This window comes from Rana temporaria, chromosome 2 (assembly GCF_905171775.1).
Source record: "Rana temporaria chromosome 2, aRanTem1.1, whole genome shotgun sequence".
NCBI lineage: Eukaryota > Metazoa > Chordata > Amphibia > Anura > Ranidae > Rana > Rana temporaria.
Genome location: NC_053490.1, coordinates 377,012,496 through 377,156,674, shown reverse-complemented (window position 1 = coordinate 377,156,674; position 144,179 = coordinate 377,012,496). Strand labels below are relative to the sequence as shown.

At 41.1% G+C, this 144,179-nt stretch overlaps 1 pseudogene; it reads right to left on the bottom strand.

Annotated features, from left to right (window-relative positions):
* Positions 1-125,283: 125,283 nt before the first annotated feature.
* LOC120929835 lies at positions 125,284-125,433 on the bottom strand (annotated as a pseudogene).
* Between the last annotated feature and the right edge of the window lie 18,746 nt (positions 125,434-144,179).

The following is a 144,179-nucleotide window of genomic DNA, read 5'->3' as shown; positions in this document are numbered from 1 at the left end:
TCCTTCAGGGATTGTGGCAGTAGATTCTACATTTTTTTATATTATATTGGGGTGGAGTAAAATGTCCCCCTTGAAGCCAACCCTAATATCCTCTTCCACATCACTGCCAGAACCCCTACATTCCTCCTCAATGCTAGCTCCCCAACCCTCCTCCTCATACTCCTCTGCCTATTGCTGTCATATGCCATTCCAAATTCTGGTGGAGACATTTTTTCTTCTATTAACCCCCCTGGCGGTATTCCCGAGTCTGACTCGGGGTGGAATTTTTATACCAAAAGCGGTATCCCCGAGTCAGACTCGGGCTCGCCTCGCTGCAGCCAGAAACAACGTTACTTACCTTGTCCCTGGATCCAGCGATGCCACCGCGCTGTGTGAGCGAGCGGGACCTCGCTCGATTCACACAGTGTCCTCCTGTGCCGCGGATCTCCATTCCCTCCGTTCCCTGCGACGTTACGACACACAGGAGCGGAGAACAGCGCCAATAAAAAGCAAAATAAATTATAATCACTTGCAGAATTGTGCGATAGCTATTTGTGGGGAAATTCGTCATAAAAAAATAAAAGTAATGACAGCGACAATTCTGCAACTGAGCAAATTTCAGTGATTTTGAGTTGATTATATTATTAAATAATTTTTATTATAATTATATTATTACTTGTTATAAGTATTTATAATTAATTATATTATAATTTATCATTTTGTTTTTTTAAAAAATTCATACCCGGGATGCCTACTAGACTCTTGTTTGGTCAGATTTAAGTGAGTTATTCCTAAGAATTACAGGCCTACAGTATAAAACCCCAAATTTCCTTGCAAATAATGGTACCGCTTTCAGCACCTTTTTTCTGAAATAATCATACCGCCAGGGAGGTTAAAGGAACAGATATGCTAAAAAAAATAAAAGAAAACAATAATCTAGAGTTCTGTGGATCAACTCTGGGTATTGAATTTTTTTTCCCGCTCCTCATAGCTAGTTGTGATGATAGAATTAACTGAAAAGGAGGAGAAACGAAAGGGCAAATGTGCAGAACTATTAAGGATTGTGGCTGTTATGTGCTCTTGAGGAGGAGCAAATAGCCTTCAGCCCTGTTTAGTAAAAGTCATTACTGAACCCCTGCACTGAAGATTGCAGGCTTTCATTAGGGGCCAGTCACACTACATGACTACATTTCGTGGCTAAGCACATTACATGCTTTGGTGCCATTGATTAAGAATGGCACCTGACACACCTTACTGATGGACATCTGTACACTGCCACAAATACCAATGAAAAATTTTACCTTTTTTGGTGTATTCTGGTTCATTAAAGGATAAGTTCACCTTTTGGAACATGTTACACATGTATCGGGCCCCACACCCCCAATTCCCCATTGTCGTGTCACCCATTCACAGAGTTTTGGGAATAGGGAAAATGTCAACAACCTTTGAGCCTGTTGGCTTGCAGTTCTCAATGAACTACCAGGGTGCTGTTGAGCGGATGAGGGTCCAAAAATAAATAATAAATGCATATTTTTTTACCTGCAAAAAAAATGTGCATTTATTATTTTTTCATAAAAAGTAAATGTATCCTTTAACCCCTTGATGACCACCCTATAGCAGTTTTCCTGCTAAAGGGGGGCAACTGTGCACCAGATGACACACATATATATATATATATTTATATATAATATATATATATATATATATATATATATATATAATATATATATATATATATATATATATATATATATATATATTCAAAGCAGAAGCCGGGTACTCAGTGTCCTCAGGCACCCCCCCCCCCCCCGATCTTCTGTAAACAATACAGCACTGGGATCTACCTGTGTAAACAAGGCGAATCGTCATTCTGACAGGGAGGGAGGGATGGATTCTGTGTTCTGCAGGGACTAGAATCCATGTCTTCCCATAGTAAAAGCAGCACACATAGTAAACACAAACACTGGCTAAGCACACATTTAACCCATTGATCGCCCTAGATGTTTAACCCCTTCCCAGCCAGTGTCATTAGTACAGTGAGAGTGCATATTTTATCACTGATTAGTGTCATTGGTTACCGCAAAGCGTCAAAAGCGTTGGTTAGTGTCTAATTGTCCACTGCAATATAGCGGTCCTGCTATAAGTCGCTGATCGCCACCAATACTAGTATTAAAAAATGAATAAATAAAAATTCCATAAATATATTCCATAGTTTGTAGATGCCATAACGTTTGTGTAAACCAATCAATATACGCTTATTGGGATTTTTTACTAAAAACTTGTAGCAGAATACATATTGGTCTAGGAAATATGATCCGCACTCCGGTTGTTGCTCTTAAAAAATCTTTATTTTATTGAAAATCCATTGTGCACAAACACATGAAAACAGTTAAAGCGGAGGTTCACCCTAATTTCCAACATTACTATATCCACATCCTTGAAACATTTACAGACACATATGCCTAACCTTTTTTTTTTCTGCGGCCCTAATTACCTTGTCTCAGCGATCTGAATTAGGACTTGCGGGTTTTCCTCCCGCGGGAGTAGGCGTGTACTTTGCTTTCCCTGGCGGCGCTATGTATGCTGGGAGGTCTCCGCAAGTGTCACACTTCCTAGGAGACAAATCGCAGCGCCGTCCAGCGAAATGTCTTGTGACACCGCTACCTGGAAGTCCGTGCTTCAGTATGCCCACAAGCAAAATGGCAAATCCCAGGATCAGTAATATAAGTTTTTCTTTAAAACGAAAACGGACAGGGGATGATTGTAATCACTGGACGAGTGAGTACTAATTTGTTATATGAAACCACATTGAATGAACTTAAAAAAAAAAAAAATGATGAACCGTGGAACCCCCGCTTTAACATACATATTGTTCTACATTTATGAAGAAATTATTTATTTATTTTTTTATTGGATATGTTATTTGGATATTGGATATTTTGAATTTTTTATTGGATATCTTTTATAGCAGACAGTAAAAAATATAGTTTTGTTTTCAAAGTTGCCTACCTTGATTATAGCACAAACAATAAAACTGCAGTGGTGATCAAATACCACCAAAAGAAAGCTCTATTTGTGGGGAAAAAAAGAAAACATAAATTTTATTTGGGTACAGCGTCGCACGAGCATGCTCGTGCGACGCTGTACCCAAATAAAGCGACGTAGTGCCGTATTGCAAAAAATGACCTGGTCAGGAAGTGGGTAAACACTTCTGGGGCTGAAGTAGCTAAAGTAATACAGTGCCGTATCGCAAAAAGTGGCCTGGTCTAGAAGGGGATTAAATATTCTGGAGGTCGTGTTTAACCACTTAAGGACCGCCGCACGACTATATACGTCAGCAGAATGGCACAGCTGGGCACATGGACGTGTATATATACGTCCCCTTTAAGAGCCCAGCCGTGGGTCGCGAGCACACCGCCGGCGGCGTGCTCGCGACTCGGTCCGAAGCTCCATGACCACGCCCACAGGACCCGTGGACCCAATTGCCGCGGGTGTCCCGTGATCGGGTCACATGAGCTGAAGAACGGGGAGAGGTGAGTGTAAACACACCTTCCCCTTTCTTCTCTGTGGCAGTGTCAGTGATCGTCTGTTCCCTGATATAGGGAAGGGCGATCACTGACGTCACACATCCAGCCCTGCCCCCCTACAGTAAGAAACACACATGAGGTCACACTTAACCCCTACAGCGCCCCCTAGTGGTTAACCCCTTCACTGTCATTGTCATTTTCACAGTAATCAGTACATTTTTATAGCACTTTTCTCTGTGAAAATGACAATGGTCCTAAAAATGTGTCAAAAGTGTCCGATGTGTCCGCTAATAATGTCGCAGTCACTAAACAAATCGCTGATCGTCACCAGTAGTAGTAAAAAAAATTATTAATAAAAATGCCATAAAACTATCCCCTATTTTGTAAACGCTATAAATTTTGCGCAAACCAATCGATAAACACTTATTGAGATTTTTTTTACCAAAAATAGGTAGAAGAATATGTATCGGCCTAAACTGAGGGGAAAAAAAATGTATATCTTTTTTGGGGATATTTACTATAGCAAAAAGTAAAAAATATAGAATTTTTTTCAAAATTGACGCTATATTTTTGTTTATAGCGCAAAAAATAAAAACTGCAGAGGTGATCAAATACCACCAAAAGAAAGCTCTATTTGTGGGGAAAAAAGGACGCCAATTTTGTTTGGGAGCCACGTCGCACGACCTCGCAAAAAGGGGCAAGGTCCTTAACCTGCATAATGGTCCGGGTCTTAAGTGGTTAAGGACCCTGTTCAAATGAATGGGCTGACTTAAAGGGTCACTAAAAGGAAAAAAATGACTGTTTACAGGGTATAGAGACATAATAGTTAACTGATTCCTTTTAAAAATGATTAAAACTCAATCATATAATGTGCCTGCAGTTTAGTTTCGTTTTTACTGTTGTTTCCTGGTTCTCTGATGTACAGAGAGCCAATAGAGGGCAGTCAGCCAATAGAGAGCAGTGATACTTTGTCTAAAACTCCTCAGCACCAATCCAATTTCGTTTTACACACAGTAATCACACCTCCTTGATTAGTCACCACAGTGAGAAATCTCCCAGTACTGTGGTGATCAGGAAACAGACAACCAGGAAGTGTCCAGAACAGAGAGGATTTACAGCAACATCAAAGCAAAAACGAACATTGAGGACATGAAACCAGGACTGCAGTAAGGTAAAGGAAGCTATTTAGCTAAAAAAAAATAATTCCTTTAGTGACCCTTTAACAGAAGACATATTAATGTGCAGCATAACGTGCATCAACATGCATGCGTTCGTGCACCACAACAGAGTGAATGGGTCCTGAATCACAGTGCTTCCATTACACACAGCAGGTAAGCTTTGTGAGTGTGTTTAAGTGCAACATGTATATCCATGACCTTTAATTAACTATTTTAATCGCTGATTTCTGTTAAAAGGCTAAACTAAACAATTTTTTTTTTTACATTATTTGAAATAAGATTATAAAAGCATAGGCATTCGCACTGTGTTTTCTCCTTTTAAATATTGAAGTATGTAATTCATTCTTTAACATATTATGTGACTATGATGTTTTATATTCATTTTTAGCTACTGTTTGATATAATTGCAATTCCTTTTTTATTATTATTAACAGAACTATTTTTCAAATAACCACAACTGCACTGTACTCAGCAGGCAGCAAAATTACACAAGAACTGGGCACACCTGCTGAGAATTAAACATTTTTCCCTGTTTGACCATAGAAGCAATTTCAGATCACCTTAAATTGCCTTTCCCATTATTTAATATGTTGGACTTTGCAGGGATATTGGCATGCTTTATTAAGCTTTTAAACAGCTCTATTAATGCACATCCAGAATGCGACTTATTTAATGAGGGTTAAAAAGACTGCTGCGGCATTTGTTGTCACTGTGAAAACACACACACACAAAGCTGTTGTAATCAAGGGAAAGTCTTGACGACAGGATGCATCTTCCCTGTATGTATGTGGCTGGTTACATTTGTCAGAGGCAAAGCTTGGCTGCTAGTCTTTACAGCTACACCAGTACTTGCTTATCAGGAAAAGCTGTGGACAGATACATGGCATCTGTTAACAGACTGCAAGCTGTTATATGGGCATCTGTCCTCAAAACCAAACACAAAACAGATGTTAGCTTAATGCAAAATAAAGGAACAATTACACATAGCTTTTATATCAATGTTGTCATGAATTCCCTTAAGAAAGTTAAAGTGCTTAGGAAAAACAAATTGACTACAAACTATAACACATCAATCTATCATAACGGATCTATAATGAACAGCCATTCATGATATTTATTTGTCTACTACAATTGAAAGAATGAAAAAAAAATTTTTAAGGTAGCACCACTGCAATTTATTGAAATGATGTTATGATCATGTTTACAAAAATGAGAAACATGTCTTTGAGCTATTGTTAATGTTGTCTTATTACACTTGTTTTAAAATATAGAGATAAAATTGCAATATTTCAAATGTATTCCTTATTCATTCATTCAGTATTCATATTTTATTTGGCATGTTTTTCAGCAAATACATTTACACAAATGATTGAAATCATGCACATTGCTTATTGGAGTTTAAAGACCTTTCTACTACATAGTCTCAAGGAGTAAAACAATCATTACAATGCACAAGCTGACAATAATAAAATCAGCTGATGGCTAACGTGAAGACATCAGTGTGATGTGTCGGTAACATACCAAATAGGTTTTTAATTTTCTGGAGAGGTTGGGGGCGTCTCTGCAATGCCTACATCAATCATCATCATGAGAGCTTCAGGTCCCGATTCCCCAGGGGCCTTTTTTTCTAAAGGACTCCCTTTTATTTTTCTGACTGGGGGCTGTTTTACCTCTCCACGTGTCATGCAGACTAATTGCTGACTTGTTCCCCTTATGATGATAAACCACATGTCATTTCAGCATAGAACATTAAGATGGTGCATTTAAATAAGAATTACGGCCAAATGACTTATTTCTTTATTTTTACTTACATAAAAATAACCCTTTTTTTTTTTGCATATTACTACATTTTCCTTCAATATAGAATGATTTATACTTTTTTGTTTTCCTATTATTATTGCTGTGAAAATGTACTTAACGAAGCATACAACCTTTAGGTTTAGTATTTTGTGTGTTGCATTGCAACTTGACTACCACAAGGCAAATATATATTTTTTTTATGACTTGAATGGTGGGATGCAAATATAAAAAGGTTTTGAAAAGCATGACTTTTTTAAGAGCATATTTGATTGTATATTTCATGGTACGATATTGTTCATTGTGTGCTCATAAAGAAATTGTACCTAATAATTGGCAATCTGAAGCAATTTGCTACACCCCATGTTATATAGTTCACTGTGTCTTGAAAATTTTCTTCTAGAAGAATCAGTTGTCAATGTGTTTTAGAGATGGTCTCTTTTCATTGACAGAGCCATGGAAATGTCTTTCTTAAGATATGTATTAGTTATGTCTATATAGATGGAAATGTACAAAATGCATGAACCATGGAATTCCCTTTGAAACTACTAACACTATTTCATTAGCATGATAGAGCATCTAAAGGTATATCGAACAGTAGATGTCAATTTTCTGTAATTTTCAGACTGGAAAAAAAAAATTGCCAATCTACAGGGCTCACCAGACTATGGCAGTCAACTGGACCACCATTGGGGACATTGCGTTTATCTGAGGCCTCGTACACACGACCGAACATGGTGGTGTGTAGGGCCGACCGGACAATTTTCCGGCCTAGCGGACAGGTTTCCAGCGGACAAAAGTTTCTTAGCATGCTAAGAAACTTGTCCGCTGGAAGCCTGTCCGTCGGACATGTCCGATGGTCAGTACGACTCATCGGACATGTCCGCTGGCTCGAGAAACCGCGCATGGCGTCGAAGTGATTCGACGCATGCGTGGAATCATTAAACTTCCGGGTTTGCAGACATGGCGGCGTCAACATCACCGCCACGTCACCGCGCTGTCTGTCCACGGGGATTTTGGTTTGATGGTGTGTACAACCATCAGACCAAAATCTCCGAGCGGACATGTCCGATGAAAACGGTCCGCGGACCATTTTCATCGGACATGTTCGCTCGTCTGTACAAGGCCTCATAGTTTATTATTTCTGTCAGTAGCATCTGAAGAGCCTTTCTGTGACATACACCTAAACATGATATAAAAAAGTGCATGTGATATTATGAAACCGGGTTCATGGCACTTTCCATTGGATTATGATACAGAGATCTTCATAACTGTGACCACACTGGTTAATAGTGCAAAGTCAAAGGAGTAGACCTTATCATAGAGCATACAGGAGTTGTGTGTGTATTTGTACAGTATACAGTATATATATATATATATATATATATATATATATATATATATATATATATATATATACATTTATATACACACACACACATACACAGTTCACCCAACACTGATATTTTGGTGATAAGTGAAGCCTTGATTGCTGAGTCAGAACCCAGCTTCTTATACATTTTGAATATCTTTCTGCTAAAATGCCCCCACTTTTGCATCCATCTGGGTGTTTGTTTTCACCCTTGCATGTTCCAGCACCTCCTGCTGCATTGTCAATAATATAAAGGAAGAAATAAAACAATGGGGAAATTGTAAACCCTGCATAATGACCATAACAAGGTATGAAAAGTAGCAATATTCCCAGGGTCACTAGCCTGTTTAATGATAATGAGATAAGTATCTTCTGTCACAATGGAGTTTATTTACTAAAATAACCAATAAGCTTCCAGGTTGTATTGCCAAAGCTTAATTGAAGATGCTAAAATTACAAGCTGATTGGCTACCATGCACATGTGCAAAAGTTTTAGTAAATCTACCCCAATGTGTATATGGAAACATGGGGACCTTTAAATGGATCTGACATAGTAAACAGGAGTTAAGTTGGGACCTTGTGAGATATAGGGGGGCATGGATGTAATTATGTACAATGTGCTACTGAGGGAACAAGCCTGGGACAGAAAAAGCATATAGTCAGCAACACAAGCTCTTCCTGACAGGAGGAGTTTGTGTTGCTGACAGTATGCTTTTTCCACTTGGGACCTTACTTGGATATTCGAGATGGGAACATAAAAGGTGTATCCTGTGGTTGTATAGGATAAGCTGTATTATATGCTAATGTCTATTGGCTATTTATATTCATCTAATGTTCCAGCAATATCCATACTTAAGTTTGATTTACTTTTGGACACTATAGTACCTGGTTATAAGTTCAGTTTAACCTGAAATGCAGAGTCTTTGGAGTTCTTGGAAATAAAAATGATACAAAAGTTAATTTTTTTTTTGCCCTGTAGTAAATTTAATCTATACAGAGGCAGCGCCTGTTAAATTACAGATACATAAAATAAAATTGCTGTATGATAAAGGTTGATCCCAATGCAGTTGTGCGCCAATCCAGACATGGAGTAAAAGCAATACTATCCAATTCCCGCTGAAACTGTTCTGTAATCCACTGAAGTAAACTCATCAGGGCTGAGAACACTGTTTAGGTTTTCAGTGGAGTAGAGGCAGAGTGTACAGAAAAATGGCAGCTCACAAGATTTCTGTCAGGATCACTTGGTATATTTGTGCACTTATTGAACAGATACAGACACAGCAAAATGTTCACATACCTGGATAGAAAACTAAGTGAAATGCAACAATGTGCATCTCTAGTCCAAACACTGAAATAGTGAATTAGCATTTGAGGGTGCAGAGTGGCAGAGGAACACTGCACTAGAAAACAATTGGGAAGGAAGCCTTGCTTGTGTACTGCTCCCAAGGAACAGCAAACATCCCACGGCAGTATCCTGACAAAAATGATTTTATTGGTATGTTAACCACTTCCAGTCCAGGTTGTGTTTGTGTGCAGTCCAGTAAAAACAAACACAATATAATACCAAATTGTTGGTAAAATATTAAAGATATTGTTACACCGAGTAAATAAATACCTAACATGTCACACTTTAAAATACGGTATGCCTGTGGAATGGTGGCACATTACAACTGAGATCAGTTGGATCAGATGCTTTACAAGCTAGTAACAGCTTGTAAACAAACAAACTGAAACAGGAAGTGACAACATCCTCGTCACTTTCGTTTTCTGACATCATAGAGGGGAAGGAAAGAAGAAATGGAAGTACCTTTCACTCTGTGTACAGCATTGGATGCAGCTGCTGGCATCAGAACAGGGCTCCCCAGTGGGACAGCATAGCTTGGTAAAAGTGGTGGGTAAAAGGTAAAAGGACGGGGCCCCATTCCACCACATGTAAAAGTAACGGAGCTGCTCTGGTCACTATTACTTTGTAGGAAATCGCTGGCTGTAAAAAATAATATCTTAATCCATGTTGCAGGGATGTATATATATATAGGTACGGTGGGTAGAAAGTGTTTAAACAGATGAAAAGTGAGCAAATTAGTTCATTGCTTGCTTGGTTTACAAAAATTGTATTCACTTGATAGCATGTAACTTGTTAAAAAGCCTTATTTGCAATATATTAAATAAAATGTGTATCTTTAATTTTCAAGCAAAGAAGATTCAACAATAGAGAGGCGAATATCTGCCTGAATTCACACATGATTTGGAGCCAAAGACACACAGGACCCTTTCCAAATACGAACCACGGTCGCCATGGAGGCATGTGAACCGGCTTCATTGAGAGCCAGTCACACTCTCCTGTCATGTGAATTGAATGCGGAAAAATCCACATCCAATTTGCATAAGTGTGAATCCAGCCTGAAGCTCTGTACACACAGCCCAGAATCATGTCAGGAAAAAAACGTAATTTTACCTGACGAGACTCTTGGCAAGATTGTCTTGCCGGCCGAGTGTGCACACGGGCTGTTCAAAATAACCACTGTTCTTTTAAATGGCACAAACGCGGTGACGTCATCGACCACGATGAGCATGCGTTCGTCACATTCGATGCTGTCCCCGCCAACTTGCTTCACCCTACCTATTCCTTGGAAGCTGCCGCGCATGCGTCAAAGTCATTTCAAGCATGTGCGGGTTTCCATGGAGAGGTAAGTATACACACACTCAGGTTTCTCAGCAGGAAAACATTGCCGAGAATCTCACAACCAGAAAATATTGAGCAGGTTCTCTATTTTTCTCGTCTAGATTCTGGGCAGTTTTCTTGACGAGAAACCTCAAAGCCTCATACACAGGTACGGTTTACGTGGCAAGAAAGCTCTGCCAGCAGATTTCTTGCTGGTTCTTGCAGAGAAAACCATGCGTGTGTACGAGGCTTAAGTGCTATATAATGTATGCTCTATCTTTTCCATTCCATTTTTTATACTGATTCACTAAAATAGTTGAGAATGTTCGCACAATAAATTGTATGGGGATTCACTTCAGTTATCCAGTCATGTGCAGAAAAATAAGTAAATAGGGATTTTTTTTATCATAATTGCGTAATTGAAGTGCACTTACACCCATATTATCGTGTGAACACTTTCCTTGTCAAAAGATTTTATTAAGTTCATAATAATAAATTTAACATACATTTTGATGAATACATGTTGAGATAAGGAATGCAACTCAAGAGTGAATAAGTAGGAATTTAAAGCATATAATAATTTATGATAGATAGCAGGAATATTAATACAGTAGAAGAGATTTTAGAACTGATACAATCTGTCAGTAAAGTTCCAAGTATTCCTACCATAATAATTACGGAACATTGAGCTTCAAGAATCGTGTGAACATTTTCAAATCCTTTGGAATCTTCCACATCTTCAATCGAAGACTTTTTAGTATTGTTTTGAGTGTAGGAAATTATTAATATCCCTGTAAGTTTTAGGGTTTCTTCAGTTTACTTCTTTTCCCACAGGCAAAATAGGAAGTGAGAGGATATATTTCCAAAGTGAAATGTTCTCCTAGACCAGTGATGGCGAACCTTGGCACCCCAGATGTTTTGGAACTACATTTCCCATGATGCTCAGCTACTCTGAAGAGTGCATGAGCATCATGGGAAATGTAGTTCCAAAACATCTGGGGTGCCAAGGTTCGCCATCACTGTCCTAGACAGTTGTCATCAGAGAAGGTGCCCCTCATCTTCTGTTCTTTTAGCAGCCAAATATATATATTTTTTTATTGTTTTTCAGAGGGATAAATACAACTATAAAAAAATTCTAACCCTTTCCCACTTCAGGGTTATTGGGGGTTATTTAAGAAAGGAAAATTCATTTTACACTACAAGTGCACTTGGAAGTGCAGTTGCTGTAGATCTGAGGGGGACATGCAAGGAAAATAAAAAAACAGCATTTTTGCTTGCACATGATTGGATGATAAAATCGGCAGAGCTTCCCCACAGATATACAGCGAATGCACTTTCAAGTGCACCTGTAGTACAGAGTGGATTTCCCTTTAGTATAGCAAACCCATTGTGTCACTACTTTAAAACCAATGGCATGCCTGGAAGCCTAAACGGGTAATACTTGACCCTCCCACCTGCCGCTTTCAGGAATGTCCCCCAATATGTCCCGTCTTCTGGCCCCTGCATCACTACAGATCACATGTTGGGATTTTTTTGACAATATTGACAACATTTTATGTTCATTGACAACACCAACTCTGCACTGTGCTTGGGGGATATACACATGTTTCTTACTTGGACCAGTTAGTGCACAAACTTTTAAAAGGGAAACTGTGCAGGGCTGGAAAAAATTTCAGTAGACTCTGCATACATGATATTCAAGGTTTCAATTAAACATCCAATCTCTCATAAACATTGTTAAGTAAATAATTCTATTAACACATGCTATTCATTATTCTAGTTTTTGTGACAAACACCAACAATGTTTTACAGTATTATAACACTAAAATAGTGTCTTATTTTTCCATTTATGTCTTGTGCGTCATTAATCACATTGGAAAACTATTGTTTTCTAGTAGTCTCAGCGTTTCATTTATTCATTCACCCAAAAGTACATTTTCAAAATGATTTAGTAATTTATATAAAGTATAAATTAGCAACCTGGTATTTTTGTTTTTATTTTAACTGCTTTTGAGTGAAATACTGAAGCATATGTCATTATTGTCACCTTTAATTTAAATTTTAAAAAATGCAAAAAAATATTTAAAAGATTAGCTGTCAGTCCAGTCTGAACCATGGTAAAGCCTGAATTTTGGCTGTACTGAAGATAGGCAAAAGACCAAACTAAATGGTTGTTTGGCCAAGAAAACCCTGGCTTCTGTGGAAAGTGAAATATTTAGCAGAAGTATTACTACAGCTGCTAAATAGGACAGCTTCCTACTCAAGGCTCCTGGCTGTTAGGATCTGGTGGTAGCTGTCATTTTAACAACCAGTGATGTGTCCCTGCCTGGCCCCTTTCTGGCTTACTCAGCTATGAGCCGTCATGTAAACAAAGGCACAGGGTTAGTGTAAAAAAAAAAAAACAATGGCATAGGCCCCCCTCCCAGAATCTATACCAGTCTCTTCCTTCAGGTCTGATGTGGATTTTAGGCGGGACCTCACAAAACAGAAATTAAGTGAATACCCCAAATACCAGATCAGATCCTCAGCACTGGGTACTAGAAACATATTTTTACAATTAAATTATTGACCCAAAAGACATAGGAAGGATATTATAGCACTTTATTTTAGTGTTAAAATCTAGTAATAAAATTGTTAGTATTTCTCAGTCAGAATCTGGTATTGATTTTAAGTGGTTACCTCATGTAAAAAACAAGAATAGAAAGCACAGGGCCCATTCTAAAATCCATACCAGACCCTATTTAAGCATTCTGATTGGCCAGTAAGGGAGGGGAGCTGAACTTGTAGCACCCCTCTCCTAAACCATACCAGGCCCAAAACATGGGGGTGTGCCTTATCAAGGAGGAACTACCTGATAAACACATTCTCTCCATGTTGATGAGGACAAAAGCCTTCACTCCGCAACCCTGGCCCCTTGGTGGTTTAGAGCTTATAAGAATCTAGAAGCCCCCTTAACCCCACCCCAACCCTCATGTAAATGACTAGGGAGTACTTAATAACCCTACTTATTCATAAAAAGACAAAAAAATAATGTCCCGCAATGTAAATCCATTATCAATCACATTGTTCAGTAGTGCAGATCCATATCAGTCTTGGTAAATAAAGCCCAAACTGTTAAATTTACTAACTAACGCTGAATCCAAAGCCCAGGCATTTGGCTCATTATTAGTGATGAACGTATCTGTCTGTGTACAACTTGTAGAGAACTAGACGATTCATATTATAAAATTCCAAACTTGAACTTTGCTGTCAATTGCATTGAAGTCTATGAGAGATGAATCTTGTTAGTCAATTCTCACAATTTTAGAACTAATAAGCAAACTATTGTAAAACAAAAATGATGGGAAGCTGTCATGGGGGACATAAACCAATGCATATTGTTTAATACCGTCTAGCAGGGAAAGGGCTCTATTCATGCAGCGTCAAGGGTGACATTTAAAATATACAAATCATGTAGCCACTTCAGCTATATACATAGCTGAAGCGAGCCCTTGCCGCGCCGCCGCTTCCTATAAATGCTGCAGCCTGTAGCGTGGCCGAGCTCCTTTCCTAATTCCTCCTGCAGTCCGGCCGGGTACCGTAACAGCGTGGTACATGAGATTCAGTTTTCTGTTCCCAGCCGGATGGAGAGGAAGTGAACATACTTTCAGTCCGGACAGGAACCGCAAACTGAATCTTCTGCCGTGCGGTATGCCTTAAGGGGGGTAAAAAGAACATGGGGGAAGTCAGGGAGGCAGTCAGAAGAAGTACTAGCCAACGTTCGGCAGCAGCAGCTGTATGCGGGAGGGGGGGTAAAAAGAACATGGGGGGGGGAGGCAGTCAGAAGATGTACTAGCCAAAGTTCAGCAGCAGCAGCGCCCCCCCCCCCCCGCTTATCCGGTTTATAGCAGAATCAATGGGCTTTTTTTACACTTATCAAATGGATAAAACAAAATGCTTCCACAGCTTGCACAGCGTTAGAACCCCCCCCCCCCCGCGCGCGCGCTTAAGAACTTGCAATGACAGAAGTACTTCTCGGTGTTCAGTGGCAGCTGCATCTGTCCCCCCCCCCCCCCGATTCTCAACTTGAAACTCAGCAACACCCCCTCCCCCGCTTCTTGCTTGGGGCCCCCAAATTCCTTCAAATGGCCCTGGGTTGGATAGACTAACTTTGCCCCTGTCCTTCTGACAGTGTCAAAATCAATCATCTAATTTCTGGTGAATTCACATTAGGCAATGGAATGAGGCAGGGGTGCCCTCTTTTCTGTGTCACATCAGGGCAAACCCAAATATCTCAGTCCTACTCACGCCCAGGAGAGCTCATAAAGTTGCAGGGTGGGCAGAAGACCTGCTGTTTTTCATCACTAGGCCTCTATCGTCTTTTCCAAACCTCCTTTAAGAATTCTGCCGATATGGCACACTATCTAACTTCAAGATAAAGATAAATAAAGACAGAAGCCTTAAATAACAATGTCCCACTAGCCACTTATGACACCCTGTTGCCTCATTTTGCATTTAAATGCACCCGTCAACATATCCAATATCTAGGGATCTACCTAATTGCCTTACTAGCTGCGATTATTTTGACCAACTTTCCACTGCTTTTGACTACTTTAAGTGGAGACCTCAGGAAGTGGTCCACCAAATACTTTTCGTGGTTCGGGAAAAACAATGTTTCTAAAGATGAATATTCTCCTGAAGCTGCTATACCTGTTGCAGACCCTCCCAATTAACATCCCTAAGCTGTTTCTCAAATGTACAAGTGTGGTCTTCTTCTCTTTTCGATGGATTTTAAAATTTCATAGATTTTCTCACACGTTATTGTCCTACCCCAAAAACAGAAGACATACATGATGCGCTTTGCGCTTTGCTCATACCACATCTTATTCCAGCTCTGTCCAAGAAACAGGCTTCCAAACACGCTGGTACAGGGTCCCTTGGATTCTACATAAAATGTTTCCAAGCACACCCTCCCTGTGCTTACACTTTTCCCAGCATGAGGGCACATACCTCCATATGTTCTGGAGTTGTCTGGTTCTGAAGTCCTTCTGGGGAAAGGTTTTTGACCTCATATTCAAACTCACTGATGTTCAATTGTAAGATGATTACTATCTGCCTCACTTAACTCATCCAAACGTTAAAAAAGGTCACTTATGATTCAGTTACTTAGCGCTGCCAAGACCTGTATCCTGTAAAGTGTCATATTGTGATTTATTTGACTTTTAAGGTTTGGAATCCCAGAAAGCAGTCTGCATTTAGTATTGAGCTGTATTGCTCTTAATCTCAGTTATTGCTCTCCAGTTGATTACTTGAATATATACTGTTACTGTTTGTTACTCTTTTCCACAGAAATATTGCAATAAAGACAATTTCTGTGTTTTATCATATTGTGTGTGTTTCTCATTGATTATTGCACTTACACTATTGCCAGGTGTGCCAGAAGGGGCAGAGATTGTTATTGGGGTTGAGAGGCAGAGTACACAACAAATATACTCAAACGGCTCCTGCGGGGGTAGCGCTAGATGTATAAAACACAAGTTTTGCCGCTTTTTTGCATTAGCCTTTTTTTTTGCATTTAGCAAAACTATACTCCCACAAAAGCTTATGTCTCAAAAATGCTCATAAATTTCAAAAAGAGTTAGATCATTTTTACAGCTGAAAAATGATTAAAACCCACTAGTTCTGGTAGTTTTTTCCAGACAGAAAATGCCCCTGCCAAAGAACGCTGATAAAAGTGTGCATGGATACATAGGATAACATGCTGGGGAGTTTACTGGATGCAGAAAAAAATGCCTGACGCCAGCAGCGGCACAGCAGCTGTAAAAAGTCTAGTGTGCATTAGGCCCAAATGTGCAGAAAAAGATAAATACAGGAATTTGAACTAATAAAGGAATCAACATTTAAAGGGGTTGTAAAGCTTCATGTTTTTCACATTAATGCATCCTATGCCTTGCTGTCACAGGCCCCCCAGCCCCCGTTTTAATTTCCTGAGCCCATTCACCTGCTGTGCATGTCCCCCGGCATCCTCTTCTCCACAGAGTCTGGCGGTTGATTGGATACATTGATAGAAGCGCAGCCATTGGCTCGCACTGCTGTCAATCACATCCAATGACACGGCCGCCAGGGGGCGGGACGGAGTCATACACTCTGGGCCAAATCCACAAAAGGGATACGACGGCGTAACTGCTGTTACGCCGTCGTATCCCTGTTCCTAACTATGGAACTGATCCACAGAATCAGTTTTCCATAGTTAGGCAGAAGATCCGGCATGTGTAAGGGACTTACACTGCCGGATCTTAGGATGCAGTACCGCATCCGCCGCTGGGGGCATTTCGTGTCGAAATGCCGCCTCGGGTATGCAAATTAGCACTTACGGAGATCCACGAAGCTTTTCAGCCTAGTTTTTTCTCCGTAAGTTTTAGTTTGCATACGCAAAATTCGGGCTGCTTTTACAAGGTGTAAAGTTAGTACACCATGTAAAAGCAGACCTTTCTGTCCAGCGACGCGATTTTTTTTTAAATTTGAATTTTTTTTTTCCCGCCGTATCTTTTTTTTTCCCCGACGCAACTTTATTGACCCGTCGCAATCCACAAAGCTCGGCGTAACGAAATTTTGCGCTATGCACGTCGGGAAAATGATGTCACGAGCATGCGCAGCACGGCCGGCGCGGGAGCGTGCCTAATTTAAATGGGAATCGCCCCCATGAAAATAGGAACGCCTTGCGCCGGCGGAATTTAAGTTACACAGCCCAAAATTTCTAGGTAAGTGCTTTGCGGATCGGGCACTTAGGTAGATATTTTAAGGCAGTGTAACTTAAATGGAAAAATTTACGTTACGCACGATCTTTGTGGATTTGGCCCTCTGTGTCTAAGGACACAGTGGGCTGGATTCAGATACATTGGCGTATCTGTCCGCCCGGCATAACGTATCTGAAATACGTTACGCCGCTCTAACTTTGGGCGCAAGTTCTTTATTCAGAAAGAACTTGCGCCCTTAGTTAGAGCGGCATAGTGTATGCGTTGTGGCGTAAGGGCGCGTAATTCAAATGGGGATGTAGGGGGCGTGTTTTATTCCAATTTTTGTTGACCCCGCGTTTTTTAACTACTTCCCGACCCGCGTATTGTAAATGTACGTCCTCTTTTTAAACATGGATATCTCAGTAACGGCAGCAGCTGCTGCCACAACTGAGATATCCATGTTTTCAGCGGGCGGCCGTGTAAACGATAACGGCGGGCCCCGAGCCCCCCCCCCCCCCCCTCCCGCCGCTTTTCCGCGCCCTCCGCCGCTTACCGGAGCCGTCGGTAGCGGCGGAGGAGATCCGATGCTGCCGCCTGGAGAGTGAGGACTTGAGTGAGGGCCAGATGGCCCCCACCCGTCCTCATAGCTCTGCTGAGCGGAAGTGACGTCAAAACGTCAGTCCCACCCAGCCTCTTAAAGAGACAATTTTTTTTTTTTAAATGACAAATTTTCCTTTTTTTTTTTTTTTTTTTTTGCATTTAAGCCTAAATATGAGATCTGAGGTCTTTTTGACCCCAGATCTCATATTTAGGAGGACCTGTCATGCTTTTTTCTATTACAAGGGATGTTTACATTCCTTGTAATAGGAATAAAAGTGATCATTTTTTTTTTTTTTATATTTTAGTGTAAAAAATAAGAAAACAAAAAAAAAATGTTTTTAAAGCGCCCCGTCCTGACGAGCTCGCGCGCAGAAGCGAAAGCAATCCGTGAGTAGCGCCCGCATATGAAAACGGTGTTCAAATCACACAAGTGAGGTATCGCCGCGATCGTTAGAGCGAGAGCAATAATTATAGCCCTAGAGCTACTCTGTAGCTCAAAAAATGCAACTTATAGAATTTTTTAAACGTCGCCTATCTAGATTTTTAAGGGTAAAAGTTTGACGCCATGCCACGAGCGGGCGCAATTTTAAAGCGTGACATGTTGGGTATCATTTTACTCGGCGTAACATTATCTTTCACAATATATAAAAAAATTGGGCCAAATTTATTGTCTTATTTTTTAATTAAAAAAAGTGAATTTTTTCCAAAAAAAGTGCGCTTGTAAGACTGCTGCGCAAATACGGTGTGACAAAAAGTATTGCGATGACCGCCATTTTATTCTCTAGGGTGTTAGAAAAAAAATATATATAATGTTTGGGGGTTTTAAGTAATTTTCTATCAGAAAAAACTGTTTTAGTCTTGCAAACACCAAATCTGAAAAACACCTAAGGTCTTTAAGTGGTTAAGTTTTGTTTGAACGGTGCATGTGCCGTCCGTAAAATATCCCAGTGGGCATTGCTCTAAATGACGTCGCAAGGACGTCATTGGTTTCGACGTGAACGTAAATTACGTCCAGCCCTATTCGCTAATGAATTACGCAAACTACGTAAAATTTCAAAACTCGGCGCGGGAACGACGGCCATACTTAACATTAGCTACCCCTCATATGGCAGGGGTAACTATACGCCGGAAAAAGCCGAACGCAAACGACGTAAAAAAAAAACGCCGGGGAGTCGTTCGTTTCTGAATTGGCGTAACTCCTAATTTGCATATTCCTCGCGGAAAAATACAGAAGCGCCACCTAGTGGCCAGCCTGGAATTGCAGCCTAAGATCCGACGGTGTAAAACACTTACACCTGGCGGATCTTAGGGATATCTATGCGTAACTGATTCTCTGAATCAGTCGCATAGATATGACCGTCGGAACTCAGAGATACGACGTCGGAACTCAGAGATACGACGTCGTAACAGGAGATACGCTGTCGTATCTCTTTCTGAATCCGGCCCCTTGTGTCTGACAGGGAGCGTGCCCACAAGCTAACCCCCTCGGGATAGAGCTTCCCAGAGAGGGTTAGCAATTGTGGGGAGGAGCCGAGACAGCCACCGAGGGCCCCCAGAAGGATCGTGGCCACTCTGTGCAAAACGAACTGCACAGTGGAGGTAAGTATGACATGTTTGTTATCTTAAAAAAAAAAATTTAACCTGTAAAATAATAATTACATATATGGGCCACACACAGTTATCAGAATGCAATATTTATTGTGGTATTTGTTCTTTAACTAAAATACCACTTTTATTATCCTGCTGTTGTGTTATTCAAGTACATGGATACCACTGTGCTGCAAAGGTAATTGCCAATAGTGGTATGAAAATAATGCATAGTCATATTTACACATTTCCAACGTTTCTTTACAAATTCATGATCACATGATTACAGTAGAATGGGTATAGGAAATCCAAATAATATTTATGTTAAGAAGCTGAAAAGTTCAATTTAATGAAAGTGACAGTCCTACAGAAATGGAAGGTTGGAAGTAAGGTTTTTATTGTATACTACATGCAGTGAAAATGATCCTTTGTGTGTACAATGAAAGGAGGCTTGTTGGCGGTTATGCTATTCGGAGTTCTATCTAGTAAATACACAAAATGATGCATAGATGTTGGTAGAAATATTGGGGCAGATCCACAAAAGCATTACGCCGGCGTATCTCTTGATACGCCGGCGTAATTTTAAATTTCCCGCGTCGTATCTTTGTTTTGTATCCACAAAACAAGATACGACGGCATCTGGGATCGATCAGACAGGCGTACGTCTTTGTACGCCGTCGGATCTTAGATGCAATATTTCGGCGGCCGCTAGGTGGCGTTTCCGTCGATTTCCGCGTCGAGTATGTAAATTAGCCATTTACGGCGATCCACGAACGTACGTCCGGCTGGCGCATTTTTTTGTGTCGTTTTCGTTCGGCTTTTTCCGGCGTATAGTTAAAGCTGCTGTTATGAGGCGTACTCAATGTTCAAGTGTAAGTAAACCCACCTATCATTTTCAGCCAAGGAAGCTGCCATCTTGGAAAATGTTTAATCTTCAACTGCCATGGTGCTACACATGTGATCAGTTATGACAACCAATGTGACAGTTAGCAATCCCGGCATGCCGGAAATGTAACTGCTTTTTGAAACTGTTAAATCGATGGGTTTACTTCCGCTTTAAGTATGGCCGTCGTTCCCGCGTACAATTTTGAAATTTTTACGTCATTTGCGTAAGTCGTTCGCGAATAGGGATTTGCATAGAATGACGTCACCGTCGGAAGCATTCGTTTTTTCCGGGTTAATTTGGAGCATGTGCACTGGGATACCCCCACGGACGGGTCATGCGCAGTTAAAAAAAAACGTTGTTTCCGTCGGGTCACGACGTATTAACATAAAACACGCCCCCATTACATCCATTTGAATTCTGCGCCCTTACGCCGCCAAAGATACACTATGCCGCCGTAACTTACGGCGCGAATTCTTTGTGGATTCGAAATTAAACAAATAAGTTGCGGCGGCGTAGTGTATCTTAGATACGCTGCGCCCAGCGTATTAATGCGCCCAGGTACGTGGATCTACCCCATTGTGTTTATATATATGTATGTGTATTTAAACGTACAATTTTAAGGGGGGTTCCTGATGGAAGGGATGTATATTAAACAGAATTATGCTATGTTGGCATTTTTTGTGTTTATTTATCACATCTGAGGTCGATCCTATAAGAAGTGATTCCCTTATGAGACGGATATGCCAGAAGTCTTCATAGCTTTATCTTCGATCACTGTGAAAGGTTTGTGAAAGGTTTGCTTTGGTTTTATCTCTGGTGAGTTTGAACCCCTGCAGGGTCCGTTTTTTCAACACGTGGTGGATTGCGAGTGCGGTGGATGGTGCACGATCTCTATCTCCTCTATCACCATTATTGGACATTTTATTTATGTTGGAAAAAAAAAATTCAAATCACCTGGGACTGATTATCTGTCTAGTGGTGCTGTTAGTCACCTGACATCTAACACAATCGCTGTTTGGTATTTTTGCATTAAAAGGGATTCTCCTTCAAGTATATGTTATGAATACCTTTTTATAGATTCATTTATTTTTAAACGGCTGCTTTTCTGTGTTTCCTCCACTTTCATTTTTAGAGGAAACATTATTTCTGATCTTGTGTTTTTTTGAAAAGTGGGAGTCCACCAGGCGCCGAGCTGTGTATTGTAGGTCTATAAGAATACACATTTTTACCATATATATATATATATATATATATATATATATATATATATTATTATTATATATGAGACCCCCCCCTCTTTTTTTTCCTTTTGTATAACATTCTCTCTGTTAAAAAAAATTGCAATAAGGCTAAAATAAAAAAAATAAAGGTATAGGTATAATAGGTACATTTGCATGACTAGACTGATTTGCATCCATTGACCATCCACCAATTTTTGCCCAACTAATCATAATGCCGCATACACACGACCGTTGTTCATGTCATTGAAAAAAAACAAAGTTTTTCTCGACGTGATTCCTCTCAAGCCTGCCTTGAATACACGCTCGAGCAAAGCACGGTGACGTACAACACGTATGACAACACGTACGACGGCACTAGAAAGGGGAGGTTCCATTTGAATAGCGCCACCCTTTGGACTGTTTTTGCTGATTTCGTGCTACCGCATGTTAGTAAAAGTTTGGTGAGAGACGATTCGTGCTTTTCAGTCTTCGTGCTTTTTAGTCTGTTACAGTGTGACGAACGTGCTATGTCCATTACGAACACTAGTTTTACCAGAATGATCGCTCCCGTCTCATAACTCGCTTCTGAGCATGCATGTTTTTTTCCCCCTTGTTGAAGCGTACACACGATCGTTTTTCAGGATGTGAAATAGAACAACGTGAAAAACAAAAAATAGAAAGAGAAAAAATAGAGCAGGTTCTAAATTTTTAACGGCTATTTTTCTCGTTGAGAAAAATGCTCTGGAGCATACACACGACCGTTTTTGATGACCAATTAAAAAAATTGCATTTTTCTCGTCATGAAAAACGGTCGTGTGTACGTGGCATAACAATTCTAGCGGCTTGCAGATATAGGAAACAAATGCTGGTATATCATAGTGGAGATGATTTTAGGCTAAAACTTACATAGCCAGATTCAGGTAGAGTTACGACGGCGTATCCGAATCTGCGCTGTCGTATATTTAAGCGTATTCTCAAATTGAGATACGCTTAAATGTTGCTAAGATACGACCGCCTGCGCCGTCGTATCTTAGCTGTCTATTTACGCTGGCCGCTAGGGGCATGCGCAGTTAAAAAAAAACGTTGTTTCCGTCGGGTCACGACGTATTAACATAAAACACGCCCCCATTACATCCATTTGAATTCTGCGCCCTTACGCCGCCAAAGATACACTATGCCGCCGTAACTTACGGCGCGAATTCTTTGTGGATTCGAAATTAAACAAATAAGTTGCGGCGGCGTAGTGTATCTTAGATACGCTGCGCCCAGCGTATTAATGCGCCCAGGTACGTGGATCTACCCCATTGTGTTTATATATATGTATGTGTATTTAAACGTACAATTTTAAGGGGGGTTCCTGATGGAAGGGATGTATATTAAACAGAATTATGCTATGTTGGCATTTTTTGTGTTTATTTATCACATCTGAGGTCGATCCTATAAGAAGTGATTCCCTTATGAGACGGATATGCCAGAAGTCTTCATAGCTTTATCTTCGATCACTGTGAAAGGTTTGTGAAAGGTTTGCTTTGGTTTTATCTCTGGTGAGTTTGAACCCCTGCAGGGTCCGTTTTTTCAACACGTGGTGGATTGCGAGTGCGGTGGATGGTGCACGATCTCTATCTCCTCTATCACCATTATTGGACATTTTATTTATGTTGGAAAAAAAAAATTCAAATCACCTGGGACTGATTATCTGTCTAGTGGTGCTGTTAGTCACCTGACATCTAACACAATCGCTGTTTGGTATTTTTGCATTAAAAGGGATTCTCCTTCAAGTATATGTTATGAATACCTTTTTATAGATTCATTTATTTTTAAAACGGCTGCTTTTCTGTGTTTCCTCCACTTTCATTTTTAGAGGAAACATTATTTCTGATCTTGTGTTTTTTTGAAAAGTGGGAGTCCACCAGGCGCCGAGCTGTGTATTGTAGGTCTATAAGAATACACATTTTTACCATATATATATATATATATATATATATATATATATATATTATTATTATATATGAGACCCCCCCCTCTTTTTTTTCCTTTTGTATAACATTCTCTCTGTTAAAAAAAATTGCAATAAGGCTAAAATAAAAAAAATAAAGGTATAGGTATAATAGGTACATTTGCATGACTAGACTGATTTGCATCCATTGACCATCCACCAATTTTTGCCCAACTAATCATAATGCCGCATACACACGACCGTTGTTCATGTCATTGAAAAAAAACAAAGTTTTTCTCGACGTGATTCCTCTCAAGCCTGCCTTGAATACACGCTCGAGCAAAGCACGGTGACGTACAACACGTATGACAACACGTACGACGGCACTAGAAAGGGGAGGTTCCATTTGAATAGCGCCACCCTTTGGACTGTTTTTGCTGATTTCGTGCTACCGCATGTTAGTAAAAGTTTGGTGAGAGACGATTCGTGCTTTTCAGTCTTCGTGCTTTTTAGTCTGTTACAGTGTGACGAACGTGCTATGTCCATTACGAACACTAGTTTTACCAGAATGATCGCTCCCGTCTCATAACTCGCTTCTGAGCATGCATGTTTTTTTCCCCCTTGTTGAAGCGTACACACGATCGTTTTTCAGGATGTGAAATAGAACAACGTGAAAAACAAAAAATAGAAAGAGAAAAAATAGAGCAGGTTCTAAATTTTTAACGGCTATTTTTCTCGTTGAGAAAAATGCTCTGGAGCATACACACGACCGTTTTTGATGACCAATTAAAAAAATTGCATTTTTCTCGTCATGAAAAACGGTCGTGTGTACGTGGCATAACAATTCTAGCGGCTTGCAGATATAGGAAACAAATGCTGGTATATCATAGTGGAGATGATTTTAGGCTAAAACTTACATAGCCAGATTCAGGTAGAGTTACGACGGCGTATCCGAATCTGCGCTGTCGTATATTTAAGCGTATTCTCAAATTGAGATACGCTTAAATGTTGCTAAGATACGACCGCCTGCGCCGTCGTATCTTAGCTGTCTATTTACGCTGGCCGCTAGGGGCGTGTACGCTGATTTACGCCTAGAATGCGTAAATCAGCGAGATACGCCTATTCACGAACGTACGCTTGCCGTCGCAGTAAAGATGCGCCGTTTACGTGAGGCGTTTTCAGGCGTAAAGATAAACCACCAAAAAGATGGCCCAGCCAATGTTAAGTATGGTCGTCGGAACCGCGTAGAATTTTTTAATGTTTACGTCGTTTGCGTAAGTCGTCCGTAAATGGGGCTGGCCGTAATTTACGTACATGTCGAAAGCAATGAGTCTTTGCGGTGTAATTTGGAGCATGCACACAGGGTTACGTCCACGGACGGCCGCTCGTTCAAAACGTCATTTACGTGGGGTCATAATTTATTTACATAAAACACGCCCACCTCTTCACAATTTGAATTAGGCACGCTTACGCCGGCACATTTACGCTACGCCGCCGTAACTTAGGATGCAAGTGCTTTGTGAATACAGCACTTGCCTCTCTAACTTACGGCGGCGTAGCGTATATGAGATACGCTACGCCTGCCTAACGTTAGGCATGTCTACCTGAATCTGGCTAACAGAGTCAAATGAGGACTTAATCACACCAGTTCTCTAAATGAAACATTGATAAATTAAATCACTCATCAATGAAAAACAGCCAATGTTTTTAAATTATCAGTGCATAATGTAACAATCGCTGTATTCTAAACATAGCCAATGTCACAGAGATTTGGATTTATTAAAGAATAGACATGTGCACACTGCAATATTTAGTTTCGGAATTTCGTTTTTGTCGAAAAATAAATGTATTTAGTTACTCCCGAAATTCGTTTTTATTTATTTTGTTTCGTTAAAAAATGCAATCGTCCAAACATCCGAATCTGTCATTGAAGGCTTATGGTGTCTGTCGAATGTTCTAAGAAGATTCGATGGAGCAGCAAAACTGTACGACGCCGCAATTTCCGGTCGAATGTTCAGCCTACAAGCTATAGAAGTATTCTAATGTTGTATGACACTAGTAATAATTATATTTATAAATTATTATTACTAGTCAACCTACATTCAAATTCTTCTATAGCCTATGGGCGGAGCATTTGACCGGAAATGTACGATTGTGGCGTCATACAGTTTTGCTGCTTGTCGAATCTTCTTAGAACTTTCGACAGACACCATAAGCCTTCAATGACAGATTCGACGTTTGTATGTTTTTCGCTGATTCGTCGAAGCTTCATGTCGAATGGTCTACCCCAACACTGTCTCTATAATGTCGAATCTTTTCTCTCTATGTCAAATCTTTCCTCTCTATGTAGAATAATCTTGGACTAATAGAGTTAGGTTGGCACATTCAACCACAGATTCAATAGGCACAGATTGTTATTGTCGGCGTCAAATCTCCTATCTAATCGAACTGTTGTAGCAACGAAAACGAAAATAAAGCATTTTTTTATGTCGGATCTTTCAGGTTTTGGATTCTGCGTGTTCGTTTTCGTTGGTTAAAACGCACATGTCTATTAAAGAAAGAATGAAACATTAAGTTGATGAGAGAACAGCAGCAAATGCAGTCTAATTCAGACATTCAAATGTGTAAATGTAGACAGTGAATGTGTCTTATCAATGTGTTGAAACTTCTTACAGGTGTTCATAAAAATCTTTATAAATACATCTCTTATGCTGCGTACACATGATCGGTTCGTCTGATGAAAACGGTCTGATGGACCGTTTTCATCAGACGAACCGATCGTGTGTGGGCCCCATCGTTTTTTTTCCCCATCAGTGAAAAAACGTAGAACCCGTTTTAAAATTATCTGATGGTTAAAAAAAACAATAGAAAAAAACGATCGTCTGTGGGGAAATCCATCGGTTAAAAATCAACGCATGCTTAGAATCAAGTTGACGCATGCTCGGAAACATTGAACTTAATTTTTCTCAGCACGTCGTTGTGTTTTATGTCACCGCGTTCTGACACGACCGTTTTTTAACTGATGGTGTGTAGACAAGACTGATGAAAGTCAGCTTCATCGGATATCTGATGAAAAAATCCATCAGACCGTTTCGATCGGATGAACCGATCATGTGTACAGGGCATTAGGCTCCTTTCACACTTGTGCTACTCCAAAGTCAGGCAATTTTGCGGCCGCGATTTTGACAAGACAGTCATACGACTGTGGATCCGACTTCGCCCTATGACTTAAAGTACGACTTCAATGACCAGGGATGCGACTTTAATTCCCCCCAAAAATTAAAAAAGGGAACTCCACGCCAATAAAAAAAAAGGGGCCAGCACGCAGCCTGGCCGGTCAGGAAAGGGGGTGGGGTAGAGGGAGCGCTCCCCTCCTGAACTGTACCAGGCTGCATGACATCACCGCAGACGATGTGCTTTTGACCACGAAACGCGTCGGGAGGACTCCACTGTCGCTCCATTTGCATGCAAGAGCTCTTTTACTTCCAGCCAAATGTAAGTTTGTCAGCTGTGAATAAATACGTATTTTTTACCATACGGAGTTATGCTATGTGGCCACCCCTTTCTTCTTTTCTTTACGCATTATTATTATACTGAGCTAATTGGTCTCGGGAGTCCAACACCAGCACAGCTTCCGGCTTGTTCCTGGGGACCCATTCCATCCAAAGATACTTCAACCAATTGGGCCTACGCTTCCTGCCAAGGATCGTTTTTTGACATCTGTCATATAAAGCCTTGATCGACCTCTTTTGGCATATGCCATCAGTGGTCAATCAGTTCCGGTAAGCCTGCACTTTTATCGGTGGTGGGACTGTCACGATATAGAAGTCACCTATTTTATATTTATTCACTCACTCGAAGGATGTGTGGATGATGATGAATTTCGTTATACATATTCAATCATCATAACACTGAGCCTTATTGGACCTTGTACTTCACTTGATATCACATTAGGTGCAATAGACTTTTTGCCAGGTTGGCACCGTTCTCTTCACCCAAAGGGACTTACACATGTTTATGATTTGTGTTTAACATTTATTAGTGTTTTATGTGTTTTATTTCATTACACACAATATGGTATTTTGATACTCACTATATCATTTTAAGCGCTACACTTATGTATTCTTTTGTTATTCTGCTTTTTTGAACAAGCCGTGTTAGCAGCTACCATTACCGCATAATTGGCAGCGCAGTGTATTCACTCTTTTTTGTACCAGGCTGCATGCCCTCAACATGGGGTGTAGGTGCTTTAGGGCAGGGGGGCCCTGCGCCCCCCACCCCAAAGCACCTTGCCCCCATGTTGATGAGGACAAGGGCGGGGGCTTAACTGAATCTGGGATCCTGCTTTAATAAGGGGGTCCCCAGATCCCAGCCCCCACCCTATGTGAATGAGTACCCATTCACCTGGAAAAAAGTGTCAAAAATAAAAAACACACTACACAGGTTTTTAAAGTAATTTATTAGGCAGCTCTGGGCGTCTCTTCTGACTCCGGGGGTCTCGTCAGGACACTCTCTACTTTGCAGATAGAGAAAGGAGCTGTGTGTTAGTGGGTGTCCTGATACTCCTGCTCGCCCCCTCCCCCCTCAAGAGGCTTTCTCCACACCAGGAAGAAAGCCTTGCATTACGTTGTGTAGTTACAGCCAGAAGAACAGGAAGTGAGCATTTCTCAGAAGAAATAAGGACATTTAAAAGCAAAATCGAAGGATGAGGTAAGTGAAGGAGGACTGCACTAAGGTAAAGGAAGCTATTTAGGGAAAAAAATGTTTTCCTTTACAACCCCTTTAATGTGGCTTTTATCTCTCCTTTTTAGTTCAGACATTACTGACACCTTCCATGAACTAAATCCCTCACAGGAGTATTCAAAAGTATCATACCCTTTGTTGCAAACAAAATAACAAACATCAGTAATGCCACATGACAAATGACGTCCATCTCAGCTTCTGTTCCCTATTCATAATGTTTGCAATTGTGCAATTGCGGCGTTGTGACTTCATCATGTCCCACACACCTACATGCATAATGATGTTGCCATCATGCATGACACACTTAGTGATATCATCACACCACAATGTTATTGCACAATGACATCACCACTATTAGGTGCTATTATATTGCCAATGCTCAATGTATCATCTAACCACCACTTATGTCTATTCCACAACAGTTTCTGGAAAATGTTCATGTATCTGCCTATTTTAAAGGGAGATAGATACTAATCCCCAGAGTGTAAATGTATAATTTTTGGGGATATTATATTGATGACCTATAATGCCTTGACAATATTAAACATTAAGGGGCAGATCCACATACATCTGCGCCGGGCGCAGCGTATCTAAGATACGCTACGCCGCTGTAACTTACTTTCGTTTGGTTTGAATCCTCACCGAATTTGCGTCGTAAGTTACGGCAGCGTAGTGTATCTGTTGCGGCGTAAGGGCGCGGAATTCAAATGGAAGTGATGGGGGCGTGTTTTTGTGACCCGACGTAAACAACGTTTTTTTTTTAACTGCGCATGCGCCGTCCCTGGGGGTATCCCAGTGCGCATGCTCGAAATTAAACCGGAACCAGCCAATGCTTACGACGGTGACGTCATTCTACGCAAATTCCTATTCGCGAACGACTTACGCAAACGACGCAAAAAATTCAAAATTGTACGCGGGAAGGACAGCCATACTTAACATTGAGTACGCCTCAGAACAGCAGCTTTAACTATACGCCGGAAAAAGCCGAACGCAAACGACGGAAAAAAATGCGCCGGGCCGACGTACGTTCGTGGATCGCCGTAAATAGCTAATTTGCATACTCAACGCGGATTTCAACGGAAACGCCACCTAGCAGCCGCTGAAAAATTGCATCTAAGATCCAAAGGCGTACGAAGACGTACGCCTGTCGGATCAAGCCGAGATGCCGTTGTATCTTGTTTTGAGGATTCAAAACAAAGATACGACGCGGGAATTTTGAAATTACGCCGGCGTATCTATTGATCTTTGTGGATCTGCCCCTAAAAGTGTAATTATTGGGGCATCAAAAAATTCTATATATACCTTATGCTTAATTTTTTTGATAAAAAGAAGGGGAAAGTAAAATTAGAATAAAAAAACAAAGGGTGTGGCTTAGCAAGAGAAAACAGTTCCTACTCCTACTCAAAAGGTAAAAACGTAAAAACCCTCATTCAGACTATGTGGTGATTTGGGGCCAGATCCACAAAAGAGATACGCCGACTTAACTCGATTTTTCTAATTTTACACGGCGTGTATCTTTGCGCCCGATCCTCAAAACGAGAAGCGCCTGAAATTCCGGCTTTTCCGTCCTACCTAAAAAAATTACACCGGCGCATTCTCGTGCGCAAATTACGCTAGGCACGCCGCTTTATTTGATAGGCAAAGATGCAAATGAGGGAGATAGGGCGATCCACAGAATTAAGTGTGTGCGCCGTAGATTACGCCCTGTGCGCACCTGTTAGTTTCCTGGTGGGAATTTACACTTTATAAAAGCAGCCCTAATTTTACACATGCCGTCTGAATGTCTGCTGAAGCAACACCATTCAGGAAGAGCTCAGCACACACACGTTCAGGACTAAAATCTCTCTGCCAAAATGCCAGGACCATCAATGATACTAGCTGCATTAGTGTCTATAGAGGCACAAAGAAGGAGGAGGGCACAGAGGAGGAGGAGGAGGGCACAGGAGAGGGTATACCGCCCACGCCAAGATTTGTTTGGCATGCCTGCTTCTGAAGTATTCCGCAACTACAGATTTACCCGTGAGGCCATCCTGGAATTAACAACAATACTTCAGGATGATCTTACCAGCCCAACCCAACGCTCCCATGCACTGCAGCCACTCACCGAAGTACTGGCAACTTTGCATTTTCTTGCCACTGGCTCATTCCAACGCACAAGTGGAGGCGTGGCTGGGATGGCACAATCCTCCATCAGCAGGTGTGTGCACCAAGTGGTCCCTGCAATCCTGCGGCGCATGGGAAATCAGTTTCAAAAACCCACCCAGGAGGATCAGCGTTTAAAGACCATGACAGACTTTTATCACATTGCCAGATTTCCACGCACCATCGGGGCCATTGATTGTACCCATGTGGCACTACAACCACCCCATGATACTGAGCACATGTTCCGGAATCGTAAAGGCTGGCATTCCATCAATGTGCAAGTCATCGTAGATGCCCATGGCCTCATCTGGCACGTCTGTGCTAAATTTCCGGGATCCTGCCATGATAGTTATATTTACCGGCAGACCCAGATCTCAAGAGATTTGGACCAGAACATGTATGGAGACAGCTGGCTGATTGGTGAGTGACATGTGTGTCAGGTATGTCCCCCCCATGATGCTCACATCACAAGGGGCACATGCATGACTAATATCCTCCTGTCTTTTCCCTTACAGGTGACTCAGGATATGCCTTGGGACCTCATCTAATGACCCCATTCAGGAACCCCCAAACCCCAGGAGAGCAACGCTACAACCAGGCGCACATACGAACCCGGGGAGTGGTTGAACGGACCTTTGGGCTTATGAAGTCCCGCTTCAGATGCCTGGATAAGTCTGGGGGTACACTGCTGTATTCCCCTGACTTTGTGTGCCAAATAATTGGGGCATGTTGTATACTCCACAACTTTGCCCTCAGAAGGGGACTGCATATTGACTTATGTGATGACCTGACCCCTGACCCAGGCAATACTCCCCCAACCAACTCTACCCGGTCTGCTGAGGGCACAGCAGCCAGGAGACGCCTTGCAGAAGGCATTTTTTCCCAGTAAACGTACATGATTAATGTCACAATAAGAATGTATCTTTTCCCTGTAAATGCACATCAATAAAGTCACAATGATAATGCATGAATGCACACCACTGTGGTTCCTAGCACAGACACATCACATGCACATCGAATTGGATTAGATCCAAGTCCCCCCCCCTTTGGGACTTGGGAGCAGTAACGCCACGCCACGGCTCCAATTATGTCACTGTGCATTCATACACCATTCAGGAACCTGGAATTGCACTTCTCCCTGGTCCTGGGGATCCCTTCTCCACCAAAACTGAGGGTGACACCCTTAATTTCTCAGGAATGCCACCCCCCCACATTCACACATCATTCACACACATAAATCAAATCATAAGTACAGAAGACCAAATTAAATAATAAAAAAAAATGCATAAACAAAAAAACAAAAGTATCCCAGCAAATTAATTAGCGGCGGCGATTGCTACGCCTTGGCTGGGCAGGGGCACGGGCAGGGGCACGGGCAGGGGCACGGGCAGGGGCACGGGCACGGGCACGCCGTCGCGGAGGATGTCCATTGGGGGGGGGGGGTGAGCTGGGGAAGGAGGAGCCTCCTGGGGGGGTTGAGCTGGGGAAGGAGGAGCCTCCTGGGGGGGTGAGCTGGGGAAGGAGGAGCCTTCTGGGGGGGGGTGAGCTGGGGAAGGAGGAGCCTCCTGGGGGGGGTGAGCTGGGGAAGGAGGAGCCTCCTGGGGGGGGTGAGCTGGGGAAGGAGGAGCCGCCCCTGCTGGCCTGCCCTCCATGGCCCCTGCAATGCGAGTGAGACAGGCAGTGAGGGCAGCCGCATTGGCCTGGCCAGACCTTGTATTGTCCTGCACAGCCTGGGTCAGGGCACTCAGCTCATGGGCCACGCGCGTTGTGGCGGTCTGTATGTCGTTCAAACATGTAATGACCGCCGTTGAGTTGGTGGCCACATCACAGAGTGCCTCCATCATTTCACCCTGGCTGTGCTCCATCTGCGTAAGTTTTTCCAGTATTTTTCCAAGAGTGCGGGTCTGCCAGGCATTGTCCTTCACCACACTGGCCGACAGACGCTCGCCCACAGCCACGGTCTCCTGGGTTGGCCCCCTGGCTGCCGCTGAGTCTTGCGGGCCTGGAGGAGGGGAGAGAGTGACCCTGGTGACTGGAGGCCTGTTGGGGGAGAAGTGGGAGGGGCTACCCCTGATGGTGGCCTGACTGGTGCCAGCCTCAGGGGTAGTCTCAGGGGAAGACTCAAAGGTCATCATATCAGTGGCCAGGAGGACTTCCCGGCCAATCTGCATATTTTCCTCCTCCTCCCCCTCATCATCCTCCTCCCACTCATCCTCCTCCCCCTCAACCTCCTCATGAGTGGAGGTTTGGCCAATCCCCTCCCCTGGGGAATCCTGCCCTTCTTGGGACTCATCATCAGCCTGTCTTGGGGGTGGTGCTGCAGCCTGGCCCGATGGGCCTGCAACCTCCTGGCCTGCAACCTCCTGGTGTGTAACCTCCTGGCGTGTAACCTCCTGGCCATCTGTGGAGGACACAAAACAATCACATGTTTGAGGAACCACACACTTGGCACATCTTCCCTTCCCCCACCCACACATGCTAATCAACAGAGAATAAACAAAAAAACCTACCTGTCCTCCTAGGAACATCTGACGTATAGCCAGGCAGGCCCACCACCTGCTGTGGGTGGAAACACTGGGCCACTGCCCATTCCTCCTCCGTCAGTCTGACTGGGAAGGGTCCCCCTCCTCCAGTGCCCCTGGTATGGGCGTCGATCCTTGCCATCTTATTCCGGACGACGCTTCTCAGATCATTTATTTTTTTCTGTATGCCAGCGGGGGTCCTAGTCTCCCCCCCCCCCCCCCCGCATTGATCTGGTCGGTGATTTTTTTTATAAGCTGCCTTCTCCTGGCCGGGGTGGTGTTCTGGCTCTCAGGGCCATGCAGAAATCGCCCATATTTCACAATGCCCCGAGCAAGAATTTGCTTCTCTCCCAGGGTGAAATTAAGCTTCCTGCGTTTGGGGGGCATCACATACACCACCCAGCAACAACAAACACACCCGACAAACAATCTACAATACACACCCAAAAACCTGACAAAAATATATACCACAAAAAACTAACCAAAATCTAAACACACAAGGACACAGCTAATAGTAATTCAAAAACAAACACGCACCAACAAACAAACAAAAAACAAACACCAAAAAACAAACACCAAAAAACAATCAGCAAAAACAATAACAAACAAAATAAATAAAGACACTTCTCAAAAACAAACAACAACTAGACTCTCCAACTCCTCAAACACTTTTCTCACAAACACAACTTACCAACACACAAACAAACAGAGCAGAAGCAAATTGCTCATGGAAGGGGAACAATGGGATATACTTTTGCAAGGGAAGTGTGTGTGTGTGGTGCTTTTTACACACAGGGCGATCCTCAAACTAAGTACACTTGGCCTTTTACCTATCTCACTGATTGCGCCGAGACCAGTTCTGCACATGCCCAGTGAGGTCCCGATTCGTGCGCGCATGCGCAGTACGGCCGGCGCCTCATTTGCATGGGGTCACGGCTCATTACAATGAAGCACGCCCACTTCCTTCCCACTTGCAAAAACCCCGCCTTACGCCTCTGAATTTAAGTTACGCTGGCGCAAATTTAGACGCAAATGCGCTGTGGATACGGCTCTTACGACACCAACTTAGGGCAACGTAACTTAAATGACATAAGTTAGGACAAACTAAATTTGCACCGCTGGCTGAGGATCTGGCCCTTGGATCCCAAATGGAAGATCCATTTTGCCCCAGTATTTCAAAATTCTATTGAGATCTCCCTTTCTGGGACCTAATTTAATATCCTGAATCATCCACAATCTAAAGCGTTCTGGTTTTTCAACATGCTTTACCCAGACATGCCTTGCCACTGGACTTTCTTTTTTCAATCTAACAATGTTCCAAAACTCCTTCTCAATTGTCAGATTTTTTTACCTACATACAGTAGAATGTACGGACAACTTGTCACATACGGGGTGATTCACAGAGAGTTAGGCCGGCGTATCAGTAGATACACCGACCTAACTCGGAATCTACGCCGACGCAAATTTAAGAGGATTCTGGAAACCAGATACGCTTAAATTAGGCTCAGATACGAGCGGCGTAAGTGTCTTACACCGTCGTATCCTAAAGTGTAATTTTTAGGCTGACCGCTAGGTGGTGCTTCCATTGCAGTCGGCCTAGAGTATGTAAATGAGTAGATACGCCGATTCACGAACGTACGCTTGCCCGACGCAGTAAAGATACGCCGTTTACGTAACGCACTTTCAGGCCTAAAGTTATTCCATCAAATAGCTGGAATAGTAATGTTAAGTATGGCCGTCGTTCCCACGTCGAAATTTGAAAATTTTACGTTGTTTGCGTAAGTCGTCCGTGAATAGGGATTTACGTCATTTACGTCCACGTCGAAACCAATAGGACCGTCAACATGCATTTTTTCCTATGTACTACTTACACTAAATTCTGCTATGATCACTAACATCCAGTCAAAATCCAGAAAAGTAACCACATGACTTTAGAAAAGGAGTGGGGGTGGGAATTAAAAAATAATGCCTGTCTTTAGGTTAGTGCATGAGATATGTAAATGACCTGTCACTCACAGCAAGGGGGCGGAACGGACTAAGGTTTTTCTCTGTGAGTCCGTTTTATTTCACTGAACAATAAAAGAGGATTGCTCCGAGCTGGATTAACTCTGTGTGGCAAGACTGAAATCTTATACTGTACACTGTGACATAAAAAAAATTGGGTTTACATCCACTTTAATGTGCGTTTTACTGAAATTTTGGGTTTCCTAGACCTTTGCAGTAATAACGCGAGGCATAAAAAATTGGAAATACAACTTTTTCATTCTCTGGGGTGTCTGCTTTCAAAAAAAATATAATGTTTGGGGGTTTTCTGTAATCGTCAGGCTCAAAATATTTTTTTAAACGTGTGCAAAAAATCACAAAACTGGCTTCGGCAGCGAAAGAGTTAAAGGCACCTTGCAACCATGTAATTTAAAGACTTTTTTTTTTATGTCACCCTCAAAGATGCATTAAGAGGTCTTTCTCTTTACTGTACAGTATTTAACTTTATTTTTAACTTTATTAAATGTACACCATGGCAGTGCCCAGCTCCCCATACTTTTTATATGACAATAGCCTTGAAAATGGCCAGAATTTGGCATCTCACATAGACTTTAATGGGATTTACTGTTGAGTTCCAGTTTCAGAATTTTCAAGCAGGATTTTCAAGCAGGATTGGGCAAATCAGACCCAAGCACATTCAGAGAACATACACAATTGTCCATCCCTACTAGCCAAAGGATTGTTTACGTTTTTACAGTAGGCTCCCAGCTTTCCTGCAGAAGTGATTTAGGTGGCTTTAAACTGGATGTGCTGAGTTATTCTGCAGTCCTCTACTGTTAGAAAATATTTCTTGTTTGGGGGTTTTAAGGGGGGAGAGGTTTGTGTTTTCGTGTAAAAAACAAAAAAACAAAAAATATATATATATATATATATATATATATATATATATATATATATATATATATATATATATATATATATATATATATATATATATATATATATATATATATATATATATATATATATATATATATATATATATATATATATATATTTTTTTTTTTTTTCTATAGTGGGCCCACTGTCACATAAAACTCCTTCAGTTCTAGTTTGGAATGGAGGACATTGTGTTTGTTTGTTAATAATATACTGTATAAAAGATGTCTCTAAATTGTATATTCTCATGCGTAGGAAAGCCTCTCTATAAGACTCTAGAGCAGTGGTCTCAAAGTACCGGCCCGCGGACCAGTTATAAATGGCCCGCAGGCAGGGTGGAAGAGCAAAAAAAAAATTTTTTTTTTTTTTTTTGAGCTGGAGCCATCTGGTGGTGAGCCGTTGGTATTACAAGTAATTACCACCAGATGTGAGCTGGCGCCATCTGGTGGTGGCCGTTGGTATTACAAGTTAAGCATTACAAGTTAAACAGCAATTCTAATGTCATTTTACACTATTTTCACTGCCATATTCTTCCCTCTAATTAGAACCCCCAAACATTATATATATTTTTTATCCTAACACCCTAGAGAATAAAATAGCGATCGTTGCAATACTTTCTGTTACGCCGTATTTGCGCAGCGGTCTTACAAGCGCACTTTTTTGGGAAAAAATTACACTTTTTTAAATTAAAAAATAAGACAACAGTAAAGTTATCCCCATTTTTTTTAATATTATGAAAGATAATGTTACGCCGAGTAAATTCATACCCAACATGTCACGCTTCAAAATTGTGTCCGCTTGTGGAATGCCGACAAACTTTTTTACACTTTAAAATCTTCATAGGCGACGTTTAAAAAAATCTACAGGTTGCATGTTCTAAGTTTAAGAGGAGCTAGAATTATTGCTCTCACTCTACCAATCGCGGCGATACCTCACATGTGTGGTTTGAACACCGTTTACATATGCGGGCGCTGCTCACGTATGTGTTCGCTTCTGCGCGCAAGCTTGTCGGGACGGGGTGCGTTTTCTGGCTCCTAACTTTTTTAGTTGGCTCCTAGATTCCAAGCAAATTTGTCAAACCCTGACTTACACCAGTGCTGGTGGTAATAATGTGCTCGCTGACACCAGTGCTGGTGGTAATAATGCGCTCGCTGATACCAGTGCTGGGGGTTAATAATGTGTTCGCTGACACCAGTACTGTTGTTTTTGAAGTTTGAAAGTTTGCATGCGGCCCCCCATGGCATATGAAAACTTGTCTTGTGGCCCTCAGGTAATTTGAGTTTGAGACCCCTGATCTAGAGAGTCTAGAGTCTCTATGATCCAGCATTTGTAATTGTATCCATGAAGATGGAAAAGTGCCATTTTAAGAGAACCATTACTAGTAACCTGCTGTTGTCCAGTATATATTTTCATGTGTTTACTTACATGCAATTCAGTGCATTTTCATGCATTTAAATATGTCAATAGGCATTTCCTAAAAAAAAATCAAAACAGAAAAAAAAATGCACTAGAATTCATCGATAATAAGCATCAGTAAAGACATTGCACACCGAAAGTTAAAACTATGCAGCTTTTTATCTTAACATTTATTTAAGTATACTGCACATATGCACATGTGCAGTCTTACAAAAAAAAAAACACATAAGACTATGTATTAATTTGGAACCTGCAGAAATAAATAGAAAGCAAAACATAACACAATATAATAATGTACAAATTGGATAAACCTCCTAAATTTCTTAGAATTGTATTATTCCTGTTCATAAAGGATTATTGCTCCCACTCTTAACTGTACAAACAAGTTTTAACTTGAAAAGAAGCATTTGTCTATTTATAGACATTGATATCCCACAGAAGGATCACAGTTGGATGACAGTTCAGCTCTTCCCTATGTTTCTTCTGTCATACACCTTGCAAATTATGTTCAGATTCAGAACCTGAAGCTGTTTATCTTCACACCTTAAAGGCAGGGCACTCCTCTGTTCAATACCTCACAATAACAGCTTGACTGCCGACAGCCAGCAAGGGGTAAAGGATTATATGTCTGGATCTGTTTAAGGGTCATATCCTGCTCTAGCTGGGTCATTACACAATTATTGCACCCAGAGATGCACTTAAGTCGAGGGTGTGCAAACTACTTTCCTTGTTTTCATTACATTGTGGATACTAACAAAGATACCAAATATTATTTTATACAAATTTTTTAATTAACTGAAGATGTGAATTGTTGCATTCAACGTGATAAACATATAAGTTCATTTTAAAAAGCTTGTTTTTTTATTTAATTTAAAAAAAAAATTAAGTAGAGTGGCAAGACAGAACGCAGCTGGTATTATTTAAATTAGGGTTATAAATTAAAGGTTAGTGCATAGTTGGTTGATAAAAATCAGCCCTGTTTTTTATTTTTCATTGCCTAATTTTGTAAATGAGGCCAGTACTGCTAAAAAGATATAGTGAAACAGATTGCTGATAAAATGATCTCTTAAACTTAAACTGAATCCTCAGCTTGGTAAAGTAAGTAGTAAAGCAGGCATAGCCTATGGTATAATGAACCTATTCCTCGTAGCTGTCCTTTAAACTAGGCTGCTGGATAGAAACAACTAAAGTGATTGTAAATGCTTTAAAAAAACAAATTAACAACAAACAGGTTTATACTTACCTGCTCTGTGCAACAACAAACAGGTTTATACTTACCTGCTTTGTGCAATTCCATTGCACAGAGCTGCCCAAGATCCTGCTCTTCTCGGGTCCCCTGTCTCCTAAACTCCAGTGAGTGCCCCCATAGAAAGATGCATTCTATGAGGGCACCCCTGCCAGCTTGCTCCTGAGCCTTACTGTCTGCATCTATAAACACAGACAGCTGAACTGAGCTCTGTTGTCCTCATCACTGGCTTTGATTGACGGCAGCAGGAGCCCCCCTTCGGATGCCCATACTGGACCATCAGGGAAGCCCATACTGGACCACCAGGAAAGGGGGCAGTAAAAAAAAAATGAGAAAGATGCCAATCAGTGCCCACAAATGGGCACTGACTGGCAACATGGGCACTGGGATAAACAAGTGATGCCTAGCAATGCCCTCAGTGCCACCCCTCAGTGTCCATCAGTGCCACCCCTCAGTGTCCATCAGTGCCACCTCTCAGTGCCCATCCATGCCCAGTGCCCACCTATCAGTGCCTATCTGTGCCACCCATAAGTACCCATCAGTGCCACCCATAAGTGCCGCCCATGAGTGCCCATCAGTATCGCCTGAGTGCCCAGTGCCGCCTATGAGTGCCCATCAGTGCCACCTATGAGTGCCCATCAGTGCCGCATACCAGCGCCACCTATCAGTGCCCATCAGTGCAGCCTATCAGTGTCCATCAGTGCCGCCTATCAGTGCCCATCAGTGCCACCTCATCAGTGCCGCAATATCAGTGCCCGTAATCGAAGAAGAAAAATGTACTTATTTACAAAAAATAACAAAAAAATAAAACCTTTTTTTTTAAAAAAAAAATCGGTCTTTTTTTAGTTGTTGCGCAAAAAATAAAAATCGCAGAGGTGATCAAATACCACCAAAAGAAAGCTCTATTTGTGGGAATAAAATGATAAAAAAATTGTTTGGGTACAGTGTAGCATTAACCGTGCAATTGTCATTCAAAGTGCGACAACGCTGAAAGCTAAAAATTGGCTTGGGCAGGAAGGTGCGTAAGTGCCCGGTATGGAAGTGGAACTGCTCACAGGTAAGCGATGCACAGCTTGCGCTATCAGTGAAGCTTATAAGACAGTGAGGTGACATAAAATTGTTAGGCTTCAGTATGGACTTCAAAGTTATTAGTTTAAGAAGTGATACCTACCCACTCCACACTGATAATTCTTTTATCAGGATTATAGAATAAAGAGCCAATAACAAATTCCTGTTTAGTTTTCTTGCAATGTTTGGTATGATTTTAGCAATCTATCTACTCCCTAAGTAATTCTCTGTCTGTCTAAGGTCTCTATAGAGTAAGTTGACTACATAGCCCTGGTTTCAGGAATCGATCCTTCTTTTCAGGAGGCTGTGCCCAGGTAAAAAAGTGTCCCTGATTGTGTCCCTAGGAGTTGATAAACGTCCCCAGCAGTATAGGTAAAGCTAATCCGGGGAATATCCAATTGCCTCTCGGGGGGGATCAGGATGAAATTGTTTCCCCTGCTGGAGCATAATGGATCATACTTTGCTGGTGTTTTTTTTTCTTCCTCTGGATCAACTGTGGGTATGGGATTGTATGATTTTTTTTTTATTGGTTGAACTAGATAAATGTGTGTCTTTTTTTTCAACCTGACTAACTATGTAACTATGAATATCTGCACGTACTCCTATGACCACTATATTACTTCCCCCTTTTTTTGAGTAGTTTACAGAGCATTTACATGACCACTGCTTACTACTAACATTAGGGGTAGACAATCAGAAGTGTACTGTGTCCTCTGAAAAAGGGTTCCCTACACTATCTTGTGGGAACATGTGTCACTTTTGCCACAGAGCTCCCACTAGACCTCATCAGACATTTTCATAAGATATCCATTACCAAGGGGTCCCTGGAAAAAAAGTTTTAGACAGGGACTAAACCACATCTTAATTAGGAACAATTAAGGTCCAGAAGCAGTCTCACCCCATGAGCAGAGAGGTTGGGGACCTGGAGATTTCAGGCAGCCCAAGGAGCAGAATTTCTGTGGGCATCCTAGTTGGTTGGGTGTTTTTGAGACAGCACCCAATCGCTTTGCTTTTTTTTTAAAACTCTTCTCACCAGAGAAGCCATTCATGAGGAAATGGGAGTAGTCGCAATTGGAATCCTGTACTAAAAAGTTGAGCTTGGTTAGCTTAAAGCGGGAGTTCACCCATAAATGTTTTTTTACCCTTAGATGGATGGTCATTTAGTCTAGGGGAATCGGCTAGTTGTTTTAAAATCCGAGCAGTACTTACCGTTGTAGAGGGCGATCTAGCCGAAGTAGCCGAAAGAAGCCGAACGTTGGTGCGGCTCTATACTGCGCCTGCGCACCGACGTTCAGCTACTTTCGGAAAATCGTGATGCGATGGATGCGACCGTCGGAAGCCTTTCGGAAGCCTGTCGGAAGACTGTCAATCAAGAAGGAACGCCCAGTCCCGAAGACCCATACCCAGAAGTGGCGGAGAAGATCGCCCTCTACAACGGTAAGTACTGCTCGGATTTTAAAACAACTAGCCGATTCCCCTAGACTAAATGAGCATCCATCTAAGGGTAAAAATAGCAATTTACCGGTGAATCTCCACTTTAAGGAGGCATCCTCTTTGCGCTGTAGGAATTAGGGATCTGTATGTGGAATCCATAGCACTTGTATTTGTCAAATAACCTTTGCTGCCTGGAAAGTTAAACTAAAATGTCTCTATACTTTAAAATATTGTATATGTCTCCTGTATAACAGTTATTTTGAAAAGGGACAGTCGGTGTGTATTTCCCATGGATCACCCATGTGCAAAGTTTACACCCACCCACTCGGCCTCTTTCAATACACTGGAAGAATCATGTCCTGATGTGTATTGGTAGCTGTGAGGATAGGTCAGTTACAGTATGATGATTGTATTCTAGGTTATATTTTTCTGTGCGACTCCATGTACACTGCTTTACAGGCTCCAAAAAAAATTAAAATTAAATACACATTTTTTTTTCTGCAAAAAATGTGCATTTATAATTTAAGTGAAATTATCCTTTAAACACAAGGGCCTTCATGTATGACCCTTACATCATTAAAGAGTGACACAAAATAATAAATGAAGGTAGTGCTACAGAAAACAGTCAGACTGCAAAGGGGTTGACCAAGGGGGCCCTGTCAGATTATCAGTATGGGGCTCCAAAATTTCTAATAGTTCTCCTGTTTGTCTTCTCATATCATACAGAGATAGCCTGCAGACCTTGAACTGTATGTTACATAGTTAGTCAGGTTAAAAAAAAAAAAGAAGTCCATCCAGTTCAAACATAAATAAATAAATAAATAAAATAAATAAAAATAATATATATCATACAATCCCATATACCCAATTCTGTACCCACAGTTTATCCAGAGGAAGGCAAAAAAAAACCAGCAGAGCATGATCCAATTTGCTACAGCATGGGAAAAAATTCCTTCCTGATCCCCAGAGGCAATCGGATTTTCCCTGGATAAACTTTACCTATAAATGTCAATACCTAGTTGTATTATGTACATTTAGGAAGGAATCCAGGCTTTTCTTAAAGCAATCTACTGAGCTAGCCAGAACCACCTCTACAGCTATTACTGTGAAGAAACCTTTTCATATTCAGAGATTAAATCTCTTTTCCTCTAGACGTAAAGAGTGCCCCCTTGTCCTTTGTGTTGACCGCAAAGTGAATAACTCAACAGCAAGTCCACTATATGGACCCCTTATATATCTGTACATGTTGATCATATCCCCCTTAATCTCCTCTTCTCAAGAGTGAATACATTCAGTTCCTCTAATCTTTCCTCATAGCTGAGCTCCTCCATGCCTCTTATCAGTTTGGTTGCTTTTCTCTGCACTTTCTCCAGTTCCCCAATATCCTTTTTGAGAATTGGTGGCCAAAACTGAACTGCATATTCCAGATGAGGGCTTACTAATTTGAACAGGGGCAAAATGATATCCCTCTCTCTCTCTCTGGAGTCTATACTTCTCTTAATACAAGAAGGGACTTTGCTCGCTTTGGAAACCACAGCTTGGCTGTCACGTAACTGAAGGGAGACTGAAATGACAAGGTCAGCCTCTCTTGTATTTCCAGCCCTGATCCCGCTGGAAGTGGAATAGATGGAGCCGAAGGACAAGAGGAACTCGAGTGCCTGCAGATGTAGACCCGGAAACCTGTAACAGAGGGTGCAAGCCTGGATGAGCAGGAGGACCATCAGGGAAGGCAGCCGTGCAGCAGGGATCAGCCGGGGTTGAAGTGACACTGGGACATCGGATGATGTAATGTCCCTGGTAGACTTGCAGCAGGAAGCCACAGAGAGCCACAAGATTGAAGTCACAGACACTCGGAGGGTGATGAGGAGCCACACAGGCAGCAGATGCAGGGTCACAAGGGTAGCCAGGTCTGGTAACAGGCGGGAAGCAAAATACAAGGCAGCAAGCAGAATCAAGGTCACAAGGCAAGCCGGGTCTGGTAACAGGTGGACAGCACGGTACAAGACAGCAGGCAGAAGCAGGGTCAAATGGGTAGCCAGGATCAGAAACCAGTAGTCAGAACAGAAGCAGAGTCCAGAAGCAGTGTCAAGGTAAGCCAGGTTCAGCAACCCTCGAAGGAGCCGCTGGTTGAATTTGGGGATCGGCCTATTAAGTTACCCTGGCGTTGTCTAGTGGTGTATTTTTAGAAACAAACAGTGAGCGAAGGTCCAGACCGTGAATAAAGGTTTTTTCCAATGCTTTATTTTCCAGGCCAACATCAACATCAATTGGGAAGGACAAAGTTGATGAATAGAGAGAGAGGAAGAACCTTGCAGTATCAGGCCTGGATATTAAATAGAGCAGTCAGTACTGCTCTGCGTAGTACCAATTTGTAACTCGTCGCCACTCCAACTGAGTGGGTAAAGTGCCCCCAGACAGACCCTTTTTTACAGGCCTGGCAGCCGAGATGTCACTTAGGATTTCTGGGAGGAACGGGCCTTTCTCACAGACCCGGCTCGGGCCTCTGCCACAGGCCAATTACAATAACTTAGCCAGATAGATAGATGTAGCGAATCATCCCAGTAGATTTCTGCATCGGTCACCAGATGACAGCAAACATACCTGTCAGTACTCTGGTCACCGGATCCCCAATTGGTTTGTTCAGGCTCTGTTGGACGACCTGCCTCCGGGTCCTCCTCAAACCGACTCCCCAATCGAACGGCACCCAGCCTGGGATCCTTTCAATAGAACCGGGAACTCAGCCAGTCACTGGGGTCCCCTTGTACCTCCGGATGAGGTCCTAAGTAGTCTGCAATTATGGCCAGGTGGGCCACGCCGGCGGGGTCCATGGATGCGCGCACCCTGAAGGTGGATGCCGCACCTGGAACGGGGACCCCGCAAAGATTTTAGAACACATGACACCTGTCACAGATATACTCCTCTCCAGCACGCCCCGCGAGGGAAAATCTCCTCTGATTGGCTGCTGGAGAAACTTACTCTGCCAGAACCCCTCTGGCGTCAACTGCTGGCCAGGGATGACATTGCATCCCTGTACCACAGACTGACCCAGTGGACATTTCTGGAATGCCAGAAGTCCCAAAATGTAAACAAATAGTGAATGGGAGCAAGTAAGGGGGCGCTACACAGGTAACAGCTGAAGACCACTCAGCAAAGATATGGGGTCAGGGGTCACTTGAATCTTCAAATATAGCACTCAAATGAATCAATCCCATGACTAAGTCTTTTATGACAAAACATGTCGGGGCATGGCTGTGCGGCAACCATCTGAAGTGAATTTGGGATGTATCAAGGCGGATCAAGGAAGCAGAGATCCAGGAAGGAACAGTGGGGAGGTGGTGAGCGATCAGTTGACACCTTCGGTCTGCTGTGACCAATATACTCGGTTTTTGGTTCATCTCTGAACAAGTGTTTGCTATGCAGTGTATTGCTCTATTTTTTGAGATTCATGTGAGTGCTATATTTGAAGATTCAAGTGTGTTATTAAACTGATTTTATGGTATCACGCTATTTTGAGCACTTCTTTTATTTACATGCGGAGCTTTCTGGCAGTGAATTGTTTGGAACTGGAATTATCTGCTATACCTATCTGCTATACCTTTTTGTATACGTTTACTTGCCCAACATGAGAGTGTAAGGCAATTTGAGTTGGTGAGTTTTGCATCTGAAGGGAGAGGATTCACTGACACCGGGTGTGGTGGAAGATTGGAAGCTATTATCAATATTTTTTCACAAACCTACTTGATGTATTTTATGGACTTATATTTAATTAATATTTAAACACATTTATATATATTTTTTCGGAATTTGTGCACATATTCACTTTTGTCACATGGTGATGTTTATGGACATTAGCATTATTTTTGAATACCTGTGAAAACGGATATCTCATCTTACATTGTTTACAGCGCTGCTTATATTTTATTACACTAATTTTAGGGTTTTAGAATATGTTTTTCACATTTGAATTTTGCCTAGTTGTTCCTGTGACTTGGGGGTGATCCTTCAGCTCCTTGGTAAGCAAAAATCATCCAGAGCTCCTTGCAGTTTTTCCCGAGTCTTGGAAGGTTTAACAGCACTTCCAGGCTGGGTATCTTTCCAACAGGCAAAGTACCCTGCTATTCATGCTCCACGTGGGGTAAGGGAATATCACTGTAAAATTCTTCTTTGCACATGTAAATAGATTAAATCAGCTTTATAATTCAGGGATTTATACGAGGATGCTGTCAGTTTTGTTTGAATATTGCAGCCCCCACCATAAATGCATACTGCAAACTGCAGGCCTTTTGTGTCAATCACACATTTTCTGCTGTTTCTGTTACCATTTTGACAGAATAGGTGCTGCCATTGTCAGCATGATATGACATTTCAGATGATTTGAGAAACTAAAATATTTTTTTTCTAATGGAATATAAATAATGATTATAATATACATTTTTGTTTATTGAGGAATTCTTTAAAACACAAAAATGCATCAGAAGAGGAAGTGTGTGTGGCTTGGAGTAACTGACATTGGCATCAAGATTTATAGAAGAAACCAACAGATCTTAGCATAGCAATCGTTTAAACACAAACATAGACTATACTCTTGATAAAATCAGGATAAAGCTGCCCACATACATACATACATGCATACATACAGTACATATAATATAATATCAGTCTCCCTATCCAGCCATTTTGGCCTGATCTGGTAACAACCTGTCTATGGGGCATTTCCCTATTGCCCGGCCTATATGGTTCCTGAGGAACATAGCAGATGGACAAGATAGAAGATAGAAAACATTGTCCAAGTAATATTTTTTTGCCAGGATAAACTGGAGCTGGGGTTTCCTGAACACTTCCCATCTCTCTCCTTCACTGACTAAACAGAAATGTTTTTTTAATAGAAACATTCCAGTTTAGGGGATAAACTGGATCACAAAACATCATAAAATGGATGCACTTTACCTACCTTGCTTATTGGCCACTGTAATAGTTTAATTGCCACTAAATAACTATATCCATGTATAAGCATATACGGTACTTATGAAATATTGTCTTTAATTAACTAGCGTGTTTTAAATTGTTAAAGCAGGAAAAGAAAAGAAATGTATTTGTATGCATTAGAAGTGGACAATATCAATTACGGGCAACAGTTTAACTGATAGAAGGGAGGGTTGTGTCTAGCTGACATTAAATTGACAATGATATCAAAAGTGATATAAAAGGTAACATATATATTTTTTCTGTTTTGCATGTAACACAGAACCCTGATTTTTCAAGAATCAGTGTTTTAAGTGATATTAATGGTTAGTCCAGAAGCTAGAGGGTCCCAGCAATAACAAGCCAATTGAAACAAACCCTGATAAACACCATGATTGAGCAAAAAGGGCTTTGGCAATTTAATTGGTTAGAGTCAGGGCTGTCTTTAGTGCAGGGCAAACAGGGCACCTGCCCTGGGCCCAATCTTTGTTGGGGGGCCCGTGCTACCTGTGAATTGGGGCCCCGATGATGGCTTTGCAGGGTGCACAGAGGACAGGGGAGGCTATATTCCCAATCTAGCCATCAGTGAGGGGACGGGCCGGGAGCTCCACTGATGCGCTGACCCCGCCCCATGTAGCCTGTATGCTCGGAACAGAGCAGCTGTAGTTAGAGCTGTGATCGGAGTGGGCGCATCAGTGGAGCTCCTGCCCCTCTATACTGGCTGGGGAATACAGAGGTCTGGGGGCAGGGCCAGGAGCTCCACTGACGCGCCCACTCTGATCACTGCTTTAACTACAGCTGTTCTGTTCCCGAGCATACAGGATACAGCCTCCCGTGTCCTCTGTGCACTCTGCAAAGCTGTCATTGGGGCCCCAATTCACGTGTAGTCTTGTGCAGTATGTCCGCAGTCTCTGGTAATGTCGTGCAGTATGTCCGCAGTCTGGTAATCTCGTGCAGTATTTCCGCAGTCTGGTAATCTCGCGAAGTATGTCCGCAGTCTGGTAATCTCGTGCAGTATGTCCGCAGTATCTGGTAAGACCTTACAGTATGTCTGCATTCTCTTACCCTCTCCTATAGTATGTGTATTAATGTGCCGCTTTACTTGCTCAATTATTTGGGATTGCTCCACTGCTCAGTGAGTGGTAATGATGTGCATTAACCTATATTAACTAATCAGTGAGCGCTAATGATGTGCAGTAACCTCTAGCAACCAATCGGCAAGCAGAAATTATGTGTTGTAACCTCTAGCAACCAGCCAGTGAGCGGTAAAGATAGGCTGTAACCTTTGGCAACCGCTGCATTATCTGCTGCAGTAAACTGATTTTGAGTCTATCTGCTATTTTTTGTATGTCTCAGAATGGAGGAGGGGGGGCGGCCCAAGAAAATGTTTGCCCAGAGCCCAATCAAAATAAAGACGGCCCTAGTTGGAGTGAATATGAAAGGTGTATGTGATTGCTCCTGGCTTGCTGGAGTCACACTAAGGTAAGACGGCTGGTCTTACCTTAGTGTGACTCGAGCAAGCCAGAAGCAATCACATACTACTCGGCATTAATGACACCTAAAAAGGGCCACCCACTATCTATCCAGCCTTGATGTTTAAAGGGGTAGCTAGTACTGGACATTATTAAATAGAAAACAGTGCTGGACAACAAAAACAAGTCTTGTGTACTGAATATCAACACCAAAATATAAAAAAGGGGCTATTCACATCTACAGTATTTTGATTATAATGTCCACAAATAGTGTAAATTAAAGTCCAATCAGCATATACAATCACCACTGTGTCCAAATGATAAAAGTGCTGTGTGTTCCACCACCATACAAACTGGCCCCTCACCTCAAAGCAATAACCCCTGCATTACCAGAAGGTCAAAGTAAGGGGTGTTCCCCTCAGGGATAATAGCTGGACTCTGACAGACCTCACTCCTCTTTTCCCATAGGAAGGGTACACAGGTCCTCAGGCACTCAGGAACACCTGATGTACAGTATATGGGAAGAAAATGGAAGCACACAAGTCCTAGACCATTTAGCCGAGAGGCGGCATATTGATACATGCATTTAAACTAGCACTGGTGGCAGTGCTCTATTTTGTAAGTGCAATATTCTTCTTTTATTTATTAAACCTTTTAAACGGAAAGCATTAAATCTTTGTGCTTCCCTTTTCTTCCCATATACATCGAGTGTTCCTGAGTGCCTGAGGACCTGTGTAGCCTTCATATGGGAAAAAGGAGCGAGAATCTGCCAAGAGTCTGTCAAAGCCCAGCTATTATCCCTGAGGGAAACACTGCTTACTTTGACCTTCTGGTAATGCAGGGGTCATGGCTTTGAGGTGAGGGGCCAGTTTGTATAGTGGTGGAACACTGAGCACTTTTGTCATTTGGATCATTGTATCACAGTAGTGATTGCAAATACAGATTGGACTTTAATTTACACTATTTGTTAACTATTGTATTTGTTGCACATTATAATCCTATTAGATTTTGATATTTTGGTGTTGATGTTCAATACAAGAGAATTATTTTTGTTTCTATTTATTTACGGTATTGATATGTGTTGTGATTTCACTTAGTGTCAACTGGCAGCATTATTATTATCATTTTTTATTTCATATATTTGAGCACAGGACACATTTTCATTTAAAGCATTTCTTACCCTTATCCAACAAAGTGTTACATATGTAAAACCACTCTCTAATATTTGTGGCCCGCAGGGCTGTAGATGATTTTTTGTTCGGGGGGGGGTACTAAGTAAAGTCTTTTTAAGTAAAATGAATTGCGTCAAATTCATAAAGATTGGAAAAAGGTTAGTATAGTTGTTTTGTATTATGCAATCCAGTGCAGGCAAATGCACTGTGTTTGCAACCTGTGTTTGGGGTGTCATTAAGGTTGCACTGACACCCCAAACACCAAACAACCATGCAATCCAGTTGCAATGCAATTCCAAAATTGGTGTACGCATGACTTTGGTGTGATTTGAGCCCATTCAAAATGAATGGGCCCAAATCCCACTGCCCTGAATCGCATGTCCATTGAACAGGAATGTGATGTGGCTAATGTGCGATTCATATGTGGATCATGGCTCTGGCACTCACTGCTAAGTCAGTGAGCTGAGGGGTAACCCAGTAAACACCACAGCATGGCTGGACTGTCATGCCGCGTACAGACGGTCGTTTTTTGTGATGAAAAAAAAACGACGTTTTAAATCATGAAATAAAACAACATTTTTGAAACTTCATTTTCAAAAACGACGTTGCCTACACACCATCGTTTTTTCAAAATGCTCTAGCAAAGCGCGGTTACGTTCAGCACTCTTTTCCATTGAAGCTAGCTTCATAACTTGCTTCTGAGCATGCGCGGGTTTAAAAACGTAGTTTTCAATGTAGTTTTGCCCACACAATATCATTTTAATTGACACAAAAAATGACGTTTTGAAAAACGACACAAAAAAATCGAGCACGTTCGAATTTTTTTTTTTTCGTTTTTCAGAAGACATAAAACTACGTTTTCCCCACACACGGTCATTTTAAATGACGTTTTCAAAAACAACGTTTTTTTTCATCACAAAGAACGACCGTCTGTACGCGGCATCAGTAGCACAACAATGTCATTAACCACTTGAAGACCAGGCCTATTCTGACACTTCTCTCTTACATGTAAAAATCTGTATTTTTTTGGTAGACCCCAAAACATTATACATATAGAAAATAAAATGGTAGTCATTGCAATTTTTTTTCTAAACACAATTTTTTGGGAGAAAATGCACTTCAATGAATTTTAATGCAGAAAACACTTTAGATAATTTTTTGGGTAAAATATAAAAGATGATGTTGTGCCAAGCAAATAGATACCTAACATGTCATGCTTTAAAATTGGGCACACTCGTGGCATGGCATAATTTGCATGGCAAATGATAACTTAAAATCTTCATAGGCTACACTTTAAAGATTTTTACAGGTTACCAGAGAAGGTCATGAGCTGGAATTATTGCTCTTGCTATAACGTTCGTGGTGATACCTCACATGTGGTACGAACATTGTTTTCATATGCGTGCGTGACCTATGTATGTGTTCGCTTCTATACACGAGCACGAGGGGGGGGGCGGGGGGCTTAAAACTTTTTTTATATTTTTACACTGTCCCTTTATTTTATTTTTAACACTTTTTTTGCTGTCGCAATAAATGTAAACATCCCTTCTAATAGAAATAAAGCATAACAGGTTTTCTTTATGCAGACATCTGGGGACTATAAGCCCACAGATCTCTCCTCTATGCTTAAAGCGTGGGATATAAAAAGAAAAAAAAATGTAGCTTGTCACTTGCCACCATCGCCTGTCACCAGATGCAGCTTGTCGCCTGCCACCAGATGTAGCTTGTCACTTGCCACGTCTCCTGCCACCAGATGTAGCTTTTCACTTGCCATGTCCCCTGCCACCAGATGTAGCTTGCCTCTTGCCACCATTGCCTGTCACCAGATGTGATGTGTCACTTGCCACTAGATGCAGCTTGTCACATCACCTGCCACTAGATACAACTTGCCACATTGCCTGCCACCAAATGCAGCTTGCCACCTGCAAGGGTGGGAATCACTGAAAACCAGTGGGAATATGCAAAAATGCAAATACGGATGTCCCTGTCAGTGGCAAAGTGTACCCATGTGTAGTGCTGCAGCAAGAATTAAATAGATCATTGTGCAAATGCCAAGCTCATGCTGTTCGTGCCGCCGACTGTCTGACACAGTTTACCATACCATTACCGTCAGGCAGCATTAAGCACAGCGGGAGCGGCACCCGTAGTCCCATCCACCGCTCTCTAGCAGGGGGTGGGACTATGGGAGCCGCTCCAGCTGTGTTTAATGCTGCCTGGTGGGGTGGGCGGGACTACGGGCACCGCTCCCAATGTGCTTAATGCTGTCTAGCGGGGTGGGCAGGACTACGGCACTGCTCCCGCTGTGCCCAATGCTGCCTGGCGGAACTATGGGCACCACTCCCCACCAATGTTTAATGCTGCCTGGCGGGATGGGTAGGACCACAGGCACCTCTCCCACTTTGTTAAAAACCTGGTGGGTTAGAACTGTGACAGCCAGTCGGAGCCCGGCGGTGAACAGCATGAGCTCAACACGTGATCTATTAACCCTTGTTGCACTACACATGGTACACTCTGCCACTGACAGGATGGAAACATCACATATTTGCATTTTTTGGCAGGATGCTCTGGGGGGTTTCAACCCCCCTCACCACCCCTTATCTATGTCCCTGGTGGCCAGCTAAAAGTGCAACTGCGACCGGTCTTTGAACATTTAAATCTTTAAGTGGTAATGTTCACCTTCGGGAACATGTTACATGTTCCACCTGTTTTCATGGTGGAACATGAAACATGTTCCCACTCCTGCAGCGGCTTGGTGATCCAAGCCTTATGTGTGACAGCAGTATGGGAAGAAGTTCCCCGTACCAGTTGTCAAAGAGCACATTCATTCATTCACAGAGTTCCTTTGTGGCTGTCAGGTTGTAGTTCTCAGCTGTTGAGCGCTGTGGTAGTTCATTGATTCTTCCTGTCAGTGTGAAACTGCCTGTCCATAAGGGGAAGACAGATTGCACTGACAGTATTCAGGAGTCCTGCATGGCACCAGCGAATTGCTGATCACTGGTGTAATGATTTCCATGCTTCAAAAAAAAAAAATCATAAATGCACATTTGTGTTACCTGCAAGAAAATGTACATTCATAATTTTTTTTAAAAGGTGAGCTTATCCTTTAAGGTGTAGATATCTAAAGATAAAACAGTTTTTATTTTTCATTTGGATAGAGAAGGAAATGGTTAAAAGCACTACACCCATTTCTTTTTCGGTGCAGTAGAGACAACAGGTAGTGAGAGGAAATCTCTCCAAATGGAAGGAAATGCCTTCTTAGATAGTTGCTAGTGGCAAGTTGTCATGCACTGGACATATAGGTATAATTGGTTTGGGCAAATGTTAGTACTGTGTATATAATTTTGTGAGCAGCTCTCCAATGCACAGCCAATACTAGGCTCCAGCATGGAGAAATCTGCATGTCCAGAGTTTTCATTTTCCATTTTATTCAATAAAAATGGCCAATATGTTTTAGAGGCTCCAAGGTTCCCACTTTATTAGGACTTTGGAATTATGTATGACTAATGGCTGAATGTAAAATGAAATAAATAAAATAAATCTGAGACAAAATGGTAGCAATGCTTTGGAAGCTATTGTTCCAATCCTCAGTTCTTTCAACTGAAATACGAGGAGGTGATGATATTTATTGAGCCTTACCCAGAAAAAAAATGAGATACCAATTATCTTTCTTTTTCAGTTCCAAAGTGAACATGGCAGCACCTCCAGCAAAATTCAATGTGGAAGAGCATAGGACCATAATCAAGTTCCTGTTTCTCCAAGGGAAAGGTGTGAAGCAGATCCATGATGAAACATCACAAACTTTGGGTGACAGCTGGCCATTTCGATCTTGAAAGTGAGAAACTCAGTGGAAAGCGCTTGTTTCTGTCTATGTGCCTGCAAATGTGAAAGCCTTCCATGACATGATCATGGAGGACTGCTGAATATCAGCCAAAAGTATTGCTACATATCTGGGAATATTACGTGAGAGAGTTGGTGCCATTATCCACAATGACTTGGAAATGAGAAAGCTTGCAGCAAAGTGGCTGATTTGAAAAGTTTTTCAAGAAATTAGTCAGATTTCCTGCACAAACAGGTGATGAGACATGGATCTACTGTTATGATCCTGAGACAAAGGAACAGTTTAAGGAATGGAGTTGTGCCCCCAGGCCAAAGAAGTTCCGTGTGCAAAGGTCAGTGCAAAAGCAAATGGCAACAACTTTTTGGGATAAGAAGGGAGTTCTGCAGGTGGACTACCTCCAAAAGGGTTCAACCATCAATGCAATATATTACTGTGCTGTATTGACGAAGTTGAGGCAAAATATCAAGGAAAAACGTTGGGGAAAGCTCTCCAAAAGTGACATCCTGTTGCATGACAACGGCTTGTCACACACTGTAGATGAAACAATGGCAAAACTGACCTCCTTAGGCTTTTAAGTGATGTCCCATCTTTCCTCCCTATTCGCCCGACCTGGCTCCTTCAGACTATCATCTGTTCTTCAATCTCAAACCACACCTAAAGGGACAACGATTCAGGAGTTTTTCTGGAGGCAACTAATGCAGCAAATTACTGGTTACACTACACCAGCAGTTTGAAATCATTTTATTTTCAGGGACTTAATAAGCTGCAGGACAGATCTCACAAGTGCATTGACTTCTTGGGGAATATATAGAATAGTGTGGCAGTTAAAGCTTCCTATCTCAATTTTTTCTGGGTAAGGCTCAATACTTATCAGCACCCTCTCATAAATGTTCAAATTGGAAGAATTCCTCTCTGTTCCTTCAAAATTTTGCATTTCCCCTCACCATCATGACAAGGGTAATTTTCTCCAGAACAAATAAAAACAGAAAACCTCACCACTCTACCAAAACATAAAAAAGTTTTGATTTATACACTTTAAGAAGCGGTAAATGAGCTTTAGAACAAGCCTTCACTGACCTCTGTAGTTTGCAGGCATCTTGGAAACATTCACTCTCAAGCCTCGTACACACGACCGGTTTTCCTGGCAGGAAAACTGCCAGGAGAGCTTTTGGCCAGAAAAATCGGACGTGTGTATAATTCCTCGCAGTCTTCCAGACAGGAAAACAGCCGGGAATCCTGACGGGAAAATAGAGAACCTGCTCTCTATTTTCCCTTCGGGATTCCCGTAGTTTTTTTTCTGCCAGATTTACTTCTTACCTATGGGAAACACTGCGAGGCAGTGCCGATAGAGCATACACATGGCCGGGATTCCTGACCAAAGCTCCATGGCAGTTCTCCTGCCGGGTTCTCGGCTTTCTACTTGGTTTTCTCAGCGGACTTTTTACCGCTGAGAAAACCGAGGGTGTGTACAGGGCTTAATAGTTTACAACAGAAAACATTTTCACTTTTATTTTCTCTCAGTACATGTTCTGCTGCCCCCTTCAAGCAGTAATTTGGCAGCCTGTTAACTTTCTATTCTCTAAATTTAGGCTCACATCTTTGCATTTTCAATGTGTTTTCATGCGTCATGCGTTTTCCATATTGGCCAAACAAAGGCATACAAGCGCATCAAACATATGTTTTTTATCATTTACCATGAACTTCTATGGAACTTAAAACACATGAAAGTGGACAAAAAAAGGACATAAACAACTTTTTAAAGATGTGCTTTAGCTTTATCTATAACAACTTATTTATCTGAACGCCCATATCTTTACTAAAGGTCACTACTAACCAAAATGAATGCCCAATACCATATTATAAAAGCATAAAACAATGTTTTCTAGCTGTATCTTACTTACGTGGCTATAGATGTGGATGTGGACATGCAGGCACAGTCCAGCTGCCAAAGATTTCTGACCACAGATTCCTATATAAACATAAACACCAGGCATCCTGCACTGGCTTGTCTCTGGGGGAATTAAAATGTAACTTAGCAAGCACTGTGGGGGAGATTTACTAAAATTGGAGCATGTAAAATCTAATGCAACTCTGCATATAAACCAATCAGCTTTTATTGTCAAATCTTAATTGAACAAGCTGAAGTTAGAAGCTTGTTCTGCATACAGACGGCAAAACATTGTTGGCCAACATACACTAAACTATGTGATTTTTCAGCTCTTTAGCACCACCCTTTGGGCAACTTCTGCTAATGTTGTCTTATGGTTAGCATTGGGTCGGAGCATGCGTGTTTGTACTTTGGATTTTTTTCCGACCGACTTGTGTACGATCGGATAATACGACAAAACACATTAAAGCATGCTATCCCACATTTGTTGTTGGAAATTCCTACAACAATTTTCCGAGGGAGCTTACAAATGGTTGGATTATTCGAAAAACCCTGCCATCACACATTTGTTGTCGGAAAATCCGATCGGGCCTTTAGACTGGGTTCACACTGGTATGACATATGCTCCGACTTCGGAAGCACATGTCGTATGTAAATCAATGGTTTCCTATGAGAGCTGTCTTAACTGGTCTGACACATGTCGGTACGACTTTGAAAAAGGTTCCTGCACTACTTTGGGTCAGACTTTGGTCATACTTCAGCCCATTGACTATTATTGAAGTCGGATCAAAGTAGGATCCTTGTCCTAACCATCCAACTTGTGACATCCGATATGGTGATTGCAGCAGCAGTAAAGGGAATTTATGTCATGGGATTGTTTTGATTGGTCAAAGGACAAGTCAGACTATCACAAAGTTGGATCAAAGTAGTATCCTGTTCATTCAAGTCAGATGGATGTAGGACTGATGTCGCAGAGTAAAGTAGGATGACATATGACTGTCGTGTAGTATCAGTGTGAACCCAGCCTAAGGCCCCTTTCACATGGGCTTTCCGATCAGGTCTGCCTGTCAGTTTTTCAGGCGGACCTGATTGGAGCCTGACATGTCCAATCCAATCCTGTCCGTGAAATTCAGATGGATGGTGACCCTATTTTCCATCCATCTGGCAGATAAGATTTAAACGGACAGGTGGTCCATTTTTATCTGATCTCCCCATAGAGGAGAGTGGGACTCTGACAGGTCTGTCTCAGCACAGTGAGTGGAGATGGACCCGTCATCCACCTGCTTAGCAGGGATCAGCGGATCAATCCCCCACTGAGCATGCGAACAAGCCCATGTGAAAGGACCCTTAGTAAATCTCCCCTTCTGTAGCTGGTTTATGCCGACATATTATGTTTTTTGCGCTTGTAAGTAAAATGCAACAATTCACCCTAAAAGTGAAAAATATAAAGATACACATCAAACTTTAAAGAAATAGAAGAAGTGCTTTGTTAAACAATATTTACAATCTAAAAAGGGGTCTCTGAACTTTCTAGACAAAGGGACAATTTAATGTCCTTCAAACTTTAGGGGGCTGGACTGTGGCCAGTGGAAGTAGGAAATGTCCTGGTGTCAGTGGCAGTAAACAATGCCCCATCATTGGTATCAGTGCGAGGAATAGTGCCTCATCATTGGTGTCAGTGTGAGTAATAGTGCCCCATTTTTTGTGTCAGTGTTGTTGACAGTGAGGAGACAAATGCCTCAAGGGCCAGAAAAAAAGCAAGCAAAGGGCTGCACCGGCCCCAGGGCTTTGGTTTGGAGACCACTGATCTAAGAAATGCCATATTTAATTTTTTTGGGGGGAATGTTTCCCTTTTTTTCCTGTCCTAAGGGCACAAAAAATAGTGAGAGAATCTCTGCAAAACAAAGGCAAGGGTAAAATTCCCTCTTAGATAGGTGTCAGTGGAGAAGGCCATGCCATTGGAAAATGTTTCACTCCATTTCTGCTGAAATAGAGGGAATCTCCCTAGTGGTGACACAGACAATAAAAACAAACAAACAGGGGTCCTACTTGATTCCCATTTTATCCAAAAGTAAAAAGGGGAATTGGGAAGCATGATGGCATAACAGTTAGCAATTATGCCTTGCAGCACCAAGGCCTCAAATGGAATCCCAGCCAGGACACTTCCTGCATGGAGTTTGCATGTTTATCCTGTGTTTGTATGGGTTTTCCTCCCATACTCCAAAGACATGCTGGTAGGTGAATTGCTTCCTGTATTTATTTCCCCAAGTATATGTTTGTGAGTTAGTGACCTTAGATTGTAAGGTCCTTGGGGGCAGGGACTGATGTGAATGTACAGTATGTTAAGTGCTTTGTAACTTTGTGGGCACTATAAAAAAAATAAAACATGTTCTATTTCTGAATTTCGACAGAAAAAAGTCCGATAGGGCCCACACATGTTCAGAATATCCAATGAAAAAATTCCGTCTGACTTTTTTCATCGGAAATTCCGATCGTGTGTACAAGGCATAAGTGATACCGGTAAACAAGACAAATAGAGAGGGTGAATTTTCCTAAAGGGAAAACCTGACATCCATCTATGCAAGACTAAAAAAAAAGTTTGGCTTTTAGATGTACCTTAAAGTGGTTGAAAACCCTTATGTATACCCAGTAAATTGAATGGCATCGGATGATACACAGAGATGTAACAAATCCTCCTACATAAGTTTTACATGTATATCTGCTGTCTTCCCCTTTCTACACTCTTTGGAAAGAGCAGATCATGATAGAAATCTTTCTTCCTCTTTCAACAGCACATAGGGTTGGGTGGGGAGAGAGGACTTACACTGTGTGAGAGCTGATTTGAGGAAAGGTACACACCTCCCCTCAACATAGGTAGAGGAACAAAGGAACATACAAAGCTGTATAGTGAATAAACAAGCTCCCTGCAAATCCGGAAAACGAAAATTACTCAAAAAAGGTAATCAATGGTCTGACTTTAGAGGCAAGACAGACAGGAATATCAAACAAATATAATTTTATTACAAAAATAGAAAATATACAAAAACAGCTCAATATGCAAAAATAAAAACCATATAGGATGTGAAAGTGTGGGAAATATCCCCTATGCGTCGTCTACACATTTCGCTGTGAGGCTTCTTCAGGACGAGAGAAGAAAAGTACAAGTAGACAAATAAATGTCACGGTCTTCATATAGTCCAAACCGTATACACTTATATCGGGAAGTTCATAGATACAGAAATTCCATATATAGTGAAAAAAAAAAGAATCTCCAAGAGTTCCAAAAATATTTATCCTAATCACACTGTGCGCCTATGAGCCTCCCTTGTTTTTTGCCTGGACTTCCCCGGATTAAATATTTTTCCATTTTTGAGTCAAACCGGTTTTGGCTTACTTAAATACATTAGTCCTTCCGCGACTAATAGTCTGCACAGAGGGAGCTCCTCCTCTGGAACTCTTGGAGATTCTTTTTTGGCCACCCTTCACTATATATGGGATTTCTGTATCTATGAACTTCCCGATATTAGTGTATACAGTTTGGACTATACAAAGACAGTGAAATTTATTTTTCTACTAGTACTTTCCTCCTCTGGTCCTGAAGAAGCATCATGGCGAAACGCGTAGACGCATATTGGATATTTCCCACACTTTCACATCCTATATGGTTTTTATTTTTGCATATTGAGCTGTTTTTCTATATTTTCTATTTTTGTAATAAAATTATATTTTTTTGATATTCCTGTCTGTCTTTCCTCTAAAGTCTGACCATTGATTACCTTCTTTGAGTAATTTTCGTTTTCCAAATTTACGGATGTGGCAATGTGAGAGCTTTCTCCCTCTTCCCCATACTGTTGCTCCCTGCTAATCCCCCTCCTCAACACAAATTCTCAGCTATTGTTATCGCATGTGTCAGAGAACTCATCAGAAGTGACTCATGCTGGTAACAGAGGAAAGAATCACCAGAGAGAAACGGAACTTAGAGCTTTAAAGAGAGATGTGTAAACAATACAGCTATATGTGCTGAGGTGAAATGTAATGAATGGGGTTTACAACCACTTTAAGGGCTACATAGTTTTTGGTAGCGGGATCTCAGTGATAAATTTTGCACAATAATGTTATCACTTGGGTGTTAAAAAATATTCCTTCATGCAAAGTTCCACCAATAGTAACACCTAATGCTAAATTTCCTTAATACGAAATCAATGCAACTATGTATACCCACTAAACTAACCTAGCTATGTATACTCCCCTCTAATGGGAAAACAAAACGCATTAAAGTCAAATTTGTAAGTATTTTAATTGTTTTCCTAGACAGGAATAGTCATGTAAGGTTAATTGTCTCACAACTAATAATAAAAGGTAAGAGATTATTCATGTAAAATATTGACAGAGATAACTGATGTAGCCTTATTTCTTTAATTTTCCAAACACAATAGCAATAAACATTAAAAGTGTAAAGTATTGTTGTCTGTTTAGGTATCAGGAAACCTTTTTAAAATCCAGAGCCTGTAGAGTTTGAGAAAAAAAAAAGGCGAGCATGAGCTTGCAACACTCCCTCCTCAAATGCAATCCCCTTGCTGTAATTTCTGTGGTATTGCTTCATCTTGGGTGCAGATATATTTGTGTCAAGGTGCAGCTGCACAGATAGCCAGCGCTGCCTTACTCTATGCATAGTAAGAGGCTTTCAGAGAAAGAGGTTATGCCCAGAGCAAGGCCTTATCAGAGCAAGCTGCCTGCCATTTATCTGATTCCCTATCGAATATGAAAACAGGCCTCAATCTGCTGCTTCTATTTTCTTTGTGAAAGCTATGGGTGGAATAATAATTTAGTTCATTTTTTTGTTTGTTTTGAAGTAACCTTTTTATTTTTGCAACTTTACAATTCTGGTACCATGCAAGTAAAATGAAAAAAAAAATGAAATCTGCATTTAACAGGATGTGTTAATAAAACATAAAAAAATAAAAAATAATAATAAAAAAAAAAAGATTGTTTGCTTTTAACTCACTATCAGGGACAGATATTTTTACATCTGCAATTTTACACATTCATTTATTTCCAGTGTTACTATATATTTCGTTAAATTGAAAATGCGGCATACAGTGTGAAATAAATAGTGCTATGAATTTCAATGGTCTGACATGAATGGTACTATTCCAGTTCTCTTAATAGCTGTCAAATAATGCACCTGCTTCATACACTACACATTACTGAACTAGTTAAAAAATACAGCCTTCATATCCAATTGAATTCAGATCAGACCAGAAGGGGCTTCAATTCAGGGAATCATCTACTCATTTACAGGCACTCAGGCTTAGCTATGAAGTATCTGTAGCTCAGGACTAGGACAAAGCTGCAATTAAAACTTTACCTTGTGCTAGGGTACATTGCGCAATACCATTTGTTTAATACCTCTTGACCACAGTGATTTTTTTATTTTGTCACTCAGTTCTAGAGCAAAAAAAAAATATAAAAAGTTTATATCTATATTCATATGTACAAATATGCGTGTTTAAAAAATGTCACTGCTATTAACATTAGTAAATAGTACCACCATATTGTATGTACTATGCAATAAAAATTTGAAACTGGCCTAATTTTTCCAATTGTTCAATAGTTTTTAAACACATTTTTTTTTTATGCCACTCCTAGGGGCAAAGGACTCCCGATATAAAGTTTAGGGCCCAGATCCACGAAGAAGTTACGTCGGCGTATCTATTGATACGCCGCGTAACTTCTAGGATGCTCTGGCGTATCTTTGTTTTGTATCCACAAAACAAGATACGCCTGAAGCTGGGCTAGATCCGACTGATGTACGTCTTAGTACGCCGTTGAATCTAAGGTGCATATTTACGCTGGCCACTAGGTGGCGTTTCCGTTGATTTCCACGTCGAGTATGCAAATTAGCTAGATACGGCAATCCACAAACGTACGTCCGCCCGACGCATTTTTTTACGTAAGGCTTTTTTTGGCATAATGTTACCCCTGCTCTATTAGGCGTACGCAATGTTAATTATGGACGTCAGGCCAGCACCGAATTTTCCGTTGTGTATGTCGTTTGCGTAAAACGTTCGCAAATAGGGCTTTGTGTAAATTACTTTCACGTTGTCTAGGCATTGAGCTGGCGTAATTTAATTTGAAAATTTGACGTGATACTGAGCATGCGCCCGTATGTGCCGTACGAAAAAAGCGTCATTTACGTGGGGTCAAGCTTATTTTACATAAAACACGCCCCCCTGTTGCTCATTTGATTTAGGCGCGTTTACGCCGGGAGATTTACGCTACGCAGCCGTAACTTTAGAGGCAAGTGCTTTGTGAATACAGCACTTGCCTCTCAAAGTAGCGGCGGAGTAGCGTAACTACGATACGCTACGCCTGCCTAAAATTATGCCGCGCTACGTGGATCTGGCCCTAGGTCTATACATATAAACTTTTTTTTTCAGAAATTTTTTTGTTCTAGGATTGAGTGGCATAATAAAAAAAAAAAAAAATCAGTGCAGTTAAAAAACTATTAAACTGGTTTTGGCAAAATTTACACCACGTTCAAATTATATTGCATAGTGCTTGTAATATGAGTGCATTATTCACTAATGTTAATAACAGATGCATAGGTGTCTTTTAAAAACATATGCATGTTTTAACCACTTGACAACTGGGCACTTAAACCCCCTCAATAACCAGACCAATTTTCAGCTTTCGGTGCATTTTGAATGAGTCAGTCATACAACACTGTACCTATATGACATTTTTGTCCTTTTTTTCACACAAAGCTTTCTTTTGGTGGTATTTAATCACTGTTTTTTTTTTTTTTTGCGCTATAAAAGAAAAAAGACTGAAAATTCTGTAAAAAAAAATGTTTTCTTTGTTTCTGTAATTTTTTTCCCCGAAAATTACCGTATTTATCGGCGTATACCGCGCACTTTTTTGCCCTGAAAATCAGGGCAAAATCGTGGGTGCGCGATATACGCCGATACCCGCTTCCTGCGCTGTGTTTGAACCACTGCGCCGACATATACCGAGCACAGTACACTCGGGTATAGTCGGGCAGGTGCGGCTCTGCTCGCGGTCACGTCCTGTGCGTCCTTTACGCGAGAGGAGCCGAGCCTGCCCGACTATACCCGAGTGTACTGTGTTCGGTATATGTCGGCGGAGTGGTTCAAACACAGCGCGGGAAGTGGGGATCGAGCGGGGAGGACACCGCGATGGCCGCAGAAGGACGCCGGACCGGACAAGGCTGCCGATGGACGAGATGGACGGCGGGCAAGACACCGACGAGGGGCATCCAAACTTTTTTTTTTTTTAATTTCAATATTTTTTTTATTGTTGGCATCCAAACTTTAAGTATTTAATTTTTTTCCATGAATTTTCCTTCTAGGTTGGGGGTGCGCGCTATACGCCGGGGGGCGATATAGCAAGGTAAATACGGTAGTAATTTTTCTTCATAAATTTGGGCCAAAATTTATACTGCTACATATCTTTGGTAAAAATAAGTACAAATTGGTGTAAATTATTTGGTCTTTGTGAAAGATATAGTCCACGAGCTATGGTGCCAATATCTGAAAATTGATCACACCTGAAGTACTGAGGGCCTATATAATTTCTTGAGATGCTAACATGGCAGAAAAGTACAAATACCCCCCAAATGACCCCTTTTTGGAAAGAAGACATTCCATGGAAGAGGCATGGTGAGTTTTTTTAAGTTAAACAGAAACAAGTCTCCTGCGCTCTGGTATTTTCGGGAAGTGCTATGGGGTAGTATAGTTCAATTAAAAGATATCTTCTAGAGTCTTGCAGCCCTCCTCAGAATCGTGGGAATAAAACTACAAAAAAGAGAAAAGAACGGAGGGCGCACCGACCTAGTGTGATGCTGATAAAATGAATTTATTCAAATGTTAAAATCAATCATTATACTCACAATGAGGAGTTTAAAATCAGGCTTTAAAAGACAGTGCAGCAGATATCCAGCAACATCAGTGGAACACGATAATCACTTGAACCAACAATCGATGTTACAGCTGACGCGTTTCAGGGGCGTACCCCTTTCTTCAGAGCTTAGTGGTCTGCAGTGCTCGAGCACACGCTCGTGGAATGGCACCAAACTTCGCTACTTAAAAATCCCCATAGGCAACGCTTACATTTTTTTTACTGATTACATGTTTTTAGTTACAGAGGAGGTCTAGGGCCAAAATTATTGCTCTCACTCTAACGTCCACCTGTGTGGTTTGAACACCGTTTTCATATGTGGGCGGGACTTACGTATGCGTACGCTTCTGCGTGCAAGCACACGGGGACAGGGGTGCTTAAAAAATATATATATATTGTTAATTTTACTTTATTTATTTTAGTTTGACACTTTTTTCCCAAAAATACATTTTTTTAATCCCTTTTAAACATCTCTTGTAATAGTAATATGGCATGACAGGTCCTCTTTACAGTGAGATATGAGGTCATTAAGACCCCACATTTCACCTCTAGGCTGGAAAGCCTGAAATTTAAAAAGAAACGATCCTGGCTTTGATCGTATCGGTGAGTCGATAGAAGCACCGGAGGGCGGCGGGAGGGGGGAGTCCCCTCTCGCCTCCCGTAAGAACGATCAAGCAGTGGAACAGCCACTATGATCATTCTTATGGTGTAGAAAAAGCTGTTATCTGAATAATGCCTGTAGCTGCAGGCATCATTCAGATATCCCCGTACAAAACACGTTTTTTTAAACACAAAGTTGTCCATTTATACAATTTTTCTAACACAAAGCATGTACATACCAAAAATGACACCCCAAAATAGATTCTCCTACTCCTCCTGAGTACAGCGATACCACATGTGTGAGACTTCCACAGCCTGGCCACAAACAGAGGGCGAGTACGACTGAGTATGGCTATGCATGGCTGAGCATGGCTGGGTATTGCAGAGTATGGCTGGGTATTGCAGAGTATGGCAGGGTATTGCAGAGTATGGCAGGGTATTGCAGAGTATGGCAGGGTATTGCAGAGTATGGCAGGGTATTGCAGAGTATGGCAGGGTATTGCAGAGTATTGCAGAGTATGGCAGGGTATTTCGGAGTATTGCAGAGTATGGCAGGGTATTGCAGAGTATTACAGAGTATGGCAGCGTATTGCAGTGTATTGCAGAGTATGGCAGAGTATTGCAGAGTATGGAAGGGTATTTGAAGAGTATTGCAGAGTATGGCAGGGATGGCTGAGCATGGATGGATGGATGGCTGGATCTGTGACTGCAATTGTCACAGAGCAGCCAGCCCACAGCGCTGCTGCCATCCACTCTCTCCCCCTCTCCTCTCACACTGTACCAATCGGTACAGAGAGGGGAGGGTGGAATCGGCGTCATGACATGAAGCTGGTTTGTTTACAAGTGATCGCTCCGTCATTTGACGGAGCAATCACGTGGTAAACGGCCACTATCAGCGGAAATTTACCGTGATGCGCCAATCCACACAGATTCACATCCCTGCTCTTTTACTGGCAATCGCGGGTGCCCCGGGGACATTGCGGCCACCAGGCATGCGCATCAGCTCCCGAGTGACGCAGCGGGCACGTGCGCGCCCCCTAGACGCTTGGAAAGCCCAGGATGTCATATGACGCCCACCCACGATGGGAGATCCCTCCTGCGGACGTCATATGTCTATGAGCGGGGAAGGAAGTGGTTAACATTAGTGAATAGTGCACTCATATTACAAGCACTATGCAATATAATTTGAACGTGGTGTCATTTTTGCCAAAACCAGTTCAATCGTTTTTAACTGCACTGATTTTTTTTTTAATTCTGCCACTCAGCCCAGGTTCACACTGGACTGCGGGAATGAAGCTGTGTGAGTTCAGATGAACTCGCACGATTTCACTCCCGCTGGCAGTGTTGATTTCGGCCGCGATTACAGAAACCTGCACAGATGTCAATGAAATCGCAAAAAAGTAGTGTAGAAACTACTTTTTGAAATCTGTGCAGTGCCGCAGATTGCCGGCAATTGCCACCGATTTGACATGTCAAAACGCAGCACTGTAAACCAGGGCTTAATCCTAGAACAAAAAATTCCTGAGCAAAAAAGGTTAAGGGGCAGATCCACATACATACACTGCGCACGGCGCAGATGTAAGATACGCTACGCCGCTGTAACTTACCTGGCTTTGGTTTGAATCCTCAACAAATTTGCGCCGTAAGTAACGGTGGCGTAGTGTATTTCACGCGGCGGAATTCAAACTGGGCGGGTAGGGGGCGTGTTTCATTTAAATGAAGCGCATCCCCGCGCCAAACGAACTGCGCATGCGTCGTCCGTAAAAACTCCCAGGGTGCATTGCTCCAAATGACGTAGCAAGGACGTCATTGTTTTCAACGTGAACGTAAATGGCGTCCTGCCCCATTCACGGATGACTTACGCAAACAACGTAAATTTTTTAAAATTAGACGCGGGAACGACGGCCATATTTAACATTAAGTACGCCACCATATAGCAGCTTTAATTATACGCCGGAAAAAGCCAAACGGAAACGACGTAAAAAAATGCGACGGCCGGTCGTACGTTCGGGGAACGTCGGAAATAGCTAATTTGCATACTCGACGTGGATTATGACGTGAACGCCACCTAGCGGACGCCGAAAAATTGCATCTAAGATCCGACGGCGTACGAAGACGTACGCCTGTCGGATCTAACACAGATGCCGTCGTATCTTGTTTTGTGGATACCAAAACAAAGATACGACACGCAAAATTCGAAATTATGCGGCGTATCAAGAGATACGCTGCGTAATTTCTTTGAGGATCTGCCCCTATGTCTATACTTATAGATACATGTATGCATTTTTATAAAAGGTAACTGCTATTAGTATGAATATACCCTCATATTACAAGCATTATGCAAAGTAATCTGAATATGGCCTAATTTTTACCAAAACTAATTCAACATTTTTTTAAATGGATAGATAGAGCGATATCTAGACGGATCAATGTACATATGTTTATCGTCATGTACATCTCTATTTCTTCCATGTTTTCATAAATATAACTTCTGGATGTTTATATAACACTTACAAGACCAAATGAAATGAGCCAAGACCAGTGATGGGAGATTGGGGCTTTATAGCTGACCCATCAGATTAGAGACAACTAATATCTGGTCGCTGTCTGCTCACACCTGCAGAAGAAAATGTGCATCCACCATGACTGCTTTCTGTGGGAACAATTGTTTCTTTGCTGCCCTCTCAAGCAAGGATTATTTGAGCAGTGACATGGAAGTCAATGAAGCAGCATGTTTCTGTTTAAAATTTCAAGAAATGAGAACCAGGTGTATAAGGCACACCCAGTTTAAAATAATTTATGATTTTTTTTATTTATATTGTCTACTTGATGGCTCCAACATGTTTGGAAATAACTGAGCACAATTTAGACACCTAATAGGAAAACAAATTATGTTAACATAAGCAAAGGTTATCAGTCATCTTAGCATTTTAGACTGTTACTAGGAACGGATGATAAAACACATGTGAACTGATTTCTAAAAATAAAAATACTGGCTTATCATCTCAAGTGCATGAATGAAAATGGTCCATCATGACACTACCATATAGGAGTCTTTTGCGTGTGAATATTAATAACTAAAAAGAGCCAATATCAGCTTCTCCGAGAAAAACAATGCCAATATGCCCAATAAAACAGATCAGCTAATTGACTATTACCCCAAGTTTTACCAAGAGGTATATGCTGCGCTCCACAGATGTGATGGTCATGATATTATATGTTTGCAATAGGCTAGATAAGGTGACATTCTACTAAGCTACCTTTTAGACATGTGCATTAGTTTTCGTCTGAATGCATTTTCATCCGAATTTCAGGTATTTTCGTTATCGTTTTAACAAACAAAAACGAAAGCACAGAAAACGAAAAACGAAAGATCCGACATAAACAAATGCTTTATTTTCGTTTTCGTTGTGGTCGAATGTGCCTAACCTTAACTCTATTAGTCCAATATTATTCTACATAGAGAGAAAAGATTCGACATAGAGAGAAAAGATTCGACATTATAGGGACATGAAGAAGAGTCGACATAGAGAGAAAAGATTCGACATTGAGAGACATGAAGATTCGACATAGAAAGACATAAGGAGTCAAATTTCTTTTTTGTTTTTTTAAGATTCTATCGAATCTTTTTTTTTTTTTTTTAGAACATTTGACAGACACCATAAGCCTTCAATTACAGATTCGACATAGAGAGACATTAAGATTCGACATAGAGAGAAAAGATTTGACATAGAGAGACATGAAGATTCGACATAGAGAGAAAAGATTTGACATAGAGAGACATGAAGATTCGACATAGAGAGACGTAAGGAGTCAAATTTTTTTTTTTTTTTTTTTTAAAGATTCTATCGAATCTTCTTTTTTGTTTTAGAACATTCGACAGACACCATAAGCCTTCAATGACAGATTCAACCTTAATTTGGATTTTCGGATGAATGCATTTTAACGAAAAACAAAATAATTAAAAACGAACTTCGGGAGTAACTAAATAAATACATTTTTCGGACGAAAACGAAATTACGAAACAAAATATTTCAGTGTGCACATGTCTACTAGTGAATAAAGTGACAGTGCTTTTGCGCTACTAAAGATCTTCAATGTAAAAACCCTAAACAAAATTGTGTAACAATAAGTGCTGCAAAACCTAAAGTGTTTACAGTACACAAAATAAGTAAATGCAATAAAGTGGAGTTCTGCGCACTCTAACACGCAGACACGGTGAGAGAAAATGAGTAATATATATATAAAAAGTACCAGTCTGTAAAGACGTGAAAGAGAGCACAAATAGGCTCAAAATATCAAGTACAAAAAATAAAATAAAAAATAAAAATAAAATAAAATATAAAAATAAAAGTGCATAAAATGTTCAAACTTCAAGGTAAAATAAAATAGATGACAATCCAATAAGGGTCACCAAGATATAACCGTGATAAATGACCAGAGTGATATGAAAAATATGTGTGAATAATAAAAATCAAGTGCTAATGTTCATATAAGCTGCCAGAGAAATGTCACTTAGGTGTTCTCAAAACAGTCCAATAAAATGTTGCCAGACGGGTGTAGTAATCCCTCCCTGGGCTCCCGGGACTCTTACCTCCGCGTGGATAATATAATGCCTCCACTATAGGTGTCACTCCCGGTCCTCTGTATGTAGACTCCACCAATCCTGATTAGATAGCCATAGCCAGGTCCTCAGTATCTCCAGATAATGGGTATGTCCAGCAAGAGGGGAAACATGAAAACAGAGGAGGGGACTCCAATCGTGAAGTAGTAAGCACCAAAAGAAGTTTAATAAAGGAAAAATCTGCGCTTACATGCGATCTGACAAATAACAGCAAAGAAAACTTTTAAAACGAGCGGCGTTTCAGGCGCCTGCATACGTCACTCCAGGTGTACGTCCTCCCGTCCAATCCCTACGCGTTACGACACGTGTCACGTGTCTTCATCTGGGGAATCCGATTGGCGGTTGTAATGTTCTTTAAGTATCCTAGCGACCGGAAATAATACCGTGGCCATTTTGTTGAAGTCCAATACTTAACGCGGATTCTGCCCATTCATTACATTGTAAAGCAGGAAGTGTCACTGAATGGGACGCCGCGGCTTAGAAATCACTGAAGTGACGGCTCAAATGTATTTAATAATGCTCATATAATAAGCCATAATAAACAAATGAGAGTAAAATTAATATAAATATAGATAGACATGGGTATGGTTCGGAGAAGAAAGATATATATATATACAAATATAAGGAGAAGCTCATAGAGTCCTCAAACAAGGGACGAATAAAACATCGTCCTGCAGGACATAAAATATATATATATAGTAGCGCTTCTTAATGATCAGGCAGTGGATATAAAATCCTAAATGTGCATATATCTCTCCAAGCCCAACATGTCATGTAATAAACATAATTAAAAATGTATTCAATATAAATATATTAAAACGGATAAGTGTATAAACTACTGGGACAGGTAGAAAATAGGTAATAAATGACATCAAGAAAGAAGCCATAAATGCCTATAAAATGATTATAAAAAATTATATAAAATATCCATATATACATATATATATACCCACAAATGATGCTGTATATAAAAAAATTATGTATATATATATAGATGGATCCATAAAAATAGGGATAATATAAAATTAAAATTATAGAATATTATTCCAATAATAATAAAATAAAATAAAATAAAATATATGGAGGTCGCACACCTAGTTTGTCGCATGATTAATCACATCTATGTACAATAAAATATCACAACCATATGAATAGTCATAGTAGTGAATATGATTAAAAGGTACATACAGGGTAAAATCAGAAATTACTCAGGAAACAGTTGAGGTCAAATTCCACATTCATTCCTCCTGGTACTAATGTTCGCATACAATGTATCCATTTGGATTCTTTTTGACTTATTGTGCGAATCTTATGGCTCCCTCTCCATGAGGGATTGTATTTTTCAATCCCCCAAAATTGGAGTTGGGTAGTATCTCGATTGTGGACCTGGTCAAAGTGTCTAGAGACACTATGTTTAGGGTAGCCATTAATGATATTATCTATATGTTCACCAATCCGTACCTTCAAGGCCCCTTTTGTCCTCCCAACATATTGTAGATTGCAACTACATTGCAACACATATACAACACCCTCAGTGTGGCATCCGATAAAGTCCCTAATCTTATGGTTTTCCCCTGTATTTGTAGCTAGGAAATCTGTACGTTTCCTTTGGAATCTCTGTGCCTTACGGCATGCCTTACAATTCTTACAGGGGTAAAATCCTTTTCCCGAAAAAAACGTATATCCAGGTTTAGGTGGTGGTTCAACTACCGTTTGGACAATTATGTTTCTCAGAGTGGGTGCTCTCTTATAAACTATCCTCGGTTTCTCTGGAAGTGTGTGCCCCAGATCTTTGTCTCCTTTTAAAATGTGCCAATGTCTCTTTATCAGTTTGGCTACATCTTTATGCTGAGAGTTGTAATCGAGGATGAGCACCGGTGTAACTTGTTGTGAGTTGCTTTTGGGTTTATTTTGTAACATCTCATTCCTATCGAGTTTCCTCACCAACTCGATTTGATCATTGACCCATGGTTCTTCATATCCCTTATCTTTAAATCTTGAACCTATGATGGCTGCTTGTAGTATAAAATCACTATCTTTCGTGCAATTCCTTCTCAGTCTGACAAGTTGTCCCCTGGGGATATTAAATAGCCAGGGTTTAAAATGACAGCTGTCCAACGAAAGATAGCTGTTAGTATCCACATTTTTAAAATAAGTCTTGGTAATAAGTTTGTCATTTTCTATACTGATATTCAGATCTAGAAAATCCACAGATTTCTCATCTACCTTCCACACTAGGGCGATGTTCTTGTCATTTCTATTGAGTCCTTCCAGGAAATTCTCAAGGCTCTCCCTACTCCCGTTCCACAGGATAATCAGGTCATCTATATACCTTTTATATAGAGATAGTTCTACTGGAGTGTTCTCATAAATGGCAGATTCTTCCCATAGTGCCATAAAGGCATTCGCCACACTAGGTGCGAATTTAGCACCCATGGCAATTCCAATTGCCTGATTATAATAACATTGGTCATACCAGAAGTAATTAGACTTGAGGCAGAAATCTAGGCATTTGATGAGGAACTTTCTCTGTTTACAAACAAGACTACTAAAGTTTCGTAAAAGCCACTTAGTGGCGAAGCAGGCATCATGGTGTTGTACAATGGTGTACAAGGATGTAACATCTGCCGTGGCCAGTAGTGTTCTTCCTTCACACACTGGCACCGTATCCAATAATTGTAATATGTGTTTCGTATCTTTCAGATACGCAGGTGTCGCTTGAACGGCAGGTTGGTTAAAATGATCAATATACTGTCCCATCCTTGATGTAAGGGAGTCAATCCCATTGACTATGGGCCTCCCTGGTGGGTCTATCCGAGATTTGTGTATTTTAGGAATGGTGTAAATTACTGGTATCCGACACATTTCTGGTAATAGATATGTGGCTTCTTTTTTATTTAAGATCTCTTTTTTCTTTCCCAGATCTATAAGCAATCTCAATTCTTTTTTATATTTAGAGATAGGATTACCCAAAAGCTTCACATACGTGTTACCATCTTGTAGTTGTCTATTCAACTCACTTTGATATTGTTCCTTTGATTGTATTACCACTGCTCCGCCCTTATCCGCAGGGCGGATAACAATATCGTTTCTTTCTGAGAGTAATTTAATGCCTTTCTTTATATGTATCGGATCACTTTTTTTCTTTAGTTTCAGAGACTCCAGGTCTTGTAAAACTAGCTTCTTAAAGACATCAATGTGTTGATTGTTGGTGACCTGTGGATTATATACAGAATTATTTCTCAAAGTACTGTGTACTGGACCAGTCATCGTGGTGGATGATGCACTACACGATGTAAAAGGATTATTGAGAATTGCTTTTTTGATGGTGAGTTTTCTCACAAATTTCTGTATTCCTATATACGTTTCGAATTTATTTAGGTTCTTTGTGGGGGCATGTTTCAGTCCCTTATCGAGGACTGCCAGTTCTTCTGCAGAAATGGGTTTCCCACTAAGATTAACCACATTACTGCCGACTACTCTCTTTTTCGCTTGGAGTCGCGTTCCCGCTCGATTGCCTCTCTTTGTGCGGGACTTAGTCGGTCTTCCTGGGTTCTTCTTGGTGGTGACCGATACGGTTCTGGTTGGCGTCGGGGAGAAAGGTCTCTCCTGTCTCGGTCTAAAAAAGACCTCTGTGTATTAGGGTCATAATAGCCCTGGTATTGGCGCTGATCCTGATATGGCTCCTGATAATGTCTTATCGGTTCAAATCTATTATATGTATGTACCGGGGTTCTGTCGTATCCTCCATGATAATCATACTGTTGCGGTGGTGCTCTATATTCTCTTTGATTGGTCTGATAATTCGGACCATTTTGCCCATTATTGTATGGTTTCTTATATGGTTTCTTAAAGGCTTTTTTACCCGTTTTCTTTGGGGTACGCTGTCCCTGATTGCCAGTATATGGCTGTTCATAATAAGGTCTTGCATATTGTGATGGTTCTGGATAAGGCCTATTAGTTTCAGGGTAGCTAACCATTTCTTCTAGTCGCGATTCGGCTCTATTGGCCATAGGTGTTGGTTCTAATATTCTGACCTCCCTTTCTGGTGTAGAGTAGGCCGAATTGGGTTGTGCTTGCTCAACTTTCTGTTGCCATTTAAACACTAAATCAGACTTATAGTCACCAACATCTCGCTGATACTTTTTAATTTTCCGTTGCTGCACCTCGAGATCCTTGGCAGTCAGATCTTTATTTAATAATAACGTTAATTTCTTGAGGTCCTCAGACTCCTTATGTGGTTCTATTTTAGATTTAAGTTCTTCTATTTGCTTATCTAAAATTCGTACCTTACGCTGTTTCCGCTTTAGTAGAAACTTGAGGCCTTCAACACTTTTATTGTTAAAAAATTCAAACCACTCATCCATAGACTCTTTATCAGTCAGGCCGTCATTTGGGGGAAGTTCCCACCTGAGTCTCCTAGGTACAATATTTTCCCTAATATAGCGGTCAAAGGTATTTATATCCCACCATAGGCTCACTTTCTTCTCCATGTGATGGCCCAGCTTTCTAACTAAGCTTTCAAGGTCCATATTACGTGTTTTGTTGAGTGGGTTAAAAATATCATCAAAGTTCACATTTCTATTATCCATAAATGAAAAAACATCCATAATGGCAGCAAAAGTAAAATGTAAATAAACAGTGAATAAAGTGACAGTGCTTTTGCGCTACTAAAGATCTTCAATGTAAAAACCCTAAACAAAATTGTGTAACAATAAGTGCTGCAAAACCTAAAGTGTTTACAGTACACAAAATAAGTAAATGCAATAAAGTGGAGTTCTGCGCACTCTAACACGCAGACACGGTGAGAGAAAATGAGTAATATATATATAAAAAGTACCAGTCTGTAAAGACGTGAAAGAGAGCACAAATAGGCTCAAAATATCAAGTACAAAAAATAAAATAAAAAATAAAAATAAAATAAAATATAAAAATAAAAGTGCATAAAATGTTCAAACTTCAAGGTAAAATAAAATAGATGACAATCCAATAAGGGTCACCAAGATATAACCGTGATAAATGACCAGAGTGATATGAAAAATATGTGTGAATAATAAAAATCAAGTGCTAATGTTCATATAAGCTGCCAGAGAAATGTCACTTAGGTGTTCTCAAAACAGTCCAATAAAATGTTGCCAGACGGGTGTAGTAATCCCTCCCTGGGCTCCCGGGACTCTTACCTCCGCGTGGATAATATAATGCCTCCACTATAGGTGTCACTCCCGGTCCTCTGTATGTAGACTCCACCAATCCTGATTAGATAGCCATAGCCAGGTCCTCAGTATCTCCAGATAATGGGTATGTCCAGCAAGAGGGGAAACATGAAAACAGAGGAGGGGACTCCAATCGTGAAGTAGTAAGCACCAAAAGAAGTTTAATAAAGGAAAAATCTGCGCTTACATGCGATCTGACAAATAACAGCAAAGAAAACTTTTAAAACAAGCGGCGTTTCAGGCGCCTGCATACGTCACTCCAGGTGTACGTCCTCCCGTCCAATCCCTACGCGTTACGACACGTGTCACGTGTCTTCATCTGGGGAATCCGATTGGCGGTTGTAATGTTCTTTAAGTATCCTAGCGACCGGAAATAATACCGTGGCCATTTTGTTGAAGTCCAATACTTAACGCGGATTCTGCCCATTCATTACATTGTAAAGCAGGAAGTGTCACTGAATGGGACGCCGCGGCTTAGAAATCACTGAAGTGACGGCTCAAATGTATTTAATAATGCTCATATAATAAGCCATAATAAACAAATGAGAGTAAAATTAATATAAATATAGATAGACATGGGTATGGTTCGGAGAAGAAAGATATATATATACAAATATAAGGAGAAGCTCATAGAGTCCTCAAACAAGGGACGAATAAAACATCGTCCTGCAGGACATAAAATATATATATATAGTAGCGCTTCTTAATGATCAGGCAGTGGATATAAAATCCTAAATGTGCATATATCTCTCCAAGCCCAACATGTCATGTAATAAACATAATTAAAAATGTATTCAATATAAATATATTAAAACGGATAAGTGTATAAACTACTGGGACAGGTAGAAAATAGGTAATAAATGACATCAAGAAAGAAGCCATAAATGCCTATAAAATGATTATAAAAAATTATATAAAATATCCATATATACATATATATATACCCACAAATGATGCTGTATATAAAAAAATTATGTATATATATATAGATGGATCCATAAAAATAGGGATAATATAAAATTAAAATTATAGAATATTATTCCAATAATAATAAAATAAAATAAAATAAAATATATGGAGGTCGCACACCTAGTTTGTCGCATGATTAATCACATCTATGTACAATAAAATATCACAACCATATGAATAGTCATAGTAGTGAATATGATTAAAAGGTACATACAGGGTAAAATCAGAAATTACTCAGGAAACAGTTGAGGTCAAATTCCACATTCATTCCTCCTGGTACTAATGTTCGCATACAATGTATCCATTTGGATTCTTTTTGACTTATTGTGCGAATCTTATGGCTCCCTCTCCATGAGGGATTGTATTTTTCAATCCCCCAAAATTGGAGTTGGGTAGTATCTCGATTGTGGACCTGGTCAAAGTGTCTAGAGACACTATGTTTAGGGTAGCCATTAATGATATTATCTATATGTTCACCAATCCGTACCTTCAAGGCCCTTTTTGTCCTCCCAACATATTGTAGATTGCAACTACATTGCAACACATATACAACACCCTCAGTGTGGCATCCGATAAAGTCCCTAATCTTATGGTTTTCCCCTGTATTTGTAGCTAGGAAATCTGTACGTTTCCTTTGGAATCTCTGTGCCTTACGGCATGCCTTACAATTCTTACAGGGGTAAAATCCTTTTCCCGAAAAAAACGTATATCCAGGTTTAGGTGGTGGTTCAACTACCGTTTGGACAATTATGTTTCTCAGAGTGGGTGCTCTCTTATAAACTATCCTCGGTTTCTCTGGAAGTGTGTGCCCCAGATCTTTGTCTCCTGGGGCACACACTTCCAGAGAAACCGAGGATAGTTTATAAGAGAGCACCCACTCTGAGAAACATAATTGTCCAAACGGTAGTTGAACCACCACCTAAACCTGGATATACGTTTTTTTCGGGAAAAGGATTTTACCCCTGTAAGAATTGTAAGGCATGCCGTAAGGCACAGAGATTCCAAAGGAAACGTACAGATTTCCTAGCTACAAATACAGGGGAAAACCATAAGATTAGGGACTTTATCGGATGCCACACTGAGGGTGTTGTATATGTGTTGCAATGTAGTTGCAATCTACAATATGTTGGGAGGACAAAAAGGGCCTTGAAGGTACGGATTGGTGAACATATAGATAATATCATTAATGGCTACCCTAAACATAGTGTCTCTAGACACTTTGACCAGGTCCACAATCGAGATACTACCCAACTCCAATTTTGGGGGATTGAAAAATACAATCCCTCATGGAGAGGGAGCCATAAGATTCGCACAATAAGTCAAAAAGAATCCAAATGGATACATTGTATGCGAACATTAGTACCAGGAGGAATGAATGTGGAATTTGACCTCAACTGTTTCCTGAGTAATTTCTGATTTTACCCTGTATGTACCTTTTAATCATATTCACTACTATGACTATTCATATGGTTGTGATATTTTATTGTACATAGATGTGATTAATCATGCGACAAACTAGGTGTGCGACCTCCATATATTTTATTTTATTTTATTTTATTATTATTGGAATAATATTCTATAATTTTAATTTTATATTATCCCTATTTTTATGGATCCATCTATATATATATACATAATTTTTTTATATACAGCATCATTTGTGGGTATATATATATGTATATATGGATATTTTATATAATTTTTTATAATCATTTTATAGGCATTTATGGCTTCTTTCTTGATGTCATTTATTACCTATTTTCTACCTGTCCCAGTAGTTTATACACTTATCCGTTTTAATATATTTATATTGAATACATTTTTAATTATGTTTATTACATGACATGTTGGGCTTGGAGAGATATATGCACATTTAGGATTTTATATCCACTGCCTGATCATTAAGAAGCGCTACTATATATATATATTTTATGTCCTGCAGGACGATGTTTTATTCGTCCCTTGTTTGAGGACTCTATGAGCTTCTCCTTATATTTGTATATATATATCTTTCTTCTCCGAACCATACCCATGTCTATCTATATTTATATTAATTTTACTCTCATTTGTTTATTATGGCTTATTATATGAGCATTATTAAATACATTTGAGCCGTCACTTCAGTGATTTCTAAGCCGCGGCGTCCCATTCAGTGACACTTCCTGCTTTACAATGTAATGAATGGGCAGAATCCGCGTTAAGTATTGGACTTCAACAAAATGGCCACGGTATTATTTCCGGTCGCTAGGATACTTAAAGAACATTACAACCGCCAATCGGATTCCCCAGATGAAGACACGTGACACGTGTCGTAACGCGTAGGGATTGGACGGGAGGACGTACACCTGGAGTGACGTATGCAGGCGCCTGAAACGCCGCTCGTTTTAAAAGTTTTCTTTGCTGTTATTTGTCAGATCGCATTTAAGCGCAGATTTTTCCTTTATTAAACTTCTTTTGGTGCTTACTACTTCACGATTGGAGTCCCCTCCTCTGTTTTCATGTTTCCCCTCTTGCTGGACATACCCATTATCTGGAGATACTGAGGACCTGGCTATGGCTATCTAATCAGGATTGGTGGAGTCTACATACAGAGGACCGGGAGTGACACCTATAGTGGAGGCATTATATTATCCACGCGGAGGTAAGAGTCCCGGGAGCCCAGGGAGGGATTACTACACCCGTCTGGCAACATTTTATTGGACTGTTTTGAGAACACCTAAGTGACATTTCTCTGGCAGCTTATATGAACATTAGCACTTGATTTTTATTATTCACACATATTTTTCATATCACTCTGGTCATTTATCACGGTTATATCTTGGTGACCCTTATTGGATTGTCATCTATTTTATTTTACCTTGAAGTTTGAACATTTTATGCACTTTTATTTTTATATTTTATTTTATTTTTATTTTTTATTTTATTTTTTGTACTTGATATTTTGAGCCTATTTGTGCTCTCTTTCACGTCTTTACAGACTGGTACTTTTTATATATATATTACTCATTTTCTCTCACCGTGTCTGCGTGTTAGAGTGCGCAGAACTCCACTTTATTGCATTTACTTATTTTGTGTACTGTAAACACTTTAGGTTTTGCAGCACTTATTGTTACACAATTTTGTTTAGGGTTTTTACATTGAAGATCTTTAGTAGCGCAAAAGCACTGTCACTTTATTCACTGTTTATTTACATTTTACTTTTGCTGCCATTATGGATGTTTTTTCATTTATGGATAATAGAAATGTGAACTTTGATGATATTTTTAACCCACTCAACAAAACACGTAATATGGACCTTGAAAGCTTAGTTAGAAAGCTGGGCCATCACATGGAGAAGAAAGTGAGCCTATGGTGGGATATAAATACCTTTGACCGCTATATTAGGGAAAATATTGTACCTAGGAGACTCAGGTGGGAACTTCCCCCAAATGACGGCCTGACTGATAAAGAGTCTATGGATGAGTGGTTTGAATTTTTTAACAATAAAAGTGTTGAAGGCCTCAAGTTTCTACTAAAGCGGAAACAGCGTAAGGTACGAATTTTAGATAAGCAAATAGAAGAACTTAAATCTAAAATAGAACCACATAAGGAGTCTGAGGACCTCAAGAAATTAACGTTATTATTAAATAAAGATCTGACTGCCAAGGATCTCGAGGTGCAGCAACGGAAAATTAAAAAGTATCAGCGAGATGTTGGTGACTATAAGTCTGATTTAGTGTTTAAATGGCAACAGAAAGTTGAGCAAGCACAACCCAATTCGGCCTACTCTACACCAGAAAGGGAGGTCAGAATATTAGAACCAACACCTATGGCCAATAGAGCCGAATCGCGACTAGAAGAAATGGTTAGCTACCCTGAAACTAATAGGCCTTATCCAGAACCATCACAATATGCAAGACCTTATTATGAACAGCCATATACTGGCAATCAGGGACAGCGTACCCCAAAGAAAACGGGTAAAAAAGCCTTTAAGAAACCATATAAGAAACCATACAATAATGGGCAAAATGGTCCGAATTATCAGACCAATCAAAGAGAATATAGAGCACCACCGCAACAGTATGATTATCATGGAGGATACGACAGAACCCCGGTACATACATATAATAGATTTGAACCGATAAGACATTATCAGGAGCCATATCAGGATCAGCGCCAATACCAGGGCTATTATGACCCTAATACACAGAGGTCTTTTTTAGACCGAGACAGGAGAGACCTTTCTCCCCGACGCCAACCAGAACCGTATCGGTCACCACCAAGAAGAACCCAGGAAGACCGACTAAGTCCCGCACAAAGAGAGGCAATCGAGCGGGAACGCGACTCCAAGCGAAAAAGAGAGTAGTCGGCAGTAATGTGGTTAATCTTAGTGGGAAACCCATTCCTGCAGAAGAACTGGCAGTCCTCGATAAGGGACTGAAACATGCCCCCACAAAGAACCTAAATAAATTCGAAACGTATATAGGAATACAGAAATTTGTGAGAAAACTCACCATCAAAAAAGCAATTCTCAATAATCCTTTTACATCGTGTAGTGCATCATCCACCACGATGACTGGTCCAGTACACAGTACTTTGAGAAATAATTCTGTATATAATCCACAGGTCACCAACAATCAACACATTGATGTCTTTAAGAAGCTAGTTTTACAAGACCTGGAGTCTCTGAAACTAAAGAAAAAAAGTGATCCGATACATATAAAGAAAGGCATTAAATTACTCTCAGAAAGAAACGATATTGTTATCCGCCCTGCGGATAAGGGCGGAGCAGTGGTAATACAATCAAAGGAACAATATCAAAGTGAGTTGAATAGACAACTACAAGATGGTAACACGTATGTGAAGCTTTTGGGTAATCCTATCTCTAAATATAAAAAAGAATTGAGATTGCTTATAGATCTGGGAAAGAAAAAAGAGATCTTAAATAAAAAAGAAGCCACATATCTATTACCAGAAATGTGTCGGATACCAGTAATTTACACCATTCCTAAAATACACAAATCTCGGATAGACCCACCAGGGAGGCCCATAGTCAATGGGATTGACTCCCTTACATCAAGGATGGGACAGTATATTGATCATTTTATCCAACCTGCCGTTCAAGCGACACCTGCGTATCTGAAAGATACGAAACACATATTACAATTATTGGATACGGTGCCAGTGTGTGAAGGAAGAACACTACTGGCCACGGCAGATGTTACATCCTTGTACACCATTGTACAACACCATGATGCCTGCTTCGCCACTAAGTGGCTTTTACGAAACTTTAGTAGTCTTGTTTGTAAACAGAGAAAGTTCCTCATCAAATGCCTAGATTTCTGCCTCAAGTCTAATTACTTCTGGTATGACCAATGTTATTATAATCAGGCAATTGGAATTGCCATGGGTGCTAAATTCGCACCTAGTGTGGCGAATGCCTTTATGGCACTATGGGAAGAATCTGCCATTTATGAGAACACTCCAGTAGAACTATCTCTATATAAAAGGTATATAGATGACCTGATTATCCTGTGGAACGGGAGTAGGGAGAGCCTTGAGAATTTCCTGGAAGGACTCAATAGAAATGACAAGAACATCGCCCTAGTGTGGAAGATAGATGAGAAATCTGTGGATTTTCTAGATCTGAATATCAGTATAGAAAATGACAAACTTATTACCAAGACTTATTTTAAAAATGTGGATACTAACAGCTATCTTTCGTTGGACAGCTGTCATTTTAAACCCTGGCTATTTAATATCCCCAGGGGACAACTTGTCAGACTGAGAAGGAATTGCACGAAAGATAGTGATTTTATACTACAAGCAGCCATCATAGGTTCAAGATTTAAAGATAAGGGATATGAAGAACCATGGGTCAATGATCAAATCGAGTTGGTGAGGAAACTCGATAGGAATGAGATGTTACAAAATAAACCCAAAAGCAACTCACAACAAGTTACACCGGTGCTCATCCTCGATTACAACTCTCAGCATAAAGATGTAGCCAAACTGATAAAGAGACATTGGCACATTTTAAAAGGAGACAAAGATCTGGGGCACACACTTCCAGAGAAACCGAGGATAGTTTATAAGAGAGCACCCACTCTGAGAAACATAATTGTCCAAACGGTAGTTGAACCACCACCTAAACCTGGATATACGTTTTTTTCGGGAAAAGGATTTTACCCCTGTAAGAATTGTAAGGCATGCCGTAAGGCACAGAGATTCCAAAGGAAACGTACAGATTTCCTAGCTACAAATACAGGGGAAAACCATAAGATTAGGGACTTTATCGGATGCCACACTGAGGGTGTTGTATATGTGTTGCAATGTAGTTGCAATCTACAATATGTTGGGAGGACAAAAAAGGGCCTTGAAGGTACGGATTGGTGAACATATAGATAATATCATTAATGGCTACCCTAAACATAGTGTCTCTAGACACTTTGACCAGGTCCACAATCGAGATACTACCCAACTCCAATTTTGGGGGATTGAAAAATACAATCCCTCATGGAGAGGGAGCCATAAGATTCGCACAATAAGTCAAAAAGAATCCAAATGGATACATTGTATGCGAACATTAGTACCAGGAGGAATGAATGTGGAATTTGACCTCAACTGTTTCCTGAGTAATTTCTGATTTTACCCTGTATGTACCTTTTAATCATATTCACTACTATGACTATTCATATGGTTGTGATATTTTATTGTACATAGATGTGATTAATCATGCGACAAACTAGGTGTGCGACCTCCATATATTTTATTTTATTTTATTTTATTATTATTGGAATAATATTCTATAATTTTAATTTTATATTATCCCTATTTTTATGGATCCATCTATATATATATACATAATTTTTTTATATACAGCATCATTTGTGGGTATATATATATGTATATATGGATATTTTATATAATTTTTTATAATCATTTTATAGGCATTTATGGCTTCTTTCTTGATGTCATTTATTACCTATTTTCTACCTGTCCCAGTAGTTTATACACTTATCCGTTTTAATATATTTATATTGAATACATTTTTAATTATGTTTATTACATGACATGTTGGGCTTGGAGAGATATATGCACATTTAGGATTTTATATCCACTGCCTGATCATTAAGAAGCGCTACTATATATATATATTTTATGTCCTGCAGGACGATGTTTTATTCGTCCCTTGTTTGAGGACTCTATGAGCTTCTCCTTATATTTGTATATATATATCTTTCTTCTCCGAACCATACCCATGTCTATCTATATTTATATTAATTTTACTCTCATTTGTTTATTATGGCTTATTATATGAGCATTATTAAATACATTTGAGCCGTCACTTCAGTGATTTCTAAGCCGCGGCGTCCCATTCAGTGACACTTCCTGCTTTACAATGTAATGAATGGGCAGAATCCGCGTTAAGTATTGGACTTCAACAAAATGGCCACGGTATTATTTCCGGTCGCTAGGATACTTAAAGAACATTACAACCGCCAATCGGATTCCCCAGATGAAGACACGTGACACGTGTCGTAACGCGTAGGGATTGGACGGGAGGACGTACACCTGGAGTGACGTATGCAGGCGCCTGAAACGCCGCTCGTTTTAAAAGTTTTCTTTGCTGTTATTTGTCAGATCGCATGTAAGCGCAGATTTTTCCTTTATTAAACTTCTTTTGGTGCTTACTACTTCACGATTGGAGTCCCCTCCTCTGTTTTCATGTTTCCCCTCTTGCTGGACATACCCATTATCTGGAGATACTGAGGACCTGGCTATGGCTATCTAATCAGGATTGGTGGAGTCTACATACAGAGGACCGGGAGTGACACCTATAGTGGAGGCATTATATTATCCACGCGGAGGTAAGAGTCCCGGGAGCCCAGGGAGGGATTACTACACCCGTCTGGCAACATTTTATTGGACTGTTTTGAGAACACCTAAGTGACATTTCTCTGGCAGCTTATATGAACATTAGCACTTGATTTTTATTATTCACACATATTTTTCATATCACTCTGGTCATTTATCACGGTTATATCTTGGTGACCCTTATTGGATTGTCATCTATTTTATTTTACCTTGAAGTTTGAACATTTTATGCACTTTTATTTTTATATTTTATTTTATTTTTATTTTTTATTTTATTTTTTGTACTTGATATTTTGAGCCTATTTGTGCTCTCTTTCACGTCTTTACAGACTGGTACTTTTTATATATATATTACTCATTTTCTCTCACCGTGTCTGCGTGTTAGAGTGCGCAGAACTCCACTTTATTGCATGCACATGTCTACTACCTTTAGGGTTATAATGTAAACCTTAAGACCATTCATACTTGCGTATCACGAACCATAATGACTTAGCACAGGGATAATTAGATGTGTAATATGTGATGACACTGATTCTTTTAGAGATATTTGAGTAACTTAGAATTATTTCCTTTTTTATCTCCTATAAAAGTGAACAAGGATGACACCAAGTTCAAAAAATGGTATTCATTTAACAAAATGTATTAAATCTCCAATGGTGAATTTCAATGATGTGTATAAGGTGGCTTATTTCTGTTATCTCCCAGAGCCACAGGTATTGATGCAATTGATGGAACACTGCACTTATATTTCATAAAAGCTCACAACTTTCCTAAATTTGGCCAGGCCAGGAAAGTCACACTTTTATGCATTTCAAGCCACAAAAGGGATAATGAATTGGTAATAGCCATGATTCCTTACAAAATAAACCTTAAAAACGACAGTTAAAGTGACACATTGCCGAATCACAAAAAGTGGTCCGGTCATTGACCAGCAAAATGGTCCGGGGCTATGGTGGTTAAAGGATTCTGTTTTTGATTGGTATACATATATTGTAAGATTGGGGAGATCAGACCCAAGCGGTTGGTGTTTTTTCAATGAGTGAGTCCAAAACTATTTTCTAAGGGCACAGTAGCCCACTTGCATTTAAAAGAACAGAAAAAAAGTTTACAGACATCAGTTGCCAACACAGCAAAAATAATTTCCCCCAAATCCTCCCCCTCTAACATAAAATGCACCTTCTCCTATTACAAATCCCCTAGTCTTAAATGTCCCCTTCCTGATACACTCCCCCCCCCACACACACTTCAGATCCCTCCCTCCCAGCACAAATCCCCCTTCGAAGTACATATCTTCTCCCATCCCCCCTCCTAACACAAATTTCTCTAGATAACCATTCTTAGCATTACCCCCCATTTCCCCTCTTAGAACAATACTTACCCCTGCCTCTCCCCATATCCCCCCTTCCAATACAAATCCCCTCCCCCAATCTCCTTGGGGTGCCCCACATGATACCACAGTGCCCAGGGCAGCTTACCCTCCTGCCCACCCCTTGTCACGGCCCTGGTCAGGTCCCAACTAAATAGCCCAACACACATCTGTGCAACCAGCATGCCTGTCTCTACAAAATCTGGCATAAACAAGCAATCTTCCAAGTAGCACAGGGTCCCACTGCCACATAAAATATATACTGTGTAGTATTTTGTAATATTTGGCAGAAATATTATGTACACATTTTGAACACATCCTCAAGAAATTTGAACTATACCCATTTACATCATTAAGGTTCTAACAAAACAAGTAGTGCATGCTTAGCGCAATTAAATCTAGGCTATCCAAAATATTCCTAAAAATCCTTAATAAATAGATCTGCAGCATCTATTGTTCATTAAATAAGTTTGTAGTCCCTGATACATTATTAATAATCTAGGCATGAATTGTACAGTATAGTCAGTGATTGCTCAACTCAAGAACTGGTTTATGTTACAAAATAAGCTATTCAGATCTACAAATGTAAAATATTGGAGGCTTACGGTCCACAAGCTATTTGTCATATATCATCAGTATACTAGCGTAAGATAAAAAGAGACTTTGTTATTCTAGATATGCAAGTTATGTTTGACGCTTTTTAATAACATAGCACAGTAAGAAAAAGTATAAATTTCAAAACATATGTGTTTGCACATGGACCACTAATGAAAGAACTACAGAAAATGCTTAGCTTTTTAAGGTGAGATACAGTTTAAAGCTGCAATTTAATGTAAATTTAGCTTAATCATCTACTTATCTGCTGTTTCTCAGGAGTTAGTATTCCCTGAGGATATTCCTGGAACAAACAGATATACAATGACCATATCAATTGTGTCTGCCTTCCCATAATTCAGCCACTGTGTATTAAAGATATTTCAATAAAAGAGAATGATGAGTTCTTAAGACACCCCTCATCAATTCCTCACATCGTTGATACAAGCTTGACCATGTCAGTTAAAAACTGGCCCATCTGCTCCTTCTATTGTGTTTCCTAACTAGCAGTGTTACATTATAAGACAATCAGTGCAGTTTAGACTAACAGGACCTAATCTACAGCTACAGAATTGTTTTACTTTAGTAAAATTTAGCTAAGCACAAGAAAAAAAAAAAGACACACCTCATTGTCAAAAAGCACTGCAAAACTGAATATTATAATTGAGGCAAAACCAGACAATCAGGAGTTTACAATTCTCAGCCTTTCTTTACTTTTTCATAGATGTCACTTGTTTTTTATTTCTCTGACTTGTAGTGAAAAGTGAAAAGCAGCTCATTTACTAAGACTGATGCATTTTGAAGCACAAATCAAATTGTGTGAACTCAGCAAATGCTACAGTTTTGTCTCAGTTTTTTAATGCACCAGTCTTTCAGTTTAAATCGGCTAATTATATTCCAGGTGCATCAGAATAGAAGGTGCTTAATGTGTTAAGCTCAGTGGCGGTGCATCTATAAGGGCGCATGGGCGCCGTCCCCTCTGTCCAGCCACCCCCTCTATGACCAATGGATAGATTCATGCATTCGGGCGCCGGGCTCTTGAATTACAGTGGCAGGGGTGTTTTTGAAGCACCTGATTAGAGCCATAGACTCTAATAGGCGTCAAAAAAGGTGACCTGTGAGCGCCATCCTTGGCGATCGCAGGTAAATCACTTGTGCTGGAACAGCAAATGAATATTTGCTGTCCTAACACTGAACCGCATCCCTGCCAATCAGGTGCTCGGGTCTGTTATCCGTCACCTGATTGGCTGAAATGACAGGCGCTGACGTCTGATGTGAGGCATGACGGGATGAGAGGACGGGAAGAGACACATGGAGGACACCGCTTACCGCTGTCACCCACTGCCCCACCGAGACAGGGTAAGTGCCGGGCAGACGGCGATCTGGTGGGGGGGCTACAGGGGCGGCATTGGGTGGCACAGTGGCAGCATTCGATGGGCACAGTGGCAGCATTTGAGGGCACAGTGGCAGCATTTGAGGGCACAGTGGCAGCATTTGAGGGCACGGGGCAGCGTTTGAGGGCACTGGGGCAGCGTTTGATGGCACAGTGGCAGCCTTTGATGGGCACAGTGGCTGCAATTGATGGACACAGTGGCAGCGTTTGATGGGCACAGTGGCTGCATTTTATAGGCACAGGGGCTGCATCTGATAGGCACAGGGGCAGCGTTTGATGGCATAGTGGCAGCCTTTGATGGGCACAGTGGCTGCAATTGATGGGCACAGTGGCTGCAATTGATGGGCACAGTGGCTGCAATTGATGGGCACAGTGGCGGCGTTTGATGGGCAAAGTGGCTGAGTTTGATAGAACAGTAGCTGCAATTAATGGGGTTTTTGCCCCCCAAAAAATATAGAGCACCAGCTGCCACTGGTTAAGCTCATCCCAATTCCACAGCTGTGCAGGTGCAGGTGAAAGGGCTTTGCATTCGGGGCTGCTCAACTCCATGGCTGGCAAATTTGGATGAGTGACTGTTTCCTGTGAAAAAAGGATGTATCCCACAATCCACGGATCTCTCAATCTACATACATACAAACAGGCAGAGCAATTAACAGAGAGCTCACCATATACCAGAAAGAGATTGGTTTCATCATATTAGGGCTCCACGTTCATGATGCAACACAGTGATCCAATGGCAAGGCATGCACTGAACTAGAGCTGCACGATTCTGGATAAAATGAGAATCAAGATTTGTTTTATTTAGAATAAAGATCATGATTCTCAGCGAAACATCATCTTTCACATAAAAAAAAAAAAAAAAAAAAATTGGGCTAACTTTACCGTTTAGTATTTTTTATTTTTTATCAATTGAAGTGTACCGTATTTTTTTCCCACAAAATTGCTTTTAAAAGACCGCTGTACAAATACAGTGTGACATAAAATATTGCAACGACCGCCATTTTATTTGCAACAAATAACAATTGTCAGAAAAAGGCTTAAGACTCATACACAAAGAAACTTTCGTCCGATTTTTGAATAGTATGTACACAACTTTCAACAGCCGATTCCGACTTTTCGTACAAAATTCCTGAAGGGACAAACTCAAAAATTGTTCTTGTATGAGAACAGAACAAAGGATTTTCATTCTCATATGATTTTCATACTCATACGATTTTCATCTAAGAAAAATCAGAACACAAACAATAAACAACCAAAAAAAAGCCTTTGTGGTACGAGAATTTTCATATGAGTTTTCGCTCATCGGTTCCAATTTGCTGTGAAACAAATAGGAAAATCGGACGATTGTTCTCATTTACAGACTGAAAGTCAGCTGTAAATAGAGAGCGGCTCTGCACTGAATCATGGAAATGCCAGATTAAGATCGTGAGGGAAGTTGAATCGAGATTTAGTTTTTTTAACGATTATTGGTACAGCTCTACACGGGACACTGGGAGACCTGAAACAATTGTCCATAGGGATGCCTAACTTCAGCAATACAAAGGCAACCACAATATGTGAGCCCATCACTACAAGGATAGGTGAGCAAACGACACAGCGAATATAACTATACTAATACCTACTGTAGTTAAAATGATGAAAACATTTGAAAGTGTACTATTACTTTATAGTTAAACCCATCGATTTAACAGTTTAAAAAAACATTTACAGTTATATTTACGGTTTGGATAGTCCATCACCTTTACTCTCAGCTACTTTAGCAAGGCAGTGATCATCTTGGAGGTGTGTTTGAGGTCGTTATTATGTTGAAATACTGCCCTGAGGTCCAGTTTTCCAAAGGGAGGGGATCATGCTCTGCTTCAGTATGTCACAGTACATGTTGGCATTTATGGTTCCCTCAATGAACTATAGCTCCCCAGTGCCGGCAGCACTTATGCAGTCCCAGACCATGACACTCCCACCACCATGCTTGGCTGTAGGCAAGACATTCTTGTCTTTGTATGCCTCACCTGGTTGCCGCCACACACGCTTAACACCATCTGAACCAAATAAGTTTATCTTGGTCTCATCAGACCACAGGATATGGTTCCAGTAATCAATATCCTTAGTTTGCTTGTCTTCAGCAAACTGTGGGCTTTCTTGGACATCATCTTTAGAAGAGACTTCCTTCTGGGATGACAGTCATGCAGACCAATTTGATGCAGCGTGCAGAGTATGGTCCGAGCACTGACAGGCTGACCCCCACCACTTCAACCCCTGCAGCAAAGCTGGCAGCTCTCATATGTCAGACAGCCTCTGAATATGAAGCTGAGCATGGACACTCAACTTCTTTGGTCGACCATGGCAAGGCCTGTTCTGAGTGGAATCTGTCCTTTTAACTTCTTATAGCCTAGGCCATCTTTATGTAGAGCAAAAATTATTTTTTCAGATCCTCAGAGAGTTATTTGCCATGAGGTGCCATATTTAACTTCCAGTGACCAATATGAGAGAGTGAGAATGATAACACCAAGTTTAACAAACCTGCTCCCCATTAACAGCCAAGACCTTGTAACACTAACAAATCACATTACACCAGAGAGGGAAAATGGCTAATTGGGCCCAACTTAGACATTTTCAATTAGGTGTGTACTTACTTTTTCCCGATATGCTGTCAGAAACAGCTTCTACAGATCTTGCAAAACATATTAATGAAATGTCAAAAAAGTTGTGGGAGCACTGCAGATGCCAAAAGGAATGACCAAAGATTCAAAATGTCCATATCTGGCTAAATGCTTAAAGCAGTTTTTCCATTCGTCGCCAGGACAAATGCGGAGGAAGTTAAATGCCCCTGTAAATCTAATTTGGGCAAGACCTTGGCAGAGTGAAGTCTTTCCAGCATTTCAGGAATCAGGTAGTGTGGATATAACTTTTAATAGTGATTTTGTTTAAATCCCTATAGTGGATGAATGGACACAAGGTGGAGTCTTTCTTATCGACAAAGACTAAGGTTGCCCCAGCAAGATAGGTTGAGTGCCTGATAAAGCCCTTCTCTAAATTCTTATCAAGCCACTCCCTAAACATCTTCAGTTCAGGTTCTGATAGAGAATGACTATGGCCAAAGGATATTTCTGCCCCTGGAAGCAATTCAATGGGATAGTCATAGGGGAGTAATTGATCAGCATTCTTTTTTGTCACAAACATCTCAGAACTCATGATACTATGGAGACAGCTTGTCATTCGACTGTGTAGTTACCATGACCAATCGTGTATCTCTCTGGTCGGTGGAGGATATGTTTGGTAAGATTCTTAAATTACATATTACAATGGTCCAGGGGTGGACTGACTGAGGGCCCGTGGGCGAGCAGGGGGCCCCATGAGAATCCCCTTGTCTGTCCAAATCTCTGCTTATGACAGATCCCAGTGCTGTCCCAACACTGAGCTCTGGTAACTAGGCTACGGCAGTGAGTTAGGATATCGTCTCCCTCCCGCAGTGATTCCCCTCTGTGGCAGCTGAGCCGACATCTCTCCCTCCTGAGCCTGCACAGTGCACACAGATCACTGAGGATCCTCGTCCTCGGCTCCAAAGTACATAGACAGGAGGAGGATGAGCCGGGGAGAAGAGATCTTACACTGCAGGACCTGCGCTGATTCTGAGGTCTGTGTTTAGTTTGTGGATAGGGGAAGGGGTTGGGGGGCAGGTAACACATGGAGAAGTGATGGGAGAGGCGGTATAAGAAAAAATGTGCTGGGGGGGGTCTTAGTAGGAGGGGAATTCGAATCTGACCCCCACCCCCTTCCCCAAAGCAAAGAGTTGCCACTTTCCCCTCTCTGCTCCCATCCCAGGGATCCCTCTCTGCCCCATCCCAGGGATCCTTTTCTGCTCCCATACCAGGGGTCCCTCTCTACCCCCATCCCAGGGGTCCCTCTCTGTTCCCCATCCCGGGGGTCCCTCTCTGCTCCCCAACCCAGGGGTCCCTCTCTGCTCCCCATTCCAGGGGTCCAGTGGTGTACACATGTTGCAGCCTCATCAGAAATTATACACCATGTCACGCTTATCATGGGGCTGCTCTGCAAAGGCTTTGCAACCTTGTGCAGTACAGTGACCAAGTGGTTAAATCAGGCTATAAGGAGATGTTGTGTTGCCTTATCACATAACCCTTGGATCCCACACTATCATGCTGCTACTGCGTGCATTACACATGGTTTCTGGGTGTTTGAAGAGTGGCCCTATTCACTTGATTGGGTCACAATCAGCATGTGTACATCCTCAGCTGCCTCTGCAGCTAAAGGGGGTAGAGACCAATATATGTAATGTGGGCAGTGTGGTAGGGACACATGATAGTCTGCCTCATGGATAACAGGTCCATAAGATAACGGTGAAGCATCTGCCTTCTCCATATCAGTGGGAGCTGGTTTATTTCTCATTTGAATATTATTTCTTTAGAAGAATTCCACATTCCAGAGTCCAGCACAGCTGAGCATGAAATTTCACAGCCCACCGTGAGAAATGTAATGGGGGTGACAAAATATGGTAGTAGAGAATTAAAGAGGAAGTAAACTCTCTCTTAAAAAAAAAACCCTGCAAGACAAAGGCATAATGAGCTAGTATGCATAGCATACTAGCTCATTATGAATTACTTACCTGAGAACGAAGCCCCCAAAGCGGTCCTCGGACATGTCCTCTGTCACTGCCATGATACCTGGAGCGACTTCCGGGTATCGCTGCTCTGGCGCTGTGAATGGCTGAAGCAGCGATGACGTCACTCCTGCGCATGCACGCGGGAGCCGCCACGAACGTCATGTTTCCGTTAGTAGCGGCACGCTCAGTGCACCTGCACGCTGTTGTCTACGGCTCATGCGACGTAGACATCGGTGCTGTCTTTCTTGGAAATATCTCCTTAACTGTGTAGGTTAAGGAGATATTTCTTGGACCTACAGGTAAGCCTTAATCTAGGCTTACCTGTAGGTCAAAGTGGTCTGTAAGGGTTTACAACCAATTTAACTTTATTATCTTCATGAATCAATTGGAAGACTGTGTAATGGAATTTATTTGTTCAGGCACTATAACATCAGTGGCAGCAATTGTTCTTGTGCTTGGTACAACTAAATGCATAATATTCAGAAACCCCACAATATAAGCATTAGTTCTCTGAGCATCTTCTCTAATTCTGCTGAGTAGAAATAGATCTTGTATAAGCATCCACCTGTCAGAATCCTTTAGAACTTTTGGGGACTTCTAAAGCCCTGTACACATGATCGGTTTGTCCAAAGAAAACAGACCGATGGACTGTTTTCATCGGACAAACCAATCGTGTATGGGCCCCATCGGTTTGTTTTCTATCGGTGAAAAAAATAGAACATGTTTTACATTTTCCCTATGGAAAAAAAAACTGTGTGTCCGTGTGGAAGTCCATCGGTCCAAAATCCATGCATGCTCAGAATCAAGTCAAAGCATGCTCGGAAGTATTGAACTTAATTTTTCTCAGAACGTCGTAGTGTTTTACGTCACCGCGTTTTGGCACGGTCAGATTTGTGACTGATGGTGTGTCGGCAAGACTGATGAAAGTCAGCTTTATCGGATATCCGACAAAAAAATCCATCGGATTAGATTCCATCAGATATTCGATCGTGTGTACGAGGCTTAAGTGTACTGACTGGTAGAAAAATGCAAGCCTCCATTACTTCCTAGAATTCCCAAACTCTCCTTCTTTCTTGTAAGTCTTTAAACAATTCAAACACATTATTTAATAAAGGCATCAAGATTTTAAGAAGCTTCTACTCTGGAAAGCTTGTACTTTACTTGGTCAGAGAGCCCTTGTATAAACTGACATTTTTGCGCTGCTAAATTCCAAGTGGTATCTGAAATCCATCATCATAATTCAGCTGTGTACTCAGCAAGTGACCATGTACCCTGTCATAAATGGTGCAAATTTGCTTCGGCAGTAGCACAGCAGTTGGGACCAATAAAAACTTAGGGCCAGATTCACGTAGCCCGGGTGCAACGTAACTTAAATGATTTAAGTTACACCGCCGCAAATTTTTCAAGTTAGTGCCCGATCCACAAAGCACTTACCTGGAAATTTGCGGCGGTGTATCCTAAATCCGTCCGGCGCAAGGCGGGCCAATTCAAATGGGGGGACGTACTACATGCTCCCGACGCAAATTTCCCGACGTCCAGCCCCATTCACGGACGACTTACGCAAACGACGTAAAATTTTCAAAATTATACGCGGGAACGACAGCCATACTTAACATTGAGTACGCCACCATATAGCAGCTTTAACTATACGCCGGAAAAAGCCGAACGGAAACGACGTAAAAAAATGCGACGGCCGGTCGTACGTTCGTGGATCGTCGGAAACAGCTCATTTGCATACTCGACCCGGATTACGACGGGAACGCCACCAAGCAGACGCCGAAAAATTGCATCTTAGATCAGACGGCGTACAAAGACGTACGCCTGTCGGATCTAGCCGAGCTGCCGTCGTATCTTGATTTGAGGATTCAAAACAAAGATACAACGCGGGAATTTTGAAATTACACCGGCGTATCAGTAGATACGCCGGCGTAATTTCTTTGTGGATCTACCCCCATGTCTTTTGTGGTATTTGTGGATGAGGCTCTTTATCTTCTCAGATGGTAAAGCTGCCCATTCCTCTTGGCAAAAAGCCTCCAGTTCCTGTAAATTCTTGGGCTGTCTTACATGAACTGCACGTTTGAGATCTTCCCCGAGTGGCTTATGGATAGGTCAGGAGACTGATAGCCAGATTTAGAAAGACTGGCTTAACTTTGTGCAGGCGTAGCGTATCGCATATACGTTACGCCGCTGTAAATCAGAGAGGCAAGTGCTGTATTCACAAAGCACTTGCGTCCTAAGTTACGGCGGCGTAGCGTAAATGGGCCGGCGTAAGCGCCCCTAAATCAAATTGTGAAGAGGTGGGCGTGTTTTATGTAAATAAACCATGACCCCACGTAAATGACGTTTTGAACGAACGGCGTATGCGCCGTCCGTGGTCGTATCCCAGTGCGCATGCTCCAAATTACGCCACAATGACTTATTGGTTTCGACGTGAACGTAAATTACGTCCAGCCCCATTCACGGACGACTTACACAAACACCATCAAATTAAAAAAATTTGACGCGGGACCGACATCCATACTTAACATTGGCTAGGCCAGCTTTTTATTGGACTAACTTTACGCCTGAAAATGCCTTACGTAAACGGCGTATCTTTACTGCGAAGGGCAAGCGTACGTTCGTGAATAGGCATATCTTGCTGATTTACGCATTCTAGGCGTAAATCAGCGTTCACGCCCCTATCGGCCGGCCTAAATAGAAAGCTAAGATACGACGGCGCAAGCCGTCATATCTTAGCTAGATTTAAGTGTATCTCATTTTGAGAATACACTTAAATATACGACGGCTTAGATTCAGAGTTACGACAGCGTAACTCTTTCTGAATCTAGCTATAAGATGGCCACTCCAGGACCTTCACTTTATTCTGCTGTAGTCAATGACAGGTCAACTTGGCCTTGTGTTTTGGATCATTGTCATGTTGGAATGTCCAAGTACATCCCATGCGCAGCTTCCTGGCATCTTGCCATCAATTTTAACCAAATTTGTAGCTCACACAAGTTAAATTTTGGTCTCATCAATCCAAATGACTTTGTGCCAGAAGGTTTAAGGCTTGTCTCTGTGCTGTTTGGCATATTGTAAGTGGGATACTGTGAGCCATTTGCATAGTAATCGCTTTCTTCTGGCAACTCGACCATGCAGCCCATCTTTCTTTAAGTGCCTCTTGAAACAACCACACCACATGTTTTCAGAGAGTCCTGTATTTCGCCTGAAATTATTTGTGGCTTTTTCTTTGCATCCCAAACTATTTTCCTGGCAGTTGTGGCTGAAATTTTAGTTGGTCTACCTGACAGTAGTTTGGTTTCAACAGAACCCCTAATTTTCCACTTTTTGATTAGAGTTTGAACACTTCTGATTGGCATTCTCAATTCCTTGGATATCTTTTTATATCCCTTTCCTGTTTTATACAGTTCAACTACCTTTTCCCACAGATCCTTTGACAATTAATTTTCTTTCCCCATGACTCAGAATCCAGAAATGTCAGTGTAGCACTGGATGAAAGATGCAAGAGTCTGTCAGAAGTCCAGAAACTCATTGACCTTTTATACACACACATTAATTACAAGCAAACCGATCACAGGTGAGGATGGTTACCTTTTAATAGCCATTCAAACCCTTTGTGTCAACTTGTGTGCATGTTATTAGGCCAAAATCACCAGGGTATGTAAACTTATTATCAGGGTCATTTGGGTAGTTTCTGTTGTGATTATGATTTAAAAAGAATAAACACAGTTAATTTATAATAAATAGCTTCAGACAAACACAAACTATGAGTGAAAGAAAGGGCCAAGAAATCATAAATTCTGCCAGGGTATGTAAACTTATGAGCACAACAGTATAATAAGCCCAGCATGTCTAGATATAGACATTAACTTCAACCATTTCTAACTTTTTGAGATTTTAGAGAACTTTTAGATATTAGTTTTATATATATATATATATATATATATATATATATATATATATATATATATATACACACACACACACACACACACACACACACACCTACATGAAGTAGTTTTACAATCATCAAAGAAGATACTATAACTTCATGTGGATTACACTGTAGGGGCTTTATCACAGAGTATGCTAAGTAATAAGTACACATGGAGTGTATTTATATACAGTGCTGTGAAAAAGTATTTGCCCCTTCCTGATTTTATTTTTGTTTGCATATTTATCACACTTAAATTATTCAGATCATTAAACAAATTTGAATATTACACAAAGATAATCCGAGTAAATCCAAGATGATGTAGTTTAATTATTTCATTTATTAGGGGGGAAAAAGTTGTTCAAACCTTCCTGGCCCTCTATGTAAAAAAGTAATTGCCCCCTCCCATGCTGAATCATGAATGAACTGTGATTAACCACAATTTTTTGGAAAGTTAAGATTCACTTGCCACACCCAGGTCTGATTACTGCCAGACCTGTTGAATCAAGAAATCACCTAAATAGAAGCTGTCTGACAAAGTGAAGCATGCTAACAGATCAAAAAAAGCCACACATCATGCTACAATCTAAAAAAAAATCAAGAACAGATTAGAAACAAAATAATGAACATGTATTGGTCTAGGAAGGGCTTCAAAGCTATTTCTAAATATTTGGAATTCCAGTGAACCACGGGGAGAGCCATTATCCACAAATGGAGACAACTTTAAACAGTGGTGAACCTTCCCAGGAGTGGCCAGCCTACAAACATTACCCCAAGACCATGACGACTACTCATCCAGGAGGTCATAAAAGAATCCAGAACAACATCTAAAGAACCGCAGGCCTCACTTGCCTCAGGTAAGATCAGTGTTCATGATTCAATAATAAGAAAGAGACTGGGCAAAAATGGCATCCATGGGAAAGTTCCAAGGCCAAAGCCACTGCTGACCAAAAAGAACACAAAGGGTCATCTCTCATTTAAAAAAAAAAATCTTAATTATCCCCAAGACTTTTAGGCAAAGATTATGTGATGAGACAACAATTTAACTTTTTGGAAGGTGTGTGTCCCGTTACATCTGGCATAAAACGAATACAGCATTTCATAACAAGAACATCATACCAACAGTCAGACATGGTGGCGGTAGCATCTGGGGCTGCTTTGCAGCTTCAGGAGCTGGACGACTTACCATAATTGAGGGAATCATGAATCCTGAGCTCTACCAGAAAATCCTAAAGGAGAATGTCCGGCCATCAGTTTGTGACCTCAAGCTCAAGTGCACTTGGGTTATGCAGCAGGACATTGATCCGAAACACAACAGCAAGTCCACCTCCAAATGGTTAAAACAAAGCAAAATTTAGGTTTTGGAGTAGCCAAGTCTAAGCCCGGACTTAAATCCAATTGAAATGCTGTATCATGACCTTACACAGGCCATTCATGCTGGAAAACCTTCCAATGTGGCTGAATTAAAACAATTCTGCAAAGAAGAGTGGACCAAAATTGCTCCAGAGCAATGTAAAGGACTCATTGCCAGGTATCGCAAATGCTTGATTGATGTTGTTGCCACCAAGGGTGGCACAACCAGTTATTAGATTTAGGGGCAATTACTATTTCACAGCATTGTATATTTATGATGTAACTACATGGAATTCAAACAAGTGGTATGTTTTAGCATTATAGAGGCAATTTAGTTGATTAAATAGCAAAGATTATTTTGTTTCTAATTGGGTTTATTAGGTGGAGTTAGGTGTGACCAAAGGTTAAGCCAGAGAGCACTTACTCCTGAAAATGTCCTTTACTAATGATGAAACACATTGGGTGGGTCTTCCGGTGATGTCACATCAGTTCTTTGGAGCGCACGCTGGATACGAGTACAGAAGTGCTTCCTTATACAGGTGATCTATGTTTTTTCACATGTACAAAAAATGCATTGACTTTTATATTTTTTTACTCAATAAACGGAACTTTCTTCTCTCCTTTGCATTGGTCATTATTTTTTTTGGTGGAAGTAATTTATGCTACACAAGAAGCAACAGTGGAGCTGGTCCATGGGGTAGTCCAAAGCTCTGTTTAACTCGCTTGGTAACATAAGGAGTCAGTTACATCAGGTGAGTGTGGGAGAAGCTGGTGGTCACCTGGATTGCACACGGGCAGCACAAATGAGAATATCACCATAATGATTGGATGAATTTCTACACGTGACACATTTTAATTTGGGAACAGCATAAGCAGTGAGAACTTTGTTTGGAATACACTAGAGTTGATTGACTAAAACTGGAGAGTGCAAATCTGGTGAAGCTGCGCATGGTAGCCAATAAGCTTCCAACTTCAACTTGTTCAATTAAGCTTTGACAAAAAAAATGGAAGCTGATTGGTATTGGTTGCACTCTCCAGTTTTAGTAAATCAATCTCATAATGTTAAGTTGAGCTTTTTGACTAAAATAGTGTCTTTATATTTTTGAAACCATATTTAATCATTGGTTGAGCAGTGCTGCACCCTCTGTGGGATTTTAGTTTGTTTTTTTTAGTCTTGGGTGTGCTTTGGCACATTTTGGCAGCAGATGAGTTTATCTATTTCTTTTATAGCACAGGTGTTTCAATTTCAACCATGCCATAACTGAAGTCTACATTTTGAATTTTTGGGGGAATAACTAGGGATACAGGGATACGATGGTTTTCACAGAATGTGGGGTTGTTATAAAGTGTATTTGTGCACTGTTTTTGCTTAACTATTAATACAATGCAATGTGGTACTGTGAAAAAGCCCATAAACTATACTATTTGAAGTAGAATGTTTAAAAAAAATCAAAAAAAAATCCATAGAATAGTGGAGGGTTTAAACCTGTCAATTTAATTGTTTTATTTTTTGCCATCTGGGTCCCATTGGGGAGATTTACCTTCACTTCCTGTCCCATGGCTAAAACAGGAAGTGAGAGGAGATCCCTGCAATTTAAGAGAATCCTTTGGGGCCCCCCAGGTCATCAGAACTTGGTCCCCATTGGAAGATTTCCCTCTATTGCTTTTCTGGTGACAACTCAAAAAATGCCACTATTTATTTCAGGCCTATTACAGCTAGTTAAAAAAAAGATGATAAAGCCAAAACTACATTGTAAAAAAGTCAATTATATATCCAAAAAAAGTGATGTCATAATACTGTGCTACTGACGCTGTCCATGAAAGGCATCTCCCAAGTATATAGTTTAAAGGATCCCTCTTTTTTCCCATGTTACCCTCAAAGTATCATTAAAAGGATCTTCTCTCCTTTGTATGTTATTTTAAAATTTTTGTTTTGCTTTGTTAAATGTCCCGTATGGCAGTGTCCAACTCCTTGTTCCATTTTTGACAATGGTTTGCCTTTTAGCCATTAATTGACCTTTTCAATAGGTATCAATGCTAAAATTTGTCTTTCACAGTCTTCAACTACTCTTCAACCCTCACCTCCCATGCATTGAGTATGGGCATTTGCTCATCCCTTCCAATAAGCTTACTTTTAGGTTATTTGGTACTGATTTCATAAATGTGGCACACTTAAATTTCCCGATATTTCACCATTGGAGTACAAAGAACCAGTGCAAAGACTTTTATATTATGCATCATATCATCATGTCAAACTGGGTACATTGTTCTGCAATAATGTACATGGCACAAGGTGTAATATAAGCACAAAACGGTACATGGTAAATGGCTTCATTCCTCTATGTGTTGTAAAAGCAAATGGCATTTTGATCAGATTACTTTGTAATAAAGACGAATTTATAATATGCATGCCACTAGTTCTTAATATTAACCTTATTTTAATGCACTGCACATTAAAACTTGTAGAAAGATATAAACGATGCATACTGCACCTATGAATTAAAGTTCAAAAGTTATGTGGGAAATTAAACATTGTTAAATTAAATACTAAACAAATCAAGTTGCAGAGGCATCTGATGCTTCAAAATGCTTGGTTTGGAACCTCTATTTAGTATGTGATGTTATATGCAAAATATGCCATCTATTAATTGCTTTTTATACAAGGACTTTGCGCTTTAATCGTAAGATGTCTATAGACAATCTAAGTAAATGCGAAGGTTTATCAAACACAGAGCATGAATGACATATTAAGGTGGTCGTTCCTGGAGATAGTCACCTGATAATTATTTAGCAGACTGTAATTTATGATAAGGCTCAAAAAAAGGAGCAGAAAAGGGAACACCAAAAGCCGAAGCTGATCATTGAGCATTTAGTGGTCACCTAAGTCATCACATGAGCTTATCACTGAAAGAGCAGACGGTCCATCTGCTGCTATGAGCTGATAGGCAAGTCCTTCCCCAAAGGCTGGCTATAAATCATATTTATGTTTCACGGTTATGGTCCATGCAATGCATTCTGTGGACACAGCTATTGGTAGCACATGAGCTAGGGTCAGGTGAACATAAATCACTGTAGGCATTAAAAAAAAAAAAATCCTCAATGCTCAAAGAAATGTTAGGTAAAATGCATGTTAAAATGTTTACGGTTTAACAAAAATGCTACAACTTCTACTGAATGTGTTCTAAATGCAAGTTTAGGTGAATTTAATGTTTACAAGTACTTTTATTCTTTTGCAGAAATGTGAGGACTCAATAGTTATCTGCAAAGAGTGGGCTTATGCTTGTATGAGGCTAAGGTCTAAATGGAAATCCATTGTAGCAATGGACTGGCATCTAGATCTGGCCTGATGTGCAATAGAGTGGGGGGAAAAGCATTGCCAGCATTAGGATACATTAGTCCAGAGCCATCTGCAAGATAATACCAGCTACCTTGCAAAAAAGCAGATGTAAACCAGAACTAAATGCCATTACATTTTCTAACTCACTGTGTATAATACACAAACATCTTTTTTTTTTTCAATAAAATACAGGCGGTGCCCGGGTTACAAACAAGATAGGATCTGTAGGTTTGCTCCTAAAGTGATTGTAACCCCAACCAGATGCTCCGAGGGGACATGGCGGAGGAGGGGAACAAGGAGCGCTTTGGGGGCTTTGATCTCAGGTAAGTGCCACATAATGAGCTAGTATGCTCCAGCCAATAAACATTTTTTTAAGCTTTTTGGATAGCATAGGGAAGGGTTAACACCCCTATAACGTTTGTTTTGCTGTCTAAGCCCCTGTTTAGAAGATTTTACATCACTTTCTGTCTTAAAGACAATTGGATTTTGAAAATGTTGGGTTGTTGTGGAAACAAGCCTTGGTGCTAAAGCTTCAGTGGAGGTACCTCTTTCCCATTATAACTCTTAGGCCTCGTACACACGACCGAACATGTCTGCTGAAACTGGTCATGTTCGGTCGTGTGTACGGCCGACCGGACAATTTTCCGGCGGATCGGACAGGTTTCCAGCGGACAAATGTTTCTTAGCATGCTAAGAAACATGTCCGCTGGAAGCCTGTCCGTCGGACATGTTCGGTCATCTGTACGACTCACCGGACATGTCCGCTCAGCCGAAAGCCCTCGCATGCGTCAAAGTGATTCGACGCATGCGTGGAAGCATTGACCTTCCATTGTCGGGACGACGGCGTGGCCACGTCACCGCGTTCGCTGTCCGCTGGAAATTTGGTCTGATGGTGTGTACAGCCATCAGACCAAAATCCGGCAGCGGACATGTCCGATGAAAACGGTCCGCGGACCGTTTTCATCGGACATGTCCCGTCGTGTGTACGGGGCCTTATAGGAGTGAATTTGCCTACCTAGGAGTAGATTTCCTCTCACTTACCTCTCATTTTCAGTTGTCTCTATCCGTTTGTAAGTAGGAGTTATTTGTAAGTCAGATGTTTGTAACTAGGGACCGCCTGTACTCACGTCCATCTTTTTTCATCCTTTGTTACAACTGCATGGCTGCATAGCATTGTTAAGTTTTTCTTGGTGGTGACAACAGTGAACATGCCTGCATAAATCGGTTTTGAAATGGTTTCTCTTGGAAACGTTTAAGCCAGCACCACCAGTAAAAAGTAGAGATCAAAAAGTACATAATAATGAATTCAGAAGAACGATGCCTCTGAGGGACTGAGCAGAGCCAATGGTAAAACCTTTCACAAACTGCAGACATGCTCCCATGACCTGGGCAACTATAGACTGCTTTGATTCAAGTGAGAAGTCCTTTTTTGCCTTGATCTGTCATGCCGAATTAATTATTTTGGGATTCAAAGTTAACATAAATTACTGCTCCAGGTCAGGCCGCATTTCATCCCATGTCAACCACCAAACACCCAGGTGACAATCTTGCTTGTTCAACTTAATAACCCTTACTGTAAATCTTGATGAGAAAATTGTTAAAAGTAATTTTGCTTAATGCACCAAATTGGGAAATTAAGTGCATTAAGAGCAGGACTAAAACCACAAAACAAAAACTCTATTTCATTCTATTTTTATTATTCCAAGCAATCATCCATATTTCCATGCTTTATTTTGCTGAGAAATCACTTTTAAAAATACTCCCCTAGATTTTTTTTTTCCTCAGCCATCTTCAGTAAGAAGAGATGATTCATGTAACATTTACTACCTGGAATCCCTCTGCCCTTGGGCCAGGCCTGCTTCATTGAGAAAACCCCTCCTCTCCTCCTGAAGACTTTTGGAATGTATGTCATCATTTGTCTAGGCCTGGAAACCAGGATGCAACTGAATAAGTCAATGTTGATTGAAAGAGTTTAGTTTTGCTTTAAGTTATAAGAACTAAGAATAAGCAACTTCTCTTGTTCTTTTGTGCAAGCCTTAAAGCAGAGGTTCACCTGATTTTTTTTTTTTTTTTTAGCCAGCAGCTACAAATACAGCAGCTGATGACTTTTAAAAAAATGGACACTTACCTGTCCAGGTCGCCCGCCGAAGCCGAGCTACCGATCGGCTCTCGGCTTCCCCTGCCACCATCCTCATTGAGGGAATCGGGAAGTGAAGCGCTGCGGCTTCACTGCATGGTTCCCTACTGTGCATGTGCGAGTCGCGCTGCGCCGTTCTCACTGGTCCTCGCTGTGTTCTGGGAGCCGTGTGTTTCCCAGAACACAACGGGGGGTGACACGGAGGGGCGGGAGTTTATACCAGGAAGGTGTGCAAATACCTGTTTTATACAGGTATCTGCACCCCCTACCCCCTGAAAGGTGTCAAATGTGACACCGGAGGGGGGAGGGTTCTGAAAAGCGGATGCTCACTTTTGGGTGAACTTCCGCTTTAACCCTTTTCCAACAATGGTACGTATATATGCGGCCTCACTGAACTGGGCTTTTTTCCATGGGGCCACATATATGCGGTGCTGAGAGCATGCTGCACACCATGATGTATGTTTATCAAACAGAAAAACAGAGATCCTGATGATCACGGCTGATCTCTCAGGTGTAACAGTTTATGAAGCTGAGATGAGGAGTGGAGAACATGTTCTTCACTTCTCATCACAGGGCACACCCTTCTGTCATTTACTTTTACACAGATGACCAGTTTATGAAGGTGAGAGCTGAAGATCTCACTGGCCATCTCTGTAAAATATCTCTTCCCATACATTGTTAATGCTACCCCAAGTGCAGTTAGCAGACATGCATTTTGTCATTTGACAAATACACTACCAGCTTGCCAAAATGCGCATTGAAGAAATGCATAATGCTCCATGGACAAAAAAATTGAATTTGGCTTTTTAGGCCTTTTTTATGTGCATTTAGGTATAGTTTGTTTATGCACTTGTTGCTGCTTTTTTCAACAAACATTTTGGCTTGTTTTTTAAAATGCATTTTAGCACATTTTTATGTGCATTTTGGTGCTATATTAGCATGTATTTTGGCGAATTTTTTACCTGCGTTTTGGTGTGCATTCCAGAAACACATGCAAAATGCATGATATGCTTGTGGTGCCATTAACTGTTAATGGCATTCCAAAAGTGGCTAGCAAATGTGCTGTTTTCCAAAATATGCATAAAAAGCAAATCAAAATGCACGTTAAAAAAGTGTTAGACTACATGCTAAAAGAAGCGTGCGTTACGAACCAGACCAAAATGCGTGTTAAAATAACCTGTACCAAAATGTTAAAGGGCAAAAATGTGTGTTTTAAAAAGTGCCAAAATGCACAATAAAAAAACCACGGCCAGGTGCGTGTTAAAAAAAAATCGTAATGTTAAAACAAAACTGCAAAATGCACATAAATAATGTCAAATTTAGCAATAAAAAAGGTCCAAAACACACATTTAAAGAATGTGCAAAAACTGTGAGTTAAAAAAAAGCACCAGTGGTCAGTCCTTAATATTTTCATGTAATTATATGCTCTTTTGAACTTTGGCTTCACTTTTAAAACTCAGCTGCTTTGTAATCACAGGTGTCTCAGGAGATCACAGGCAGCCCTCCCTCTTCTACTCAGATCTCAGGTGTTCTTAGAGGAAAAACTTCTCCTCTCATTACCTTCTGAGAACAAATGTTCGATAAATTATCAATGTTTGATAAACGTACACCCATGCTCCCAGCTCAGAGTCCAGGCTCTCACTGAGAGCCCCGAGTCCTGTACTAAGGATCGGGACCTGGGACTCCCAGTTCTGGGTCACCTGATCATGGCGATAACATCTGATTGGCTATCACAGGGATCTATCCCTATGAGCCCATCCCTGTGTTTACTTCCTCTTCTGAATAACGATACATTGTATCCCTCTCTCCTTGCAGAAGATAAAGATGTAAAACAAAAAGTATGTAAAAAAAAATAGGGTCAAAGGTCAGGGTCAGTAGATTTTTTTATAGATTTTTATAAAAAAAGGCATTTTTTTAAAATTAGTATTAGTGTGTTTTAGGTAGAAAGAAAAAAAAGGAAAACGCACACCATTACTTCAGGGCCCTGCTACAGGTACAAACAACAACAAAAAAATATGTGATATCACTGCGATTATCAGGAGCAGGAGAATTTATTAGTGGTTTTTCTTCAGTGGTAAATTATAGTAATACCAGCTAAAAAATTTTTTAAATTGTCCGGAAAAAAAAGAAGTATAATTCACCTTGATACACAAAGTAGTTATGTGTACAGATTTACTAACATACAGTATGTCAAAGTTGCAAAATTGGGTTATGGTTTCTTTAATGAACATAAGATCTCCCTATTTCAAGATCTTTCTCCAATTACTTTGGGCAATCGAAGAGCCTTGCGCTCTTTACTGGAAATTCTTAGAGAACAAAATCTCACTTACAGATAGAAGTTTCCCTTTGCCCTCTCAGTAATTGTGGACGGAGTACCTCATACCCTGAAGACCCCAGATGATCTACCGTTATTTTGTGAAGCTCTTAATCTACCTTTGGTGGATCTACCTGATTGGTATAAGGAATTCAGGTACTCTCAAGACCCCTCAGACACTCCTAGCCTTCCAGCTATACAGCAATCAACCCTGACTAAACAGACATTGAAGAAGGGGAAAACCCAAAAGCCTCAGGGTGGTGGCCCAGAAAGACCGGCCCCAGTGACCAGAAGCGCGAGGGCAAGAGAACATAATTAGGAGCTTCCCTGCGCTTATCAAGGACTCTTAATAATGGGCTAACTCCCCCCTTTCATCTTTTTTTTTCTTTTTCTTTCCCTACATGTTTTTCCTCCCCCCCATTGGGGGATGCCGTAGATGAAGGGGGGTTTATCTTTTTTTACCTTTTTGTTCTTCCGTATCAATTCATGTTTTCACACGATAAAACCATAGTAAGTGAGGGTTTGCCCTTTTTTTTTCTCTCACGGACATTGGGGCAGACATGTGATCGGGGCTGGACTGTTTACCCCCCCCCCTTTTTTTTCATTTGTTCTGAGGGACTGGGGTATTATGTAAGACTTCGGGTCAGTGTTTGCGGTTTGTGTTTTTTTTTGTCGCTGTTTTTCTCCCATTTTTTTTAGGGTGCTGCGGGTGGGAGTAGCTGGTCTCTTACTTTTTTTTTTGTAATAAATATATTTTGTTTTTTGTGACCATCTCAAGGGTTTTTCCCACGCACCCCACATTGTGTCTATCCCGGATACCACTCTAGGCTATTTCACTCTGCCTGTGTATCCCGGGTCAGACACAAACAAGGAGCCCCTCTGCAGAGGCAGAGAAGTGCTTGTTCGGTTTACGTGTACATAATTTGCCTGTAGTTTCAGGAAACTCTCTTTTTCTTTTTCCTTTCTCCTTTTCTCTCTTCCTTGTTCCTCTTTCCCCTCGGGTTGGCTGGCACTGTGCTAAGATGGCCTATTCTTCTTTGGGCAAACATCCTACCCTAATCTCTCATAATCTAAGGGGCCTTAATATTCCAGAAAAAATGATAGCCCTTCTAAGAGAATTAAAAAAGGTTCATCCTGTTTTTGTATTCATTCAGGAGACACATTTCCAGTCCTCGTCTGTGCCTAGATTATTTGACAGACACTTTCCTGTGGTATACCATACGCCAAATCCTAAGTCTAAGTCTAAAGGTGTGTCCATTTTGTTGCATAAAAATGCAAATTTTAAAGTAGTTCAGCAACACATAGACCCCATGGGACGATTTTTGTTCCTAAAGGGACTGTGGCATAATAAAGAGGTCACATTGGCAAATGCTTATTTTCCTAATTCAGGCCATCTTGCATTTTGCCGTCATTTAATAGACGAATTAAAGGGCTTTGCCTCAGGTTGCATTATTCTGGGGGGGGGGGATTTTAATATCCCTCTGTCACCCCTACTGAACACTTCAAACGGCAGGTCTAGCATCTCATATGCTACCATAAAGAAAATTAAATCACAACTGAATTATTTGGCCTTGGTTGACGCTTGGCGCCTGGTATACCCAAAGGATAGAGACTATACGTATTACTCTGCGCTGCATAAAAAGCATTCCCGTATAGATTATGTGTTTATTTCGCAATGTGACCTTCCATTGCTTCAGACAGCCAGTATAGGCATACAATCCCTTTCAGACCACTGCCCGGTATCGATCTCCCTTTTAAAGACAGATAGACCCCCTAGATCATACAGTTGGCGGCTAAATTCCACCTTACTGACGGACCCCTCTACCTGTCAACAAATCCATGAGACAATTAAATTATACTTTCAACTTAACGACACAGACGAGATGTCACCATTGACGGTCTGGGAGGCCCATAAGTGCGTGCTACGGGGCGAACTTATGCGCCTTGGTTCCGTTAAGAAAAGAGAAGCTGAAAAAGTGATCTTGGCACTGGCACAAAAAATTGTGTTTTTGGAAAGTCAACATAAACAGTCACTTATGGAAACGCACTTGGTGGAATTGTCAAAGACTCGGGAAAAACTCAACTCTATACTCAATCTTAAAGCAAGACGTATTCTCTATTTTAAGAAAGGCTTTCATTATGAACATGGAGATAAATGTGGCAATTTTCTTGCAAAAGCCCTTAAATCAATCACCCATGCGCATTCTATTTTGTCTATTAAGACCCCGGAGGGCCATCTTGTACAAAAAACGAATCAGATCGCGTCACAATTCCATGCCATCTATACAAAGCTGTACACAACCTCCCTGCAGCACATAAACCCGTGGAGGTTGGGGGAAATAGAGAATCCATCTTGCGAAAATTTATTGAGAAGAGTGGTATGCCTACCTTATCTTTGGCTGAGAGTGATTCTTTGGAATCGCCGATTTCCGAATAAGAATTGCTTGGGGCAATAAGGATTTTAAAACCGGGCAAGAGCCCAGGCCCGGACGGGTTTACAGCTCAGTACTATAAAATCTTTATAGATATCCTGAAAACCCCCCTACTCCGGGCTCTAGAATATATACGTACTTCATCATCAGCCTCGACCTCCTTTACGACGGCATATGTAACCCTGATTCCTAAACCAGCCAAAGACCTCACTGACTGTACAAGTTATAGGCCAATCTCATTGTTGAATCTTGACCTAAAAATACTGGCTAAAATACTGGCAGCCAGACTGACATCCTTCCTTCCAAAACATATAGGTCCAGAGCAAGTAGGATTCATGCCGGGGAGGGAAGCGTGGGACAATGTCATAAAAGCTCTTAATTTGGTTCATTACGCACATATTAAAGTAAAAGTTCAGTGCTGGAATAATACTACAAACCAAAAAAATTGCAAGCCAGCACTAAGAATCAATTCATATAAAAAGTCCCAAAAGCATAAAGTGTAACAGATAGTGCAGCGCAGATAAAATAATAAACAATACAAATATTAAATAATAGATATCAAAAGAAGTCCATATGCATCTGCGCTGCACTATCTGTTACACCTCATTACGCAAAATGGAGGAAACTGTAGCTATCGCCAGGGAATCGAATAAAAAATGTAACCTGATGTGGTCACCTTGGGTGGCGTTTAGGCATTCGGACCAATACTTGCAATTAGAGATGAGATGAGATTGCCGTCGTGACTCTGGTCCTTTCCTTTCCACTCTCCCTGGTAATTTAAGATGGGCCGTTTTGCACAGCTTTCCCCCCTATTCCTTCCCCCCCTTTCCCTTTTTTTTTTCTCTCTCTTTCTTCTCCCTCTTTCTTCCCTTTTTTTTCTTTCTTTGCCTTTTCTCTAATTTTCTTCTTAGTATTAGTTAGTAGCGGGCAATATCCTAGGTGTGATGTGCCCTGTGCTATCTTTTGTTATAAGATAAAAAGTTGCTTATTTTCAGAGTACGTATTGTCAGGCTTTGACTATGTGTCTGTGTGCGGTACTCATGTACCCTGGTTGTATTCTGTACTCTGACTCTTTTTTTTTTTTTTTTTTCAAAATAAAACTCATTATATAAAAAAAAATTGGGTTAGGGCTTTAGGTGTACGTTTATCAAACGGTGATAATTTATCTCATTTCAGTTCTCAGCAGTTCTCAGAAAAAAATCTTCTCCTCTGGCACCCTGTTTATGAAGCTGAGAACATTTGTTCTCAGAATGAGAATAGATGAGAAGTTTTTCCTCTGAGAACACTTGAGATCTGAGGAGAAGAGGGAGGGGCTGCCTGTGATCTCCTCATACACCTGTGTGATTACAGAGCAGCTGAGTTTTTAAAGTGAAACCAAAGTTAAAAAGACTGTGTTATTACATGAAAATAATAAGTGCTTTTTTAACTCAGTTTTTTTACACACATTTTGGCACATTGTTTAAATGTGTGTTTTTAATTGCTAATTTTGGCATTATTTATGCATATTTTGGCATTTTTTTTAACATGGAGCGATCTACAAACTCCTGAGAACTGCTTCTCTCACTGTAATCTTGTGTGATGTAGCGGGATTACAGTATGAGGAAGTAAAAAATACAAAAGTTGAACACGAATCAGCACACATTATACACCACATATTAATAAAATAATAAAGTTACATTCCTACCAAACAATATACATTAACCTAATTATTAAAATACATTGTTTTTATCAATATTTAAAGCTCATACATGTGCCTATTTAAATGTGAATGGTGTATAGTATATGAACGGAAATCCACATATGTAATGCAGCTATACACCATTCATATAAATGAAAAATACATTTATGATCATTAATTTTATTTATTTTTAATAACGTATACAAATATAAACCCTGTATAACTGTAATAGAACAGTCCATGGGTAAAACCATATTCTAGGGTTTACAATTTTTTTTTACTAATAAATAAAAAAATTATATAAAAATGACTTTAATAATAGCATTTTAATGCAGGTAGAATTTATTTATATATATATATATATATATATATATATATATATATATATATATATATATATATAATTGATTTAGATATAAACAATATTTATTTATTTATATATTTATTTATAAATATAAAAAATATATTTTTATATATATATATATATATATATATATATATATATATATATATATATATATATATATGTGTGTGTATATATATATGTGTGTATATGTGCATATATATATATATATATATATATATATATATATATATATATATATATATATATATATATATATATATATATATATATATAAAAATATATTTTTGTGTGTGTGTGTGTGCATATTTTATATATATATTATATATATATATACACACACACACACACACACATCTATATATATCTATAGATATACATAGAAATAAACACACACACACACACATATATATGCTATATGATGATGTATACATATATATAAATATAAATCCTGTATTAAATCCTGTATTAAATTGTATTGTAACTATAATGTCTTCCCTGATGTTGTAAAGCACTGCGTAAACTGTTGGCGCTATATAAATCCTGTATAATAATAATAATAATAATAATAATAATATATACACTATAAATTCCTAACCTGCTAATTTTGGGGTGTGTAATAAGTGGAGAAGATGTGATCTGACTGTATGGCTGCTTGTGTGTGAAGCATGGAAGTCAAAAGACTTCCTTCTTCCTCCACAATACTCAGCCAGCTTCATGCTTCTCACTCTGATTCTCCACCTCAGAGATGGTGAATCAGAAAGTGAGAATTCTGTCACAGATCGCCAGTGAGGTGCTGAGATCACACCTTCATAAACTGTCCGTTTCTGTGACAGTGAGTTACAGATTCTCACTGTGGTGAGATAATCAGTGAAGAACATGTTCTCAACTGATTACCTCAGCTTCATAAACTGTGTATGACCTGAGATCAGCAGTGAGAATCGGGATCACCGCTGATCTCACTTTCATAAAAGGACACCTTAATCCCTTTAAGGCGTTAAAGATGCCGTGAGGCGGGGCTTTTGATCATGTGACCATCATGATTGGCTGTCACGGCGGTAACACGATCAAGTTCCCAATCGCAGACAGCCACCGGTAACTGTGTCGGGCGCACACAAAGCACACACTCACAGCAAAGCTGTTTTTGCTATATTGCAGCCGCTCTGCACCAAGGCCCACCCACTGAGAGGCTGCATACTTGTGTGCTGTCGGTGCCAAAAAGTTAACATTTGCTTCACCCTCAGGCCAAGCTAAACTGTACATTGGAGATTAAAAGACATAAATGAATCAGTACATTTATGAGTTGTTAGATTATAAATTTGTGGGGCTCTAAACTGCAGCTGCCGGTAGTACATTGCAAACTACAATGTATATATGTTTAAATACAAAAAGTATGTAAAGGTTAAATGTGAATAACGTGATAAATGTGCATTTTTAAACATTTTGAATGTGCACAATTGAAGGAATGGGGAAGAAAAGGGGAGAGCCGTTTAGGCACCCCTTTCCTCATGGGGTCACGGCAGCAACAGTAGAATGAATTATTAAGGGTAGTTTATAGCCTACGGCTATAATTGGTTAAGTAAGGTCAGGTGACAATAAGGGCTAGAGAAATATAAATATAAAAATGCCACTGGCAGGGAAGGGGGCGAGGAAGGGGTTAAGTATGTTCCCTGGGTGTGTTCTAACTGAAGGGGTGGTAGACTGACTTGGGGAAATGACTGATCGCTGTTCATACATTGTATGAACAGACAATCAGGCATTTCTCCCCCTGACAGTTTACACACACAGCTCCCAGTTCTCACTCTGTAACAAGCGATCGCGGGTGTCTGGCGTAGATCGCGCCCACGCGTCAGGAACGGGGGCGAGCGGGGGGCCCTATTGGCTGATTTGCGAGATGACGGAATATTACGTGATCTCGCGCAGCCGAGCGGACCTGCCGTCGTCTGGTCGGCAATCGGTTAATGGAAAAAACTGTTAATATAATGGTGCATAAATACTGTATATGTTAAGTGTAAACAATGTTTTTAACATACTGTATATACATATACAGGGAGTGCAGAATTATTAGGCAAGTTGTATTTTTGAGGATTAATTTTATTATTGAACAACAACCATGTTCTCAATGAACCCAAAAAACTCATTAATATCAAAGCTGAATATTTTTGGAAGTAGTTTTTAGTTTGTTTTTCGTTTTAGCTATTTTAGGGGGATATCTGTGTGTGCAGGTGACTATTACTGTGCATAATTATTAGGCAACTTAACAAAAAACAAATATATACCCATTTCAATTATTTATTTTTACCAGTGAAACCAATATAACATCTCAACATTCACAAATATACATTTCTGACATTCAAAAACAAAACAAAAACAAATCAGTGACCAATATAGCCACCTTTCTTTGCATGGACACTCAAAAGCCTGCCATCCATGGATTCTGTCAGTGTTTTGATCTGTTCACCATCAACATTGCGTGCAGCAGCAACCACAGCCTCCCAGACACTGTTCAGAGAGGTGTACTGTTTTCCCCCCTTGTAAATCTCACATTTGATGATGGACCACAGGTTCTCAATGGGGTTCAGATCAGGTGAACAAGGAGGCCATGTCATTAGTTTTTCTTCTTTTATACCCTTTCTTGCCAGCCACGCTGTGGAGTACTTGGACGCGTGTGATGGAGCATTGTCCTGCATGAAAATCATGTTTTTCTTGAAGGATGCAGACTTCTTCCTGTACCACTGCTTGAAGAAGGTGTCTTCCAGAAACTGGCAGTAGTACTGGGAGTTGAGCTTGACTCCATCCTCAACCCGAAAAGGCCCCACAAGCTCATCTTTGATGATACCAGCCCAAACCAGTACTCCACCTCCACCTTGCTGGCGTCTGAGTCGGACTGGAGCTCTCTGCCCTTTACCAATCCAGCCACGGGCCCATCCATCTGGCCCATCAAGACTCACTCTCATTTCATCAGTCCATAAAACCTTAGAAAAATCAGTCTTGAGATATTTCTTAGCCCAGTCTTGACGTTTCAGCTTGTGTGTCTTGTTCAGTGGTGGTCGTCTTTCAGCCTTTCTTACCTTGGCCATGTCTCTGAGTATTGCACACCTTGTGCTTTTGGGCACTCCAGTGATGTTGCAGCTCTGAAATATGGCCAAACTGGTGGCAAGTGGCATCTTGGCAGCTGCAGGCTTGACTTTTCTCAGTTCATGGGCAGTTATTTTGCGCCTTGGTTTTTCCACAAGCTTCTTGCGACCCTGTTGACTATTTTGAATGAAACGCTTGATTGTTCGATGATCACGCTTCAGAAGCTTTGCAATTTTAAGAGTGCTGCATCCCTCTGCAAGATATCTCACTATTTTTGACTTTTCTGAGCCTGTCAAGTCCTTCTTTTGACCCATTTTGCCAAAGGAAAGGAAGTTGCCTAATAATTATGCACACCTGATATAGGGTGTTGATGTCATTAGACCACACCCCTTCTCATTACAGAGATGCACATCACCTAATATGCTTAATTGGTAGTAGGCTTTCGAGCCTATACAGCTTGGAGTAAGACAACATGCATAAAGAGGATGATGTGGTCAAAATACTCCTTTGCCTAATAATTCTGCACTCCCTGTAGGTAAAGTGCAAACAACTACATGCAATTTGCTACCTACCAATGGAGATTGAGAATGTATGAGTTTCCTAAGACATGCATTCTGGCCACCACACTATGCACCAAGAAGTGTTTAGTCTTTAGGTGGACAAATAATTTGTTCAGGCTGTGCAGCTGAACAAGGGCCCCCTGGGGTTTAGGGGTCCATTGTGGTGAGACAGATGCCCAGACTATGTCCTTCTGTCACGACGACCTAGACAGTGTTCGCTGTCAGTGCTCAAAGTGAAAAGCTAGTGGCATTCTCTACGACCTTCTAGGTTTTTGCCTGTTTTCTAATATCGGAGTGGCGTTAGGCATTCCTCCCAATTCCTTACGATATCATGTTGATTGGGGGTGAAGGAGGTGTTCGTTGTCTGACCCCTGTTGAGTTCAGAGGCTACTCTTCATCCATCTATCTATTGACAGTGAAGTGTCTGTACTTGGGAAATAATCTGCATAGAGTGAAAAATAAACCACTCAGACTCATCCACATATATTACTGATTCCAAGATTAAATGATCTATTCAGTATTTTTATTCTATGACCGAGAGAGCTCTTTTATTCACACTTTAGTATAATCTATTCGGTATTTTAATTATACGGCAGAGCGAGAGCTCTTTTTATTCACACTTTAACATGTTACATTTTTTTTTATTCATGTTAAAGCAATATTCTATATCATAGTGGCATGTCAGAGAAAAGAGTACACAAGCTGTTCCAAAAGAAGACATTGAGCAGCTACAGCTGCTTTGATACATTGTCCTCTGATGCAGAACTGCATCTGTCACTGACAGCGTTTTAGCTGCAATGGATAAAATCTGTATAAATGCACTAGTATTTAAAGTAGACCTGACTGGTTGAAAAGCTTTGGATGAAAATCTTTGGGCTGTGATGCGTGATACTTGAACATGAACTCCGAATTCCTGCACACAGCATATATTAACACCTAGAAAGACGGATTGCAGTGGACTTCAATTTTATATTCTTCATGAAAAATTAGTTTACTAAACGAATGCATCATTAGATCAGTATTATTATACACACTGCTTGTATTGATGAAAGTGTGGGAGCCTCATTTTGTTTTTTAATCAAAGAGGGTTTGATTTGGTCAACTCACTCCTTTAAACAGGTCAGTGATGTAAACTGGCAGTCAGCAAAGTGAGCAGCCAATACAAATTAACACTAAATGTCTCCTTGTATCCATAAATGGCAGCACAGGAGATATGGGCACAAGTTATATGAGAAAACGTAATACGAAATTGGGTCTTTGTGACATAAACAGCCAACAATGTTACCTTAGGTATATATAGTATTATATATATATATATATATATATATATATATATATATATATATATATATACACACACACACACACACACACACACACACACACACAGTGAACTCTTTAACCACTTAGCCCCAGAAGATTGTACCCCCTTAAAGGGGTTGTAAAGGTTCAATTTTTTAATTTTTTTTCAAAATAGGTTCCTTTAAGCTAGTGCATTGTTGGTTCACTTAACTTTTCCTTCCATTTCCCTTCTAAATGTTTTTTTACTTTGTCTGAATTTCTCACTTCCTGTTTCCCCTCAGTAAACTTGACACCATCATCCGAGCGGTGTTTAGTCAGCCAGAACAGCTTACTGAGGAGGAAAAGAAGTGAGAAATTTAAACAAAGAAAAAAAAAAATTTAGAAGGGAAATCGAAGGAAAAGGTAAGTGAACCAACAATGCACTAGCCTAAAGGAACCTATTTAGAAAAAAGAAAAAAAAATACCTTTACAACCCCTTTAATGACCAGAGCATTTTTTGCGATTCGGCACTGTATTGCTTTAACTGAAAATAGCCCTGTTGTACGACGTGGTACCCAAATAAAATTGACGTCCCTTTTTCCCTACAAATAGAGTTTTCTTTTGGTGGTATTTGATCATCTCTGCAATTTTTTTTTTTTTTGCGCTATAAACAAAAAAAGACAATCCACAATTTTGGAAAAAAAGCTATTTTTTTACTTTTTGCTATAATAAATATCCTCAAAAAATATATAAAAAAAAGAATTTCTATTGGATTTTAGGCCGATATGTATTGTTCTACATATTAATGGTAAAAAAAAATAAAGTGTTATAGCGTCTACAAAATAGGGGATAGATTTATGGTTTTTTTATTTATATTTTTTTATTAGTAATGGCGGTGATCTGAGATTTTTAGCAGGACTGCTACACTGCGGCGGACAGATCGGACACTTTTGACACTATTTTGGGACCATTGACGTCTATACGAGCTAAAAATAGCCACTGATTACTGTGTAAATGTCACTGGCAGGGAAAGGGTTAAACACTAGGGGGCGATCAAGGAGTTAAGTGTGTTCCCTCAGAGTGTTCTAACTGTAGGGCCGCGTACACACGGTCGGTCCAAACCGATGAAAATGGCCTGAAGTCCAGTTTCATCGGTCCAAACCGACCGTGTGCACGGCCCATCGGTCTGTTGTCCTTCGGACAAAAATTATAGAACTTGCTTTAAATTCGAACAAATGGACGGCAGACCATCGGTCAAAACCGATGGTTAGTACACAAAAGCATCGTTTCAAAACCCGCGCATGCTCAGAATCAAGTCGACGCATGCTTGGAAGCATTGAACTTCGTTTTTTTCAGCACGTCGTGTGTTTTACGTCACCGCGTTCTGACCCGATAGTTTTTTTAACTGATGGTGTGTACGCACATCAGACAATCAGTCTGCTTCAGCGGTGAACCGATGAAAACGGTCCGTCGGACCATTCTCATCGGATGGATCGGCCGTGTGTACGCAGCCTAGGAGGCATGGGCTACCTAGGACATGACAGATCACTGCTCCCGATGACAGCGAGCAGTAGATCCCTGTCATGTCACGAGGCAGAACAGAACAGGGAAATGCCTTGTTTACAGGGCATTTCCCCGTTCTGCCTCTCCTTGTCACGATCGTGCGCCACCGGCAGACATTTAGTCGGTGGGGCACGCTTCTGCGTCGTGTGCACACGCCTATTAGCGTACGGGTGTGCACACCTGCTAGCGTACAGGTATGCCCTTTTGCGCACCAATGCCATTCTGCTGATGTACATCGAAATGCGGCGGTTAAAGAGTAACTCGTAGGCATTACTAGTAAAACAAAATTAATAAAGTTAAAGCGTAAGTCCACTTTTGTTGAGGAAAAAACATTCCCCTTTAGATGATATACATTGCAAGGATTTTAACAACCTTTGTTGCAGATTCCTACCTTTTGGTATTCTAAAGAAATCCCTGTTTGTTGTGAGTCTAATGGGAGTGGTTTCATAATTATCAACCAGCTGCTGCAGCTGTAGGGTTCTAATGAGGAAAACTGCTGGGCCTGCACCCCTTTAGACATGATTTCCTATAGAGAGTTTCTTACTAAAAATTTAATTTTTGTTGCAGGGATGCCAAAAATCTGGATTTGTGCAGACTTCTGGGAAAATAGGTGAGCCAATCACACAAGCAGGAAAGTGGAGTTACCCTTTAACGTTATTAATCCCTTGCACATCAGGAGTCAGACTGGGAGTAGAATGGAAAGTGATGTGAGCCAAGCAGAGCTTTTGTTGGTCTACACAGAGCTGTTATTATCAAGCTGGCCATAGATGGATTGAAATGTGGCCATTTCATTAGGGTCCAGCAGAATTTCAATTCATCTAAGGTCATTCCCGCTCAAAGTTTATTTTTCAGGAATGTTGGAAAACTTGAATTCAATTAGTGGCGGTGGCCAATTTGCTGTGGCGCTGATCAGTGTATTTTGACAGTGGAGGATTCCTCACTGTCAGAATACAATAGCTCAGTGGGAATGATTTCTTCATTCACTTCACTGATGTGGATGGGGGAATCCGCTCATTTTATTTCTTTCAGTTAGCCCTCCGGGTGATTGTAAAAAAAAGTGCCCATCTATGGGCAGCCTAACGCAGTGAACTTGCTTGGAGGGTAGAAGAATACAGGGTCTGAGACTGCATTCCTACATCAGTTTAGCCACAAATAGTTTGCTGCATTTAGAGTCGGCTAAACACCAACTCTGGATACTACAACATTTTGTGCCATGGGCATATGCAAATTGGCCATTTAGCTACAGCCAAAACTCTGCAGAAACGCCGACCCTGGTCAGAGGCTCCATTCACAAGTGATCAGCCGGATGGGTGATTATATGTGAACAGAGGCAGCACCAACCATAGATTTGTAAAGTGTATAAACGTGCCAGGCGCCGCTGTTTACACACAGATTGCCCTGTATTTGGCTCGATCCATTTTTCCATCAAATCTGACCAGCTTCCCTGCTGAAGAAAAGCATCCCCACAACATGATGCTGCCATCACCATGTTTTAAGGTGGGAATGGTGTGTTCCGTGTGATGTACAGTATTGGTTTTCCACCACATAGCATTTTGCTTTTAGGCTAAAAATTTCAATTTTGGTCTCATCTGACCAGAGCACCTTCTTCTACATGGCTTCTCTTGCAAAATGCAAATGAAACTTATGACTTTCTTTCAAAAATGGCTTTCTCCTTGCCACTCTTCCATAAAAGGTCAGCTTTGTGGAGTACACAACTAATAGTTGTCCTGTGGACAGATTCTCCCACCTGAGGTGTGGATCTCTGCAGCTCCTCCAGAGTTTCCATGGGCCTCTTGGCTGCTTCTCTGATTACTGCTCACCTTGCCCTGCCTGTCAGTTCAGGTGGGAGGCCATGTCTTGGTAGGATTGCAGTTGTGCCATGCTCTTTCCATTTTCAGATGATGGATTGAACAGTGCTCCATGAGATGTTCAAAGCTTGGAATATTTTTTTTTTATAACTTAACCCTGCTTTAAACTTCTCTTTATCCCTGACCTGTCTGGTATGTTCCTTTGCCTTCATGATGATGTTTGTTCACTAAGGTTCTCTAACAAACCTCTGAGGGCTTAACATAACAGCTGTATTTATACTGACATTAAATTGCACATAGGTGGACTTTATTTACTAATTGGGTGACTTCTGAAGGCAATTGGTTCCACTATATTTTAGTTAGGGGTATCAGAGTAAAGGGGGCTGAATACAAATGCACACCACACTTATCAGATATTTATTAAACATTTTGAAAAACATTTATTATTTTCCTTCCATTTGATGTGCCACATTGTGTTGGTTTATCACATAGCATCCCAGTAAAAAACATTTATGTTTTTGGTTGTAACATGACAAGATGTGGAAAATTACCTAAAATACTTTTTCAAGGCACTGTACCCTTTTACGCAAATTGATTGTTAGAGGTTGCTTACATGAGTGTCCAGGGGCAGTACAGATAGGTGATGGGGGTTGTGAGGTGGTAAAATAACAACTCAAAGTGGCAAGTTAACATGGTCAGTAGCCATGTTAGCACAAACTAAAACAATTGCACAACCCATTCCAACCAAAAACATGGCTACTTGGCTTAGGCTGCTTTCACACTGAGGCGCTTTGCAGGCGCTATTGCGCTAAAAATAGCACCTGCAATGTGCCCAGAAAGAGCCGCTCCTTTATATCCAGTGTGAAAGCCTGGGGGCTTTCACACTGGAGCATTGCGCTGGGGGGACGCTAAAAAAAGTCCTGCCAGCCATCTCTTTGAGGCGTGGTAGGAGCGGTAAAAATACCGCTCCTATAGCGCCCCTGCCCATTGAAAACAATGGGGTAGCGCCTCCAACCCGCCCGCAAAACGCTGCAAAGAGGTGCTTCTGTGGGCGGTTTTCACTGCAGATTGCTTTTCAGAGGGGTGGTATGGATTGCCACTCATTTAAACAAGCCCTTACAGGTGCATAATTGCTAACATTTATATCCCCTAAATACAAATACAGTGGTCCCAGACTTACGAACAAGTTAGGGACTTTAGGTTTGTTCTTAAGTAGAAAATGTTCGTAAGTCGGAAACTGCATGTCCAAAGCGGCAATTACGTAATTTTCCGTCGAATGGCTGCGCATGCACAGAACGGGAGATACGTTGTTTTCCAATGTTCCGTCGAATACAAAAAACATCAACAAGGAGGACCTGTGTTACCAACACCCCTATATAGAATAGGAAAGAGGAATCCCCCAGGGTGGGGCTTTAACGGTAACAACTCATAAAGTCAAAGAGCGTAATGATAGTAATAAAAGTTTATTTATACAATAAATACAAAATATAAATATTAAAATCAAAGTTCATAGGTAGGTGTCTGACTTGTCCACAGGGGTTCATTCAGGCCCTACACGTTTCGAGACCTTGTCCCTTCATCAGGGGCCAATGTCCATGTGGGGTCACACTGTATATGACATGTACATGACATAAATTGACATGTTTCAAAGTATTGCAAGAATTATATTTATACATAACAAGAGAACATTAAAGCTGCATAGTACATATATCATACCCGTCACCATATGTATGAACTCATGACAGAGCCGGCAAACACCAGGGCAGGAATTATGGGGCCCCTTACACAGCTTCAGGCATGGGCCCCCTGGAGCAGAGAACACGGGGGGGGGGGGTGCTCTGCCGTCTGAAATTGATAAGCGGGGGGGGGGGTTTGGGTGCCGCGAATTGAGAAGCGGGGGGGCCCGTTTACAAAAAAAAGAAAAATATATATAAAAAAGGGGGGGTAGCCATCCGGGGGCCCTGGGGACCTCTGGGCCCTTTAATAAAAATGTAATTAATATATATATGTACAAATTGTTAATTTTTTTTATAAAAATAAATTACAAAAAAGGGGGGTTGCCATCAGGGACCTCTAGGCCCTTTAATAATAATAAAAAAAGAAACCTCTGGGCCCTTTAATAAAAATAAATAAAAACAATATATTAAAAAAAACAACATAAACATTTATAAAAAATAAAAAAAAGGGGGGTTGCCATCCAGGGCCCTGGGGACTTCTGATCCCTTTAATAAAAAAATAAATATATATATATATATATATATATATATATATATATATATATATATATATATATATATATTTTTTTTTTTTTTTAAAGGGGGTTGCCATCCTGGCCCCTGGGGACCTCCGGGCCCCTTACAGGGGTACTGCCTGTACCCCCCTGATGGCGGCCCTGGGTGGCCCACAAAGCCCCTTGAGATAGAATATGGGCACCCACTAGGGCAGGAAACCTCCCTCTCTTCCAAGCAAGCCCAAAGTTGTCACAAAAGATAGCAAAGCGTATAAATCGCCCCTGCATAGGCAAAACATTATTTATGTAAATAGGCATACTTTTAAAAAGATCCCAAGAACATTCAAAAAGTTACTGTATATACAGTAGGATATAACAAAGTCCCACAGCGTAACTATATAAATTGTATAATACAAGTTGTATGTCTAACGTAGAAAATAGGAATAAAAGGAACGGTTTTATCTTCCTGAATGTTCCGTCGAATGTGCCGTTGTTGAAAATGGCTGTGCATGCACAGAACGTCCCGTTCGTAAGTCGGGGACCCCCTGTAATAACTAATTTAAAGGAAAGCTGTGCTGAGAAAATAAGGAAATTGCTGTTGCTGATCTCTGGGAAAATGCTCATCCCCTGGCTGTCTTTGGCCTCAACACCTTTGGAGTCCCTAACAGAGACAAGCAGTTAGTGAAGTTGGAGAAGTCAGAACTCATGGGCTAGATCACAAAGTATCCATGCCAATGGCTCATCAGGCAACTCACATTTGCAAAAGAAATGCTCAGCAAGGGCAGCCAACATTTTCTCAATAAGGGTTTCCAGAACATCCAATATACTCTCAGTGTGCTTTGCAAAAGGTCAATAATACTCTATAATTTATGCTTCCATTTACTTCCAAAAATAGAATTTATTGAAGGTTTTCTTTTGGTGTAAAGCATAAAAAAAAAAAAAAAGCTTATTCCAGGACTTGATCTGGAAATAAAACAATGTTTCCATAATTGTAAGTGATGGCAATAGAAGACATAAAAAAAAAAACTGAGCAGCTCTTTGTTCCTTTGCTCCGTCTTCCTCTTTTTCCGATTCCCTATGACATTGCAACTTTTTGTTGAATTTTTATGCAAATAGACTCCTTTGGCTTGATCAGACTTTATCACATATCTTTAGTTGGTATCCGGCTTGCTTAGTAGAAGACAAAAATGGAAAGGAGGGGGAGAAAAGAAAAAAACAGACAAATAATAGGAAGGATTTGTAGCAGCTGAGGCTTTGCATTCAAATGTTGGTCGGCCTCCTCTGAGCCTCAGCTTTATCATGTCTTTACAGCCAACAGCTTGTTTATGAATAAAAAATGTGGCATGAAACCAGAGGAGTGAATTGTCTTTGTTTTGTCAAGTGTGCTGAGACAAAATGCTTGCTGCTCACAAGTCTTCACTTCATACAAGCCTTCTGGGACCTACAGGGGCAGCTGGACTCAAACTGCTACCTGCAGTCTGGTTGCTATGGCAAGGCTGCTTCACCTCCTTGAAAGCTCTTGAATATTCACTACCAAAAGTGTGCCCATTCATTGAACAGGAGAAACATGCAACGAAAACAAAAGTGTATGGGTTTCAATGTATAAGTGTTAGAAAATGAAGCGCTTATGTGTCGCTGTATTGATCAAATGCGTTAAAAAAAAAAAAAAAAATCTATAATTACTGCTAATTAAATTTTTTGATTTCCAGAAGATGAAAACATTTTATTTTTTTATAAATGTGACCAGAAAAATAAAAGTATGTCTGATAAAAAGCGTGAATGTGTTTAAAAAAACGAAATTCAGAAAATAGATGAAAATCGGGCATCAAGTCCGAGCATGTCACCTGCCACCACGTACAAACATGTTACAATCGCACCTACGCAGATTTCCCTACCACGCTGACGTGCATATTTACATATTATATTTACATAATTTATATATCTCCAATATCTTTAGCATAGTTTTACAGAGGACATAGAATCCTTCAGGCAAGTTAGGCCTTGTGAAAGAGGCGCTTACTAGATATGAGTGAATCATTTCAGGCATGTTAGAACTTGCAGCAAATCTGATTGGTTTGCTCCAAACTGGAATTGGCCAGGAATCAGCGATTTGCTTTACCGGAGAACAGAGATTTGCTTAGTAAACCAAAGTGCTGCAAACCCATTAAATGTTGGCATTGGTGGTGGAGTGCTCCATGGGCCCCAATACAAATTCTGCACTTCAGAAATAATACTGGTCTTGGTGTCCCTTTGGCCCTAAGGCTACTTTCACACTGGGGCGGGGGGTACGTTAGCGGTAAAGCGCTGCTAGCTTTAGCGGCGCTTTAATGTCGTTTTAGCAGCGCTTTTTTACCCCCGCTAGCGGCCAAAGAAAGGGTTAAAAGTGCCCATGTTGCGGTGCTGCTAAATCGCTTTGGCAGCGCTGCCCATTAATTTCAATGGTCAGGGTGTTTTGGGAGTTGTGTATACATCGCTCCAAAACCGCCCCGAAGATGCTGCTTGCATCTCCCTCTAATGCTCCTGGGAAATGTGTGTCATCATTTCCCAGGATGCAGTGCGCTACCCAATTATCACTCCCCATCCAAGACTTCCAGGAAGTGCTTGTGGGCTTCACAATGCCCACAAGCAAAATGACAACGGTGTGGACATAGTTTTAAAAACTATCTTTTTTGAATAACTATGCGGAGCGGCGGCGGATTGTAAAATAAGTAAGTGACCGGATTTATATTATAAAAACGCATGATGAAAGAACATACATTTAAAAAATGCTAATTGTGGTTGGAACCCCGCTTTAACTAAGGCCCCTTTCACACGGGGCAGTGGAGGTGCGGTGGCGGTATAGCGCCGCTAAAAATAGTGGCGATATGCCGTCGGAATTGCCACGGGATTCGGCCCCTAGCGGTGCGGTATTAACCCCCGCTAGCGGCTGAGAAAGGGTTGATACCGGCCGCAATGCGCCTCTGCAGGCGGTATTACCGCGGTTTCCCATTGTTTTAAATGGGAAGGAGCGGTATACACACCGCTCCTCTCACCACTCCAAAGATGCTGCTTGCAGGAAAAAAATTTCTCTCCTGCCAGCGCATCGCCTCAGTGTGAAAGCCCTAAGGCTTTCACATTGAGAAGGCGATGGCAGGAGTTTTTCAGGCGATATTTTTAGCGATGTACCGCCTGAAAAACTCCTCAGCCCGGCCCTGATCGTGGCCAATGCATGTTTTGTATATATTAACCCAACGAGTGATCCTTTCAGTGACTTTTAACTGTTTTTTTTATTCTCATGTTTAGCAGGAATACTGCTCTGATCCACTGGCAGAGCAGATTTTCCACCAATCGTTCATTGTAGTGCTTACAGACAAAATCCCTTCCACTATTTTACGTTAAAAGCATCACAACTTTGCATAATGCCTTTAGGCCTTGTGCACAACTAAGTATTTTTTTTAGTGCATTTTCAGTTTTGCAGAATCACACTACAGTTCATTTATCATGGTTTCCTATGGATGTAGTTCACATCTGTGCATTTTATGGAAAGGGCCAGGGACTTTTTTCTGGTTCCATGGATGAAAAGCGTGTATTGAAAAACTCAAAATGCACCTGGAATAGGTAAACTGCAACCTGCATGAGGCTCGATTCACACCTATGCATGTTGCTTTTGAGCGCTTTTGCAATGCTTTTTGCTGTGCTTACTGCGTTTTTTGACATGCGTTACCGCGATTTGCGTTTTTTTTTTTTTTTAAGCCAGTAATTTTTATTTTTTTTACATTTCCTTTAACAACCAGCTATGAACAGGTTGAAATAAAAACGCAAAACGCAAATCGCGGCAAAATGCGTTTTGGATGCAGGTCCATTGAATTCTATTGCATGCAAAACGCTGCTTTTTGCTGGAAAAAAATTCCCTGACCCTTTCCAAAAACGCAGAGGCACAAAAAAGCATTGGTGTGAACATGTTCCATAGGAAACCATGTTAAAAAATGTCCTTGCATTTCTGCAAAATGCACCAAAAAAAGCATTAGTGTGAATGGAGCCTGAGTGTGAATCAGGCCTAAAGGTTTAACTACAGGCATAAGAATAAAAACGCATGTCAGAGAGTTTAAAAGGAAAATTGCAAAATGGAACGGTTCCCCCAAAGGGTTTTTTTTTTTCAGCAGCTGAATATTTCAAGATCAAGATGTTTTAGTTTTTGATAAAAATCTAATAAAAAAAAGGGAAATGGAGTTAAAATATAAGTTCTGGCTACAGATATATACAAACATGTTTCATTGCATCTGCCCAGGTTCACACTGGGTACGATTTGAGATGCGATTTCACATGTCAAATCGCATCTCAAATCGGCGGCAATTGTCGGCAATGGCACCGTCCTAATCGGTGCGACGCCGCATCTGCGGCGCTGCACTGATTTCAAAAAGTAGTTCCTGTACTACTTTTTGCGATTTTGGGCCGCGATTTGCATTGAACTCTGTACTGATGTCTCTTAAATCGCGGCCGAAATCGCGGGAAAAAAATCGCGATTTTACCACGATTTTGAATTCGCAGCAGTGTGAACCTAGCCTCTGTCAAATTTTACACAATTGTCAGAAATTATTGCATTACAAAAGTAGTGTCCTCAGGAGTAAAAGTGAGAGAACGAATAAAAATTTGCTCCATTCCTAATTGAACTCAACATCTACTGAGATCAATAATTTCCACTAATCAGTTAATTCAATGGGCTGCAATTCAGGGCTTTTAGGAAAACTTTTTTTAAAGCAGTTCCTACATGGTGACAAAATGAAATGATTCAACCCCTTCACACTCACGCTGAGGGCCGGTTCAGCTGAACATGCATTACTTTAAACCGGCACCTCAGTCCGACTTCGGGGGGGGGGGGGTGATTTGACAGACATCTGTGCGAGTTCATGCACACATTTCTGTTCAAATCGCCCCCCGAAGTCACCAAAATTAGTGTAGAAGCTTTCAGACGATGCCATTGCCAGCAATTGGAACCGATCTAAAATGTCAAATCGCATGCCAAATCAGCCCAATGTGAACGTGGGCTTAGCTGGCACTGTACTGCACCAAATTGACTCTCCATAGTCTAGATCCCCATTCTGTTCTTTGAGGCTGGGTTCACATTGGTCCGACAAACGCTCCGACATTGGGAGCTCAAGTCGCATGACATGTGAAAATCAATGTTTCCCTATGGGAGCCGTCCTAACTGGTCCAACACAAGTCGGTCCGACTTTGAAAATGCTCCCTGTACTACTTTGGTCCTACATTGATCCTACTTCAACCAATTGAATATCATTGAAGTTGGACCAAAGTAGGAGCCTTGTCCTTACCATCCGACTTTGGCATCTGACATGTGATTACAGCAGCAGTAAAAGGAATTTATCTCACTCTGGGACAGTTTTGATTGGTCAAAGAACAAGTCAAACTATCACAAAGTCGGATCAAAATAGTATGCTGTTCATGAAAGTCGGATAGATGTAGGACCAATGCAGGACTGATGTCGTAGGATGAAAGTCGTACTGCTGTCGTGTAGTATAGTGTAAACCCAGCCTTATAGCCATGTTTAAATACCCACAATCACTGAGACCTTCCCACACACTGCCCCAGCAGGACCCAGACCCTGCCTTTAATCAAACACACCTGTCCTCAATTTGGTTACCTGTTTCAGCTGTCTAACACCCTTTCCTTGCCAGAACTGGTTCTCCAAAGTGCCACTTATCACGCTACATAAAATTGCCCTACATTTAAATTTACAAAATAAAAGAACTCCTAATGCCCTGTACACACGATCGCGCTTTAGGCCAACCAAACTCACATCGGAATTCCGAAGGAATTCTATCGGAGGAAAAGATAACCTGTTCTCTATGTAAACTCCAACGGAATTCCTCGGAATATCCGATGGAAAAACTCCGATGGGGCATATACACGGTCGGAATATCCGATGGAAAAACTCCGATGGGGCATACACACGGTCGGAATTTCCGATGGAAAAAGTCCGTCTGTCTTTTTCCATCAGAAATTCCGATCGTGTGTACGAGGCATAAAGCAGTAATACATACAGTATCTCAGAGAAGGACATTTATTAAGCAAATAATAATAAAAGCATAGCAAAATATACGCATTTTTTTTTTTTTTGTTGTATTTGCACCCTTTACACCTGCAACTGAAACAAGTTTTCACTCAAAACACTCACAAATAAGTAATGGTCAGGGCAGGTTTTATTCTGTTACAATGCTACTTTAGGCTTGGTTCACACACCTATGCAGTTTGGTTTTTATCCATTTCTGCAGTGCATTTTTCATTTTTGCACACCAATTTTTGATGCATTTTTTGCAAGTTTCTAACCTCTTGCCCACCAGCTGCCGTTACTGTGGCAGATTGCCTCTCCTGCGCAAACTGCCGTAGGTGTACGTTGGTCTTTGCACAGGAGATAGCTAGTGTACAGCAGTGGCGGCTGGTGCTCAAAAAAAATTGAAGCCTCACTGTGCCCATCAAATTCAGCCACTGTGCCATCAATTGTCACCACTGTCCCATGCCATCAAATGCAGTCACTGTGCCATGCCATCAAACGCAGCCACTGTGGCATCAATTGTCACCACAGTGCCATGCCATCAAACGCAGCCACTGTGCTATCAATTGTCACCACTGTGCCATGCCATCAAACGCAGCCACTGTGCCATCAATTATCATCACTCTGCCATGCCATCAAATGCAGTCACTATGCCATCAATTCGCACCACTGTGCCATGCCATCAAATGCAGTCACTGTGCCATGCCATCAAACGCAGCCACTGTGGCATCAATTGTCACCACTGTGCCATGCCATCAAACGCAGCCACTGTGCCATAAATTGTCACCACTGTGCCATGCCATCAAACGCAGCAACTGTGCCATCAATTATCATCACTGTGCCATGCCATCAAACGCAGCCACTGTCAGATTTGTCTGCTGCAATGTCGAAGTCCTGCTAAAAATCACAGATCGCCACCATTACCAATAAAAACAAGTCCCCAAATCTATCCAATCATTTTTAGATGCGATAACTTTTGCGCAAGCCAATCTATTGTGATTTTTTTTTTTTACTAAAAATATGTAGAAGAATATATAATCGGCCTAAACTGATGAATACATTTTTATTTTATTTTTGGATATGCATTACAGCAAAAAATTACAAAAAAATGTTTGTTTTTTTTTTTGTTTATAGTGAAAAAAATAAAAACAGCAGAGGTCATCAAATACCACCAAAAGAAAGTTCTATTTGTGGGGGGAAAAAAATATGTTAATTTTGTTTGGGTACAGCGACGCACGACCACGCAATATGATGCAGTGGCATATCGCAAAAAATGGCCTGGTCATTAAGGGGGAAAATCCTTTATATTTTTTGCCCAATTTGTTATTGGGTGGATTAAAAAGAGGCAAAAACGCACTACATGATTTTCTGCAGCTTTTCCATTTAAGTCTATTGATCCAACAACTCATCGTTTTGCTTTTAAAAAAAGTCCCTGGCCCTTTCCAAGAATGCAGCGACTGAAAATAGCATAAATGCGAACGTGTCCCATAGGAAACCATGTTAAATGGATTGTAGTGTGTTTCTGCAAAAAGCAATAAAAAACGCATAGGTGTGAACTGAGCCTTTTTATGAAATAAGCAGCAATCCTGTAGTACATCTGTCTCTTAATTTGTCTCAGTGCTTCTGTTTAGCTTTGCCTTGCTATGCAACAGAATTGATAACAAATTTCAAGATATTGATTGCTTGAGTAATTTTGTGTTTTTATTTTTTGTGTTTTTTTAAAGATCAGAGGAAAGCATGAGCGCAGTCCCCCACTACCACAAATTAGGCAGTTGAGTGTCCCACATTTGGGGAAATCTCAGGGGTCAGTACAGCTGGAGTGCAATGGCTGAGCCTCACCTTCATGATCATGGTATCTCCCCTGCCAGGTAAGTATGAGTAATAGTGTTAAGAAGGAAGTGGTACAAATGTGAGTGATGGTGTCACACCTTTTACACTGGGGCAGTGCGGGCATTAGCGGCAAAGTGGCCCTAGCAGGGCACTTTTAACCCCCCACAAGGGGTTAAAAACACCCGCTTAGCAGAAGCGGCGCCCATTCATTTCAATGAGCAGAGGCAGTGGAGGAGCGGTGTATGCATAGTTAGTTAGGTTGAAAAAAGACACAAGTCCATCCAGTTCAACCATAAAAAAAATATATAATATCATACAATCCCATATACCCAATTCTATACCCACAGTTGATCAAGAGAAAGGCGAAAAACCTATACAACGCTTGCGCACCATCCCAAAGATGCTGCTAACTTTTTTTCCCGTCCTGCAAGCGCACCGCCCCAGTGTGAAAGCACTTGGGCTTTCACACTGGGGCTGCAGAAGAGGCAGTTTACAGACGCTATTTTTAATGCAAAAACGCCTGTATAGCGCCGCAGTGTGAAAGGGGTCTAAAAGCAGTGTTTCTCAACTCCAGTCCTGTAACCCCAACAGGTAATGTTTTCAGGATTTTCCTCAGATGAAACGGCTGTGGTAATTACTAGACAGTGAAACTGATCAAATCACCTGTGCAAAATAATGGAAGGCCTAAAAATATGACCTGTTGGGGGTACTTGAGGACTGGAGTTGAGAAACATTGTGTTATGGGATAAGTTCGCTTCACTTTGCAGGTAAAAAATGTGCATTTACTATTTATTTATTTTTAGCCTGGAAAGCATTGCACCAGCATTCAACAGATCGCTAGTGCCATACAGGACCTCAACAGATCACTGGTGCCATACAGGACCTCAACAGATCGCTGGTGCCATACAGGACCTCAACAGATCGCTGGTGCCATACAGGACCTCAACAGATCGCTGGTGTCATACAGGACCTCAACAGATCGCTGGTGCCATACAGGACCTCAACAGATCGCTGGTGCCATACAGGACTTCAACAGATCACTGGTGCCATACAGGACCTCAACAGATCGCTGGTGCCATACAGGACCTAAACAGATCGCTGGTGTCATACAGGACCTCAACAGATCGCTGGTGTCCTACAGGACCTCAACAGATCGCTGGTGCCCATGCAGGACCTCAGCAGATCGCTGGTGCCCATGCAGGACCTCAGCAGATCGCTGGTGCCCATGCAGGACCTCAACAGATCGCTGGTGCCCATGTAGGACCTCAGCAGATTGCTGGTGCCCATGCAGGACCTCAACAGATCGCTGGTGCCATACATGACCTCAACAGATTGCTGGTGCCATACAGGACCTCAACAGATTGCTGGTGCCCATGCAGGACCTCAGCAGATCGCTGGTGCCCATGCAGGACCTCAGCAGATCGCTGGTGCCCATGCAGGACCTCAGCAAGACTCCAGCACACTGTGAGTGTAAGCTGTCTGCCCGCACAATGTTCATGAAGTGACAGAAGAATTTGAGGCAGTCTACATCCACAAGAAGATCTGTGGTATGTTCTCCAAGATGTTTGAAACAACCTATCTGCTGAGTTCCTTCAAAGACTGTGGGATTAATTTGCATGGTAGCCAAGCAGCTGCTAACATCAGCTTGTTAAATTAAGCTTTGGCACAAAAAAAAAACTGGAAGCCGATTGATTTCTATGCACAGCTGCACCAGATTTGCACTCTCCAGTGTGCAAGTGAATTACTTAGAAAAATGTATGTTGTTTTGAAAGGGTGGTCACACCAAACATTTTATTTCTCTCCTGTTCAGTTCGACCATTTCCACACTGGGGCTGCCCGTGTGTTAGCGCTAAAGCGCCGCTCATTTTAGCGCAGCTTTTCGGCCACTAGCGGGGTGTTTTTAACCCCCTGCTAGCAGGCGTTAAACATGTTCGTGTTGCGGCACTTCCAGAGCGTTGCCCATTCATTTCAATGGGCAGGGCGTTTTGGGAGCGGTGTATACAGCGCTCCAAAACCGCCCCAAAGATGCTGCTTGCAGGACTTTTTTTAACATCCCCCACAAGTGTAGTGCCCCCATTTCACTTTCAAGCGGCAGTTTTCAGGCGCTATTTTTAGCGATAAAACGCCTGAAAACTGCCTCAGTGTGAAAGGGGTCTTACTTTCTATTTTTTCAGTTGATGAAACTAAACTATTAACACTTCGATTTTTTAATTTATTTTATCCTAGAGCAGATTCTGTTTGACCATTCAGTCAAATTTAGATTTGACACACCAGTATACAGTATTGACTGGTGTACAAGCATTATAGGATAATGAACATAAATATCTGGTGGCAGATTCACGTACCTTGGAGCATATTTCCACCTTGCGCAGCGTATCTAAGATACACTAAGCCGCCGTAACTTATTTTTTTTTTCGAATCCTCAAAGAATTTGCGCCGTAAGTTACGGCGGCATAGTGTATCTTTGGCGGCGTAAGGGCGCGGAACTCAAATGGATGTGATGGGGGTGTGTTTTATGTAAATACGTCATGACCCGACGTAAACAACATTTTTTTTAACGGCGCATGCGCCGTCCGTGGGGGTATCCCAGTGCGCATGCTCGAAATTAAACCGAAACAAGCCAATGTTTACGACGGTGACGTCATTCTACGCAAATCCCTATTCGCGAACGACTTATGCAAACAACGTAAAAAATTCAAAAGGCTATGCGGGAATGACGGCCATACTTAACATTGAGTACGCCTCATAATAGCAGAGGTAACTATACGCCGGAAAAAGCCGAACGCAAACGATGTAAAAAAATGCGCCGGCCAGACGTACGTTCGTGGATCGACGTAACTAGCTAATTTGCATACTCGACACGGAATTCGACGGAAACACCACCTAGCGGCCGCCGAAAAAATGCACCTAGGATCCAACGGCGTACTAAGACGTACGCCTGTCGGATCGATCCCAGATGCAGTCGTATGTTGTTTTGTGGATACAAAACAAAGATACGATGCGGGAAATTTGAAGATACGCCAGTGTAATTCTTTTGTGGATCTGCCCCAAAGTGTTTGCAGAAAAGATCTTTACATTTCTTGATAGTGTCAGCTAATGTGGAAAGTTCAGCATGCAATAAGAGGGATAGTTAGTCACTGGAACAAGTGTCATCATTGAAAGATTTTCCTTCCATTCCTGTTCACTTTAAATCCCAGTGACAAAGGCCACCAAGGCAAATGGTGAAAGTGAATCTATATAACAGGGATACTTACAGTCATTAAAACCTGACGTAGGCTCTTAGCCAATACCACTCTATCCAAAACTAGAAAATAAAAATACTGCTGCTAAAAGAAAAGAGCCAAACACATAAGTAGGAAATGATATTCGTGGGGGCATTCTGTACACAATGTTCTGAACACTCAAGGGTTGTAATGGTTACAAGGAAGCAATATTTAAAAGTATCTAATCCAATATCTGCAGATTTAAATGGAAAGCTAGCCTCATACAAAAAGCCACCTGAGGCCACATGAGGTAAAATGTATAATTCTCTTTCTGGGAGCCACAGGTGCTGTCTATAAAAAATGATGGCTGTATGCAAGTATGCATCCGTACTTTCATAAACACATGCATGGATAAGAAGGTACAACCCTGAACATAGACTACCTGCATCCATGGTTGTACATCCAAATGCATGCACTTGTTTATGTGTGTACTAGTGTACTATTGCTTTCAATGAGCAGTTGTACCCAGTACCTGTGCTCCCAAGGGAGGTATTATTCCCAAATTGTATGTCATACAGCCCCAGATTGCCATGTACAATAATTGAAAAATAACATTTATTTGCAAATTTACTTTATTTAATTCAGGTACTTACAGTAAAAAAGCCCTGTCAGTTTATGCAGTGCTTTACATACAGTGGCCCAGATCCACGTAGCGCGGCGCATTTGTAAGTCCGGCGTAGTGTATCTCAGATACACTACGCCGCCGTAACTTACAGCGTATTTCCCGTATCCACAAAGAATTTGCGCCGTAAGTTACGGCGGCGTAGTGTAAATGTGTCGGCGTAAGGGCGCGCAATTCAAATCACTAAGTTGTGGGCGTGTTTAATGTTAATACGTCTTGACCCCACGTAAATGACGTTTTTTTTTAACGCCGCATGCGCCGTCCGTGGGGGTATCCCAGTGCGCATGCTCCAAATTAACCTGCAACAAGCCAATGCTTTCGACGTGAACGTAATTCTACGCAAAGCCCTTTTCGTGAACGTTTTACGCAAATGACGTAAACGACGGAAAATTTGACGCTGGCCCGACGTCCATACTTACCATTGGCTACGCCTCATATAGCAGGGGTAATTTTACACCGGAAAAAGCCTTACGGAAACTACGTAAAAAAATGCGCCAGCCGGACGTACGTCTGTGGATTGGCGTATCAAGCTAATTTGCATACTCAACGCGGAAATCGACGGAAGCGCCACCTAGCAGCCAGCGTAAATATGCACCTTAGATCCGACGGCGTGCTAAGACGTACGCCAGTCGGATCTAGCCCCGCTTCAGGCGTATCTTGTTTTGTGGATACAAAACAAAGATACGCCGGAGCAACCTAGAAGTTACGCGGCGTATCAATAGATACGCCAGCGTAACTGCTTCGTGGATCTGGCCCAGTGTATTCATACACCCCTTTCCACATTTTGTCATGTTACAACCAAAAACGTAAATGTATTTCATTGGGATTTTATGTGATAGACCAACACAAAGTGGCACATAATTGTGAAGTGGAAGGAAAATGATAAATGGTTTTAATTTTTTTTTACAAATCAATATGTGAAAAGTGTGGCGTGCATTTGTATTCAGCCCCTACTTTGATACCCTTAAAGGGGTTGTAAAGGATTGTTTTTTATTTTCTAAATAGGTTCCTTTAAGCTAGTGTAGTGCATTGTTGGTTCACTTACCTTTTCCTTCGACTTCCCTTCTAAATGTTTATTTTCTTTGTTTTCTTTGTCTGAATTTCTCTTTCTGTTCCTCCTCAGTAAGGTGTTCTGGCTGACTAACCACTGCTCGGATGATGGTGGCAAGTTTACTGAGGAGAAACAAATTCAGACAAAGAAAAAAAAACATTTAGAAGGGAAATCGAAGGAAAAGGTAAGTGAACTAACAATGCACTAGCTTAAAGGAACCTATTTAGAAAATACAAAACAAACCTTAACAACTCCTTTAACTAAAATCTAGTGGAACCAATTGCCTTCAGAAGTCACCTAATAAGTAAATAGTAAATACACCTGTGTGTAATTTAATCTCAATATAATTACAGCTGTTCTATGAAGCCTTCAGAGGTTTGTTAGAGAACCTTAGTGAACAAACAGCATTATGAAGGACAAGGAACACACCACACAGGTCAGGGATAAAGTTGTGGAGAGGTTAAAAGCAAGGTTGGGTTATAAAAAAAATATCACAAGCTTTGAACATCTCACAAAGCACTGTTCAATCCATCATCGGAAAATGGAAAGATAATGGCACAGCTGCAAGCCTACCAAGACATGGCCCTCCTCCTAAACTGACAGGCTGGGCAATTAATCAGAGAAGCAGCCAAGAGACTTATGGTAACTATGGAGGAGCTGCAGAGATCCACAGCTCAGGTGGGAGCATCTGTCCACAGGACAACTATTAGTCATGCACTCCACAAATCTGGCCTTTATGGAAGTGTGGCAAGAAGAAAGCCATTGTTGAAAGAAGGCCTAAGAAGTCCTGTTTGCAGTTTGTGATAGGCCATGTGGGGGACACAGAACACATGTGGAAGAAGGTGCTCTAGTCAGATAAGACCAAAATTTAACGATTTGCCTAAAAGCAAAATGCTATGTGTAGCGGACAACTAACACTGCACATCACCATGAACACACCATCCCCACTGTGAAACATGGTGGTGGCAGCATCATGTTGTGGGGATGCTTTTCCTTATCAGTGACAGGGAAGCTAGTCAGAGCACAAAGCTACTAGCAATTATCCTCATAGACAGTATCCCTTACAGTGAAGTCCAGGGTAGCTCTGGTAACATATATGAACAACTGGGGGGAACCAAGGCCCAAGGATGAAGCGCCACCCAGCTGCAACTAGAATACTCTGATAAGGAGTTAAAGGGACCTGCATCTGAGAATGGTCAGTAAATGAATACTCTGCTACAGTATTTAGACTTTTGGGATTAAAAAATAAGCAAGATTAGCCTAACCGATTGATATTTATAATTTGTTTAACTCTGCTGTTCAAGTACATTACTCTACATTAGATGCTGTTCTTTTTTTTTTTCTAAAGAAATTCAAATGTTTATCTACTTTTATATTTCATTTCCACTTTATTGTAGAGCTCAGTTGACGTTTACCTACTGGGAGCAGAGAATGGCTCGGCAGGAGCTATCAGTCTGTGTTGATGGGGGAATTATGCAAATTTCTTTCCTGCAACCCATGGTTGCAGGAAAGAAATTTAACACCGTATATATGGTCGGCTTTCAGGTCTGCAATCAGTAAAGTGCTCTTCTAAGTAAAAAAAGAATAACAAGACGTTGTGAATCTTCTACGGAAAAAAAATCAGGCAGTGCTACACCTGTAACATGCTATGAATGCACCAGCCCTGCATCTCTTTTTTTTTTAAATGTGCCTGTGCAGGACTCCGCCCACCTGGCCGCATCTCTCATTCATTCATGGAAAACGACAAGGTCTGGCAGCCTTTGGGGCTGTCGGCTTGTAGGTTTTAATGATGAACTACCATGGCGTTGTGAGCACTGTAGTAGTTCATTCATTCTTCCTGTCAGCATGTATCAGCTTCCTCGTATGAGGTACGAGCAAGCCTATATGCTGAAAGGTCTACAGGAGACCTGCATGGCATCAGAGATCTGCTGATCGCTGGTAAAAGCCATGTGTATATGTTTTAGAGGTGTTATGAGAGTCATTGAGGTCACTGAACTTTATTGTTTTTAATGTGTTTGTTAGGGGTGAGCTTCTAGTTCGAGTCGAACAGTGAACCATTTGGGGTGTTCGCGGCAAGTTCGTGTGAACTTTAGAACCCTGTTAAAGTCTATGGGACTCGAATGTTTGAAATCTAAAGTGATAATTTTAAAGGCTAATATGCAAGTTATTGTCATAAAAAGTGTTTGGGGACCTGGGTCCTGCCCCAGGGGGCATGTATCAATGCAAAAAAAGTTTTTAAAACTGCAGTTTTTTCGGGAGCAGTGATTTTAATAATGCTTAAAGTGAAACAATAAAAGTGAAATATTCCTTTAAATTTCGTACCTGGGGGGTGTATAGTATGCCTGTAAAGTAGCGCTTTTTTCCTGTGCTTAGAACTGTCCCTGCACAAAGTATAATTTCTGAAGGAAAAAGGTAATTTAAAATCACTCGCGGCTATAATGAATTGTCGGCTTCCGGCAATACAGAGAAAAGTTATCATAAAAAAAATAATGCATGGGGGTCCCCCCAAATTCAGGTCTGGTATAGATATTAAGGGGAACCCCGCGTCAAATTTAAAAAAAAATGACGTGGGCTTCCCCCAAATATCAATTCCAGACCCTTCAGGTCTGGTATGAATTTTAGGGGGAACTCCACCCCAAATAAAAAAAAATGCCGTGGCGTTCCCCCCAAAAATCCACACCAGACCCTTTATCCATGCACGCAACCTGGCAGGCCGCAGGAAAAGAGGGGGGATGAGAGAGCGCCCCCCTCTTGAACCGTACCAGGCCACATGCCCTCAACATTGGGAGGATGCTTTGGGGGTCTGTGACCCCTCAAAGCACCATGTCCCCATGTTGATGGGGACAAGGGCCTCATCCCCACAACCCTTGCCCAGTGGTTGTGGTGGTCTGCCGGCGGGGGGCTTATCAGAATCTGGAAGACCCCTTTACCATGTGAATTGGTTATGGGGTACATTGTACCTCTACCATTTCACAAAGAAAGTGTAACCATTGTAAAAAAAAAACACAGACACCGTTGGGAAAGTCCTTTATTAAAAATGTTTTTATAATTCCAGCGGTGGTAATCCACTCTCGGTCTCTGCTCCAACGCTGTCGGTATCCTGCGTTGGGTGATCTCCTCTCTGGGGTCCAGAGATGAGAAGATCTCCTCTTCATCTAGGTCCAGGATCCATCGATGAGATGTCCATCCAGCGCACGCATCACCTGTCTCCACCGGAGACAGCCCGGGAATGACGTGGCTTCAGCCAGTGACAGCTCTTATGTAGGTGAGGGCGGGGCCACCTGTCACGTGATCCCATCCCCCTCTGATGCAAGAGAAAGCCCAGGCTTTCCCAGTGATGTGCAAGTGACCCCGCCCCCTCTGATATAACGCAGGCACATAAGAGCTGTCACTGGCTGTAGCCGCGTCAATCCTGTGCTGTCTCCGGTGACAGGTGATGCGCTGCACTGGATGGACATCTCATCGCTGGATCCTGGACCTGGATAAAGAGAAGATCTTATCGCTGGACCCCGGAGAGGAGATCACTCATCGCAGGATACCGACAGTGTTGGAGCGAAGACCGAGAGTGGATTACCACCTCTGGAATCTTTATTTTTATTTTTTTATTTTTAATAAAGGACTTTCCCAACGGTGTCTGTGTTTTTTTTTAACAATTGTTACACTTTCTTTGCTAAATGGTAGAGGTACAATGTACCCCATTACCAATTCACATAGGGGGGCGGGATCTGGGGGTCCCCTTTGTTAAAGGGGTCTTCCAGATTCTGATAAGCCCCCCCGCCCACAGACCCCCACAACCGACAGGCAAAGGTTGTGGGGATGAGGCCCTTGTCCCCATCAACATGGGGACATGGTGCTTTGAGGGGGCCACAAACCCCCAAAGCATCCTCCCAATGTTAAGGGCATGTGGCCTGGTACGGTTCAGGAGGGGGGGCGCTCTCTCGTCCCCCCTCTTTTCCTGCGGCCTGCCAGGTTGCATGCTCGGATAAAGGGTCTGGTGTGGATTTTTGGGGGGAACTCAACGCCATTTTTTTTTTAATTTGGGGTGGAGTTCCCCTTAAAATCTATACCAGACCTGAAGGGAATGGTAATTGAATTTGGGGCGACCCCCACGCATTTTTTTTTTTATGAATGACTTTTCTCTGTATTGCCGGGGGCCGACAATTCATTATAGCCACGAGTGATTTTAAATGACTTTTTTCTGCAGAAATTACATTTTGTGCAGGGACAAATCCAAGCACAGGAAACGAGTGCTACTTTACAGGCATACTATACACCCCCCTAAGTACGAAATTTAAAGGAATATTTCAATTTTATTGTTTCACTTTAAGCATTATTAAAATCACTGCTCCCGCAAAAACTGCAGTTTTTAAACTTTTTTTGCGTTGATACATGTCCCCTGGGGCAGGACCTGGGTCCCCATACACTTTTTAGGACAATAACTTGCATATTAGCCTTTAAAATTAGCACTTTAGATTTCAAACGTTCGAGTCCGATAGACTTCAACAGGGTTCTAAAGTTCACACAAACTTTTGGTCTGTTCGCAGGTTCTGGTGCAAACCGAACGGAGGGGTGTTCGGCTCATCAGTAGTGTTTGTATACAATGGTTTTAACTTTATCCAATTAAAAACTAAATTTTTTTACTAAATATATGCATGTGTCTACAAAGTCCATATCTTTATTCTAATTTCTTCTAAACAATACCGGGACGTTGACACACTGTTAATTGTGTATCCACAGCATCACCCTGTGATGATACACGTAGTTCACGCTTTTTTGTGCAAGAAAAGGTGAACTTATCCTTTAACACACCAGAACCACAGAAGTATTGTGCTCTTAATTATATAGATGGTGTTCCTCCACTCCTTTGAACCCACTAGGCTCCATGGATGTAATCAGCCACAGGTTATAAGAGTAATATTCCTCCAATCCTCTAGACCAGGGATATGCAAATAGCAGACCTTCAGCTGTTGCAGAACTACAAGTCCCATGAGGCATAGCATGACTCTGACAGCCACAAGCATGACATTAAGAGGCATGATGGGACTTGTAGTTTTGCAACATCTGGAGGTCCACTAATTGCATATCCCTGCTCTAGACGATTGGTATTGCATTAAAATTCACTGAGGTCCGCTCAGTAAAAAATTCCAGCAGAGGTCTGAATATCATGTTGGTACCCGTGGCGCATTTCACATGCGGTTTGGTGCTGCACGATTTTGAAAAAAATGGTGAAGGACTTCTTTCTCTGTGTTTCTTGTGGGTAGTGCAGCCCATTAAAATGGACTGATGATGTCCTTGGGATGAAACGCGTCGGGAGGACCCCACTGTTGCTACTACTTTGCACAAAGCGCTTGTACAGCCATCTAAATGTAAGTGTTCTTGCTACATTAAATTTTCAACATTCAACACAGAGTTATGCTATGTGGATGTTTTTTTCTTCCTAATCTATGGTACACACCCTTCCATCCACATCCAGGATTTTTTTGGACCATCATGTCCTGTGAGACCATCGGGTAACAAGCTATCTTCGTCTGTGGTATACTCCATTCCTCTGCCGTTTGGTCACTCTTGCTACAGCCATTGGAGACACATACAGGATTGCCCAGGTTCCATCGTGGTTTTACCATACAAAGCTTTGTTTGACCCATCTTAACGTAGGTTCTCCTGGGTTCAAACTCTCTGGTAATCCCCTTACCTATCGGTGGTGGTTTCTCTTCACGTTAATTTATTTCAACGCTCCTTCAACTCTAACACCTCTTTGAAGTTATATCCAGGCTTTGGAATTCACCAATATTATTGCTGGACTATTCTATAGTCAGATTTGTATTTTTACACTATTCGTGTTTTTCACATATGGACATTTATTTATATATTTATATATTTATGTATTTATGTGGACATTTTCACTTCACTTTTATTGTCAGATTTGTAATTTGAAGTTTTATGCCAACCTAACTTAATTAGCTGTAGCACTTACCCCCGAAGGAGCCACTGGTTGATTTGGGATCAGCCTATTAAGTTACCCTGGCATTGTCTAGGGGTGTAGTTGTGAGAACAGAGGTAGTGAGCGAAGGTCCAGACAGTGAATAAAGGGTTTTTCCAATGCTTTATTTTCCAGGCCAACACAGCCAACATCAACATAAATTGGGAAGGATAAAGTTGATTAATTAGAGAGAGAGGAAGAGCCTTGCCATATCAGGCCTGGATATTAAATGGAGCAGTCAGTACTGCTCTGTATAGTACCAATTTGTAGCTCGTCGCCACTCTAACTGAGTGGGTAAAGTGCCCCCGGACAGACCCTGTTTCTATAGGCCTGACAGCCGAGATGTCACCTAGGATTCCTGGGAGGAACAGGCCTGGCTCTAGGTTCCCTGCCACAGGCCAATTACAATAACTGAGCTAGGTAAACAAATGGAGTGAATTCTCCCAGTAGATTTCTGCACTGGTCACCAGATGACAGCAAACATACCTGTCAGTACTCTGGTCACCGGATCCCCAATTGGTTTGTTCAGGCTCTGTTGGACGACCTGCCTCCGGGTCCTCCTCAAACCGACTCCCCAATCGAACGGCACCCAGCCTGGGATCCTTTCAGTAGAACCGGGAACCCAGTAAGTCACTGGGGTCTCCTTGCACCTCCGGGCGAGGGTTTGTGTGGCCTGCAGTTTCAGCCAGGTGGGCCATGCCGGCGGGGTGAAGGTGGGTGAAGGCGCACCCTGAAGGTGGATGCCGCACCTGGAACGGGACCCCGCGAAAGTTTTAGAACACATGACACCTGTCACAGATATACTCCTCTCCAGCACGCCCCGCGAGGGAAAAAGCTCCTCTGATTGGCTGCTGGAGAAACTTAATCTGCCAGAACCCCTCTGGCGCCAACTGCTGGCCAGGGATGGTATTGCATCCCTGGACCACAGACTGACCCAGTGGACATTTATGGTATGACAGAAGTCCCAAAATTGAAACAAATAGTGAATGGGAGCAAAGTAACTCTCCCATTCCCCACTAACTTTAGCGTAGTGCCCATACTGAAAGTAAGGGGGTGCTACATAGCGATACGCTTTTTTGTTTTCACATTAAAATGGATTGACCTACCCACAACATGTGCACTGAAAAGCCTGGTACACACTATGAGTGTACCTGCTGGGTTGAACGGAAAAAAACTGTCAGCTCCTGTTGAAGCGGTTGTACTAACTATCCAAAGTAGTAATTTTATTAATACCGCTATCTGTGGTAGTCTGACAAACAGGTGGGTGGTTCAGTAGATGTAATAATATATTGTACTGGGGGTGACAAAAGAGTTAGAGACAATGTATATACCCTTTCTTGTTTTTATAAGTAGACAGCAGTAAGGATTTAAAAGGAATTGTGTTGTATAGAATAGGCTGGTTTTAAGTAATAAAGCAAGGAGCAGCATTTAGTAAATAAACCCTGCATTGTGAAGGGATTAAGGGTTGAAACTTACACAAAATCCTCAGGAATAACTATAAAATATGAAGCCACTGCATAGCGTCTGCTATGACATTCCCAATATACTCTTGTGTAAACAGGCTAATTACATTTTTTACTTGTGTTTTTTTTTTATTATTCAAATCAGATGTTTTAAAAATTCATGTTGATATATAATTTGCACTGGTGAGCAATAATTCTTTCACAATAATACTTCTTTTGTGCACACCCTACCACCTACTGATATCAATGCAATTTAGTGCCTACATCTTGAGGATCAATTGCAAAGTCCTTAGGCTTCTGCAAATAAAAATAATATTTGTTAATCTTACAATGTTTATTTCCAAATATGACTGTTATAATATAGAACAGAATACAATTGCCACATACAAATTACTATCATGCACCCCAGTACAAAACTCTTCAGCCATTTGTCTGTCAATGTGATAGATTTATGGGTAGATTCAGGTACGTGCGCACTATTTTGCGGTTGCGTAGCCTAGCGTGTTTACACTACGCCGCCTTAAGTAAGAGAGGCAAGTACATGATTCACAAAGTACTTGCCTCCTTACTTAGGGCGGCGTAGTGTAAATGCGGCTGGCGTAAGGGCGCCTAATTCAAATGGGTTGGGGGGGGGCGTGTTTAATGGTAATGAGGCTTGACCTCACGTTTTTGACGTTTTTTTGTCACTGCGCATGCGCCAGGCGACTACATTTCCCAGTGTGCATTGCGGTTACGTACGCCGCACGGGCCAATTGATTTCGACGTGGACGTAAACGACGTAAATCCCGATTCGTGGACGACTTACGCAAACGACGTTAAAATTTCGAACCTCGCGGCGGGAACGGCGGCCATACTTTAACATTGTTATTCCACCTAATAGGTGGAATAACTTTAGGCCTGTAAAGGCCTTACGGAAACGACGTAATTCGACTGCGGCTGCCGGGCGTACGTTCGTGAATCGGCGTACAAACTCATTTACATAATCTACGCCGGCCGCAATGGAAGCGCCACCTAGCGGCCATCCGAAAAATTGCAATCTAAGATAGGACGGCGCAAGCCGGCCTATCTTAGATATGTTTAAGCGTATCTCTGTTTGAGCATACGCTTAAACATACGGCGGCGTAGATTCTGAGTTAGGCCGGCTTATCTACTGATAAGCCGGCCTAACTCTTACCTATTAGTGTTTAGAGAGGGAGGGAGTGAGTGCACTAAGGAAGGAGTGTGCAGTGTGAACACTCCTTCTTCAGTGCAGACACGGACATATTCAATCTGTCACATACAGGTAAATGAACCAGGCACAAGCACTAACAGTTTCGGTGCTGCACCACAACAGAGTTCTAAAGAGTGTCTAGCTGTAGCCAGTCACAGATCACAATAGTAATCACAACTGTTATGAATGAAACCCATGACAGTTCAAAACATTGCTGTCACAGTGATCATCATTCAACAAGAACAAAATAAATAAAAATAGTAAAAAAAATAAAAAAAATGTTTTTGTGCACTGGTGCGCAGTCATGTTGAAATGGGAAGGGGCCATCCTCAAACTAGTCTCACAAAGTTAGCAGCATGAGATTTTCCAAAATGTCTTGGTATGCTAATGCCTCAAGACTTCCCTTTGCTAGAATTAATTGTATAGGCTAAAAAAAAATAAAATCTGGCACCTGTAAAGGAAAAAGCATAATGAGCTAGTATGCACCGCATACTAGCTCATTATGAAATACTTACCTTGGTACGAGGCGTCGGTACCGCTGCCGGTCCACGCCGAGGGAGATTTCCCCTCGGCGTGTCATCCGAGGAATTGCGGCACCATCGATGTGTGTGGCTGGAGCCGGCAGGTGCGTGGGAGACTTCTTTCCGGCAAGGTCCGGTGTCTGCCGGGCCTTAAGCCGAAAATTCCCAATGCGCATGCGCCGCTGCATTAAGCGGCTAGTTGCGAGGGGAATATCTCTTAAACCGTAAAGGTTTAAGAGATTTTTTTTTTACCTACAGGTAAGCCTTATTATAGGCTTACCTGTAGGTAAAAGTAAAAAAAAACATATACAACCGCTTTAAACAAAAAAAAACACATCATAATACACCCCCCCCCCACCCCACCAAATGATTTGGATCAGTGCACAAAGCAAGGTCCATAAAGACATAGATGAGCGAGTTTGCGGTGGGGGAACTCGACTGGCTTGAGTCCTGACCTCAGAGGAGAGACTGTGAGCCAGGCCTTCTCATCCACATCAGTGCCTGACCTCTCAAATGCGCTTCTGGAAGAATGGTCAAACATTCTCATAAACACTCCTAAACCTTGTGCACGGCCTTCTTAGAAGAGTTGAAGCTGTTAGGCCTCGTACACACGACAGAGAAACTCGACGTGCTTGGCACGTCGAGTTCCTCGTCTCGTTTTGGGATGAAGCCGCCGAAGAGCTCGGCGGGCCGCCTTCTCCTATAGAACAACGCGGCCAACGAGAAAATAGAGAACATGTTCTCTATTTTCTCGTCGAGCTCCTCGGCGGCTCCATCGAGCCAAAACTGTACAGACGACAGAGATTCTCGGCAGAATCCGGGTTTTGACCGAGTTTCTCGGCGAATTCTGCCGAGAATCTCTGTCGTGTGTACGAGGCCTCATAGCTGAAAAGGGTGGGCCAACTCAGTATTAAACCCTACAGACTAAGACTGAGATGTCATTAAAGTTCATGTGCGTGTAAAGGTAGGCGTCCCTATACTTTTGGTAATATAGTGTAGGCCAGGGATATGCAATTAGCGGACCTCCAGCTGTTGCAGAACTACAAATCCCATGAGGCATAGCAAGACACAAGCATGACACTCAGAGCAAGAGGCATGGTGGGACTTGTAGTTTTGCAACAGCTGGAGGTCCGCTAATTGCATATCCCTGGTGTAGGCCATCAGTACATCAGGATAGACCGATTTTCAAAGATATATATACCATAGACGCTATAACTTTCTTTTAACATTTTGGTCAATTTATGAGGAAATTCGATTTTATTGGATATGTTTTATAAAAGTTGAAAATATATTTTAGATTGTTTTTTGCTAAATATTCAGTCTTTACTTTTTAGTTTATAAAGCAAAAAATTAAAAAGCTTTGTTTGTGTGAAAAAATTATATAAAATTATATAAATGTAACTTGCATACAATATTGCATGACCGAGCAATTGCCAGCTAAAATAGCAAGTTGTAAGCAGGGGCGGACTGACCATTTGGGCACTCGGGCACTGCCGAGGGCCCCGTGCCACTAGGGGGTTCCATCAGGGTTGCCAGCCTCAGTAAAACCAGGGACAGAATGTATAAATGTGTGTTTTTTTTTACATCTGTCGATGAAATGTCCCTTACCGTCATCCTTTTGGTCTAAAAATCCCAAGATTATAGCTGCCCCGCCTCTCCAGTACCTTTTCATTGTGTGTATGTATACTGTGTGTTCCCATAATATCCTATTGCCTGGGGGGCCCATAATCTCCTATTGCCTGAGGGCCCCTTAATCTCCTATTGCCCGGGGGCCCCATGAGTTGTCAGTCTGCCCCTGGTTGTAAGGTAGAGGACATGTCTTGAAATCCAATCTCAAGTTCACATTGGCATCATCCCATAAATGAAGATGATATTTTTGAGTCCCATTACAACAAAAGTCCCACTACTTGTTTTAAAAAATACCAGTTAAAATAGCACATGGCTGAATAGCAAAAAATTACCTGGTCATGAAGGGGATAAAACCTTTCAGAAGTCAAGTTGTAATGAACAGATTGTAAATGTTAAGTGGGTATAACAAAAAACAAAATGTATTCACCTTACAATAGTTGATTATGGAGATTTCAGCATCTTGTATAAATACATAAAAAGCCCATATTGCAAATTTTCCAAAGGTTTATTTACTGCAAGATCAATATCACTTCAAAATACACAAGGCCAGTCTTCAAAACTGGAGGAATTTTTTTTTCCCCGCCATATGGATATAGGAGTCTTTACTGTAATGGGAAATGTGTATACAAATGTAGAATACTCCACCATAGGAACTGGCTATATGAGACTTCCAAATGTGTTTCCAAATGCACAAAATTTAAATAGCTAACACGGTTTATAACACATAACACTGTAAATATTGATCCGGGGGACATTTTTCTCTCTGCTGCAGAAAATTGGGTCAGATTTGTAATTTCTCTTTGCCTTCTTCTGAATCAATTTAGAGTTTAGGGTTCATAATGCCTTGTACACACAGTCAGACTTTTGACCATGCAAAAGTCCGCCGTGAGTCAGTCGAAAGTCTGAAGCCTTGTACACACGACCGAGGAACTCGATGGGCGAAACACATCATTTTCCTCGTCGAGTTCCTTGTTAGGCTGTCGAGGAACTCGACAAGCCAATTTTCTCCATTCCCGTCAAGGAAATAGAGAACTTGCTCTCTTTTTGGCTCGTCGAGGTTCTCGACAGTTTCCTCGACGAAAATGTACACACAACCGTTTCCTCTGCAAAAAAATATCTCCCAGCAAGAAACTTTCTTGCTGGTTTTTGCCGAGAAACTCGGTCGTGTGTACGAGGCCTGACGGAAAGATAGAGAACAGGTTCTCTATCTAAGGTCCATCGGACTTCTGACAAAAAAAAGTCAGATGGAGGCTACACACGGCCGGACTTTCCAAGAAAAAAGCCTGTCTGACTTTTTTTCTCGGAAAGTCCGGCCATGTGTACAAGGCACAGTGTTGATTAAGTGTTTTTGTATTTAAACTCGATATTTAATTTTTTTAACCTGACTATGCACAGTCTTTTGCATTTAAGGCAATGAAAAGGGCACTGAGGATTTTTCCAGAACATGCTAAAAGTTGTGGGTCAGTTACAGAATTACCCCTGGAATTGGCAAGTATAATGTTGCATTACAAAATTATCCCTATCATTGTGACATATCCCAACTTCAAAATGTAATGTTGGTTGCTAATTAGTGCATGTTTGTACTAATGCATATCGATGAACACCATTTGACATTTTGCAAATGTTGATTGATATAATCATAACAATTGCATTTAATGACATTAATCAGCAATTCTGTGTTAGGTTTAAACAATATTAGATTTGCCTGTTTGCTTCATTAATAATACCAATAAAAAATAGAAAAAGAAAATACTACACAGATTAATTTGCACTGAAAGCCGTAATGTAATTTGGAACCCAATCTTCAAGAGTTACAACATTCATTTATTCAATCAGGTTACAGATATAGCCATACTTTTCTGTGTGATTTAGTTAAAATAGTTCTTAGTGATTGTTCATACTTTTTAATAGTGTACATAGATTACATTTAAAAATGTTTGTGTACGATAAGAGACAACATGGCAAATTTTGTTATTTCGTCTGAAGCATTATATATTTAAAGACCACAAAACTGCTGTGAGAGGATTATTGCCAGAGAACTCAAGCAGCAAGCGCCCATCTTCATGCAGCAGCTGCTAATTCCCGTTCCGCTAACGTCAATGTGCATGCGCGGAATCTTAGACAGAGAAAAACGATATTAGGAATGGGAATGCGCAATGGAACGCACGCACGCTAGTGCGCAAATATCTGGCGTACGGTGCCCTTTATAAACAGAGTCTGCCTAGTACCAGTGCTGGATCGTCTTCAGTTTGTTCCTGTGTTCCTGTTTACTATATGCCTGACTGTGAAATAAGTCAAATTTTACGACGAAACATGTCGGAAGCTTGGTTATCATCTGATCAGTGACCAATTGCTAACGTGAGAAGATAGGCCAGTTGCGTGTTTGTTCGCCAGTGACCGGCGTTCGGTTTTTCGTTCACGCCAGCTTCAATTTCACTTCCAACACAGTGTGGGGATCGAGTGGTGTGAGTTGCCTGGGTTTTATTTTCTGGGTCCGCCGAGACCGTTGCATTTCAGCCGCACAATACAGAGGAATCTTTGCTGTGTATTTATCACGCTTTTGAATTTTGGCATTGTGTGAGTGCATCTTTTGAAGATTTTGCTTGTGGTTTGTGATTAAATTACTTTTACGGTTTTACACTATGTCACACTTTCTTCATTTATGAGGATCTTACTTGTCCACCTGTCTGGGAACGGAAGCTCGCCTGCTGATGTAAACTAACTATAACAAAGCTACTGTGCCAAAACACGAGAGTGCTAGGCATACAGTTCCGGTGAGTGGCCATTTCTATTGGTGGAGGATTCACTATTTTTTCACATCGGGTGTGGTGGAAGATTTCTTTGAATATGTTTTGAAGATTTTACACCTTGAAGGAGAGAAATAAGTGTTTTTCCTTTTCGCTCTTCCATGAACTTTATGTTTTTCTATGAACACTTTTATCACGGGCTTTTGACTCATTTGCATTTATATTTGGATTATTATTATTTATTATTAATCACAGTGTGGATCACACACACTTGAGCGCTGTTTTATATATAATTTTTGGTTTATT